The 110,759-nt window shown below is 38.3% G+C and overlaps 4 protein-coding genes across 15 annotated transcripts; 2 read left to right on the plus strand and 2 right to left on the minus strand.

Annotated features, from left to right (window-relative positions):
* Positions 1 to 1,972: 1,972 nt before the first annotated feature.
* On the minus strand, positions 1,973 to 25,101 carry LOC139759466 (tRNA (32-2'-O)-methyltransferase regulator THADA-like). Its single transcript, XM_071681616.1, is given in 11 exon segments — positions 1,973 to 2,336; positions 2,339 to 2,609; positions 6,124 to 6,209; positions 6,903 to 7,076; positions 10,554 to 10,707; positions 10,947 to 15,027; positions 17,529 to 17,831; positions 21,327 to 21,439; positions 23,659 to 23,744; positions 23,971 to 24,080; positions 24,965 to 25,101. Coding segments are annotated over 10 exon segments (5,580 nt in total). The 5' UTR covers positions 24,059 to 24,080; positions 24,965 to 25,101; the 3' UTR covers positions 1,973 to 2,112.
* A 1,583-nt stretch (positions 25,102 to 26,684) lies between these two features.
* LOC139759682 (probable methyltransferase-like protein 24) lies at positions 26,685 to 36,663 on the plus strand. The gene is made up of 8 exons (XM_071682082.1): positions 26,685 to 26,900; positions 27,780 to 28,176; positions 28,566 to 28,758; positions 29,941 to 30,141; positions 32,045 to 32,170; positions 32,401 to 32,475; positions 32,770 to 32,868; positions 36,405 to 36,663. The coding sequence occupies exons 2-8, from the start codon at positions 27,800 to 27,802 to the stop codon at positions 36,573 to 36,575; spliced, it is 1,242 nt and encodes a 413-aa protein (XP_071538183.1). The 5' UTR covers positions 26,685 to 26,900; positions 27,780 to 27,799; the 3' UTR covers positions 36,576 to 36,663.
* A 3,424-nt stretch (positions 36,664 to 40,087) lies between these two features.
* Positions 40,088 to 72,548, minus strand: LOC139759467 (disks large-associated protein 5-like). Of its 2 annotated transcripts, none has more exons than XM_071681617.1 (8): positions 72,389 to 72,548; positions 65,535 to 65,706; positions 62,854 to 62,987; positions 60,120 to 60,215; positions 55,980 to 56,093; positions 54,983 to 55,103; positions 51,120 to 51,239; positions 40,088 to 46,577 (listed from the first exon to the last, which is right to left on the minus strand). In XM_071681617.1, the coding sequence occupies exons 1-8, from the start codon at positions 72,527 to 72,529 to the stop codon at positions 46,426 to 46,428; spliced, it is 1,050 nt and encodes a 349-aa protein (XP_071537718.1). In that variant the 5' UTR covers positions 72,530 to 72,548; the 3' UTR covers positions 40,088 to 46,425. The 2 variants fall into 2 exon arrangements, with proteins under 2 accessions (XP_071537718.1, XP_071537719.1); XM_071681618.1 differs by lacking the exon at positions 72,389 to 72,548 and adding an exon at positions 72,231 to 72,251.
* Positions 72,549 to 72,721: 173 nt separating this feature from the next.
* On the plus strand, positions 72,722 to 108,623 carry LOC139759468 (required for meiotic nuclear division protein 1 homolog). Of its 11 annotated transcripts, none has more exons than XM_071681620.1 (8): positions 72,722 to 72,861; positions 85,195 to 85,815; positions 87,342 to 87,449; positions 90,657 to 90,876; positions 96,884 to 97,103; positions 99,869 to 100,031; positions 103,247 to 103,444; positions 107,901 to 108,623. In XM_071681620.1, the coding sequence occupies exons 2-8, from the start codon at positions 85,198 to 85,200 to the stop codon at positions 108,057 to 108,059; spliced, it is 1,686 nt and encodes a 561-aa protein (XP_071537721.1). In that variant the 5' UTR covers positions 72,722 to 72,861; positions 85,195 to 85,197; the 3' UTR covers positions 108,060 to 108,623. The 11 variants fall into 11 exon arrangements, with proteins under 11 accessions (XP_071537721.1, XP_071537720.1, XP_071537727.1 ...); XM_071681619.1 differs by lacking the exon at positions 72,722 to 72,861 and adding an exon at positions 81,793 to 81,948; XM_071681626.1 differs by lacking the exon at positions 72,722 to 72,861 and adding an exon at positions 81,795 to 81,948 and having other exon boundaries at positions 90,657 to 90,762.
* The last annotated feature ends 2,136 nt before the right edge of the window (positions 108,624 to 110,759 follow it).

Below are 110,759 nucleotides of genomic sequence, written 5' to 3' on the forward strand. Positions count from 1 at the left end.
TTAGGTTTTTTAGAGTTATTAATATTTACTTTTTCACAATTTCTTGCATCATCCAAGCAATAGCTATGGGAAGAGTACTAGTGTGCTTTTCACAAGGATGCTTCCTTGTGTTAAAGGGCTGTGTTCATTCACATAACTGTTTAAATATATATTTGTATATCCTATCCCATTATCTCATAAACATACATAGAATACCTAAGCTAGAATACCTATGTACAGAGAAAATGACAGTATAAGAGTAATATGCTTTACTACTTTTTCAAACAGCATACAAGAAATAAAACAGTGATATGAGAAGCATGAAAATATTCAAAATCCAATGAATGGAAGGGAAGGAAAACTTACATTTCATATAGCTTTTATTATAAAACACATTTACAATATTTACATTTGTATCAAAATCATTAACTTTATCACCACATGAGAAATTTCTACTATATGCTGAATGTACTTATGTCTTTTTAGTGATAAAACATCCCTCTCCAGTCACAACTCATCATCAACAGAAGTCTTCACACACTTTCAACAAATCAGACTTGCTCATGATGAACCTACAACACTATCCAATTATTTCATTTATACCGTAATCAATTCAATCTTTAGATGAACTATTCTGAAACTTGAGCAACTTCTTTCTGTACCAGAACAAAAATGTGCAGAGCATAAACACATATGTTTCTCTAGCCTAGTTTAATGGTTACAAAGTTACATCTTGGATGGAAAACCAAACTGCAACACAGTGGCCACCACCTCCTGAATAATAGATCACTATGAGATAAGCTTAACTGATCTAAATTCTTCAATCATGGGTCATAATGCCTAACCCAGTGTGCTCTTAACTCTTCATGATAAGTGTTCATCTACCTAAAAGAAACAGACCTGCTGGCTCTTTGGTGAAACATTCATACAAACATTCATACTTTCGACCTGGGATATAAAATGACTCTCCTTGTAAGATAATAGTGGAGTAAATTTCCTAAAAAATCTGAAGATTTACCATATCAATTGTGTAAAGTCAGGTTTGGGTGAGGTTGAGTTTCTTGGGTTGAGAGTGTCTTTTTTTTATATTCATCTATCCACTAACAATAAAGAATCCATTGATATGATTTTCATTGATACTGATGTTCGAATCCTTAAAGCAGAATAAGAACTCATGTACCTCTTAGCTCATGTAGCCTATTAGCTAGATACAATCCTGTCCCTGTAGCCACTGTGATGAAAAAGTGAATTGCATTAGGTTTTCCTGAGAGGAATGCGAACCCAGATCAATGAATGCAAAACAATCTAGTTCAACATTAACAGAGCATACTCTTAAGCATGGATACAAAACAAACTGTACTGAATTTTGATTGTGCAAGTTCAAACCATCAAAAGACCACAGCTCTATTTCCAACCACTCCCAGTGCCACCTATTTTTCACTCCTTCAAAAATTTCCTTCATTGCTCTTTATACAAAATCATTTCTAGTGACACAAAATATTCATATATGATATTAAATGCAGGACAAAAACAAGAACTTCAGACAACTGTCTGCACTGGCAAGATGTTGCAGCATGAGAAATATTTGAACTTCAGATGGCTGCTGCTTGTAAACTCAATGGTTCTTGAAAGGGGATTGTCACTGAAGTTGTATACACCACCTCAGTTGACAGAAAATTAATCAACACTATCAGCATATGGTTAGACTGAAATAGCCCTGCCTCAGTACAATTGCTGTCCCTAGTGATGGCAAACTGACAGAGACCCTTCCATTTCTTCATAGTGAGCAGTGGTTGCCATAAACCACTTGGGATAAAATCCTGTTTCACTAAGGGTCCAATTCCTCACTACTCCCTCAACCTCCCATACACCATCTAACCTGCTATTTTTCCGTACAAATCCAAGGAACAACCAATATCAAGAAATTCCAGAAGTTTGGAAAATCTTGGAATATTCATTTCCCTGATCACAAAAATTTGGGTTGACATTAATTTTCACAAAAGTTCATTTATATAATATAAAAAACAATTACTATAGCAATTTTCCACACGTTTCTAATAACATCACATCATATTTAATACCAAGGTACACTAAAAAGCTTAGAAAATAGAAAAATAAAAGTCCCTGTAACCCTTATAAAAGATCATCCAAAATTTCACTTAGAAACTTACCTTTAATTACACTACCTTGCAAAGATACCACTACTGCTGATACCAAAGCTGACTGAATATGATAATGATGTGTTAGAGCTCTCCAAATAGCTGAACGGCAGCCTAATCTTACAAGCCACACATCAAGGTTTCTAACACAGTAAACAGCTGTATCAGTCATTGATGAGATATGCTGAAAGACAAAATGATATCCTGTTCTAATATGTAGAGCAAACTGGAAATGGAGAGAAATATATCATTCTGACTTCCTGCTGCTGTCTCCATGAATCTGTCTTTGTTGTGCATAGGTGATGGTGAGCACATGAATGGCTTAATGTGATGCTTCAAAAACACTGGTGGGATGGTATCTGATGGCCATGAAGATAAGGCATTGGACAGGGATTTTGAAGCTGTCCTTGCTACTGTGAGACTTTCACAGTAAACATTCATTTCTCCTTTATCAAAAACCCTGTCATCATCCTGAAAGTATATACAACGAATGATAACTTCTGAAAATACCACTGTACACAGTTATGCAAATGCCCTTAAATAGGATAAGCCCAATTACCTAGACAGTGCCAGTTTCAGAAAATTAAGATTGTGTGATGCACATCAAAGTACTTTGACCAAAAATTCAAGGAAAGCTAAAAGAAATTTAGTAGAACAGAGCTGCCAACATTGTTAAACAAACAAACAAAAAAAGGGAAACATGGCAAAAACATGGAATTTTGAGCAAAAAGAGGAATTTTGCTCAAGAAAACTTACAACTACACACAAAACAAGCTCCATTTTCAATACAGGAAATTGTGATGTCCAGGGCTCAAGCTGTCATCTTTATTCATTTATGTACATGTAGATAGTCTACAATTGTTAATTTTAAAACAAACAAAGTATCTAGTTAATAGTTTCACTTTTGGTCCTCAAACAAAGTCACTAGAGGTTCTAACATTTCTTTGTCCACACATATTTAGTCCTAGATAGAGATCTTTTTGTTATAAGCAGTGGTTATCTGTATGCACTTCTCAAAAAAGCCTTTCAATGAACTTCACTTGCTGACTACTGTTTTTTTTAAGCACAGCTATACACTTTCTGTGTGCGGAAATCTGATAATGTTTGTGTGCCAAGATTTGGGTGAAATTCAGTGTTGTTTTTCCTTACAAGACTGAAAATTCTCATCTTCAGCACTGCTGTGATGTGAGCAAGTGACAAGATAGCAAACATGAATTATAAATGGAAGGAACTAGAAATTCATTATCCACTTCTATCAATAATTTCTGCGACTTTTTAAAGCCTTAGGAGGGCCTGGCCTAGGAGCAGGAATAGCTTGGTTACACAAGCTAAAGATATGATCAGACAGTAAGACCAACCATGCAACAATTTGTGGGGTTATTTCTGCGAAATTGTTGGAACTTGACTGGTCTGATTGTTATTTTCTACACTGCATTAGTACTTGTGTGCACTTCACATACATCACATACACAATACATGTGAAATACATGAACATACAACCAAAATTTCAAAAAAATGTATTTTCCTAAGAAAAATCGTACTGCCACATCAATCTAAAAAAAATTTAATAAATACGGCAAAAACATAATGTTTGGCAGCTCTGATAAAAGCAAATATCATATCTAAAACTTAAAATCATTCATACAGAATTATATATTTTGGTATTAAAGGTACTGAACAATTTATCCCGATTCCATGAAACCACAAGTCCCAAAAATCCGGATATTTTCAAAACTGACTAGTTTTGAATGGCATGGGCTTTGTAGATCAAACAGACCCTGCTTTAGAAGGCTATTAATTTGTATCTCTTCAATACAATTTTGTTCTTTATTTTTCATTATCTATTCAGTCTTATGTATATATTGGGCTGTGTTCCAGAAAACTGGCAAAACTTGAAATCCAGGTCACCTCCAGTCCCAAGCTTTCCTGATAAATGGTTCAGTATCTGTATCTAAAAATAAAATCTGCCACCTTAACACTAAAGGACTCCAGCCATGATATATGCTTTATGGTATGGAGACCCTAGCCATTCTTATATGAGATGCCTCTTTTCATCCTTATTCTAATCTGAAGGCAAACTTATCAATATGCAGAGGTGCCTTACGTCATGAGCAAATGCAAGAAATCAAATCCTACAGTTACAGCTACATAACTTGTAGGGACGATAGCCATACTTGTCCAGGTTGCCTTTTCCTAACATCATATAAAATGAGAGGTATGCTTTATTAGCATGAAGAGATGCCTTATGTCACAAGCAACTACATTTAGCCCTGGGAAAGAATGCTAGTGTCTCAGTTACCCCTATGATATGATGAGGAAGGTACAGCCCTGGCATGCACATCAAGTTGCTTATTAGTGACTGTGTATGGGGCACTAATTACAGTGACAATGATTTGTTGGATACTGAAGTGTTAGCATTGGGAGAAGTTCTTTGTTTATTAGAAATCCATGGCTGGTGATGGAGAAGGGACTAAGATGTATGAGTAGTCAGCAAATGTCAATGTGATAAGCCAAGCTTTTGCAGCACATTAAATTCAATTGTTCAAATGTTTATAAAGCAACAACAATGAATAGTTTACCAGATTCTTCCTTTCTTTTCAATAGTTCTTGATATTTCCTGCCAAATGATGACTCAAATTTTTTTACTTGAATCTTTTGATAAGGAATAGTCCTCAGGACACCTACTACATTCCACAGCTGGATTGTCTCAAGATTAAAATATATCTAAAAACTTAAAACTAGTTATACAGTATCATATATTTTAGCTTCCTTTATAAAATCAGTCTGCCTACTTCCATTAACATTACTGTTTAAAGTTTCTCCAATTCTTTCATCTTTTCATTTTTTTATATCTTTGTGTTTGACTCTTAGATTCCTATATTTATGGCATTCCTTTAGTATATGTTCCATGGTAATACTGCAAGCTGCAATAGTTACAAGTAGTTAGTAGTTGGTAGGCAGCCAACAATCAAGGAGGTATATTACCGGTACCACCCACCTGGGTATCAGAAGGGTTAGTGACATCTGTTTAGTAAGCCAGCACTTTAGTGGTTGTCAAGTTGCACTCCTCTGTCCGAGGTAGCTGTCTTTTCTTTTTGCCTCACTAAAATGTGGACTACTGGCATTCTGTCCACAAACATACAATCTCTTCTTGTCATATGTAACACTTGACAACACTTAACTCATGCAGCTCATTCTTCAGATCTAGATTTTCCTGTGATAAGCACTATGCAGTAGCCCTGCCTTTTGGCAAAATGGTAGGAGCAGGAGATAGAAGTAGTGGATAGAAACAGTTAGGCAGGATTATTAGGTAGAAACATTAGGTAGAAGCAGTATTTAGGAGCATTATACAGAAGTAGCAATTACGAACATTAGACAGGAGCCTGTTACGAGTGAGGCACTAAAAGCTAAAAAGTGGCACTGGAGTTCTTTAGTTATGGAGACTCTGTTGCCGTAGCCACACCTTTAAGGGAGTTTCAATTAGAACAGGTGTCAGAGATACGGATAGATATATAGCAAATGTTACATACTTAGCAGTTCTCCTCTCCATTTAGTGACCATGAGCTTACACAGTATGATTAATCTGCAGCTGACAAATACTGTGGCAAAATAGCATTTGCTGTTGCAGGGGGAATGCCAAACTTCAGCATCTTTTTTTTTATCCCCTGTAGCTTGTTATCTACTGTACTTACAAGTCCCATCTAGCCTACCATTTACATAATCATTTATTAATCTCCAACATTTTATCTCATCTCAACCAAGGAATTTTCTCTAAACTGAGTTTTAATTCTATCCTTTCTCTTGACCTAAATTTCTTTTACTTTAATCTCTACATATTTCCATAATTCCATCTTGCTAATACTTCTGTTTCTGTGTCTTTTGTACCCTCTCTTCCCATCTGGTTATGCATCTCCATTTTTTCAATTTTCCTCTCCAATCCTTATATTTATCAAAAAAGTTTAAACATCTCAAGGATTAGTTTTACCTGAGCTAATCCAAAGTCTTGAGGTAAGTCTTCTTTCAAGGCAAGCTTCACCAATAAAGATAAACCCTCTGGTGTTCCAGTATTGCCTGTAATAAGAGTTTAATACAAAATTATACAAATGCATAGTGTCATAATTTAATCAAAATCAAAATTCATGAGGAGAGTAGAAATTATACTGCATTTCATTATTTCAATTATCATAATCACAACCTGAAAAGCTTAGTGAATGCAGCCCCTTTCCAGCAAAATAATCATCTCAATCCTACTGTGGAAAGGTGTATAAAAAAAACTCTTTTCTGAAAGCCTTGACTACAATACAGCCTTAAACATTCACTGATATTAACACCTATTTAACCCACACTCCTCCACTCTACAGTTTACTTAAACAAAAGCCTTTTCCGACCTTTCCATCCACCTATATCACTTGCATCTGCCTGATTATTCTTAACACATCTTTCTATTACATCATCTCTAATGTCCTTACTTGTACATAACTATACAATTACAAGTTATACACTGGCCAATGAGCAACTGTATATCCATGGCTCAATTACAGTGACTGATAAATTATGTATCACAGTCCTGGACCCCCTACAATTTCTGTCTTGGTTGTATGCTTATCATTTCATATCTTAATATCTCCATCATATCCCAAGCAATTCCATTCATGTTCATTTCAGCAGCATTTACATATTGTGCATCAAATGCAGACAGCTCACCTGTTCTTAAAAATCTGTAATTTTTCTGAAGTTACAGTTTGGATCTTTAAATCTACTCACCTATTATGTCACAGATTTTTGGCAAGACCCTTGTAGACTGAAGAAAAAGCTGTGGTTGATCAGTATGATTTGCCCACAGACTTTTCACTCCCTTTGCAACCCTGTCACGAACAAGTTCAGAATCATTCTGTAGCAGAGTTACCACAGATTCAAAGACATCCAGTTTGGCAGCCTCTGATTAAGAGAAAGATGCTGTTACCAGATGTCCTGTACATGTATATGGACCAAAGGTCATAAAGTGTGGTGATGTTGTTTGGATGTGTGCAAGGGGAGAAAATATAACAACTGGAGAGTATGTGTTCATGGTCCTTCATGTGGAAGATGCACCTTGGGCATAATGAGTTTTGTGATATGCTGAAACTGAGCTTGTAAAGTTGGAAAGATGGGAGTTACCTAGAACAGAGAAATGAAAGCTTAAGTTGTACATGTCTGGGAAATGCAGTTTCAGCTGGGGCAACAAGATAATGTAAGAGACTCCCTAACATCAGTAGCATAGAAGTGATATATTCCTCTGAATAAAGTTCCTCAACATGACTGTACTTGTTTCATCCACTGATGATGACACCACACCACAGAAAGTGACTTTGCAGTCATGGTTTAACTTCATGAAAGAAGAGACTAGTAACAGTGGTAAGGTGTGTGTGTGTGTATAATAAATAAATAAAAAAATATATAAATAATATATATAAATATAATATATTTCTTTCTTTCTTTCATACTATTCGCCATTTCCCGCGTCAGTGAGGTAGCGTTAAGAAAAGAGGACTGGGCCTCTGAGGAAACACCCTCATCCAGCCCCCTTCACTGTTCCTTCCTTTGGGAAAAAAAAAAAGAAAAAAAAAAAGAGAGGGCAGGATTTCCAGCCCCCCACTCCCTTCCCTTTTAGTCACCTTCTACGACACGCAGGGAATACGTGGGAAGTATTCTTTCTCCCCTATCCTTCAAACATACCCATTTCTGCTCTCTGAGATAACGTTCTCACCTACCACACATTCTTCAACACTCCCAAAACCTTCACCCCCTCCCCCACCCTGTGACTCACTTCCGCTTCCATGGTTCCATCAACTGCCAAATCCACTCCCAGATATCTAAAACACTTCACTTCCTCCAATTTTTCTCCATTCAAATTTACCTCCCAATTAACTTGTTCCTCAACCCTACAGAACCTAATAACCTTGCTCTTATTCACATTTACTCTCAACTTTCTTTTTTCACACACTTTACCAAACTCAGTCACCAGCTTCTCCAGTTTCTCATCTGAATCAGCCACCAGCACTATATCATCAGCGAACAACAACTGACTCACTACCATGGAGACATCACGCACCCCTCCCGCAAACCAACATTCACTGAAAACCAATCACTTTCCTCACTTCCAACTAGTACATATGCCTTACATCCTTGGTAAAAACTTTTTACTGCTTCTAGCAACTTACCTCCCAAACCATATACTCTTAAAACCTTCCACAAAGCATCTCTATCAACTGTATCATATGCCTTCTCCAGATCCATAAATGCTACATACAGATCCATCTGTTCTTCTAAGTATTTCTCATGTACATTCTTCAAAGCAAACACCTGATCCACACATCCTCTAACACTTCTGAAACCACACTGCTCTTCCCCAATTTGATGCTCTATACACGCCTTTACCCTTTCAATCAATACCCTCCCATATACTTTCCCAGGAATACTCAACAAACTTATACCTCTGTAATTTGAACATTCACCTTTATCCCCTTTGCCTTTGAACAGTGACACTATGCATGCATTCTGCCAATCCTCAGGCACTTCACCATGAACTATACATACACTGAATATCCTTACCAACCAATCAACAACACAGACACCACCTTTTTAATAAATTCCACTGTAATACCATCGAAACCCACCACTTTGCATACTTTCATCTTCTGCAAAAGTTTCACTACCTCTTCTCAGTTTACCAAACCATTCTCCCTGACTCTCTCACTTCACACACTGCCTTGACCAAAACACCCTATATCTACCACTCTATCATCAAACACATTCAACAAACCTTCAAAATACTCACTCCATCTCCTTACTTCACCACTACTTGTTATTACCTCCCCATTAGCCCCCTTCACCGACGTTTCCATTTGTTCTCTTGTCTTACGCACTTTATTTACCCCCTTCCAAAACATCTTTTTATTCTCCCTAAAGTTTATTGATACTCACCCCAACTCTTATTTGCCCTATTTTTCACCTCTTGCACCTTTCTCTTAACTTCCTTCCGCTTTCTTTTATACATCTAGTCATTTGCATTACTTCTCTGCAATAATCATCCAAATGCCTCTCTCTTCTCTTTAACTAACAATCTTACTTCTTCATCCCACCATTCACTACCCATTCTAAACTGCCCACCTCCCACCTTTCTCATGCCACAAGCATCTCTTGCATAAGTGCCCAAATACATACACATATATACATATACATATCAACATATACATACATATATATACACATAAACAGACATATACATATATAAACATGTACACATTGATACTTGCTTGCCTTCATTCATTCCTGTCGCCACCCTGCCCCACAGGAAACAGCCTCGCTATGCCCTGCTTCAGCGAGGAAGTACCAGGAAAACAGACAAAAAGGCCACATTCGTTCATACTCAGTCTCCTATCTACAACAATGCCCAACAGATCTTTTAACTGTTACCCTGACCATTTTATATGCACTGATTCACACCAGTCATAGCATGTCACTTCATTTACTACATCACCCCAGTTCAATCTATTTTGTGCATGTTCAGTCCCCAGTCACTCAAAGTGACTTTCACTCCATCCATACATCTCCTCTTTAGTCTCCCCCTTCTCTTTATGCTTTCCTCTTCCTGTATAGATACCCTCTTAGTTAGCCTCTCCTCACTCATCCTCTCCATATGTGAGAAACATTTCAGCTCTTTCATACACACTCTTCTTTTTCTTCCCATAGAATTTTTCACTCAATTAACCCCCACTCACAACACGCAATGTCATTAAAAACTCAATTTACAACACATACATCCTTTTTCATACTTTCTGGTCTGGGGCCCATGCCTAACATCCATAAAACACCATTAGGAATACTAACCCATCAAACAGGCACATCTTTACCCTTACAGACAGTGCCCTCTCTTTCTACACACTCCATAATACATCTGGGACCTTAGTCCTCTCACCCACCCTTTAGCTTACTTCAGCCTTCATGGTTCCATCTGCTGCCATATCCATTTTCAGTGATCCCAAAGTCTTCACTATCTCCAGATTCTTTTCATTCAAACCCTATACTTAATCTGCAACCTTCCACTGCCAGAGTTTATAACTTTACAGGGTTAAAGATAACAGTTGCATTTTGTGGATAATGAACCATAAAAAAGAAGACAGATTATACAAGATCAGGCCTACACTGGATTAGTTAATCATATGACCTCACGCAAAAATAAATTCTAAATCACTAAATGGCATCTTTTCAAATGTGAAACAGCGACCTGAACATGTTAATAAAATACAAGCGACCACACATTTTGTGAGAGCTATAGCATTTGAGGAAGAATTGACACAGGGAATGTTATCTTTTAATATGAAACAGCCAAATGCCTACAGATAAAATGAATCATGTTAGTATTAGGACACTTACCAGATATACTTGGGTGAGAAGGAAAGAAAGGCACAATGTTGGATATTCCCTCAGCTACCATCAGATGAGTGTCTGTGCTGTATTCACTTGCTGAGTAGCTTAAAATTATTTCTAACCACTGAGTGACCCCATCACTAAAGTTATAAACAGGTTTCTGGAAAGTGAAAATAAGTAGCTATAGAAATAAACACACTACTTCCATGAAGTACGAGTTCCTTAATTCACACTTTCCTATCATGTTCTTCACAATATCTTCAGTCATATAATGCTGGAAGCAAAAGATTTACTCTCATAATCAACTCCAAATAATTAAGGCATAACTTGAAATATATCATAGCACAGTCACAAAGCTTTACAGAACCAGAATAATATCTAAACATCTCCTTTACATACCAGTGATAATAATGTGGTAACAACTACAATACTGAATTGCAGCATTGCTGTCATTAGTTCTATAGAAGCTTCTTCTATGGTTCTGGAGATGATGTGTTGCAGAAGAAAAGTCAGATGATCTCTTTCTATAACATTATTTTGAACCTGCTGTGGATGAATTACCTTACTTAAGATACAATATATCTGTGTAAGACACTCTGTATGCTTTTCTTGATTCTTCACTCTGTCCAGCAGCTGCTTGATGATAATCTCTTGGGGATTCTGAAGACAAGCTATGTGCTCTAGAACACATAGTCTTACTTCATAGCAACCACTGTTTATGAGAGTAATGACTGAGTTTAGAGCATCAGATTCTTCACTATGATAGCATTTCAGCAAAAACTGAGCTGCTTGTCTCTGACATAGTGCTGACCAAGGTTTGCTGGGTAATGACGAATCATTTGACTGGATTAACGAAGAAGATGCTGAAATTATAAACGTTAATATGGGTGATGTTTTGGGTATTAGATGTTTTGTATTAAGAAATGTAAAGAGCTCAAGGGCACAACAACGTGTCAATAAACAAGGATTATCTTCGGTTGCTGCCCAAGATATTGTGAACACTTTCTCTATAACAGAATTCATGTCAGCTGAGGGGATGCTACAACAATATTGTTTCAACAATTTCAAAAGGCAGAGCAAGGAACCATGAAGGCGATTCTGATCTGTAAGATAAGCTCCCCTGCAAAGCTGGTGCACAACTTGGTGAAGTTCACTTGGAGGAACAAGGGGAACAATAGCATGGGAAGCAAGAGCACGAAGGTGCAACACCGAGGAGGAAGCACACTGCAAGACAGCTGGGGTGAAGGAAGTCAAAGAAACAGATGTAGTACGACCCTCCAGGGGAGCTGGTGACAATCGAGCTAGAAGTAACAGAGTTGGAAAGAGTGCTGGCACCAACCTTCTTTCCTTTACATTGGCAGCTCCAGCCTCCAATTCACTTTTCAAGAAGTCAAAGAGTTCTGGATATCTTCTGAAGAAAACTAAAGCAGACATGGCATTTTTGTGGCTAAGGTCATCCTGTGTCTGTTTTACACCAAGCATCCGTGTCATCAATGCAGCAAAAAGGAGTGCAGCAGAATTACGCTCTGCCCAGGATGTGCTACGATATCCTCGTATTGCAGCTTTAACTCCAGAGGAAACATAAGGTATTACAAGGTCTCCTAGTCTTGTGTCACGATATACTGCTCTCAGAATATTGAAGGCATGAATTCTGGAGCCTGTCCCATCATACTGACATTCTTTTGCTAGTGTAAGCAGATTTTTCATGGTACTTTTGAAACATACTGCTCTCCTAATACTTGGTTCAGATGACAGCACAGCCTGCACAATAAATGGCACTCCAGCACTGCGACGAGTGGCACACAATCTGGTATCATCATCATTCTGTATTGACCTGAAAACATCTGTAAGCCATTCTTCAGGCAATTTTCTAAGCTGTTCTTCTTCACATTGCCATAATCGTTCACATACCCTTCCAAAACCAATATAGGACTGTTCAAAGGCTCCTCTATGCTTTGTTTCTAACAGTTGTGTGAGAAAATACTGACCTATTGTAATGACATCATGAACTGTAAGCAAAGCAAACGCACTGGGAGACAGAGGCATATGCTGTACCAGATCACCCAGTATCAGCGAGACCTCCTTTACACACCGCCAAGCACACAAAAGAAGCATCTGTGCACTCACAGCCTGAGCCTTCACTAATTCATCAGGTTTTGACTCTTGTGACAGTATAATCTCTCTATCCTGGAACTGCTGATTACCAAGGGATGATTGCAATGCAGCTCTTAAGGTTGCAAGGCTTTCAGGGTTGAGATCCATAGGTAAATGGCCTTCTGGGGAGGAATTCCTTACCACTGGGGCCACTAATTCAGAAATTGTGTAACACACTGACAACACTTCTTGTATCACATGAAACCACAGTTGATGGAATTCATTCAATTCTGACTCTGGTATATCTAACAGCAGTACTTTCAAACACTGAAGAAATCCATACATGGGACCTGATGCTGCAGCCATTAATAAATTTTCTTGTGCAAGTTTTACTTCTTTTCTAAGAGAATCTATTATGTACCTACACAGTACCTCTCTTGAATTCTCAAAATGATTCTCTTGCACCAGCTTTTCTCTCACCATTTTCACTATTACAGGGTGGTTAGACAAAAATTTCAAAAGATAAGCTGCAGTAAGAGAATCAGGGGGCCTACATGATGAAGCTTGGCTGAAGGCAGCTTCTGTAATGGAGTATATCTTTGCTTCATGCTCCATTCCCCAATTTTCTTGAACAACAGAAAACAATAGCTTTAGAGCAATAATCTTGTTGGTCTCATATGAGTCATCTAATACACAGAGAAGGGTATCAATGTATGTCTGATCTTGGATCAGTTGATCTATACTAAGAACTACCCCTGAGTCTTCTAAAAGAATTTCATGAAAGAGCTGTAAAATATGCAGAGCTGTACTTCGACGTAAAGTATTTGCTCCACAGCTTAGATTTTGTACCATTAAAGAAAATAATTTTGTGCAAAAGGATGCTTGTTTATCAATGATGGGCCTAACAGCAGAGTAACTGTCTTTCTTTCTTTCAAGTCTTATCAAGGCTGCAGAACCATCTTTGATCCTGTGCAGAAGTTTCTTTGTGCTCCTCAGTAAATGCTGCTTGTATGATGGTGTTTGAGATGTCATACTATAAACATAATAATCTAAAATAAGATCATGTTCAGGTTTCTCAAGTAGTTCAGTAGATTTGGGACTTTCACACAGAAGACTAAAAGCTGCTGTTCTTACTGACTCATCTAAGTGTGATAAGCAGACCTTGATGATCTTGTATGGTAAAATACATTTCCATATACTAGGGTTATTTTGATCACACCTATCTTGGCAACTTTTGAGCCAGTGTGGTGAATATCTACCAATCTTTACACACATAATAAGGAGACATAGCTTTTCGCTAACAAATTCTTCTGAACACTGAATAAGTCTTGCTACTGCTGTATCAAGACTCTCTGGACAAGTAAACAGTAACTTCTTGAATAATAATTCATATCCAAAAGTTTGCATTTCTTTAGAAAATAAATCAATGAAAATGGTAAGCCACATATTTTGCCAGTCTCCTGATGGAATTTCTTTCTGATGTTGTGTGAAAAGTGCCTCTAACAATTCTGCTGCATGACTAGCCATGGCTGGATCCTTCATACGGCTTAAGAGCTCATGTGGTAAGTCGGGATAAAGCTCAAGAAGGGTTTGGGTTCCAACAACAGGCACCATACAGCTCACGGCACTATATCTATATTTTGCTGTACTTAGTTGATTCAAGAATGTTCTGCACATGTTTAAAAGATGGTACTTGCTATTTTCTAACTCAACACTTTGTTGGATCTTTATTAGATTCATAAAACTTTCCTTGGTGGCATGTTTAACGCTGTCAAGGAAGTGATCCCACGCTATCCAAAGGTAGTCTAAAAGTTCTGACATTAGGTGAGAACTGAAGTCCAATACATGTTTCAATACATTCTCCTCATAAGAGGATTCTAGTGCTTCTATAGTACGCAAAGTCCACTGATTGATTACTCTTACTGTACCAACAGCAATATTGCCATCATTAGCTTGCCCAGCAAAGGTAAGAACTGCCTGAAGTACTTGTTCACCCAGGCAGGTGTTATCACAACTAACATAAAGATCCTTGCCTTGTGCATTACACAAGACACCATTAATGATGGCTAATTGTGCCAGACTTGTCAGATCACAATACTGACCATCTCCATTTGCTACATGTTGTACCAACTGAATAAGCTTTCCCTGAGTGATAATCTTATGAATTAAAACCAACAGCTGACCACAGTTAATTCTTAAGTCCAAAGGACAACTACGATGCCGGACCACACTTAGTACGGCTTGCAGTAGATCATGTGTCTCTTGAGACATGTTTATATTTTGTACAGGATTACTGCAATGCTGCTGCAAATACATGGTGCTGTTCTTTATCAGCTGCTGTATCCACTGCAGGATGACAGAAGCTTCCACTGATGATGAAGCTTCCCTGAAAAGGAAATATGTATTAGTGTTGTTAAGTAAAACTGTTGTTTCTGGGTTTCGCCTGTAATGGTATACACTGGGAGTGGCGAGTCACTTTGGCTAGGCTGTATCAATGGGAGTAGAGCCTCATCAAAGAAATTCGCAGTCCAAAGGAGTCTACATTTCCCTGCTCTCTCTCTCTCTCTCTCTCTCTCTCTCTCTCTCTCTCTCTCTCTCTCATGTTGGAAATGAAATGTTTGAGAACAATATGTGGTGTGAGGTGGTTTGATGGAGTAAGTAATGAAAGGATAAGAGAGATTGTGAAAATAAAAAGTGTGGTTGAGAAAGCAGAAGAGGGTGTGTTGAAATGGTTTGGACACATGGAGAGAATAAGTGAGGAAAGATTGACAAAGAGGATGTGTGTGTCAGAAGTGGAGGAAATAAGTTGAAGCAGGAGACCAAATTGGAGGTGGAAGAATGGAGTGAAAAAGATTTTCAGCATTCCCATTTGTTCTTGTCTTATAAATATATATTTATTCATATCTATTATACTTAGTTACTGTCTCCCGCATTAGAGAGGTAGCACACGGAAACAGACGAAAGAATGGCCTAACCCACCCACACACACACATGCATATACATAAACACCCACATACGCATATATACATACCTATACATCTCAACATATACATATATATACAAACACACATATATACAAAGGTACATATTAATACTTACTGCCTATATCCATTCCCATTGCTACCCTGCCACATATGAAACAGCACCCCTTCCCCAACACACGTGCGAGGTAGCACTAGGAAAAGACAACAAAGGCCACATCCATTCACACTCAGTCTCTAGCTGTCATATGTAATGCACTGAAACCACAGCTCCCTTTCCACATCCAGGCCCCACAGAACTTTCCATGGTTTACCCCAGACGCTTCACATGCCTTGGCTCAACCCATTGACAGCACATCGACCCCCAACATACTACATCATTTCAATTCACTCTATTCCTTGCAAGCCTTTCACCCTCCTGTATGTTCAGGCCCCGATCACTCAAAATCTTTTTCACTCCATCCTTCCACCTCCAATTTGGTCTCCCACTTCTCGTTCCCTCCACCTCTGACACATATATCCTCTTTGTCAATCTTTCCTCATTCATTTTCTCCATGTGACCAAACCATTTCAATACACCCTCTTCTGCTCTCTCAACCACACTCTTTTTATTACCAAACATCTCTCTAACCCTTTCATTACTTACTTGATCAAACCCTGGAGATAGGGAAGAAAGAATACTTCCCATGTATTCCCTATGTGTTGTAAAAGGCAACTAAAAGGTGAGGGAGTGGGGGGCTGGAAATCCTCCCCTTCAGTTTTTACTTTTCCAAATGAAGAAAAAAAGAAGGGGGCCAAGTGAGGATTTTACCTTTAAGGCTCAGTCCTCTGTTCTTAACGCTACCTTGCTAACGCAGGAAATGGCGAATATGTATATAAAAAAAAAATATAAATATATATATATGGGTATGTTTGAAGGAATAGTGGTTCCAACAATGTTGTATGGTTGCAAGGCGTGGGCTATGGATAGAGTTGTGTCCAGGAGGGTGGATGTGCTGGAAATGAGATGTTTGAGGACAATATGTGGTGTGAGGTGGTTTGATCGAGTAAGTAATGTAACGGTAAGAGAGATGTGTGGAAATAAAAAGAGTGTGATTGAGAGAGCAGAAGAAGGTGTTTTGAAATGGTTTGGGCACATGGACAGAATGAGTGAGGAAAGATTGACAAAGAGGATATATGTGTCAGAGGTGGAGGGAACGAGGAGAAGTGGGAGACCAAATTGGAGGTGGAAAGATGGAGTGAAAAAGATTTTGAGTGATCGGGGCCTGAACATGCAGGAGGGTGAAAGGCGTGCAAGGAATAGAGTGAATTGGAACGATGTGGTATACTGGGGTCGACATGCTGTCAATGGATTGAACCAGGGCATGTGAAGCGTCTGGGGTAAACCATGGAAACTTCTGTGGGGCCTGGATGTGGAAAGGGAGCTGTGGTTTCGGTGCATTATTACATGACAGCTAGAGACTGAGTGTGAACGAATGGGGCCTTTGTTGTCTTTTCCTAGCGCTACCTCGCACACATGAAGGGGGAGTGGGTTGTTATTCCATGTGTGGCGAGGTGGCGATGGGAATAAATAAAGGCAGACAGTATGAATTATGCACAGGTGTATATATGTATATGTCTGAGTGTAAATATACGTATACATTGAGATGTATAGGTATGTATATTTGCATGTGTGGACGTGTATGTATATACATGTGTATGTGGGTGGGTTGGGCCATTCTTTTGTCTGTTTCCTTGCGCTACCTCGCTAATGCGGGAGACAGCGACAAAGCAAAATAAAAAAAATAAAAATAATAATAATAAAATAATAATAATAATAATAATAATAACAACAATAATAATAATAATAATATAAGGAAATAAGTTTAAAGAGTAAGACATTTGCTTTATAGCAAAAGGTTCTTACTTGAAGCTTCTTTGCCAGAGTAAGTTTACCCCTTGTAACATTGCTTTTACAATCATGGGGTGGAGCTCCACAAGTGTATTGTTTGCCATCATTTGTTTGCTGGATTCTTCAAAATTGCTGCCATTTTCATCATGTTTCTTCTTAGGCTTCCAGAATAAAAGTAGTGTTCCTCCATCCTCAACAAGAAGAGAGACTCCCTGTACGAGGACAATGGGGTCATTCGAGTTTAAGGCACAACTCAGCACAGTCATTACAGTTTCTTGGTATAACTGTGGATACTTGTTGCTAATAGAAGGGAGAAACCTGATAAAAAAAGGAGTCATTAATATTACTGTTGAAATCTAGCTACTACATTTCTCATACAAAGAAATGGAGAGAAAGATAAATATAAAAGTAACTGAACATGTAAAATATTACAAGGGATGGGTTCTGTTAATTCAATTCATCTGGTTCTCAAAGAGTCCTATGTGTGTATCATGAGAGTGTGATTTCACATGGGTGCATGTCTGGTGGGTAATGTTTAAGACTGAGCTGTGAAGGTGGTTGTTTAGTGCTTGTTGGGTCATTTGTTTTGTCTGTGAAACATTTTCTGGAGGTGGAAGGATCTGTGAAGAGAGGTTGCTAAAGTGTGAGGCAAGGGTAAGATTTTATTCCTACTTGGCGAATGGATATGAAATGGTTGCAAAAAACTATGCACATCATGGTGAGGATCTTTGTTTCACTATGTAGGTGTTGAGTTTCTGCAGTTGCTAGGCAACCAGTGAGTTCAAAGCACTCTGTTTTGTGTGGTGTGCAGCTTTAATATATTTGATTTGAGAGGGTGCCACAACTGGATACCAACTGCCTCTTATCTTGTTAAATGTGAAGTCACTACTGGCAAGGTGTTTCCAAGACAAAGTGGTAGAAGTGGTTATACCCAACATGCTTATGTTATCAAAGGGTTACATTGTAGTGTTTTGACACTGAACACAAGGAAGCAAGTGAAATTTAGAGACATTAAAAGCAGAAACGGCGTTTCATCACCACTGACTTCAATCATGTTACAGCTTTCTCATTCTGAGATGCTGCACTAGTTCACACTGAGATAATAAATATGTTAGGTATGAGAAAGAGAATAAGCATTAAAAGGGGCAGGGGAGGAGAGGTGAAATGAAGCGTGTAAAGCTAAATCATCCGCATAAAAGTATTTCCTGCTCATAGCTTTAATTTGCCATTTTGTTAAAGAAAGGAATAAAATTTGCATTAGTATGTATTTGGAGACTACCTCTATGAACACTCCCACCTTCCCTTATTAACTGCAATCTCTGTACAGGCACCTTTTGATTTGTTCGACAGTTACATTCCTGAATACTGCAGCATGAATATAAAATGTGTACAACAAATAATGTAAGTAATAGGGATTAGGATGTTTCATTATCAATAAGACAGTACTGAATATAAAATACTTTAGTGTACATACTGTATAATGATCCTATCAATAAAACAGAAAATAACAAACTTCATTTCAACGTGCATGTTTACTGCTGTTCCTGAATTGCTTGCTGATGCTTATGGAGAGGGAGGAAGTGGTTGAAGGAGTTACTGGAGAAAGAGGTTATCTGGGTCAGGTGCCATACTTGTGGAAGGTGGCTATTATGTCAATAAATGCTGATGGTTAGTCCTCCTCACAAGTGTACTTCTTCAGAGAGAAATCTTGTGTTGTTTGTTTAGCCCTTATTGTTTTCTCATGGTGGATTTCATTATAGCACCTGATGTCAGTTAAGACATTTCAGGCCAACTTTGAACTCTGTTCTGTGTTTGTCATCCTCATCAAATATAGTGAAAGCAAGGTTGAAGCGATGAAATGCTTCATCTAACCCCTTACTGGAGAAAAAATGCACTTGCTTGACCTCCCCATCTTCTGCTACCACCTCCTCATGGCATTCAATCTCCAATTGAATTCAAAAGCTCTTTGTCATGCAGTTCAAGCAACTCCTCCACATTACCCTTCTGATTTTTTTTGCCATTTCCACAATCTGTGCACATGTTCTTGATACTTTGGTGTCGACATTAAAACCCTGAAATCCATGAACAAACTAAGGGAAAAGCTTCCACCACACTCCTTTTAGGCCTCATCAATGATCATGATAACATCCCTTACGGAGTAAGACTTCTGGAATTTCCTCACAGTCATCTGAGCTTTGCAAATATTCTCCATAAACAGTAGGCATCAAAAGTATATATCCCCTGGTCCACTGGCTGGATTAGAGATCTTATATTCAGGGGTTGAAAGACTACTTTGATGTACTTACTAAGGTCCTGTATTGAGGGCATACGGCTATGGGCATTATCAATAAGAAGGTGAATCTTAAAACTCATATTCTCCAAAAAGTGCTCTTCACCTTTACATGGAGCCTTGCAACAAAATAATCACAGAAAACTTTGCCTGTTATCTATCCCCTCAGATCAGACTTCACATATCCCTTTAGAACTCTTATATTTTCTGAAAGGTAAAATATTAATGATTTAAGCTGGCAGTCAACTTAGGTGTTGCCCCCCACAAGCAGCATCACATGATCTTTGGCAGCTTTGAATCCTGGTGTAGTCTTCTCTTCACAGGAAATGTATGTTCTCAAAGGCATCCTCTTCCAAGACAATCCATTCTTGCTAACATTAATAATCAGCTTGAGAGAATAACTGTCCTTGTCGATACCAGTCTTGAGGGTTCCCTGGATATTTCTGGCAGCAACATCAGCAGAAGCATCCTCACTACTCATCTTGATGTTGTGGTAATCATGGCATTTCCCATAATTCCTAGATTAACCAGGACAGGCATCAAATGTCGGTACAGCTCCTTCTTCCACTGCTAAGTCAACACGTATACTACAGGCCTTTGCTTGTATTACAAGCATGCTGATGGGAACATTTTCATGAGTTTGGTATTTGATTCATGTGGTTATCAATCGCTCCATTCTCTCTGTAACTGGACTTTGGGAATACAAGGTCTTTGATTTATGTTCCACTCTTGGCAATCTCCTTGATATCAGCTGTTTGCTCACCTCACTCATATCATTTGAGCATATCCATTTTAAACTTAATGGTGATGGCCTTATGTATCTTAGCACCAGGTAATACAAAGAAAATTTAAAATCACTTTGGTGGCACGAAGCAAGGGAAGCAAAACATGTGCAATACACACTATTCTGCAGCAAAAAAAAAATATATATAATTGCTATGGGACAAAAGGTAAAACATTCAAGTTAGATGTAAGAGTTGGTTCAACTTATTTTATGACAACTTCATTTTTGAGCAGATCTTTTTCATACTACTCTCACGGAACATCATAACAAATCTTTCTCTGTTAAAACTTTGGCATATACAAGTGAGTGTTCTCCTCTAGTATCTGGAGTAAAGTTAATGGCTATAATGATAGTGATGCGAGGTGAGGCAAAGATGGGGTGGGCTTACAAAATATAATAAACATAAAAAAAGAGGCATTTTGCAACTGTTATTCCAAAACTGTGTTATAATAGTTCTGTAATATTCTACTATCATTACCATAATGCTGCACTTTTAAAGAGATTTGAAATCCTTTTTAACAGAGTGCTTCCTTGGTGTGAAAGTGTATTTTAAAAAGCTAATAAAGACACACACACACACACACACACACACACACGAAAAAAAAAAAATCCAGAAGACAATTTTGCAAAGTAAAGAAAGAGGCTTGCATAAGCTCATGTTCCTTGACTCACAACTTGGATGATGAAAATATCAGTCACTAATGGTGTGGAAAAGAAGAGGAAACTGACATAAGCTTACTTCAAAATCTTGTTTCTGAGCTGCACCTTTGGCTTCAGCTGCAACAATGCTGACATTAGGATTGCAGTGCATATCCTTGCTGAATTTTCTGAACCTGAAGCTGCTGAAAGTAGCTGCAAATTGAGAATAACATTAATTAAAGAAAAGTGAGTTTTGAAGAATGAAAAAAACTATTCATTTCTAAAACAGTCTCAAGTTTTGAGAGAATCTCCATGATCTCTGGGATTAGAAGCCTCTAACCTCCTACTGTCTCAGAAGATGAATGCCCCTCACACTTTGTTAACCACTCATTCAGTGGTAGCAGCTCTAGCTTGCTCCAGGTATCCCCTCCAATCAACAGTCTCCACCTGGCAATGATGAGATCATCCTGCTGGCTGTTAGGCACCACCTGGGTAGCGATCATCATTAAAAAAAAGTTTTTGAAAAAGAGAGGCTGGTACAGCAGCAAAGAATAACCAGGAAATTTGCTTGCAAAACACTGCCCTGGAGAGAAACAGCTTTTCATTCTTCAGGACTTGCTTTTCCCACCTTAAACATTTTTTCCCAAGAGCTATGGAAAATTAATGACATGAAGGAATGTTTGAAACTACCAGGACATGAAATTATCACAAACAAACCTTCAGGTTATCCTGTTCTACATTAGCAATCCTTCACCACACAGGAGTTAAGCCCAAAGCCAACATGATTGATCCTTTTTGTCTAGAACATGGTATAGTTTGACAAAAGTGTTGAGGAACATTAAATATATATCTGTAAAACTTCTCCATGAAAAGCTTCCTTGGAAAGACTAGCATGGTAATATACTTTTGCCATCATAGCAGACATACTGACCAGGTTTTCTTTACTAATTTTTGAAAATCTGAAAGTGTATAATCTGAAATAAGGAATAAAGTTCTTCAAAAACAGCATTGAGAGAAGTACTACAAATGATTTCAAAACTTTTATGTTCATTCTTGCCAAAACCCAACTGGAAAGATTAGAACCAAAGGAAAGTTATCACAAGAAATAGGAAGATTCTTATGGATGGGCAGCCTGAAAAATCCTTGATTATAATAGTACCAAGACCTTCGCATAGTTCCACTTCGGTTGCTCAAGTGATGACCTTGGAATCTGAACTAATCTCATCATATACCATTATCTAAGATGAGACTCTAGCATCATACACTATCATGTACTATTGGTAATTATGCCTACCACTTTACTAACAATATAGCAGGATTCTCTTTAAAAAGGGAGGCTCTCAACCTTGCTGGATCACCGAAACATCACCAGAAAGATCAACCAGTATTCATTGGTATGCTAGCTGGGGGAAAGGGACTTTTCTGCAAAAGATGGTAAAATAAACATCTCTTATATCCCCTAATAATGACTCAGTGATGGGAAAAAAACGCATAAAATAAGAACCTTACAGTACACCAGGTATGTGTACTGTGGCCTACATGACTGATAACAGGGCTTGACAAGAGGCAATACTTCTGAAGTGAACCAAAATAAAACAGGGGTAAGTTAGCTACTCCTTTTAAACTTGACTAGACCTTTTGACTTGGTACCCTACTAAAAAATCCTTGAATCATAATGCAAAGGAAAATGCCAAAATAAGGTTAAACATAAACCCAAAACCACATACACTTCACATGTATATCACCTCAGCCAGAAGGTGTTTGACAATAACAAGGAAGTCTAGATACATCTGACAGGTTTGGAGATCCGAAGAATTATACAGCGGTCAGCCTGGATGTAACTGACAGTCAGAAGGAGGATGACGGCATTGATGGGTAAAGACTGCTGATTGGATGGAAGCATATTCGGAGCACAATATAGTTATTACTACTGAATGGGTGGTTAGGGAAGAATGAGATACAATAATCTCACCACAAGGATATTCTCTTATAGCTTATGAGACAATCAAACACTGAAGAGAATGTAAAATATACAAAACTGAATAAGATAAATATATCATTTCCAACAATGCAAGTCTGCCTCTGAGAGATACAATGAATATATCTGAGACTTTCCTGAATCTTTTAGTAAGCTACTGAAATAGATTAAATGATAAATCCACACAAAGTCTTAATTCTGTAATACAACTGAGTCTCATATTCACAGAAATTCTATAAATTTCTTTGCTGCCTGTAGCTACTCATCACTTAAAGAGCATATAAAGCAAAAACATTCCATTACTCAACAATATTTTTCTTCAACTTCTCCATTCTTTTCCTATACAAAAATATAAATGCACAGAAATACAGTAACCTTAAGTAAAAAGATTCTGCATTAGCCATCAAAATTAGAAATACTACAACTGGTATGAAGGGAAATTGCAAGAAATCACCTTTTCCACAGCATTGACCTGCTGTAAAGGACTCTGAGGTGCAGTAAGTTCACAGAAAGCTTCTTGGATTACTTCTTCAGCTGTGCCTGAAACATATACTCATCATAAAATGCTCTTTGTTTTATACATGAAGTCAGTAAACTTCTGACAGTTACCCTACAACATGAAGTTCTGAAGAGGGAGGTAAGTTTTTATTCATGGGTAGAAGTTATGACACATCAGTTCATAAATCATCAGCATTTATGTCTAAACATAACAGTGAAATGCTTTGAAAAATGGTAGAATAGTAAACATCAAGTATCTGCAACTCACCAGGAGGAGGATCCAGGCTGAGTTTTTCCATGTGTGATTTCCGAACTTTTCCTCCTTTTATTGTTAATTGAAGATGAGCAGATCCCATGATGATTACCAGTTATCATTCACTGACACAAAATCTATAATCAGAATTTAACCTTCATAATTCAAGAATGAACTATAACAATAAAGTTTCAACAAGATACAGTACAGGACAAAAACCCAATCCAATGAAAAGCTTTTGATTTCCAAAAGAAATATATCCCTATGTTTAAGCCCAGCTTGGCACAGATTATATGCATCGCTAAAGATTATTTAAAGCCCAATACAAAAGTCTGCATTATAGGTACAAAGAACTGACCAGATGATCCTTTCGCAAAACAATATTCACAGAACCATATAATAATTTTACTTCATATCATGTTCTAGGAAGAAAACTACTATCACATGACTCCCATCAACTAAGTTCTGCGTAACAAAATACCCGAGAACATCACTGAAAAGTTAGGCCCAACAAATATGCATTCTACTCCCTCAGTTAAATTCAGTTATACACTAAAGGGATGTGGAGAGAAGATATCAAATCATTAGAGTCCAAATACGAGGAGAAACTAAGGGGATGTTGTAAGGAACTGGAACCTGGGAATTTTACACAATGAAAATAGCACAGTACCAAGTGAAGCAGAAAAACAGTTAAAAAGAATGGTGATTGAAGCACTAGAAACATGACATACCAAACAGAAACCCAATGAAAGAAAGGCGGCTGTCTCAGAAACGTAAATCTGAATGTGCAATGATTGGAAGAAAATGAATATCTAAGAGTCTGTGCAATTTGAAAAGTAATTTCAACAATGACAACTGAAAGAATGCAAGATTCTAAAATATCAAAACTGATAACCCTCGAAAGTTAGGGAAGTTTGACTTTTTCATAGGTTTTGACGTTCATGAGTTAAATATATTTACATTAACCAAGTCTAAATTTTCTGTGATATACACACACTTATCACTTTACCTCAAATCGTTCAGTAAACTGTTGGTCCTCAAACAGTGTTCCCAAACCGTTATGGTATTCTCTAAACATTACACAAATATTGCAGAACAATTATCACTCAATATCCAAATAGCGAATTTGGGCTAAATTGATCCTTTACAATTCTTTTCTTTCAGCGCCGAATCGACGTAACTTTAGTATAATTCCATATTTCATTTTTCTTCTTCTGACGAAGAGTCATAACATCTTATCCATGTGTTGTTATGGGAAACATCTGTTGTCCAGAGTTGCCAACTCAAGACTTCGGATAGCGCTAGATTCACACCCGAAAAGCGCTAAAACGCATAAAGCTTACTAAAATGACAACGGAGAAATGCTCTTCGACATGCCAAACTAATAATAACTGGTTCGACTGACTGCTTTGATATTAAACACACGATCATTCCAGGTCTGCTAATTCCAAATCCGCAATCTACGGTCCTCGGTGTCCTGAGGTTGTGGTGGTCTATGTCAGGTGGCGCCAGGAAACACGAATGACCCATCCATTCATGTATATATATATATATATATATATATATATATATATATATATATATATATATATATATATATATATACCAATACTCGTACACATACATACACATTGGAACTTATAGTGTTTCATTTTCCTCGTGGACTCTTAGGAATACATACATGTACATATCAACTTATACAAATATACATACATGCACATACACATACACCGACATATACATATATACACATGTACATATTCATGCTTGCCTTCATCCATTCCCGGCTCCACCAAGTCCCACAGGAAACAGTATCGCCACCCCCTCTTTAGCGAGGTAGCGCCAGGAAAATAGACAAAAAAGGCCACAGTAGTTCACACAGTCTCTAGCTGCCATGTGTAATTCAAATACTCCTAGCAAAAGAGAAATCTACAACATATATAACAATAATTATGAATAAACATATATCGCAATGACAATTACCAGCTCCACAGTTTTATTTTTGAGTGCCTTGTGCCTTACATTAATCCATTAAAGGCATCTGCAAGTAATAAAACGAAACTATTCACACCTACTATATCAACAATTGATTTACTATGATGTACTTTATTACCATAAAAATTACTCTATAATGATAGGGATTATCATGGCACATATGTTCCCAGCTCCCTATTGATTCTAATTCACGTTTTTTTTTTCTTGTATGCTTGCATATGATGGACGGGGCCTTTCCTCCTGCCATGTTGTTGACAATTACCGAGTTTCTCGGGCCCGGTACGTGACGTCATTAAAGTAAACGAATGCATTAGTGTCGCCATCTATTGTTTCGATATAACACTATAAAAAAAAGTCTTTGCTCTATAAAAAAAAAAAAAGCGCTAAGTTGGCAACTCTGCCTGAATGTTGTCAAGTTCCTGCATTATAAATCTGGATCTTGAGTTCATCGGTGTTCGTGCAATATGAATATCCGGATTTACAATTCAACTTCGTTCGTGGGCTCCTTCCCCCTGCCCTTTTTGGTTCATAGAGCTTGAAGCTCTACCTAATTTGTCATCTGATCCGTTTCGTGGATGGAGCAGGTAGTCGTTAATACACTCTAAATTATATATTCATATTCTCATATCTACTTTAGTTTTTGCGTTCTACCTCTTCTACCCTACAGCGACGTATTATCTTGACCAATCTTCTATCTGACACGTTTCACATGACCATGCCATCCATAAGTTTAATTATCTCTTTGATTTGTTGTTTTTACTGTCTGCTGTTGGTCGATTCTAAAGTACGACGATATGACGGGTATTTTCGGTCAGATTTTCCTCATTACGTGTGGCAAGGCTCAGCTGCTCTTCCAGAAATCTTAAATCATCAGTCGTCCTTGGATACATCAGTTCTTCAAGAGATCATCCACGCTGATTGCAGTGAAACATCCAAAATTTGTGTTCTATGTAAGAAGTAACAGAATGTGTTGATGCAATAAGGAAATTCATATGATATTATTGCTCACTTTTCGCTACATTTTCCTGAAAATCTTCAGTATATTATTACTCCCGCCTAATGACGGCATTATTATCAGTAGACTGCGTCAGGTATGGTATGTTACAAGGGCGACCTTCAAAGTAACCCTTCAGTGCACGGACACTTTGTTAAATCAGTGATATGATAATATCAGATGCAACAAGTTTAGCATTCTCCTCCATTCTTTGTATTCAGGCATCACTAGAATGTCTAGCAGCATCTTCAGATTGTCTTCCTAAAGTTACTTTTTTCCTTCAACCATCTTTCTCAAATCGCTCCAGTCTGTGCGGCTGGAAGTTACCGTTACCCAGCTGTACCAAAGTAACCCAGGTCAACCTTCCGGCCCCATGTCTCAATAAACGTCATCTCGGTATCAACCTTTTTTTTTTTCAGATTTCAGTCAAGAAAAATCCCCCAGAATTAGGAATTCTTGAAATAATGTTAGATTTCAATCACAAATTGAAATACAAAAAATCTAAAGGGAATTGGCATAATCTACTTACTTTTGCTCGGTTTGATTATGATTAACCAAGTATCAGACCAACTTGGGGTTCCCTAGGTTCCCTTGTGAACTGATGCAGTATATATGCTACGATGGTAAGTATTGGCTAGCCATACAGGTCAAAATAAGGTCGCCCTGTAACCGAGTAATGGACAGTCTTCAACTTAATACAAGCAGCTACGCTTGCAAGTGCGTGGTGACACTTTGTGTATAACCAACATCTGAAGATAGGGTTGTGAGTGCATGATTTACAGTTGTGATGCCCATTATTAATATACTGAAATCTAAAGTTAAGCTATCATTACAGGCGTGGAAGTGACGAGGATCATGTTGCCAGTCAGCCTGAGGAGGAAACTTTGGAAGTATTTATGGCTGTGCTTGCTTCTGTCAGTGGCCGTGGTTAATGTGATAGCTTACCTCGCCCCACCAGTCCCTGGTAAACCCACACCTTCGACATACCAGCCACAAGAGTTCATCATTCCAGGTCGGTCAGTGACAACTGGTGCAACACCCCAGTTATTAAACATCCAAGACTCAAACCAGCTCCCGGAGGTGTCAGAGTGGCTGCAGGAGAGTATGTTTGGTTGGGTTTTTGGTGTGCACACCATCATGGTTGATCTTATGGCATATGGGTCCCGTACGCTGAGTGTTGAGTTGCCCCAGCCTTCATCTTACGTACTACAACCTAAACATTATGTTTACAGGTTAGAAAATTAATGAAACAAAACTACGAAGCTAATAGTTTTCTCCACACATTGTACATTTTGACTTTGAGAAACATAGTTTGCCTATCGGAAAGACACAGCTAATTTTCTTCATTTATACTAGCTTATCTTAAAACTATTCGCAGATGAATTGCGTCTAATCTAATGGAAGTTTGAAGTACTCTTAGTTATGAGACTAAAGAACTGATTGCATTGGATTTTAAAAGGTCTTAAACCTTCTCTTAATGACAAGCTTGGTCCAGTCTCACATGGAAGATGCCTCACGCAAGTATATAAAAGCCTAAATGCAGAAACCATATTGTTTCAACATTACCGGTGCTATAACCAATAATACATCATCCAAATTCTGATATTCTGTGATGTGCCAGTGTCGCTCCGCGGCAACTACTGGCCACTGGTGGAGTTGGAGACCCTCGGCCGCCGGAGGGAGGACGTCTGCAAGAGGTGCGGGACTACTTCACCTTCCTCAAAAGACCACAAGCAATGTGCCGCAAGTTGGTCACTGTGGGCGGCAGGCTTGACTGTAACAATCTGACGGATGACCTTATGGATGGCAGCAAGGTACTTTGCATGGGAAAAGTTCCAATGATAAGCGTGATGTAAAGGAGTCTATAATATGTAAGAATGATGGAACTTGGTTTCGTAACAGTGTCCATACAAGAATAAAAAAAAACAAGAAACGTGAATAGGCACCATCTGCGAACATTATTTTTTTTGTGGGTGTGTGCAGGTAGGTCTGTTGCTGGTTTCATCGCTTATACAATCCTGTATATCTGAAATTTTCAGTGCAAATTAACATTCATTCACTCACCATTTAAGTTCCAGTCGCCTACTAAACAGTTTTCGTTTGACATTTCTAATTCTTGCTCATTATGTGGCTGAGCGTGAACCTTATGGTGTAGTACCTTCTTAGATATGGTCTCTGTTGACACGATTACGAACTTAAAGTAATAATGCTTTCTTCTTTTTTTGTATAGGCTGGTTACAATCTCATCCATTCCCATAATTCATCTACCTCTTCGTCTCTATTTTTAAGGTTTTCATGACCTGTCTGTTTCATAAAGCGATGGAACCAGGGAGAAGATAAGTACTTTAAACTGGGTCGAAAAAACAATCTACTATTACAATATTTCTTCATCAATGCACTCTACTGGAAATTTGGTTTTGGCAAATATATAGCTTTCTACCTTTGCTTGAAACTGAATTTTCTGATAATATGTTTAACAAATCGTTTAAGCAGGGTAATTCATGAAACTTGCTTCCCTCCCCCTTCCCCGGGTGACGCCAATAGCCTAGTTTTGATCACTACTTATTATTATTCTTATAATTAAACCCCATGGCACTTTTATGGGGCTACTGTAGCTTCGAGTCTTCACTCCACGCAGGACTGATGAAATGAAGATTCTTTTGGAGTGACAATGTCCTCGACGAGAGTCAACTCGATCGTCCGCTAACGATGATATAGCCTCAAAGTGTATCTCACTGACTTAGTAGCTACTTGCGGGAGTATCCTCACATGTACGTATACACATACACACCCTATCTTATACTAGATACCCATTTATCGACCAGAAATAAGGGTTAGGATGAACATCTGGAATGGTTGTGTATCACTCCCCTATTCCACATTCACTCAGCTCCCTAGCCTCCAACTCCATCTGGTTCTCAGTGAATAACTCAACCTCCCTTCCCCTTACTTCTCAAATCAATACCATGTCTTACCTTAGCCTGTTCCCTATACAGGTAGTTTGTATGGACCCTCCTCTGGAACTACCCCCTGGAAAGGATCCCCGAAGTTGTCTCACTCTTTCCTTCGGAATCCATGTTGACGCCTCCTTTGACGAAGCCATTTCTGATCTCAACTGCGAGATTCACATGTTCGATTTACTCGACTACTCGCCCAAAAAACTCCTCCGCAAGTCCAGACATGCCTACTTTCATCAAGTACGTATCTTTTGCATTTGTAATATATATATATATATATATATATATATATATATATATATATATATATATATAATTTCATTTTATTATACTTCGTCGCTGTCTCCCGCGCAAGGAAACAGACGAATGGCCCAACATACATATATACATACATACATATATACATACACGTCCACACACATGGATTTGTATGAAGCATTTATGGATCTGGTGAAGGCATATGATAGAGTTGATAGAGATGCTTTGTGGAAGGTATTAGGAATATATGGTGTGGGAGGTAAGTTGTCAGAAGCAAAGTTTTTATCGAGGATGTGTACGTGTAGGAAGAGAGGAAAGTGATTGGTTCTTAATGAATGTTGGTTTGAGGCAGGGGTGCGTGATGTCTCCATGGTTGTTTAATTTGTTTATGGATGGGGTTGTTAGGGAGGTGAATGCAAGAGTTTTGGAAAGAGGAGCAAGTATGCAGTCTGTTGTGGATGAGAGAGCTTGGGAAGTGAGTCAGTTGTTAGCTGATGATACAGCGCTGGTGGCTGATTCGGGTGAGAAACTGCAGAAGCTGGTTACTGAGTTTGGTAGTGTGTGAAAGAAGAACGCTGAGAGTAAATGTGAATAAGAGCAAGGTTATTAGGTATAGTAGGGTTGAAGGACAAGTCAATTGGGTTACAGGTAAGTTTGAATGGAGAAACACTGGAGGAAGTGAAGTGTTTTCGATATCTGGGAGTGGATTTGGCCGCGGATGGAACCATAAAAGCGGAAGTGAATCATAGGGTGGGGGAGGGGGCGAAGCGAAAGTCCTGGGAGCGTTGAACAATGTGTGGAAGTCGAGAACGTTATCTTGGAAAGCAAAAATGGGTATGTTTGAAGGAATAGTGGTTCCAACAATGTTATATGGTTGCGAGGCGTGGAGGAGGAGGGTGGATGTGCTGGAAATGAGATGTTTGAGGGCAATATGTGGTGTGAGGTGGCTTGAAAGGCTAAGAATGATGTGTGGTAATAAAAAGTGTGGTTGAGAGAGCAGAAGAGGGTGTTTTGAAATGGTTTGGTCACATGGAGAGAATGAGTGAGGAAAGATTAACAAAGAGGGTATTGTCAGAGGTGGAGGGAACGAGAATTGGGAGACCAACTCGGAGGTGGAAAGATGGAATGAAAAAGATTTTGAGTGATCGGGGCCTATATATATATATATATATATATATATATATATATATATATATATATATATACACAGACACACACACATATATATATATATATATATATATATATATATATATATATATATATATATATATATATATATATATATGGTTGTATATGTATATGTGTATATGAGTGGTTGGTTCTATCTTCGTCTTTGATAAAGACTGGAGACAGTGGAGGAGGGAGGGTTTATTATGCATAACTTTAAAATATGTGTAGGGTATCTTTTCCTCCCCTTTGATTGAAATTATAGTTTATACCAACCCATTGTGGGTTTTGAAGGCATTCTCAATGTCTCTTCCTTATCCTGTCATACACACAAATGTTTGGTAGATGCTGGAATTGTTTTTCAGTTGTATTCCTTTGCTTTGATGGACATTAAGTTTCCTACATCCCACGTTGCCTTTTATACCTGTAACAGGCATGTATGGGGCCTTAGGGGAGGAAGTATAGAAATTTGAAAAAAAAAAAACACATGAACTATGGTTGTGTCATATATCTAACAGAAAGTTTTTGACATATTTTGATGCTGACCTGTGTTAACAGTGTTAATTGATTTCAAATCTTTTGTTCACATGAGTATTCTGCAACACTTTACACTTGAGGAAAATTTTCCTAAAACACTGATGAGCAATAGACCTGATAATCATTCAAATATGTAAATTATTTTAAGTGTAAATACACTGGACTTAACATATTTCAGGTAGGACTGTCAGACACCAGAAGACAAAACTATTACCTCAACCTGAAGAAGGAACTACCTGTGGACAATCTTGTTGGCATTCTTATAAATAATAGCCTCATTGCTCGTCCTATACATATCTTGAAGGTATTCTTTCATCCAGCATGTTATTTGTTCTCATATCACTTACCTTAAATTAGATGGAATAGTTTCTAATGTGTACTGTATAGCTGACTTACATGCTTGTACATGACTCCCTTACTTTCATGTTTGTATACGACTCAAGAAATCAAACTCACGATCAGCTGATTTATGTTACTACCACTGGCCTTAAGTAACCCATGGATCTAATCACTGATGTCAGGCATCTCTTGCAGGTGGATATTGAGGATGATGAATGGTCAGTCTTTGAACAAGTTGTCACAGAGCCTATTATGAATGCTATTGGCCAGGTAAGACAAAGAAAAAAACATCAGATGAATAAAAACAAAAATATTAATATAAAACCAGTCACAGGTTGATAAAACTAATGTAAATATTAGGTATGATAACTTGCCCTATATTCACAGAACTATTTAATGGATGAGATTGCACAAAGGCAGTGGAAAAACTGCATTACATAAGGATATCAAAGATTAAGCTTCTGGAGAAAGCATGTACTTCAGTACTTATTTTTCCTCTGCAAGAACAATATATGTTTACCAATTTTTTTTTCATTATCTCCTTATGTGGTCTACTGTGGACAGATAGCCATTGAAGTCCATGCTGAGGACATAGTGAAGGTGCCAGTCAAGGAGCGTCTGGCTTATGTGCAGAGACGATATGATGTCCTCAGGGCCATAGAGGTGCTTACTCCTATGTTATAGATGGTTAGCTCATGTTCAAATTCTGAAACTGATCTATATATATAATTTTCGTATACATTATGTGAACATGACACTTAGAACATGGATGTGTGCAGATGAGACCCTTGTTTGTACCTGATGTTACCTTTCTCAGGTAGGAGCAATTAGATACAGAACATATTTAGCTATCATGTTCCCTTTTCCTGCCTCAGCAACGTAACATTGGAACTGAATAATTCAGGAAAGACCCTTTCTTTTCTCCTTCGTTTCCTACTTTAACAAAGAAATACTAAAGGAGGGGAGGATTTCCATTTCCTCACTTATTTTTCTTCTTGGACACATAGATGTCTGAGCATTCTTTTATCTTTTTCCCCATGGAAAATAATATGTAAGAGTACATTATGCTACATTTGAGTTACCACAATTAGGGGAGGTGGAGATGCCAGTGTAAATGAAGAAGTTGTTTGCTGGAAAACAGTTTGTGACATGGGGAAAGGGGAGAAAGAATACTTCCCATGTATTCTCTGTGTTTCATAGAAGGCAACTAAAGGGGGCATGAGCAGGGTGCTGGAAACCCTCCCCTTGTATTTCAACTTCTAAACAAGAAAACAGGAATCAAGCTGGGAGTGCTCATCCTCCTCGAAGGCTCAGATTGTGTTGTCTGAACGTGTATGGATGTAAACAAGATGAGAAGAAGGAGAAATAGGTAATATGTTTGAGGAAAGAAACCTGGATGTTCTGGCACTGAGTGAAATGAAGCTTAAGGGTAATGGGGAAGAATAGTTTGGAAACATCTTGGGGTAAAGTTAGGGGTTGGTGAGAGGACAAGAGCTAAGGAAATGATCGCACTATTCCTTAAGCAGGAGTTGTGGGAGTGTATGATAGGGTGTAAGGAAGTAAATTCTGGACTGATGTGGGTAAAATTTGAAGTGGATGGCAAGAGATGGGTGATTATCAGTGCTTACGCACCTGGTCATGAGAAGAAAGGTCTTCGAGAGGCAAGTGTTTTGGGAGTGGCAGAGTGAGTATCAGCAGTTTTGAATGCATGAGACCAAGTATTAGTGATAGGTGATTTGAATGAGAAATTGAATAATGTGGCAGTTGATAGCATATTTGGTGCACAAATTATTGTTGTGGAAGGAAATGGTCAATAGCTCGTGGAAGAGGGAAAGGGGGAAGTAATAACAGGTGGTAATGGAGTAAGTATTTTGAAGGATTGTCAAATGTGTTTGATGATAAAGAGGCAGATGTAGGGGTTTTGGTTGGAAAATTGGTTTGGTGAAGAGAAAAAAGGTGGTGAAAGCCTTGCGGAAGATGAAATTTAGTAGGAATGGATGATTTTGCAGTTGAATTCATTAGGAAGGGGGTGACTGTGTTGTTGACTGGTTGGTAAGGATATTCAATGTTTGTATGGATCATGGAAGTGCCTGAGGATTGGCAGAATGCATTCATAGTGGCATTGTACAAAGGCAGAGGGGATAAAGGTGAGTGTTCAAATTACAAAGGCACAAGTTTGTTGAGTATTCCAGGAAAATTGTATGGGAGGGTATTGATTGAGAGGGTGAAGACATGAACAGGGCATCAGATTGGGGAGGAGTAGTGTGGTTTTAGAAGTGGTAGAGGATGTTTGCATCAGGTGTTTACTTTGAAGAATGTATGTAAGAAATACTTAGAAAAAAGATGGATTTTTATGTAGCATTTATGGATCTGGAGAATGCATATGATAAAGAGTTGATAGGGATGCCTTGTGGAGGGTCTTAAGAATATATGGTGTAAGAGGTAAGCTGCTGGAAGCAATGAGAAGTTTGTATCAAAGGTGTAAAGCATGTGTACGAGTAGGAAGAGGAAAGTGACTGGTTCTCAGTGAAGGCTGATCTAGGGCAGGGGTGTGTGATTTCCCCATGGTTTAATTTATTTATGGATGGGGTGGTTAGGGAGGTAAATGCTAGAGTTTTGGAGAGAGGGGTGAGTATGCAGTCTGTTGGGGATGAGAGGGCATGGGAATTGAGTCAAATTGTTTTTTGCTGATGATACAGCACTGGTGGCTGATTTGAGTGAGAAACTGCAGAAGTTGGTGACTGATTTTGGAAAAGTGTGTGGAGGGAGAAAGTTAAGAGTAAATGTGAATAAGAGCAAGGTTATTAGGTTCAGAAAGGTTGAGGGACAAGTTAGTTAGGATATAAGTTTGAATGAAGAGAAATTGGAGGAAGTGAAGTGTTTTAGACGTGTGGGAGTGGATTTGGCAGTGAATGGAAACATGGAAGCGGGAGTCACTCATAGGGTAGGGGAGGGGGCGAAAGTTCTCAGAATGATGAAGAATGTGTGGAAGGAGTAAATGTTATCTCAGAGAGAAAAAATGGGTATGTTTGAAGGAACAGTGGTTCCAATAATACTATATGGTTGCAAGGCATGGGCAAGGGTTGTATGAAGGAGGGTGGATGTGTTGGAAATGAAATGTTTAACGACAATATGTAGTGTAAAGTTGTTTGATTAAGTAATGTATGAGTAAGAGAGATGTGTGGTAATAAAAAAAGAGTGTGGTTTAGAGAGCAGAAGAGGGTGTGTTGAAATGGTTTGGACATATGCAGAGAATGAGTGAGGAAAGGTTGACCAAGAGGATATATGTGTCAGAAGTGGAGGGAACAAAGAGAAACAGGAGACGAAATTGGAGGGGGAAGGATTAAGTGAAAAAGATTTTGAGCGATTTGGGCCTGAACATGTAGGAGGGTGAAAGGTGTGCATGGAATAGAGTGAATTGGAACAAAGTGGTATACAGGGGCCTGGATGTGGATAAGGAACTGTAGTTTTGGTGCATTACACATGTGAGATGGAGACTGAGTGTGAGTGGATGTGGCCTTTTTTCATGTTTCCTGCCACTACATCACTGATGCAGGGGTGGTGATGCTGTTTCCTGTGGAGTGGGGTGGTGCCAGGAATGGATGAAGGCAAGTAAGTATGAATGTGTACATGTGTATATGTACATGTATGTGGGTGTATATACATATGTGTGTATATGAGTGGATGGGAATTCGTCTGTTTCCTGGCGTTTCCTCACTGGCGCAGGGAAGCAATGAAGTACACTAATAATAAAAAAGTGCATACATAAGTTTATGTTTTGTGGGGTTAGGTGTCACTTGGCATTATTGGATTATGTGGTAACTGACACACAGCAAAAGAGAGGTTGCTCTGTGGGAATGTGTTGCAAGGGGCTACAAGTATGATATATGATCATTTCTTGGTGGAAGCACATTTGAAAGTTTATAGTGGGTTTAGGAACAGAGAAAATATTTGTGCGAAAATAAAGGTGAGAGTGAGTGAGTTTGGAAGAGGCCTGTGTGCAGAGATAAGAATAGAGATTGAGTGAAGAGTGGCAGACACACATTCTATATAAATCAATGAATCATATGTGCATGTCTTAACACAAATTCACTGATGTGTGTCACCATACGGTTATGATTTACTGATTACTTTTATTATTTGCTGATGCAACAACAGAAATTACACAGAACCTAAGTTCAACATATTTTTCTCACCAGTCCAGGGGGTTCCAGAGTGTGGCATACTGGGAAAACAAGCAAAGCATCACCTACCATGACTCATCTGGGGCTTCCTACAACACATGTGGTGAGATCCATTATGTCAACTCCAAATGGTACACACGCACATTCAAAGAGAACCTAAAGAAAATGGGCTTTAAATTCAGATAATATAACATGGATACTTAATTATGTCCATAGGAATCATAAATGTAATTCAGCAAACCCAAATTTTGATGAATAAAATCTCTCTCCCGAAGCTGCAATATTGCTTACTGTCTAATCCATTGTATTAAAATGCCAAAAGATTCTCCGTTGTCGTTAAATTAATATCTAATGAGTGAACATCATTTCTTCCTTATCATTTGTCAGTCATAATGACTGTCTATTTAGACGCATCAGGCTCAAGCTCGACAACAAATCACTGAAAACATGCATATCACAAAAAGAAAAATTGTGCATGAGTGTTGCAAGGGAGTATGATTATGTATACTCACACCACTTCTATGACCCAGCTCATTAATGAAGCCTCTCTTTGTCAAGTCCCCTATACACTCAACATGATGGCATAACCATAACTCTCTCAAGTTCCCAGAGACCAGTGCCTCACAGCCAACACAAACCTGCAGATTTTATTGAGTCTATAAGCTTGATACAAAAGTGTGCTCTGATTGTAGAAATACAGTCAGATTGGTAAGTGGTTCTGACATAGTCATGATTAAATCTTAAACAGTCAGGTAAGTACTCATCACTCCCAGATGAAGATATTTCAATTCTTTTTGCTCAAACTTTACTTGGTTTCATTCTGGATTTAAAACAATTGCACATTATCTGGAGCCAATAAGATATGGTTACTTCGACAATAAAACATAAATTATCAAATTTATGTTAAGGTCCAGAATTTTTCTTTGATAAATGCTTCTTAAATCTAGTAAAACTCTGAGCTTCATGTACCAGGTTATAGTACCTCTATCCGTGAACAAACTCAGTCTAAGCAATTAATCCATACAATACTTTCTCTTCAGAAAGGATAATTTTGGCTTGGTCATGGTTTGGCTCTCTTTTGTTTGTTACGATTTGGCCTTGCATTTCTCATTACTTGTATTTGCATTGAGGAATGGGGAAGAAATGAAAAACTAAAGAAAGGAGTTTAGAAAGCAAGGCATACCACACACAGCAAATGCTTTGTGATGTTGAGGGCTATGAAAAATGTTTCACAAAAATTCCCAAGAGAGGTGAGTCACGTGGGAGAGATCACTAACATGTCTAGCCCTGCAAAATCTGCACTGGTGATCTGGAAGTAGGATAAGGGATTCCAAGTGTTTAAGAAAGTGAGTATTACGGAGTTTGAAGACTTTTTAAACAGAAGCAAGAGCACTGGTGGTAATAGTTAGAGAGGTTAGAGTGGTCTTTCTTAGGGATGAGCTGAGCCAAAGCATGATTACAAGATGAGAGAAAGGTCAAGTTTTTAGACAAAGACAAAACAGGTGAGCAAGGATCAGAGCTAGCTCAGAGGAATGTACACTTCTTTACGGCTCAAGGAGGTATGTTATCTGGGCCATACACATTGTACACCTGGAGCTGGGTGAATACTTAGAAGAGCATTTGGGTTCAGTGGGAGGTGATGGAAGTGGAAGAATAGGAGCAGAATTTTCCTAAGACGAAAGGAAAATAAGGTACCAAAATGAGCAGTTTTCTCAGTTGGAGAGTTAGCTTTAGATTGATTATATTGGAAAAGAGGAAATATTCATGGTTAAAGATTAGAAAGATTTGTCCATAGTCAAATCAGCACAGCTTCTTTATATAATACAACCCACACACCTTTTGGCATACACCAATTTCCCCTACATGGAGGATTTCAGCAATGGACGTGAGACAGTTTTGCTTCATTCCAGGAAGTCAAATAATCGAAGTTGTACATAATTTCAAAAATGGAGGATATAAAATGTATAAAAGCAAAATTACAGAGTACAGAAGTTTTGAGCCAGATGGTATCAAAGTAAGGAAACTCAAGATCTAAACTTAAGCAATGGGGGTTTTTGTGCAGTATTAGAGTAGATGCATATGCCACACTTGGATTGTAAACAGTGGTAGACTACTATGTACTGTAAAGGGAAAGCAGCCTTAGACACCAGGGTTTCCAAGATCAAGGGAGGAAGTGGAGACTTGGTGTTGTTAGAGAAAGTTTCATTTGAAACTGCAAATGTTGCAGAAATGTACAGAGAAAGAGCCAAGTTTGAGAGGGGGGACTGGAAGAACTGAGTAGGTCCCAGTTGCTTGATGTCAACCAAGGGGTCCCTAACCACCAGTCACACCCCCTCATCTGGCACTGCCATTCCGATTCAGCATCACAGAAATATAATCATGTTGCATTCTCGTGATTTGTTTTCTAAAGGGAGGTGAAAGTAATTAGAAGAATGAAAAGTTGTGTATATTATGTAGTCAAAAGTTGTAAGAAATTAAGAATTAAAAAGGTGGATTTCATGACAAACAGCTCATTGCTCGTTTACTGGAATGCCATCACTAACCTTTCTGTAACTCAGGCAGTGGTATTTGCCTCACTACTGGATGCCTGTCACCCACTGTTAGGTGCCACCTGGTCTCACTTTTTGCCATTTTTCATCTTCTTCTGGTATCTCCTCACACAAGACTCTTTCCCATGGTCATTCACTTTCACAACCCATTAATTTCCTCTTTTCCAAAAGCTTGTGCAAACTTTCATCCTTGCCTCCACTCAAAAATTACTGGAACCTCCACTAGCTCCCCTCTCAGTATATTTACATACAAATATCTCTCAAAACTATGCCTATCAGTTAAAACATATTCCAATAATGCCCACTCACCCATGTGCCCCTTTTTAAACCAGGTATCTCTAATCAATGGTCCTTTTTCAGTGCACTGCTCCATAAGCTGTTAATTTTTATTGACAATGATGCACCATGTCCCTCAGTTATAATACATTCAATTGCCATATCACCCACTTTTGTAATCAAATCACCTATCATCATTACTTGATCCCTAAATCAAAATGCCTGACACTTTCATTCAGCTTCTCCCAAAACACTTACCTTACTCATTCATCTCACTGCCAAGTGCACATCCATTAACAATCACCTACCTCTCATAATCCCCTTTCACTTTCACTGTCAGTCCAGGGCTTACTTCCTTAGATCCTTTCACACATTTCCACAACCCCTCTTTCAGCAGAAAAGCCACCACCACCTTTGCTTTCCCCCCTCACACTTAACCCATAGAACATTCAAAAACTATCCTTCCCCCTCCCCCTTGAACTTTGTAACTCGAGAGCCAGAACAACCAGGTTCCTCTCTCTAAACATACTACCTATCTCTCCCCTTTCCTTGTCCTTGTTACATCCAAGACACCTCAGCATGAATCTTTAGTGAGGGTAAGCATTTCTCTCTTGACTCCATGTTGTTTGATTTTTAGAATCTATCCATCCATCTCTGTCTCTGATGCCCGATTCCCTGGGAACTCCCGTCAAGGGAGTAGTCATAGCAAGAGGAGGAGGGTTTCTGGGCCCCCATCTCCTGTTCATTTCAGTTGCCTTCCATAACACATAAGTAATATGAGGGTAATATTCTTTCTCTCCTATCCCTATAAATTTCTTATTATGTAATATTCATCTTAATGCCTATCATCTAGGTGGAGGTATACACATAAAACAATATCAATATATTTTATTTGTAGAAATCTTTGAGAAGAAAGGCTGAAGTAGTTGTGATATTAAGACTAGGAGTGATATGTAAACACAATTGAGACCCCCAGTGCTCTTTATCATCATGAATCCTCCCATGAGGTGGAAAAAAAAAGCTCAGAGCCATGCACCTTTTGTTGGTATTAAATTAAGAGGAACCATTGCCCACAGCAGGGATCCTGATGGCTGGCAAAAGGCAGGAATGCCAAGTTTCCTGGAGTACTCTTACTACCCTGTTACCATAAATAATCCAATATGATATTCATCATTTGCAGCACTTCTAAAACTTACAAAGTTCAATATGAGAAAACTAACTGAATGGTGCATGCTAATGTAGAAAAGTTGCAAAATATATATTCATAAAAAGACAGGATTATCTTTAAGTAAACAGTAACTACTTGTATGCAATACAAATTAGGGATTACTGTACAGCAAACTCCACAGAGAAATAGGTTCTAAATAGGGTAAAAATGTGTACCAAATATATAAGTTCATATGAGGTAGCTCATGATAAATTACATTTGGATTTGGATTTGGTGTAAAATAAGGAGTCACAATAACAGCATAAAAGAAATTTCTTATTTTACAAAGAATGGATGAAGGTCACAAGTATGAATATGTGCAAGTGTATATACGTATATGTCTGTGTATATATATGTATGTATATGTTGAAATGTATAGGTATGTATATGTGTAAATCAGATTATTGCACTTTGGCAGGTAGTGGAATAATTAATGGGAAAAGTAAGCAAAGTCAATGGATTTATGGAAGCCATATGATAAAGTTGACAAGAAAAGACCACAGAAAGGTCCAACTCTCATATGTCTAAAGAACACTTTCAAATGCTGTTCAAAGCTTTCATAATGGCGAATGTATTTACGTGAGACTAAAAGATGTATGAGAGAATGGTCTTATACAAGACAAGTGAGATATGGAGAGTATTAAAAAAAAGCTTCCATTGTCCTCAATACCAAATCATTCCTCTGGTATCTTTATCTAAAATATTTCTAGCCCGAATCAACTTTTCACCTGCATTTATCCAATTTTTCTGCAGTCCTCATTTTCTCCTTGCACCTGCAACTGCATTTCTTAAACTCATCATCTGCTGTTTTATCTTCGAAACTATACCATCCAAAAACACTTCCATCCATTTGATTCGCTAATGGTTTCCTTAGACCACACATCTCTCTTTAATTATCTTAAAGAGTTATTCATTTCAAATGAAAAAGTTAAGTGATGCATAGAGACATTCCTAGACTGCCTGCAAGTGGATACACTTGGGGCGGGAAATCACTGTTGTCGAGGCTAAATTACCGTCTGTGGACAGAAAGAAATACAGAGTTGTTGAAGACCTTCCCTTACCCAAGGAAACCACTTTACACTGCTCCAACACCCTTAAATCTCCAAGAGCTTCATAAACTGAGATTTTTAAGGCTGCACTTTGCAGATTGACTAAATTGGTGGAATTTGTAAAGCACTAGAATCTAATGGTTATTCAGTGCTTTTTATCATTATATCTAAAAACTAAAAAAAATTATATAGAATTATATAACTTGGTTTCCTTTAAAAGATACCTAACAACTTGAAATTATTCACAAGAAAATATACATTTTGGCTTCCTTTAAATAATTCTTTAGTCCATTTACACTAACCATAGCTCCCTATCAAAAACTAGGTGCCACAGACCTTTACATAGTTTACTCAAGATGCTTCACAAGCCCTGGTTCAGTCCAATGAGAGCACACTGACCCCAATATACCACATCATTCCAATTCACTCTATTCCATGCCTGCCTTTCACCCTCTTGCATGTTCAGGCCCAAATCACTCAAAATCTTTTTCACTCCATCCTTCCATCTCCAATTTGGTCTTCCCATTCTCCTTGTTCCTTCCACTTCTGAGATATATATCCTCTTTGTCTACCTTTCCTGATTCATTCTCTCCATATGTCTAAACATTCAAGTACACCCTCTTCAGTTCTCTCAATCACATTCTTTATTACCATGCCACTCTTTCAACCTTTCACTACTTACTTGAGGATGTGGTGAAAGCAGCTTTTCTTCATCTATTCCTGGTAGCTACCTCACTAATGTAGGAAATGGTGATCAGGCATGAAAAAAATTTCATTTATATTATTCTCCTAAGTTTCTCCAATTGTTATAATTAAATCTGACCCTTGAGACCCTTATATTTTGGAATTACATGATGATATTATAACTGCTGGCCACATATTAGGGCAGGTCCTATCTCCATGAAGTGACCTGAGGTCAGTAGAGTACTAGCAACCCTTAAGTCGACAAAGAACTGTCTCAAAATGATGACTCATGTTGAAGGAATGCCTTTATCCTGTGTAATTTGATATTTCTAGGGTATTTCAAGTCCCATTTAACTTGTCAATTGCATCTCACATAAATTTTATTCCATACATAACATGACTGCGAAGAGTAGCAGTGCTGTACAGATTACTAGATATAGCTTTTTTTGCCTCAGCATCTTGTTTCATTTCTGTCGAAACCAAGATGTCCAGATCAAAAACAAAATTCTATACTTTATGCTTTTAGTAGATTCTCACAATTCAAATTTTGACATTTTGAACAATGGGATGTGATATGACTTGCAGTGTGCTCTGAGAAATGGAGCAGAGGGGTAATTTTCTTATTAGAAGACCACTAAATTCATTCAAATGCAGCTTGTACACCACACAGTTCTGCTGTAAATATGGATCATTCTCTCAGTGATGGTTATGCTAAATGAAACCCATCTTCAACAAGTATGGAAAAGCCTCCACCTTCATCATATTTTGAGCTATTATCAAATACCTTTGTTCTATTTGTATGAATGGTACCAAGCTGAGAATTTACTTTTTGTAAATACATATGTTGTTACTTTTGCTTATTTTCAACATTCTGTGCAAAGTTTGATCTCAAGAACTTTCAAGGGCATGTTTCTAATAACTGTAGGCAGTGTTGAAAAGTTTTGACCCGATATATTTAAATTTTTCATATATTTCCAATACATTCACCCTTCTGCACACAGCATTGCTTGCAGCCAATGCCTTGCGACCATGTTAGGACTACTGTTCCTTCAAATATACTCATTTTTGCCCTTCCAGAGAATGTTCTCTCTTTCCATACATTTTTCAGTGCTCCATAAACCTTTACCCCCTCACCAGTCCATTCTCAAGCCGTCATGTATAATGCTCCGAAACCACAGCTTACTATCCGCAACTAGGCTCCACATACCTTTCCATAGGGGTATCAATGCTGTTTCCTGTGGGGTGGGATAGCAACAGGAATGGATGAAGGCAAGCAAGTATGAATGTATACATGTGTATATTTGTATATTATCCCTGGGGATAGGGGATTAAGAATACTTCCCACGTATTCCATGCGTGTCGTAGAAGGCGACTAAAAGGGGAGGGAGTGGGGGGCTGGAAATCCTCCCCTCTTGTTTTTTTTTTTAATTTTCCAAAAGAAGGAACAGAGGGGGCCAGGTGAGGATATTCCAAAAAAGGCCCAGTCCTCTGTTCTTAACGCTACCTCACTGACGTGGGAAATGGCGAATGGTTTAAAATAAAAAATATTTGTATATGTCTGTGTATGTGTATGTATGTATGTATGTATGTATGTATGTATGTATGTGTTGATATGTGGAGAGAGGGGCAATTGGGGCCGGAACATGTGTCAAAAGGTGGAGGGAGCAAGGAGAAGCAGACCAAACTGAAGGTGGAAGGATGGAGAGAAGGGAATTTTGAGCAATTGGGGCCTGAACATGCAGGAGGGTGAGAGGCATGCAAGGAATAAAGTGAATTGGAATGATGTGGTATACCGGGGTCGACGTGCTGTCAATGGATTGAACCAGGGCATGTAAAGCATCTGGGGTAAACCATGGAAAATTTTGTGGGGCCTGGATGTGGAAAGGGAACTGTGGTTTCGGTGCATTATACATGAAAGCTAGAGACTGAGTGTGAATGAATGTGTCCTTTGTTGTCTTTTCCTAGTGCTACCTCGAGTGCATGTGGGGGAGGGGGTTGTCATTTCATGTGTGGCGATGGGAATGAATAAAGGCAGCAAGTACGAATTATGTACATGTGTATATATGTATATGTCTGTGTAGGTATGTATATATGTATATGTTGAAATGTATAGGCATGTATATGTGCCGTGTGGACGTGTATGTATATACATGTGTATATGGGTGGGTTGGACCATTCTATTGTTTATTTCCTTGCGCTACCTCGCTGATGCGGGAGACAACGACAAAGTATAACAAATAAATAAATAAATAATAATCAATGTAATCTGATCAACTCCATTTACTAAAACTTTTTCTTCATTGCTATGTGCAGTATTTTGCTGCAATTTTTGAGGTGAATGCCAGGCATCTCAATGTGCTGCCCTCTGGCAGCATGATCTCTATACATTGGCACCATAACAAGCAGGTGATAAATTTATGCACCTACACTCTCATCAAACAATTATGACCTCCAATACATGACAACTGTATATCTTTCCTCATAATTCAAGTATGTTTCAAATACCAGGGCATCAGCATATCTAGTGGTTCTATTCATCATACATCTAAGGAAATAATGAACAGATGAGAAATGGAAAAAGAAAACTTCTCTTGAAAGAGCAAAAAATATGAGCTACAACTCTAACCTTAAGCAATTTTCACAGTATCCTAGAAATGTTAGGTATACTAGGAGATCATCATTATGTTGAATGATTCTTCCATATGGTACCAAGCCAGGTAATACAAATAATCTTTTATTATGTATTAGATTTTCTGTCAGTACTTAAGCTGATCACTAAACAGATTCTTTATAACTGCTCACCACTTCTTGCTTTACAGAAGAAGCATCAGAATCAAATGAAGAATGAAAACTTTTCACATCTAAAATAGTTTTCACTGAAACTAGATCCTTTCTATAATTTTCCCTGACCAATTCATATGCTCTGGTTCAGCCTACCTGTAGCACACTGACCCCTATATGCTGAATCACGCCAACTCTGGTTTTCTTCCCATCTTGCTGAACTAGATTTCAGTATGTCAAATCTATAAAAAAAAAATAACTTGCTCTACTGTGTTCAACGAAGGTAAAGACATCAGACATTAATACTCTGAAGTCTTTAAAATAACTCTTTTGCATCTATTTCAGTCCAGTATTCTGTACTACCTTTCTATTTCTTCACTCTCCCCATTATAAAGTACTTGGAACCTTTCACTAATAAAAATCACACTTTCAGTGACTCACTGGAGGGCCAATGAGTTTTGGGATAAAAAAGATAATGCATCATATTCTAATGGTACTTCCTCTGAGATTCCAAAATGGATGTGATCATCTTTTCCATGAAAATGTACTTCAGCTACATATTGCTTTATTCTGGCCTACAGAGAATCATCTAACCCATATCATATCATATCTATTCAGTTGAGATGACTGCAAACTAGAAAGTGATCTCTCTTCTCTCTCTATCTCTCTCCTAGAACCTGGACAAAACCTAAACAATAACAGGTTTTCAAAATGTCTGGGCTCTGGAGGTTCTAGCATTCACAGCACCTGGGTCTGGAAGGACATACTGTGTATGTATGTGTATGTAAGCAAGAAAGAGTGAATGTAATTGCACCAACCACAGGGTGCCCACATCAGGGGCAGGCCTGTCAAAATAAATGTATATATCCCCTTATACAAGCTGCAAGCCCCTTCAGAATGGTAAATTCCAACATTATACACTTACACTGGAAAACAGAAATGAAAAGTAAATTTACATAAATATACAGAGTGAAATACAATTGTGCTCAAGATTGTCTTCTATACTTATAAAACATTATCAAGACATAATGAAGAATAAAAGATATTTCAATAATACATATTCCTGGCACTCAATATCCATACACCTGAAAAGGAGGGACTCCATGCAAAAAAATAATGAAAGTATAATACATGATGCATACACTGAAATAATCAGGAATAACTTTCCTAGATATTTAATGTAAACAACAGAAACAATAAATATGAATATCATCATATGATAATAAAAAAAGTAAGATATTCACTACAAATAACTAAACCTAAATACTGTAAATGTCAAGTTACAAATACTTTACTACTATATTATCCATAAAAAACACTGGCTTTATATATTTGTTACTGGAAAAAATACTATCTGCTCTTCCTACACTTGGAAAAAATTAACTTAAAATCTGTGAAATTACATCTTAATACATGATATGTAAACATCTTCCCATAATACATGAGAGGCTCTAAGATAAAATGAATTACTGGATATATCCTATGGATACTTAATAGAGTTGAAGTTTTCTGGACTGTATGCCCTTTGCTTTCATTGATCGTGTGACACGCATGCATGGAGAGTAGTCTTTATGGACAACAGGAGAACCATGTACACGCTCCTTCAGTACAGTCGATGCTAACACTTTCTGCTCTGATTTTCCTGTAGAAGAGAACCAATACTTCGAATCTGAGAAACTTGTAAATGTAGAAAATGCAAGCAAAGGGTATCTGCACCTACACATTTCATTCAAACAATTTTGGAACACAGTACAAGTGCACCACTGAATTTCTGGCACTTTTGGTTCCAAAGCCTTGCCGGATCAACCATTTTGCCGAACTAATGGTGGTCACGTAATAATAATTCATCAGCACACCTCTAATCCATTAATTATACATCTCCCATATTTATATTATATTATTTTATTATACTTTGTCGCTGTCTCCCGCGTTTGCGAGGTAGCGCAAGGAAACAGACGAAAGAAATGCCCCCCCCATACACATGTATATACATACGTCCACACACGCAAATATACATACTGTCTAAAGTATACCATGGACTGCCAGAAATTTAGATTAACAAATACTAAATGTTTTAGCACCCTAAGATGCTAAGTCTGTCCTTAGATTGTTTGAATCCTGTGGGGTCTTCTGTTAGTGTTTTCTTACGTGTGCATCACCAGAATAATACACCTGCTTAGGACTGAGGTCCTCGTCAGCTACAAGTTTCACAAATTCGTCCACATACTCGGCAGTCCTTTGTGGTTTGCAGACCACTTTTCTCCGCACACTTTATTCATGGAAATTCCATGACGCTTCTTGAATCTTTCAAGCCATCCTTCACTATAGTCACGCTCATGTTGTAATTTAAGTTCTTTATGGAACAACTTAGCCTGGTCCATTATCATGCTACCTGACAAATCCACTCCATCACTCTGAAGCCGTCAAAACCATTCCATCATCACTCGATCGTGCTCAGTACTCTTACCATCTTTCAAAGTTTTTCTAATTGTCATTGTCTTCTTGGAATCGCTGTCTGCATAGAATTTCAATATTTTCTCCATTTGCTTCTTTATACCATAAACAGTTGATGAACCAATACTGTAGATGTCACACAGCTCACACACCGAAACACCACGGTCCATTCTTTTAGACAGTTTTATATTACCTTGGATTAATATGGACTGGTATTTACATTTGAAACCATGACTGACACTCTCATATGTCTTAGAAGCCATAGCTAGGGTTAAATTTCAGCAAAATAAGCTAAGAATCTCACAGAATTGCGGTATCACCACCAACAAGTGCAGTGTAAAAAATGTAAATGAGCACACCCAACACACAACGCCATCTGTGGCCACCCAGTAAACTAGTGTGGTGGCTACGGTAATTTCAAGTTCCCTCACATAATTTTGTACGGACTAAAGGAGTTGCCAAACCATCAGTTGCCTGAAATTCGGTGGTGTACCTGTACATGAGAGGCTAAAAAAAAAAAAAGTATAATTGAGCTAAAACCAATGGAAATGACCAGCTAACTAATCAGCAATTCATTATGTAAACAATGATCTGTCATATTGCCCTAACTTGCAGTCCCATACTTCAGTTCTCTTCATGAATTTGACAAAAGTGAAAGTCAAGATCAAGCAATCTAAGAAGGAGGAAGAAAGGACAATATTTGCTCTAAGCTTATCACTCTGGGATTAAGCTTGGGCCTTAGTGTTCTGACTGACAATGAAGCAAGTGCAGTACACTGAGAGTAAGTAATGCTACAGCATTTTTAAGTACCTCCCTTGAAACTGGATGCACCCTTACACTGCCAAAGCCTAATTCACTGGGGAAGGAGAAATAAACCTTCAATTTGGGTTCTAAAGAGAAAACACATAGTAATAAAAAGCATCTCTTTGAAAAATCATATTTGTAAAATCTGCAGTCCAACATATTCAAGATTACTGTCACATTGGAGCATGACTTTTTAGAGATGGCCATTGTTTACTGTGTGCTGTCATAGCCCATGGCACTAATTACTAATTGTTCTCAATGTCTGAAAAAACTGAAGTAAAGCTCTAAGTTTGTCTGATATTTATGCGACATTTTCAAGAATCTTTGCCCTTAAAATGGCATCAAAGTGTCAGAAAGTCTTGCATGCAGAGCTCTGAAGAGGAAGCATACTGCATTTACAATTGAGGAAATATGGAAATCTTACAAAAATTAGATAGTGTCAGTGCACTCCTGGAGTGAGTTTTACAGTACTGTTAACACAACCAGTAAATACATCAAAAAGCAGCTTGAAAAGCTGTTAAAAGTTTACACTGAGTGAATCTAATACAGTAAGAACAATGTTAATACTATACAGTATCAATACATGAAGCTTGATCAGCTAGCCTTATTCAGCTTGTGTGAAAGGACTTTTAGTAATACACTAATGAAAATGTACCTATTTCTCAGTTAATTTAGTGTGAAAGGGCCATGGAATTTCATCAGGAGTTACAAACTACTGAGCAAGGCGACTTCACAACTGGATGGTTGTATGAAACTAATTTAAGTCATGATATTTGATACCTTAAAACATGTGGCCAGAGCCCATGGGTGGCAGACGAGCAAGCAGCTGAACAGCATATAGACAAGTTTTCCAAGTTAAGAATGAAAACCTCACTCCAAAAAAAATTTATAATAAACATGAGACTTAATTTTTGTTCTACTGCTATCCAAAATATGTATTTACTACAGCAGATGAATATTCAGTATTTGGCATGGAAAAATCAAAGACAGACTGTGCTTGCATGTGCAAATATGGTAAGTGCACAGGTTCAACTTGTTTGCAGCCAGCAAGTTTCATCCACATGCCCTAAATGGGGTAAAGATGATGCACCTGGGTAAGTGAAGTAATAAAAGTGCATGGATCCTTAAGTAACTGACAAGTGAGTGGTTTGAAAATAATTCAGTGGTGGTGGCTGAGCAAAGATATCACAAGTTTGAGCTGTTGAAAGATTAGAAGACTATTCATCTGAAAACATTCAACACATACTGATGCTAGTGTGTTGGTGTCAGGAATGTTCTTGCATAATTTCTTCTCCCTAATTGTAAATTATCAATCCAGTGCATGGATCATGGAATTATAAGCAGCTGTAAGTATGACTACAGTAGCAAATTCATGAGATATGGGTTTGTTCCGATTCATTTACAGATGTGTTCAACATTTTCAAGAAATAGTTCAACATAAAAAAACAAATTTGATCAGCTACATGGGAATGGTTGTTACAGTCAACAGTTTAAAATGCATGGCATGAGTTATGGCCTCTTTCAGGGGCCCTGAGAATGACGACAACTTTGAAAAATTCACTTTCTGAAATGAGAAAATACAGGCAGCAGGGTGTGAAAAATAGGGTGACCAAGAACTTGCATAAAGATGACACAGCTGAATGGATGACATGTGACAATATAGCACCAGTAATATTCCAGATGACAGGCAAAGAAATTGTCAACATGGTTAGGTTAGGTTGGAAAATATCACCAACAGTAAGAGGGAAGAGTACAAAAGTTTCTTGGATCAAAACAGCATCAACATAAAAGCAATCTTTTTTACTAAACGACTCTTCAATAAATATATAATAAGGCTCTAAAGCATTGTAAACATCCAAGCAGTGCAATTACAACCATTCCACAGAATATCTTTTGTTCTCTTTTTCATTTCCCACATTAGCGAGGTAATGTGAAAAAAAAAGCCACTTTGCTCACATCTATTCTCAAGCTGTTTAGTCCAATGCACCAAAACCACAGCCCCCTATCCACTTTCACCCTCATGCATGTTCAGGCCCCAATAACTCAAAATATGTTTCACTCCGTCCTTCCATCTCCAATTTGGTTTCCCCTTTCTCCTTGTACCCTTCACTTCTGACACACATATCCTGTGTCAATCTCTCCTCTCTCATTCTCTCACTATGTATAAACCATTTCAGCACACTCTCTTCTGATCTCCCCATGACATCTTTCTTTTTACCAATTACTGCATGCTGATCAATTAATAAGTAATCCAATAATGTTCCCTGACCCATCTTTCCTACCCACATACATATACTTGTGTATGTCCCACTTTTTAAACCTGCAATTCCCAATCAAACAGATTGTAAAATTTGGGTTATATTTAGAGACAGTAAAATTAATGTGATTCATCCATAATTTTACAAATATACTTCTTTTTCCAATCCATAAAAAAAGCAAAATGTACACATGGGGGTATTGAAGTGTAATGTGGCACTACCTCTAAGTATGAACTTTGTAGTGATAACCATCACTCCATCAAACAAAATTCTAAAATGACTAAGCAAAGCCAGCCAGCCCAAATTAAAGTTTTGAATGTAAAAATGAGCAAATTACAACCACAAAATTTTGGACACCTACAACCAGCAGTTACAGAGGAAAGACTAACTAAAAATTTGCTTAAAAAAGACAGAAAAAGATAGACAATGACATACAAACTAGATGGTTAATTCAACATGGAAAATTTTGAAGTGGCAACAAACAATTGTGAACAGAAAGATCATGCTGGCAGATATGACATAAGGAGCTCTGAATGTCAAAAAAATACTACATGAAGAAAAATTTTGAAACATCCATGGTAAAAGTTAAGCCTAAACTTGAGCTTAAAGTCTTAATTGTAAGAATATCGTTTCTAGTTCTTAGAGTTCCTATTTGAATGTGATCTTACCTGGAGTAAATTGTTTGGCAACAATATTTTCCTTGACTGGAGTCTCCACCCTGAAAAAACCAGCATCAAACACGGCCTTCTCTGGACTTTTCATCGGGCTACAGGCCTTTCTTCCTTTACCTGTAAAAACATGACATTCCAATATAGCTTCCATATTTCAGAGCACTTGTTTCTAGTTTATCAGCAAAGTATGATGTCCACATTCTCCTTATCTTCAATTTCTCTTTCTGATAGACAGAACCCAGCTACAACTACCTACAATAAGATTCTGCCTCAAAGCAGTCTTAGCACATAGCTATCTATCTATTTGTCTGTATCTCTGATGCCCATTCCCTTTGGGAACTACCCTCAAGTGTCTCCAGTACTGCCTCGTAACCTTTTAGTGCCTCATCCTTAACAACCAAATGGCATAGGGCAATTCTAGGGCAGTGTTTCCAGAAGCTCCCATCTAATGTTCCTACATACTACTTCTACCTAATGTTCCTACCCACTAGTTATATATACTTCTCCTATCATTTTGCCAAAAGGCAGGAACAGCACTGCAAGAAAATACAGAGTTACAAAGAAAGAGTTATGCAAGTTTAAATGTTCTGTGTGGTGAGGCAAAAAGAAAAAGCTGCATGTGTAATGCTACCATGTAGCTTTCACCACATATACTGTTTCTTACTAATATACAGCCAATGAGTTTCTGTGACCACAAAAAAATATATCGAATTTGTGAAATGGTGTATCTGAAATGAAACTAGTCACTGGAAACAAAACAATTTTATCTTGGTCATTTTTTTTGGTTTTCTTCTTTTTCATAGAAAATAAGATAAAGCCCATATGTACACACATGGTGGCAAAATAATTCATTTTGATAATTTGGTCATAAAGATAGTTTAATCTTATAACTTGCTTCACACATGAAGGATACAGTTGTCAGTACAAATGAAGAAAGAGGTGAGGGGGAGTATGAGAATTTTGGTATGGAAGGGAATGCATTATGCAAGTTCTGCTACCTAATAATGATTTCATGCAACATTAAGATAAGCACACACACACACATTAAGATAAGCACACATTAAGATAAAGATAAGCATTAAGATAAACATTAAGATAAGCACACACACACACCTATATATATATTTTTTTATTTATTTTATTATGCTTTGTCGCTGTCTCCCGCATTTGCGCTAACGTGGGAGACAGCGACAAAGCAAAATAAATAAAATAAATAAATATATATACATACATATATATAGCGAGTTAGCGCAAGGAAACAAACAAAAGAATGGCCTAACCCACCCACATACACATGTACATACATACACGTCCACACATGCACATATACATACCTATACATCTCAACGTATACATATATATATACACACACAGACATATACATATATACACATTTACATAATTCATACTGTCTGCCCTTATTCATTCCCGTTGCCACCCCGCCACACATGAAATGACAACCCCCAACACGCACGCAAGGTAGCGCTGGAAAAAGACAACAAAGGCCACATTTGTTCACACTCAGTCTCTAGCTGTCATGTATAATGCACCAAAACCACAGCTCCATTTCCAAATCCAGGCCCCACAAAACTTTCCATGGTTTACCCCAGATGCTTCACATGCTCTGGTTCAATCTATTGACAGCATGTTGACCCCGGTATACCACATCATTCCAATTCACTCTATTTCTTGCATGCCTTTCACCCTCCTGCATGTTCAGGCCCCAATTGATCAAAATCTTTTTCACTCCATCTTTCCACCTCCAATTTTGTATCCCACTTCTCCTCATTCCCTCCACCTCTGACACATATATCCTCTTGGTCAATCTTTCCTCACTCATTCTCTCCATGCAACAAAACCATTTCAAAACACCCTCTTCTGCTCTCTCAACCACACTCTTTTTATTTCCACACATCTCTCTTACCCTTACATTACTTACTCGATCAAACCACCTCACACCACATATTGTCCTCAAACATCTCATTTCCAGCACATCCACCCTCCTCCGCACAACTCTAACCATAGCCCATGCCTCGCAACCATACAATATTGTTGGAACCACTATTCCTTCAAACATACCCATTTTTGCTTTCCGAGATAATGTTCTCGACTTCCACACATTCTTCAAGGCTCCAGGATTTTCGCCCCCTCCCCCACCCTATGATTCACTTCCGCTTCCATGGTTCCATCCGCTGCCAGATCCACTCCCAGATATCTAAAACACTTTACTTCCTCCAGTTTTTCTCCATTCAAACTTACCTCCCAATTGACTTGACCCTCAACCCTACTGTACCTAATAACCTTGCTCTTATTCACATTTACTCTTAACTTTCTTCTTTCACACACTTTACCAAACTCAGTCACCAGCTTCTGCAGTTTCTCACATGAATCAGCCACCAGCGCTGTATCATCAGCGAACAACAACTGACTCACTTCCCAGGCTCTCTCATCCACAACAGACTGCATACTTGCCCCTCTTTCCAAAACTCTTGCATTCACCTCCCTAACAACCCCATCCATAAACAAATTAAACAACCATGGAGACATCACACACCCCTGCCGCAAACCTACATTCACCGAGAACCAATCACTTTCCTCTCTTCCTACACGTACACATACATCCCATTCCTCCCCCACTCCCCTTACCTCCTTTGTTCTCACCTTTTTCCATCCTGTACTCAGTCTCTCCTGGTACTTCCCACACAAGTCTCCTTCCCAAGCTCACTTACTTATATTTATTTATCTATTATATATTTTGCTTTGTCACTGTCTCCCGCATTAGTAAGGTAGCGCAAGGAAACAGACGAAAGAATGGCCCAACCCACCCACATACACATGTATATACATACACATCCACACACACAAATATACATACCTATACATCTCAATGTATACATACATATACCCATACAGACATATACATATATACCCATGTACATAATTCATACAGTCTGCCCTTATTCATTCCCATCGCAACCTCACCACACATGGAATAACAACACCCTCCCTCCTCACGTGTGCAAGGCAGTGCTAGGAAAAGACAACAAAGGCCCCATTCATTCACACTCAGTCTCTAGCTGTCATGTAATAATGCATTGAAACCACAGCTCCCTTTCCACATCCAGGCCCCACAGAACTTTCCATGGTTTACCCCAGTCGCTTCACATGCCCTGGTTCAATCCATTCAATCAGCAAGCGAGAGGTGTATATTTCCTTGACGGACAAGCCTCTTCAGCTCTATTCAAAGATCATACTCTTTAGGTTCATTGGTCTGTTCTACTGGGCTGTTGGGATAATCAGGGCAAGAACAGTGCTCAAGACATGTCAGACCAGCCATAATACACTGGCATTTCCTGGAAGTGAGACACTCAGTATCACTTCAGAAGAGATAAGTGGATTCTTGAACTTATATTGTTGCACTGTCTTTTTCATACATACACTCAGACAGCCATCTTTGCCCATGAGCTGCAGGATTTCTATGCACGGGTTTATAAAATCACTCTGGCACCATATTGAGGTCTGCACCATGGGTTTTAAGAGTTACATGCTGCCTGAAAGTGTCTTAAATTAAAAGGAGCATGGATAACTCTTTATCTATTGGTTAAACCAATACTGTATCTCAATTCATCCTGGTTCCTGCATTGGTGCCTCCTTACCAAATCATGAAAACAGGAAGAGTCCTGACCTGTCCATTTCCAGGGGATATATCTTAAGACAATAAGACAGACTGCATGGACAGAAATAGAACATTGGTCCTGAAATCAAAATTGTATCTATACACACATCTATAGAGCAGTATGCTGGGGAAAATTGAGATTAAATACCAGCTAAAGCAAGTTCCAAACCCTATACAAACTTACCATCTTCATCCGATGTCTTCTTACCAATACTTTCTCTAGCTGGTACTGCTCTTGTCACAGTTTTATCCTCTGCATGGCAATTTCCATTTGCAATAGAAATTACGTGCAGCTCATTTGAACTCTGCAAAATGAAAATGTGAAATGCTGCTCATACAGAATGACTGCAGACACATTCTAATCTTTCTAAATTTTTCAATCATACATTCTGAGGGACTTCTACCCTTAAAGTTCACTCTCCAACAAAACTGTTCTGTAGCTCCCTGCTAGTCAGGCTGTTTAACCCTTTTGCAGCTTAGTAAGGATATAACCAAATAAACAAACATGTTTACCCAATAACAGCAAAATTTGGATTTATCCAAGGATACAGGAAAAAGTTTCCCTCAACTGCAACATTCAGGAAATTCCATCTGTACTTGAAACAAATGCTAAATCTGAAAGTGTGCTGACATCTGTATGTTCTACACCATGAAACGTAAATTAATTTATGCAATATTTTAGTTTGTATTATTACTGAATCATCTAAAAATAAGGAATTTATTTTTCATAAAAAATTGCCAACTTTACAGAATCTCTACAGAGACAGCTCTTTTTTATCTTGGATGTTGCCGTGGTAAAGACCTTAATTCCAACGGATATACTTCTCATGATGTGAAAGATGATTTCACGGTAAAAAGTGTCATTAATCATCCCTTCAATTGTACTCTACATACATATCAACTAGACATAGCTCTAGTAAAATAAGTCAGTGTTCTATCATCTACTGTTTAATAACAACTTTGGAAAAAATAAATGCAATACTGGTCCTGATAAATCTGGTTAGATTGCAAAGTGAAAAAGTAGGAAGCATTATTACAAGTGCAAAAGTTTATGTTTCTCTTTAAATCACTTAGTATGGGTTCAGGATATGTATGAGTGACTTAAGAGAACATGTGTCCCTGATCTATCCCATGGAAATGGAGTTAATGATGAATGACAGACAGAAACATAATAAACTTACCTCTGTCTTTTTCTCATCCAGCAGTTTTTGTCGAGCTGCCATTATGTGAGCTTTCAGTGCACTATTACCTTTCTTGGACTTCACACAGAAAGGTTTAAATGGGGCCATTTTTTTCTGAGGGGAGATAACAAAACTACTGCACGTGTAACATGTAAGACTGTTCTTACATGCACATGAAAACTAATAGCCTTTTAACAGAAACTGGAAAAAAGTAAGTTATTGCTTCTTTCAAAACACATGCAAAATTGTAAAAGCCATCTCTTTGAAGCATTTTTAAGTCAATCTGTAATAATGAGCACATAATCAAACATAACTGATAATGCTATAGAGAGGAATCAAATGCTCATTTATGGTGCTACAAACAAAATATGAATCCTCACATGGATCATAAAGGTAATCAATGTAATCATCCGTAAACATGGGGAAGCAAACCCTTAAATGGTCTAAACAATTAATTGCTTGGGACAATATGAGGTATGAGGTGGTTTGGTCAAGCAAGAAGTAAAAGACTACAAGAAAGGTGTGGTAATAAGAGAGCTGCACCAGGTGTTCTGAAATGGTTTGGACATATGGAGAAAATAAGGGAGGAGATGTTGACACAGAGGATATACGTTTCAGATGTACAAACTACAAATCTCCATCTAAACCATAGTTAAAAAAAGGAATACCTGTAATCATCTTGGCAAAAGGTTAGGCCCCTGGCTATCCAGAATAGGACCAGCTAATGTGCAATATTCTGAAGATATTTTGAATCATCTTTCCAAGTTGCTCACCACAAGCCAGTGATTAATCATCCCATAGCAATATGACCCTCTGTTGAACAGTATCACAAATACCTGACCAAACAAGTATGTGGTCAGCTAAAATCTCTAAATATGAAAGAGTGAGAGGCATGCAAGGAATAAAGTGAACTGGAACGATGTGGTATATCGGGGTCGATGTGCTGTCAATGGACTGAACCAGGGCATGTGAAACATCTGGGGTAAACCATGGAAAGGTCTGTGGGGCCTAGATGTGGATAGGGAGCTGTGGTTTTGGTGCATTATACATGACAACTAGAGACTGAGTGTGAACAAATGTGGCCTCTTCTGTTTGTGTTCCTGGCACTACCTCTCTGAAGCAAGGAGTAGTGATGCTGTTTCCTGTGGGACGGGGTAGCGATAGGTATGGAAGTAGGCAAGCAAGAATGGATGTGTACATGTGTATATATATATATATATATATATATATATATATATATATATATATATATATATATATATATATATATATATATATGTCTGTATGTATATGTATGTATGTTGAATGTTATTTATTCATATCTATGTTGATATGTATATGTATGTATATGTGTGTGTCTATGGCTGTTTACATATATGCGTATATGAGTGGATGGGACATTCTTCGTCTGTTTCCTGGCACTACCTCACTGAGGCAAGAAATGGTGATCAAGTATAATATAAATATAAATAAGAGGTGGGCAGATTAGAAAGGGTAGTGAGTGGTGGGATGAAGAAGTATAGTTGTTAATGAAAGAGAAAAGAGAGGCATTTATACAATACTTGCAAGGAAGGAGTGCAAATGACTGGGAGATGCATAAAAGAAAGTGGCAGGAGGTCAAGAGAAAGGTGCAAGGGTTGAAAAAGAGGGCAAATGAGAATTGAGGTGAGAGAGTATCCTTAAACTTTAGGGAGAATAAAAAGATTTTTTGGAAGGAGGTAAATAACGTCTGTAAGACAAGAGAACAAATGGGAACATCAGTGAAGGGGCAAGTGGGGAAGTAATAACAAGTAGTGATGAGGTGAGTATTTGAAGGTTTGTTGAGTGTGTTTGATGATAGAGTGTTAGATATAGAGTGGTTTGGTCGGGGTGGTGTGCAAAGTGAGAGGGTCAGGGAGAATGGTTTGGTTAAGAGAGAAGAGGTAATGAAAGCTTTGCAGATGAAATCCAGAAAGGCAGCTGGTTTGGATGGTATTGCTGTGGAATTTATTAAAAAAGGGGGTGACTGTGTTGTTGATTGGTTGGTAAGGATATTCAATGTATGTATGGACTGGCAGAATGCATGCATAGTGCCACTGTGCAAAGGCAAAGGGGATAAAGGTGAGTGTTCAAACTACAGAAGCATAAGTTTGTTGAGTATTCCTGGGAAATTATATGGAAGGGTATTGATTGAAAGGGTGAAGGCATGTATAGAGCATCAGATTAGGGAAGACCGGTTTGTTTTCAGAAGTGGTAGAGGATGTGTGGATCAGGTGTTTGATTTGAAGAATGTATGTGAGAAATACTTAGAAAAACAGATGGATTTGTATGTAGCATTTATGGATCTGGAAAAGGCGTATGATAGGGTTGATAGAGAGGCTTTGGGGAAGGTTTTAAAGAGTATATGGTGTGGGAGGTAAGTTGCCAGAAGCAACGAAAAGTTTTTACCAAGGATGTACGGCATGTGTAGGAAGAGAGGAAAGTGACTGGTTCCAAGTGAGTTAGTTTGTAGAAGGGGTGCGTGAGGTCTCCATGGTTGTTTAATTTGTTTATGGATGGGGTGGTTAGGGAAGTGAATGCAAGAGTTTTGGAGAGAGGGGCAAGTATGCAGGCTGTTGTAGATGAGAGGGCTTGGGAAGTGAGTCAGTTGTTGTTCGCTGATGATACAGCACTAGTGGCTGATTCAGGTTAGAAGCAATGTTATTGGGTTCAGCTGGGTTGAGGGGCAAGTTAAATGGAAGGGAAGTTTGAATGGAGAAAAACTGGAGGAAATGAAGTGCTCTACATATCTGGGAGCAGACTTAGCAGTGGATGGAACCATGGAAGCAGAAGTGAGTCACAGGGTGGGGGAGGGGGCTAAGGTTCTGGGAGCATTGAAGAATGTGTGGAAGGTGAGAACATTATCTTGGAAAGCAAAAATGTGTGTTTGAAGGAACAGTGGTCCCAACAATGGTGTATGGTTACAAGGCATGGGCTATAGATAGGGTTGTGTGGAGGAGGGTGGATGTGTTGGAAATGAAATGCTTGAGGACAATATGTGGTGTGAGATGGTTTGATCAAGTAAGTAATGAAAGGGTAAGAGGGATGTGTGGTAATAAAAAGAGTGTGGTTGAGAGAGCAGAAGAGGGTGTATTGAAATGGTTTGGACACATGGAGAGAATGAGTGAGGAAAGATTGTCAAAGAGGATATATGTGTCAGAGGTGGAGGGAAGAAGAAGCGGGAGACCAAATTGGAGGTGGAAGGATGGAGTGAAAAAGATTTGGAGTGATCGGGGCCTGAACATACTGAAGGGTGGAAGGAAGCAAGGAATAGAGTGAATTGGACCCATGTGGCATACCAGGGTCAATGTGCTGTCAATGGATTGAACCAGGGCATGTGAAGTGTCTGGGGTAAACCATGGAAAGGTCTGTGGGGCCTGGATGTGTTAAGGGAACTGTGGTTTGGGTGCATTACATATGACAGCTAAAGACTGAGTGTCAATGAATATGACCTTTTTATCTTTTCCTGGTGCTACCTCGCTGGAGGGGGGAGAGGGAATGATGTTTTGTGTGTGGAGGGGTGGCGACAGGAATGGAAAAAGGCAGCAAGTATGAATATGTATGTGTATATATGTACATGTCTGTGTATGTATATGTATGTATATGTTGAAATGTATATGTATGTATAAGTGCGTGTATGGACGTTTATGTATATATATGCGTATATGAGGGGTTGGGCCATTCCTCATCTGTTTCCTTGCACTAACTTGCTGATGCCGGAAACAGCGATTTAATATAGTAAAAAAATATAATAATGAGTATATGAGTGGATGGGCCATTCTTTGTTTCCTGGCACTACCTCACTAATGCAGGAAACAGCAATAAAGTATCAATACAAGAATACATCTCATGTGCATGAGATCCAGAGAATTATATGATGGCCAGCTTGGTGCAGCCTGGCAGACAGTTGGATGATGACATCATTTCCAAGTGGTGACTGCTGACTGGAGGGGAGTCATGAACAGAGTTATTGCCACAACTGATGTTCAAATGGTCTGAGAAGAGTGAGAAGCATACATATCAACAGAAAACAAGGGGTTAAAGGATTTTATTCCCAAGAGATCTATGGAGAATCTTTTGAAGCTGAAGGAATGGTATAAACTGGAGAAAAAGCATCCTTACCTTTTGTATAAGATGAGGTGGTTTATGCTCCAGGTCATTCCAGCCATTGTTCTTAATTTCCTCTAGATTACTAAATTTCTTTGCCACATCTTCTACCTAAAAAAACACAACTATCATTAATAAGAGAATGGCTTCAGAACATTAAATATACAAATATCATTTTTACAAATATCACTACTTTTAGGTAATCATTTTCTCCATTTTAAGAATGTCAAAATATGTATCATAATGAGAAAGGCATACATTAATAGTAAAAATAAAACATTTTGTAAGAGAAATTGATATTTGCCCTCCAACACACGTCTCTGGGAACAAGCTTTCTCAACCTGTGCATTAAAGCAATATGACTCACAAACTCCAACATAACATTCATCCCCCTAGCGAATTGCAGCCTTTCAGAAGACAGATATAAGTAAACTTACGAGTCAAAGCTGGTTAACCAACAGACTATAACTTGTGTTCACATTCACAGACACAAAGTGCCAAGGGAGTGAAAAAGGAGCAAACATAGTATCCATCCATGAGACAGAAGACCAAGAAGAGGTGCTGAATTACAGATTAGTCTCCCTGATGAGTTTAATCTATTATGGACAAGAAAAGATAATTATAGAGCAAATGGATGACTGTACAGAGAAGAAATTACCTAAACGAGAGGCAATATTGATTTACTGAAACTGGGGTCATGTGATACACATAAAAGAATTATTTCTGTGAATGAGCTCTATCTCTGTCTTTAGATAGATTGCCTGTATCTGAACTGCCAGAAAGCTGTTAGACACTGCAATGTATAAGAGGCTGATTAAGAAGCTGGATCAGCAGGCATGAATATGGGGGAAACCACCTACTGTCTTGTGGGAAGGAAAAAAAAAAAGGACATATCAGATAAGCCTTCTTTACAGGGGCATAGGCCACCAGTGGCACATCACGGGGTGGTGTGGTGGTACCATTACTCTTCTTGTTCTATCAGAATGACTTGCAAGAAGGTATGAACTCCATTATGAAAAATGTTTGAAGATGATACAAAGGTCATAACTGGAATGAAAAGTGAGCAGGATTGCAACTACATATTCCAAAGTTGATGTGATACATGGTTAATGAAATTCAACTAACACAAATGTAAAACAATTGGATGGGGCAGAATGAAAGAAGGCGTCAATATGATTATCATAGCAGGATATAAGCATTAGGATTCTCTGTGTGAGAGGGAACTCAGGGTTGACACCATCCCTAACACGTCACCAGAGACCCAATCAAAAGAATAAGATAGGAGACAAACTATCTGCTGGCATTTATTAAAATAGCTTTCAATTATATGGATTAGAAAATATTTAGCAAGCTGTTCACAATCTACATAAGGCCAAAACTAGAAAACGTTTCTGAAGTTTGGTCATTCTATCTAAAGAAGCACTGAGAGGTAATAGACAAGATTCAGTAAAGGGCAACAAAAATGGTACTAGATTTAAGAAAGCTGAATTAAAGAACTCTGCAACCACTGCACTTGAGATGGCCTCTGCCAGTGGCCTATTGAGGGTGAGGCACTAAAAGGCTAAGAAGCAGCAATGGAGTTCACTAGTTATGGAGACTGTCATGGCAACCCTCTTGAAGGAGGTCCAGATGGGAACAGGCATCAGAGATATAGATACACATAAAGATTGATAGAATTAAAGAAAAAGTCTAAAGACCTTAAATTTGCCCACCATGGGAGAGAAAAGAGACTGGGGGACTTAATTTGCCACTTTAATCTATTGAAGCAGACCGATGATGTGGACAGTGAGCAGTTCTTTGGAAGATGTAGGGATTGGACTACCAGGCAACATAACATGAAATCAAGAGAGACCCAATACAAAAAATGTAAAGAAGTACTTTTATGTTATAAAAGTAGTGGATGAACTGAATATACTGAACGAATATAAGGGAACTATAGACAATATACAAAAGTTTAAATGGATGTCCAATAAAAAGGTGGCAATCATAAGTACATACTGACCAGAGAAATAGCTTAGGCAGGGTTCCCTGTATTTACATGATTTTAGAGGGCTACAGCAAAGTGAAGCCTATCATATACAAGTAAGAGGTAGAAGGAGTAGAATGTGAAGGGGGCATCTGAGTAATAAATGCCCTAGGTATTAAGTATGAGTGTGTCAATGAAGTTTAATAAGGATTGAAAGTGGAAGTTTGCCAGATTCAAACTGAATGCCCTGAAGTGTAGCAAAATTCAGTGGATCAATTTCTTCCAATTATTGTTCTTTTGTAAGATCCAGTTTCTAGGAGTAAATGGCTAACACTGAGGAAGTGAATAAGTATAGTCATGTTTTACTGTAAAAAAGTAAAGCTATGACTTGACAAAAGGGAATAGAGTTTCAGTGTTAACCTAGAGGCAACACTGTCAGTGTTAATCAAAGACTTAAATTCTCACAACTGAGACTATTTTGTGCTAGTAAGCAACATTACTGTTTATAGATTACCCTAGAAGAACAATTTAACTTAAGACCATTAACACTTAAAGAAGGCAAAGAAATTAGACAGAAAATGTAAGACAACCCTGAAAACAAACACCAATAAATCGAAGTATGAGACAGTTTTTGTTCCATATTGGACTAGTCTGATACGGTCTCAAATGGGTGAGTGCTGAAAAACAAAAGACAAAAGCAGTTGGCGGAGTGATTAAGCTCAATACCTCCTAAATATATATGCAAAAGAAATTAGTCTACAAGATCATTTCAATATAATCTACCTGAAAGTAAACAATGTCCCAAAATCCTTGAAGATCAAGGCATGTTATCTTCTTTTCTCCTTGATTGTTTTCACACATATCAATCAGTCTCTTAAACTGAGAAAAACGTTCTTTCATCAGGAGTTCTGCTTGACCTGTAAAATTTACAAGTTTTAAGATGTATGATACGGCAAGTACAAATCTTAAATTATAAAGAATGTGCAGTGATGCTCAAAATTTTCTAGTGCTATAATGTGAGCCATGACCAGTTCAGTACCCAAACATTTGTATATAGAATAAAAAAACATTAACGGGCAAAACTTTTACCGATTCTTTTCCTTAGTATCTAAAAAGTACAACATCTTCATAAAAGTACTCCTCTATATTTCAATAAGCATTCTGATATGTAAAGTATAAAAGTGCAGCCAGTTTTCGAATTCCGTTTTGATATAAAACAAGATGTTTTAAATCAGTCAATAGCTACTGTGTATACTGATTAAAGAACAAAATAGCTAATTTCATGCACAGATAAATATAAATATATGATATTCATTTCTGCATCAAGCTTGATCGCCATTGCCTGCGTCAACGAGGTAAGTGCCACGAATCAGACAAAGACCCATCCACTCATATACACACATATACACACACACACACATGTACATATATGTACATATACATACACACATAGACATATACACAAATGTACTTATACTTGTTCGCCCTCGTCCATTCCGGAGCCAACCCACCTCACAGGAAATAGCATCGCCACCCCCTACATCAGCCAAGGACCACCAAAAGACAAACGAAAAATGGCCACATCCGCTCAAACTCAGTCTCTAGCTGTCATGTGTAATGCACTGAAACCACAGCTCCCTATCCACATCCAAGCCACACACACCTTTCCATGGTTTACCCTGGACGTTTCACGTGCCCTTGTTCAGGTTGAGGGACAAGTTAATTAGGAGGTAAGTTTGAATGGAGAAAAACTGGAGTAAGTGAAGTGTTTTAGATATCTGGGAGTGGATTTAGCAGCGGCTGGAACCATGGAAGCGTAAGTGTAACAGGGCGGGGGAGGGTACGAAGGTTCTGGAAGCGTTGAAGAATGTGTGGAAGAGCAAAAATGGGTTGTTTGAAGGAATAGTGGTTCCAAAAATGTTGTATTGTGCGGAGGAGGGTGGATGTGTTGGAAATTAAATGTTTAAGGACAATATGTGGTGTGTGGAGGTTTGATTAAGTAATGAAAGAGTAAGAGATGTGTGGAAGTTAAAAAGAGAGTGGTTGAGAGAGCAGAAGAGGGTGTATTGAAATGGTTTGGTCACATCGAGAGAATGAGTGAGGAAACATTGACAAAGAGGATATGTGGCAGAGGTTGAGGGAACTAGGAGAAGTGGGAGACTAAATTGGAGGTGGAAGGATGGAGTAAAAAAGATTTTGAGCGATCGGGTCCTGAACATACAGGACGGTGAAAGGCGTACTAGTAAGAGAGTGCATTGGAACGATGTGGTATACCGGGTCGACGTGCTGTCAATGGACTGAACCAGGGCATGTGAAGCGTCTGGGGTAAACCATGGAAAGTTTTGTGGGGCCTGGATGTGGAAAAGAAGCTGTGGTTTTGGATCATTACGCATGAGAGATAGAGACTGTGTGAACGAACGTGGTCTTCGTTGTCTTTTCCGAGCGGTACCTCGCACTCGCGCAAGGGGGGGGGGGGGGGGGGGGGGGGGGCATTTCATGTGTGGAGGGGTGGCGATGGAATGGATAAAGGCAGCAGGTAAGAATATGTACACGTGTATATATCTTCATGTCTGTGTATATGTATATGTATGTATACACTGAAATGTATAGGAATGTATATGTGCGTGTGAGGGCTTTTATGTATATACGTGTGTATGTGGGTGGGTTGGCCATTCTTTCGTCTGATGCGGGAGACAGCGACTAAGTATGATAATAATAATACAATAAAAAATATCTCTTTTACCCTTTCATTACTTACTCGATCAAGCCATCTCACACCATATATTGTCTTCAAACATTTCCTCTCCAACACATCCACTCTCCTCCACATAATACTGTTGGAACTACTATTCCTTCAAACAACCATTTTTGCTCTCCAATATAACGTTCTCTTTATCCACATATTCTTCATCGCTCCCACCTCCCCACCCTATGACTCACTTCCACTTCCATGTTTCCATTCGCTGCTAAGTCCACCCCCACATATTTAAAACACTTCACTTCTAATTTTTCTCCATTCAAACTTACATCCCAACTTGTCCCTCAACTCAGCTGAACCTAATAACTTTGCTCTTACTCAAGTATTTTTCATACATTCTTCAAAGTAAACACCTGACGCACACATCCTCTACCACTTCTGAAACCACAAAGCTCCTCCCCAATTTGATGCTCTGTACATGCTTTCACCCTCTCAATCAATACCCTCCCATACAATTTCCAGGTATACTCAACAAACTTGTTTCTGTAATTTGAACACTCACCTTTATTTCTTTAGCCTTTGTACAATGGCACTATACATGCATTCCGGCAATCCTCAGGCACTTCACCATGATCCATACATACATTGAATATCCTTACCATCCAATCAACAACAAATTCAACTGCAATACCATCCACTCTCACCACCTTGTCAGATATATACATACATCCATACATGCAAAACAGAGAAAAAAAAAAACACGTACCTACAGCAACCATGATATCACCACGAACATCTTCTGGAATATCTGAAGTCAACTTCAATATATTTTTCCACTCGGAGCAGTAATTTGTCAAAGTCTGGATTTCCTTTTCCAGCAGACCCCGGAAATGGGCAACACTCAGCTCTCTGTCAACACCCATCAGGGAGCAATTTCTCTGAGGATAATAAAGATACTTGCATTTTATCACTAGAGATAATACAGACAGAATTTGTATTTCATCTATCGATCTATATCTCTTGATGCTTGTTCCTTCTAGAACTCCTTCATGGGGGTGGCCATGACAACAGAGTCTCCATAACTAGTGAACTCCAGAGCCACTTCTTAGCCTGTAGTGCCTCACCCTAATCAGGCCACTGGCAGAGGGCAAGTCTAGAAGTGTTTGTAGAGGCTCCTACCTAATGTTCCTACTGACAACTACTTAATACTCCTACATTCTACTTGTACGTAATGCTCCTTCCTAAATGTTCTTTACTACTTTGACCAAAATAAAATATACTACAAGTCAAAAATTAGCTTGGAAAGTGAATTTCCTTTTTAAGAAATTCAGTAATTCAAAATGACTTTAAAGGTGAATAGAGTGAAAAGATATAGTATGCTGAAGTGGATAACTGCATCTTTATGCTAAATTTCTGCTTTGAGTCACGAATGTAAAAAATGCTACAAGCAAGGTGTGCAAGTATGAAATTTAGGTTGTTCTGTCATCAAATATGCATCTTCAATATCTCGAAATGGTGTATTAAAATGGTTTGGTCACATGGAGGAGAGAATGTGTGAGGAAAGATTGACAAAGAAGATATATGTGTCAGAGATGGAAGGAACGAGAGGTGGGAGACCAAATTGGAGGTGGAAGGATGGAGTGAAAAAGATTTTGAATGATCGGGGCCTGAACATACAGGAAGGTGAAAGGCGTGCAAGGAATAGAGTGAATTGGAATGATGTGGTATACCGGAGTGGACGTGCTGTCAATGGATTGAACCAGGGCATGTGAAGTGTCTGGGGTGAACCATGGAAAGTTTTGTGGGGCCTGGATGTGGAAAGGGAGCTGTGGTTTCGGTGCATGACACGTGACACCGAGAGACTGAGTGTGAACGAATGTGGTGTTTGTTCTTTTCCTAGCGCTAACTCGTGTGCACGCGCGGGGGGAGGGGGTGCCATTTCATGTGTGGCGGGGTGGCGACAGAATGGATGAAGGCAGCAAGTATGAATATGTACATGTGTAAATATTCCTATGAGTCCAAGGGGAAAATGAAACACGTTAAAGTCCCAAGTGCACTTTCGTGTAATAATCACATCATCAGACTGGTAAGGATCTTTCTGTTAGACTTAAGCAACGTAAATATAGTATAAGAACGGGACAATGATCAAATGCCTTGTTTAATCACGTTAAAACCTATGATCATTGTACTGACTGGAGTAACGCCATCTCAGTTAACTCGAACTCTATCACCAAGAGAAATATCATTGAATCTTCTATTATTGAATAAACAAAGAATTATAATTTTAATATTAATGATGGTCTATACAAATTAGATAACTTTATTGTTGATAAATTTTGTAAAATGATAAGTTTATGAACGCTCGTTGTATGTTTTGGACAATCACATGTTTACCAAATGGCGTCCTAGCTTCGTCTCTTCGATGTATGTCAACTGACTTATATTCCTTTCTTGTGTCTCTCCGGATGATGTGATTATTACACGAAAGTGCACTTGGGACCTTATCGTGTTTCATTTTCCCCGTAGACTCATAGGAATATCTTGATCACGCGCAAATTGTGATCCTTTCCAATGTGTAAATATGTATATGTCTATGTATACGTTGAAATGTATAGGTATGTATACGTTCCTGTGTGAGCGTTTATTTATATACATGTGTATGTGGGTGGGTTGGGCCATTCTTTTGTTTCCTTGCGCTACCTTGCTAACGCGGGAGACAACGACTAAGTATAATAATAATAATAATAACAACAACATTCAAAGTAGAATCCAGTAATACCTACAAATTACCAGCCAATGGATGCTAACAGTTTTGATAAATTCCCCATTAGTAAGGCTCAAAGTTTTGTTTTTATCAATACTCATATCTCATACACAATAACTGATGTGTTCTATAACACTCTTTAACCCATAAAAAAGGAAAAAAAAAAAAAAATGCCAGGATCTAAAATCATCTACAATCATACACAGAGTTTTTTCAGGAAAGTAAGGTGTGTATGCAAGTGAGAAGAAAGGAGGGTGAGTGGTTCTAAGTGAAAGCGAGTCTCCAGCAGGGGTGTGTGATGTTGTCATGGCTGTTTAATGTTTCTAAATGGGATGATGAGAATGGTAAATGCAAGGGTATTGGAAACAGGAGCAGGCATAAAGTTTGCTGGGCGTGGGGACTGGGAGATGAGTCAATTGTTGTCTGCTGATGATGACACTGGTGGTAGATTCTTGGGAGAAAATGCAGAAGCTGGTTTCTGAGCTTAGGAGAGGGTGTGAAAGGATAAAAGCAAGGGTGAGGTTAATCATGGTGTGAAATCTGAACACAGAAAACTTGGAGGATGTAATATTTCAAATACATGGGAGTGGGTTTGGCAGCAAATAGAACCATTGGAGGTGAAATGAGCCATAGGGTGAGTGAGGGAGCAAAGGTCTTGAGTGCACTGACAAATGTGTGGAAAGAAAGGTCTCTATCTTTAAGATAAAAGATGGTCATGTCTGATGGTACAGTAAGCCCATCAGGGTTATATGGGTGTGAGACATGGGCCTTACATAAAGGTGGAAAGAACAGGGTGAATGTGTAGAAAAGGGAATGTCTGGGGACAACATGTGGTGTAAGGAGGGTTGATTGACTAAGAAATGATAAGGTAAGACAGAGGTGTGGCAGAAAGAGTAGTAAGTATTAGAGACCTGAAGAGAGTGTGCTAGACATAAGGAAAGGAAAAAGAAAGGATGACAAGAGTATACATGTCAGAAGTAGAGGGAACATGGATAAGGTGAAAGAATGGAGGAATAAATGCTTTGAAAGCTCATGGCCTGAACATGCAGAAGGTGCATGGGACAGGACAAATTGGAGCAATGTGGCTTACGGGAGATAATGTGCAAATCAATGGGCTGAACTAAAGCATGTGAAGTGGTTGAGGGAAGCCATGGAAAGGTTTGTGGGACTTGACTATGGATAGGAAGCTCTGGTTTCAGTGCATTATATATGACAGCTAGGGAGTGGATGTGAGTGAATGAGACCATTTCATCATCTGCTCTGGGAACTGCCTTGCTAACACAGGAAATGGTGAACATATATGAAAAAATTTGAACATAGTTTCATCTCACATCACATTAATATATGAGGTGATATTGTAGCTCCATATTTTCTTTATATGTTGAAGGCTCCAGTCATGGACAAAAGTCCACATCAATGCCAGGCCTTAATTGAAATACAAAGAATTATGACAAAAAGAAAAGACAAAGGGAAGTATTTACGAATTCCGGAGGAAGTTAAAAACCTGTCTTTTAAAATGTGCCAGGTCATAATTATTGGGAAAAACATGAGAAGGTAGAGTTCAAAAGCTTCAATGTGTAAGGAAGGAAGCAGGTATCAAAACAGCCCACCTTTGAGTTGCTGATGGATGCATGTGATGCAGCAGCTTGCCGAGTATCGCATGATCTAGCTAGTGGTGTGGGGACACAAGCAACCACCTCTTGGAAGCAAAAACCAAAGTATTACATGCAGAAGACAGAAAGTGAACTAAAATTGCGACGTAGGGCAAGTGGGTCAAGTTTGGAAGTTAGCCTGGGACATTTTATAAGTTGGACCCCAAATATGAGTGCAGTACTCCATACAAGGATGAATCAATCCCTTGTATAAACATAGCAACTGTTCAGATGAGATGTTTCTACATTCAAACAGGACATCCAGTTTCTTAAAGGCAGATGTAGCTATTCCTGTAATGTGGAGTTTACAAGAGAGAGTGATGTTACAATAACACCAAATATGTTAACAGTCGAGGTGGAATTTCAGAACCATCAAAGGAGAGACGAGAGTTGTGAGTTTTCGATAGAGAGATAGGTAGAAATTGGGTCTTGTAGGCATTAAACTAAACAAGAATTTGTGTATCCCACTGAGATATCCTGTCCATGCCTAAGTTCATTGAAGAAGTTGTGTCAAGATGAGATGCAGATCGAATAAGAGAAGTGGGAGCAGAATTGAAGCATGTGGATGAATGCAGTGTTGAGTTGTCACTACATGACAGAATTGGATTATTTGTCGATGAGAGGAAATTGTTGAAAAAAAGGAGAAAAAGTATAGGGGACGGGACAGAACCTTGAGGGACACCTAGGATATCATTAATGAGTAATGAGTTTTATGTGTGGCTCTTTCCTTTGGACACATTCATGCTGTAATCCACTTGGTCAATTTTTTGTGTGGCCAAAATGGCATAAGCACACCTTTTTCAAATCTTGGCCATCCTGGGTGAAAAGAAAACACAGTATGAGGGAAAGAATTGAAGAAATGAATCCATGCTCAAGTGTTAGAAGACTTGACTGAGAGGCAGAGAAGTTATACAATAAGGGAAAAATGAAAGAAGGAAAAGAATTACATGGCTTTGCTGTTCAAGGAAAGAAGGTATCATAATGGTCACTCCTAATGTGGCCATTCACTGCACAGATACTAAGAAGCAGCAGCCAGATGCATATAATGGCTCTAACTAGGTGGGTGGGACACATGCTGGCTGCTCATGAAAGTAGTACATAAATTCATACTGGAAGAACAATGACAAACCAGCAATGTTATCAAAGACAGAAGGGAATGGTTGGACAGAGAGGTGAGGCCTGAAGAATTAGTGGGAAGGAGGGACTTTGAGTGCAATACAGCTAATAGAAGGGTCAAGGAAGAACAACCCCAGATATGTAAAGCAATACTCTCCAATGGAGAAAATACAGCTCCAATGGATATGAAATAATTTTGTAATGTTGGTCATGTGAGGTTTTTACGATACAGTGGAGGATGTGGTTATGTTACTGTATTGTAGTGCTGTTCAATGTCTTGATCTTGAACAGAGAAACCAGAGACATTTACAAAGATTTAGGCAAAAACTGCATTCTAACACAACTAAACTTAACTTGGTCAATGGGTTCCCCATTCCAAGATGCTGCTTGTCTGAATTTTATATCTTAAATTGAAGTAATCATGTTGCGAAAAGCAATATGGGTTACCTCCTTGGGCAAGCTATCGCAAGCCAAAGCCACAGTAAGTTATTCCAGTGAAACCAATGCTATATAGGCAGTTACAATCCTGACTAAATTCATACCAATCTAACTCTTTCAGATGGATTGTACTCTACCCCAAAATAGTGTACCATCCACATACAACAGCATACTCTCATGACATAACTTACATTAAATTCAGTGAAAATGAGAGGAAAAAAAAGGTAATGTACTGAAACATGGTGATGAGGGCTTTAAGAACAACTGAGTGGGATAGAGTGGAATGAGGGTTACTTGGAGGGAGAGGAAGGATCACTAAAGGGTTTTCTAAATCAACTCCTACATTATTTGACTTAACAATGTTCCTATCTCACAAGTAGAGCAGATAATATTCAATATTTGATAGACTTATCAAAAACATGGTAATGAGAGCATTGGGGTGGAATGAGGGCTATTGGAAGGGCTTCAAGGTTTGTTTATGTCAAATGAAACAGAAAATGTTTCAACTGCACAACACCCAGACTCACTGGAACACTTACACTCATTGTAAATAAATGATGAAGTGTTGAATGCAAACAAGCATTTTTCCCAGTTGGTGGATAAAAATTGAACTGTATCTTTGAAAAATATTTAGACATTAAAGATACATAAACAATTCACCTCCCCCCCAGTCTGTTGTAAGTTGAAGTACTGTGCAGTCTTGTACATCAATACAATTTACAATAATTCAAAAGTGCCATAATTCTGCAACATCAAAACTTGAAGCAATGCTGTGCATCATAAAAACCCCATGCTATACTAGTAATTTACAAATGTCATTTTATGTTTATCTTTAACTGTCTAGGATTCCTAAACTGCTATCTCTAATTTCTGTTCAGCTACTCCTACTTTACCTTTCGTCCATAGCAACCTCAGTTACCAGAGACAAAGGAACATGCACAAAATCTTAAAATTTCAAAGCACTTCAAAACGTTTTCAACACAAAAATGAGAACATATAGTTAACAGTAATGATTAATAAAAACTTCATAAAAGCCATTATACTCTGTACATAGGGAAATGGAACAAGATACAAGGTTGAAGGTTTCTCATATTTCTTAATGAAGCAAAGCTGAAGTATGTTTATAATTTCCTGCATGGGGGTAATTACAGCACATTAAAACTGGTGAGGTAAAAAAAAAACTATGTCCCCTTAGTACAGATTCTGAAACTTCAGACTTCTGGGACAAGCTTACTGGTGTTTTTGCTTATCAATTCTTCATTTTTCGTTTTTTGAAAATAAGCACACCTCAGCTCTCCTCCAAACAGGAGGAGCTTTTATACTGACTATCAAGCAAATATAATGGCATCGGTAGGTAAAACAGTACTGTATCACTGCATGCCTATAGGCAGACTGGCTACAGAAAAGCGTCACTAGAATATGCAAATGAGATTTGACTTTAAAACTTTCCTGAACCTATACTAAACAAGCTAATGATATTAATACTACAAACCTATTAAAGTATCCACTGAAACAAACATTACAAGGAATGTATTTTCAAATATATGTACAGTTCTCGTACTCCAAACGACTGAACGCGTTTCACTTTTACTCCAACAGTTAAATTCTAAGCTCAAATAGATATGAATACACAGAGACTGAGAAGTTTACCTTCTTCTTGTTCAATTGACGTTTCAAGAAGCAGAAAACGTTGTAGTTATAACACTTTCTTCGAGGACTTTGAAACACTACCTTCAACTTTTGTTCAAAAACTCTCAAGTTCTCAACACTGTTGATTTTGGCTCCATCCATAAATACGCACGATATTCTGCTGATAACTCTGAGAATAAAATTAATACTCTTAATGATTAATCACTTTTATGAATTAAATTAGTATAAATGTATTAATATATTGCTTTATATATCAAATTGGATTAATTTTATTTAAGATATAACAAAAGTAAGGCTTGCTATTTAAGCCGGAATTATGCTGGCATCGCACATTCGCAATGTATTTCGAGCGAGGGAATTCTGAGTCATTGTAAACCCGTGGCTTGAGCTGTCCTCAATTATCACCTTCACATTTAACGTATAAGCAACTGAATTAAGAGTGCAAATGAGCAAATGGAAAGGAAATAATACTGGTAAGTTGGATGGTGGAAAGACTGGGTGTTAAAATAGATTAGATAACCTGTGGAGCTACTTTGTTGATCAAACTTGTTGGGATAATACTCTTGGAAAATGGACTTGTCCTGTCTCGGTATGTCAGTCATAATATTAGGTGTAATGTCGTAATGGACCATGATTTTGGTAAACCATGCTATATATGGATTTTGTTACAGTATAGCTTTGAGCGTGTAATTTTCAGATTTAAGTGGATCCTAGTTCAGTTCATCAAAGGGTTTTTTTAGAATCATATTTTCGGAATGATCGAAGGAATAATACATTTATTCACAAATATGCTCAGTAAAACCACTGCCGGATTAAGCATTTGGTAGGCCCGGGGCAAGACTGTTCTTGGAGGTGTATACTACCTTTAGAAATTTCTAGAATCACTTCAGTCGGGATCGTTGCATATAACATGTGTATTGCCAATTTGGTAGGTAGCAAAGTAATTTGAATTACTTTTACACTGCCAGTTTGGTAGGCATTTGATTTATATTACGCGTGTGTTACCACTGTTAGGAAGTTGATTTACGTATGTAAATTGTTGTGACTACTTTAGGTAACGCAAGTAAATTTTCTGCCATTCTCATTCCATAGGCTGTCATAGCTTGTACTCTGTACGCATTTTTCATGTCGTCAAGGCACATACTCGGCATGCCTGTGGTGAATTTATCCACTTCTGAATATAAGCATAAAGAAGGCAGGAGCTTAGTTGTATCCTTCCGGTGACCCAACTAGTGCAAATTTGTCATAGGATAAGCTTCTCATATGTAATTTTCTTTTATTTACGCTAACGTCTTTATTCCATCAGATGGACATTTTCCCGTCTCCATGAGATATTCTCTTTATTCATTATTACCGTAATCGCTGTTTCCCGCGTCAGCGAGGTAGCTCCAGGAAACAGACGAAGAATGGGCCTTCCACACACACACACACACACACACACACACACACACACACACACATATTGGAAAGGATCACAATTTTGCGCGTGATCAAGTATTTTCCTATGAGTCCACGGGACTCAGGAATATATATATATATATATATATATATATATATATATATATATATATATATATATATATATTGGAAAGGATCACAATTTTGCGCGTGATCAAGATATTCCTGAGTCCACGTAATCGCTGTTTCCCGCGTCAGCGAGGTAGCTCCAGGAAACAGACGAAGGATGGCCCTTCCACACACACACACACACACACACACACACACACACATATTTTTTTATTTTCATTTTTTTATTTATTTATTGACCACATAATCACATGTCAAATTTCTAAAAAATATCGAAACCAAAAGTAAACCATCATCACCATAACATAAAACGTTAATTATGGTCCAAATGAAAAATACTTATATAATGACTTAAACATAAGACACCCAATACAATACATAATAGAAACATAGTAGCTGGCATATTCTAACACAATTAGGCATATAAGTTCAAAATTTCATGAATAGCATGACATGCAGTTTTATGAGCCACCCTATTTACAAAGAAGTCTTGCATGGTAATAATACCGAACTGCTGTCTTAGCTGGGTAGACATTGCGCACTGTTCTATAACATGTTTCTCGGTTTGAATATTTCCACACATACAAAGCCGCTCCTCCAATGGTAACTTGCCCCTCCCTCGCCTGTTCCAACGCCCTTCCTCCACAGCGAGGGAGTGACCGCTTAAACGCAACCTAGACCATGACATTCGCTCTCTCTCTCTTACATGTCTTCAATTTATATATGTCATGTGTTAAAAGACTTGGATTTAGGGAACAATAAAGTTGAGTTCTGTTTGATGATGAGTTTAACGATTTTTGTTTCAAATCCATCAGAGCAATGTGTACGTCATCTACCTCGTTTTCCAGTTAAGTCATGGATATAGCGAGACGTGTTGTGATTATAAGTTAGTATTGTACTGATCGAATGAGCTAAAGGGTCATCTTCCATTGAGCGTCTCTCCCTCCACTTGATCGAGAAAAATTTACGTTGTTTGCTTAAAATAAGTGCACGTAGAGTAGGGTTTCCTAACTCCAATAAACACAGATCATTACATGTCCTTCTCACCCCCAACAACTGCTTAATGCACCACATGTATAACCTATTGACTGGTTTTATGTCACCATTGAGCCACGATTCACAGCCGTACAACAAGGAAGATAGTAACGCCGCTTCAAAAACTTTTCGCTAGACGTAAAATGGAATATCATTGTTCTTGTTTACAAAAGCAATAAATTTAAGGACATGGCATATTTTACTTTCTGCGTGTACCTTCACTGCTGTGGAGGGAGAGCCATCGGCAGTGAAAGGACTGCCTAGGTATACGTACCGCTCACAAGCCTCAACCAACTATGTCGTCAACCATCTGCTGTTTGTCATCCTGAGTGCCATTTATAACGAAGAACTTAGTTTTGCTGTTATTTATCTTCATTCCATGTGTTGTACAAAACCTACTGAGCATCTTGAGCTTACAAATAATTGAATGTTTCGATGTAGATAATAGTACAGTATCATCCATTAAGACAAGTATATGCAACCAGCCCAAAAACCTGTCGTAGCCACAGCCTTGCTTAATCATATGAATGAGATCGTTGACATAGAGGACAAACAGCAGACAGGAGGTTGGAGAACCCTGCCTGCCGTACACCAATGGAGACAGTAACAAGGGCAGTACCGATTACACAGTTAGTCACTCTGTACATTGCTATAATTGACAACAGCTTAGTCATGCCACATCCAAGTCTTTTTAATGCCAGAAAAAGAACATCACGTCGAACTCTGTCATATGCCTTTTCAAAATCTACAAAGGTTACAAACAATTCAATATTTTTCTTGCTAGATCAGTAAACAGGCGTAACGCTACAATGTTTTCTAGGCAGCCTCTGCCAACCTGGGCCCCTTCCTGCTCGCGATATGGACAGAACCACTCACTCTGTCTTTTACATAGGATCATGTCGTATAGCTTTGCAATACAGTCTACCACACTGATTCCTCTATAATTGGATACTTGGCTGCGTAAACCACGTTTGAATATCATGAACAGTTTTGCTGTCGTCCAGTTTGAAGGATATGTATTAGATCCAAAAATCTGTATACACATATATTGGAAAGGATCACAATTTTTCGCGTGATCAAGTATTTTCCTATGAGTCCACGGGAAACGTATTGTTTCATTTTCCCTGTGGACTCAGGAATATATATATATATATATATATATATATATATATATATATATATATATATATATATATATATATATATATTATATTTATATTTATTTATTTTACTTTGTCGCTGTCTCCCGCGTTAGCGAGGTAGCGCAAGGAAACAGACGAAAGAATGGCCCAACCCACCCACATACTCATGTATATACATACTTGTCCACACACGCAAATATACATACCTATACATCTCAACGTATACACATATATATACACACACACACACATATATACATATATTATTATTATTTTGCTTTGTCACTGTTTGCGAGGTAGCGCAAGGAAACAGACGAAAGAAACGGCCCAACCCACCCCCATACACATGTATATACATGCACGTCCACACACGCAAATATACATACCCATACATCTCAGTGTACACATATATATACACACACAGACACCTACATATATACACATGCACACAATTCACACTGTCTGCCTTTATTCATTCCCACAAGTTGTTAGAAGCAGTGAAAAGTTTTTATCGAGGATGTAAGGCATGTGTACGTGTAGGAAGAGAGGAAAGTGATTGGTTCTCAGTGAATGTAGGTTTGCGGCAGGGGTGTGTGATGTCTCCATGGTTGTTTAATTTGTTTATGGATGGGGTTGTTAGGGAGGTAAATGCTAGAGTTTTGGAAAGAGGGGCAAGTATGAGGTCTGTTGGGGATGAGAGAGCTTGGGAAGTGAGTCAGTTGTTGTTCGCTGATGATACAGCGCTGGTGGCTGATTCATGTGAGAAACTGCAGAAGCTGGTGACTGAGTTTGGTAAAGTGTGTGAAAGAAGAAAGTTAAGAGTAAATGTGAATAAGAGCAAGGTTATTAGGTACAGTAGGGTTGAGGGTCAAGTCAATTGGGAGGTGAGTTTGAATGGAGAAAAACTGGAGGAAGTAAAGTGTTTTAGATATCTGGGAGTGGATCTGGCAGCGGATGGAACCATGGAAGCGGAAGTGGATCATAGGGTGGGGGAGGGGGCGAAAATTCTGGGAGCCTTGAAGAATGTGTGGAAGTCGAGAACATTATCTCGGAAAGCAAAAATGGGTATGTTTGAAGGAATAGTGGTTCCAACAATGTTGTATGGTTGCGAGGCGTGGGCTATGGATAGAGTTGTGCGCAGGAGGATGGATGTGCTGGAAATGAGATGTTTGAGGACAATGTGTGGTGTGAGGTGGTTTGATCGAGTAAGTAACGTAAGGGTAAGAGAGATGTGTGGAAATAAAAAGAGCGTGGTTGAGAGAGCAGAAGAGGGTGTTTTGAAATGGTTTGGGCACATGGAGAGAATGAGTGAGGAAAGATTGGCCAAGAGGATATATGTGTCGGAGGTGGAGGGAACGAGAGAAGGGGAGACCAAATTGGAGGTGGAAAGATGGAGTGAAAAAGATTTTGTGTGATCGGGGCCTGAACATGCAGGAGGGTGAAAGGAGGGCAAGGAATAGAGTGAATTGGAGCGATGTGGTATACCGGGGTTGACGTGCTGTCAGTGGATTGAATCAGGGCATGTGAAGCGTCTGGGGTAAACCATGGAAAGCTGTGTAGGTATGTATATTTGCGTGTGTGGACGTATGTTTATACATGTTTATGTGGGGGGGGTTGGGCCATTTCTTTCGTCTGTTTCCTTGCGCTACCTCGCAAACGCGGGAGACAGCGACAAAGTAAAAAAAAAAAAAAAAAAAAAAAAAATATATATATATATATATATATATATATATATATATATATATATATATATATATATATAAAAGGGGGTGACTGTATTGTTGACTGGTTGGTAAGGTTATTTAATGTATGTATGACTCATGGTGAGGTGCCTGAGGATTGGCGGAATGCGTGCATAGTGCCATTGTACAAAGGCAAAGGGGATAAGAGTGAGTGCTCAAATTACAGAGGTATAAGTTTGTTGAGTATTCCTGGTAAATTATATGGGAGGGTATTGATTGAGAGGGTGAAGGCATGTACAGAGCATCAGATTGGGGAAGAGCAGTGTGGTTTCAGAAGTGGTAGAGGATGTGTGGATCAGGTGTTTGCTTTGAAGAATGTATGTGAGAAATACTTAGAAAAGCAAATGGATTTGTATGTAGCATTTATGGATCTGGAGAAGGCATATGATAGAGTTGATAGAGATGCTCTGTGGAAGGTATTAAGAACATATGGTGTGGGAGGCAAGTTGTTAAAAGCAGTTAAAGTTTTTATCGAGGATGTAAGGCATGTGTACGTGTAGGAAGAGAAGTGATTGGTTCTCAGTGAATGTAGGTTTGCGGCAGGGGTGTGTGATGTCTCCATGGTTGTTTAATTTGTTTATGGATGGGGTTGTTAGGGAGGTAAATGCAAGAGTCTTGGAAAGAGGGGCAAGTATGAAGTCTGTTGGGGATGAGAGAGCTTGGGAAGTGAGTCAGTTGTTGTTCGCTGATGATACAGCGCTGGTGGCGGATTCATGTGAGAAACTGCAGAAGCTGGTGACGGAGTTTGGTAAAGTGTGTGGAAGAAGAAAGTTAAGAGTAAATGTGAATAAGAGCAAGGTTATTAGGTACAGTAGGGTTGAGGGTCAAGTCAATTGGGAGGTGAGTTTGAATGGAGAAAAACTGGAGGAAGTGAAGTGTTTTAGATATCTGGGAGTGGATCTGTCAGCGGATGGAACCATGGAAGCGGAAGTGGATCATAGGGTGGGGGAGGGGGCGAAAATTTTGGGAGCCTTGAAAAATGTGTGGAAGTTGAGAACATTATCCCGGAAAGCAAAAATGGGTATGTTTGAAGGAATAGTGGTTCCAACAATGTTGTATGGTTGCGAGGCGTGGGCTATGGATAGAGTTGTTCGCAGGAGGATGGATGTGCTGGAAATGAGATGTTTGAGGACAATGTGTGGTGTGAGGTGGTTTGATCGAGTAAGTAACGTAAGGGTAAGAGAGATGTGTGGAAATAAAAAGAGCGTGGTTGAGAGAGCAGAAGAGGGTGTTTTGAAATGGTTTGGGCACATGGAGAGAATGAGTGAGGAGAGATTGACCAAGAGGATATATGTGTCGGAGGTGGAGGGAACGAGGAGAAGAGGGAGACCAAATTGGAGGTGGAAAGATGGAGTGAAAAAGATTTTGTGTGATCGGGGCCTGAACATGCAGGAGGGTGAAAGGAGGGCAAGGAATAGAGTGAATTGGAGTCGATGTGGTATACAGGGGTTGACGTGCTGTCAGTGGATTGAAGCAAGGCATGTGAAGCGTCTGGGGTAAACCATGGAAAGCTGTGTAGGTATGTATATTTGCGTGTGTGGACGTGTATATGTACATGTGTATGGGGGGGTGGGCCATTTCTTTCGTCTGTTTCCTTGCGCTACCTCGCAAACGCGGGAGACAGCGACAAAGTATAAAAAAAAAAAAAAAAAAAAAAACGCGGGAGACAGCGACAAAGCAAAATGAATAAATTATTATATATATATATATATATATATATATATATATATATATATATATATATATATATATATTTATATATATAACATATATATATATATATATATATATATATATATATATATATATATATATATATATATATATATATATATATATATATATGTATATAATATATATATATATATATATATATATATATATATATAAATATATATATATAATATATATATATATATATCTATATATATATATATATATAATATATCTGCCCATATACGCACCATATACATTTCATCATATACACATTCATAAACATATATATGTACATACTCATACTTGCTTGCGTTCAGTCATTCCTGTTGCTACCCCGCCACATTGGAAATAGCATCGCTACCCCACGCTCCAGGGAGGTAGCGCCAGGAAAACGCAAAAAAGGCCACATTCGTTCACACTCAGTCTCTAGCTGTCATGTGTAATGCACCGAAATCACAGCTCTTATTCACACTCAGGCCCCACAAACATTTCCATGGTTTACCCCAGAGGCTTTACATGCCCTGGTTCAGTCCATTGACAGCACGTCAACCCCGGTATACCACATTGTTCCAATTCACTCTGTTCCTTGCACGCATTTCACCCTCCAGTATGTTCAGGCCTGGATCGCTGTCTTTTTCACTCCCTCCTTCCACCTCCAATTTGGTCTCTCGCTTCTCCTTGTTCCCTTCACTTCTGACATATATCCTCTTTGTCAATATTTCCTCACTCATTCTCTCCACATGTCCAAACCATGTCAACTCACCTTCTCCTGCTTTCTCAACCACAGTCTTTTTAACTTCCACACATCCCTCTTACCCTTTCATTACTTACTCGATCAAACTACCTTACACCACAAATTGTCCTTAAACATTTCATTTCCAACATATCCACCCTCCTCCGTACAACCTTATCTAAAGCCCGTGCCTCGCAACCATATAACATTGCTGGAACTACTATTCCTTCATACATACCCATTTCTGCTCCGAGATAACGTTCTCCCCTTCCACACATTCTTCATCGCCTCCAAAATCTTTGCCTCCTTCCCCACCCTGTGACTCACTTCCGCTTCCATGGTTCCATCCGCTGCTGAGTCCACTCCAGTTTTTCTCCACTCAAACTTACATTCCAAATGATTTGTCCCTCCACCCTACTGAACCTAATAACCTTACTCTTATTTACATTTACTCTCAACTTTCTCCTTTCACACTGCCAAACTCAGTCACCAACATCTGCAGTTTCTCACCCGAATCAGCCACTAGAGCAGTATCATCGGCGAACAACTGACTCACTTCCCAGGTTCTCTCATCCACAACATACTGCATAACCGCCCCTCTCTCGAAAACGCATTTTCCTCCGTAACCGCCCTATCCATAAATATATTAAACAACCATGGGGACATCACACACCCTGCCGCAAACATCTGAAACCACACTTCCCTTCCCCAATCTGATGCTCTGTATATGTCTTCACCCTTTCAATTAATACCCTCCAATATGAATTCCCAGGAATACTCAACAAATTTTTGCCTCTACAGTCTTTATTACTAACCAAAGACGATATTCTTTGAATGTTTCTAATGGATCCTGAGGGTTACGGGCTTGTTAATTTTCATTTACTATTACCCCCATGGTAGCCGGAATGCCAAGAGGAGAGAAGGGAGCCATAATTAAAACTATACGTAGAACAAAAATAAGATAGTCGCACAATTCTTATTCAGAAATGAAGTTTTTGGAACAGTGAAAGAAGTATTCTACAAATTTTGGATAATAAGAAAGAGATTACTTGTAGAAAGGCGACTACAACATAATATGAACTCTTAAAATGACTAATCGTCATATCCAATACATTTGATAACACTCAAAGGGTGATGCCGAAGCAGTGTCGATCTCCCGAACTAGCTATGGCCAGAATACATACAAATGTACTCTAAAGCAAATGGTAGTCACCTTCCCCTCTCCCTGCAGTGTAGTCTGATCTAAGTTATCCTCTCTCTGCTCCATTGCATGGTCCAATCTGCCTGTCCTTGCACCAAAACATAAATACTCTCTCCTCTCCCTTTACTATAGTCTGATCCATCCACCCTCTCCTCTTCCTATAGCATAGCGTGATACGCCCTTCCGTCTCCAGCGCCGTAGCATAATGCACACTTCCCTTTCTCTGTACCATAGCATGATTCACCCTCCACTTTCCCGGCACCCTAGCATTATTCAACTTTCCCTCTCTTTACCATAGTTTGATCCACTCTCCCCTGTCCCTACACTACTAGTAGCATTATATATCCTCCCCTTTCCCTGTAATTTGGCACGAATCACCCATCACTCTTCTTGTATCATAGCATAGTCCACTCTTCGGAAAGTTTACATATGTGGGTTGATCCACTAGTGTTATGTTTTATCTGGTAAGAAATGCAGTATGATTGACCAAGTCCGGATTCCGGACAGTATCACCCGAGTCAGTTACACGGTATCGGACGCAGTGTTTACAGATGAGAGGTTTGGGTGCGATGTACTTTTTATTATTATTGTTTCCCCTGTTTTCGGATTGTTCCGTTTGAAATTATGCATTGTTAACACTTGTCACAGTATTCACTTAAAGGAATTTCATGTCCATGAAATGTATGGATATTTTCCGGAAACTTTAAGTGCACGGTCGACCCCAAAGTATTAGAAATACCAAGGTTAACTTTAAGGTAATCTAGTATCATATAGGCCATGGTCGTAAGAGAGATTTTATGATTATAACGTGTAAGATAGTAGTGTAGTTACTTCAAGTGGTGATAGGTCGTTAGGCGCAACAAGACAACAAGAACCGGTGAGACATTTGAGAATAAAATTTTGCCCAATAGTGCTTCACATCAGCACACTAATAGACTCTTCGATGGTTATTTAGGAACCCTTGGCGGCAAATGGAACTTTTGTAATTAGTAGCTTTAGTTAGGTTGGGTTGGTTAATTTAGGCTGTATTGCCCTTACTGCTACACAGTCAGAAGTATGGTGTTGCATCATCAGGATTAACTGTTGATGACAGTTCTTGTAATTGTTTTGCACTTGACAAAATATTGATAATCACTGGAAAAATAGCCAGTGCCCAATTTACCTAAGGCCAATGAGTATAAAAGCACTGGGTGTGCAGCTCCACCCTAAGTACGTTAACTTTTGCACCCTAATGCAGGGGTTTTCATTTGTCTTCATGGTTCTCATCAGACACTAGATCATGCCCATTACTGTGACCTTACTGCAATATATATATATATATATATATATATATATATATATATATATATATATATATATATATCATACTATTTGCCATTTCCCGCGTTAGCGAGGTAGCGTTAAAAACATAGAACTGGGCCTTAGAGGGAATATCCTCACCTGACCCCCTTCTCTGTTCCTTCTTTTGGAAAATTAAAAAAAACAAGAAAGGGGAGGATTTCCAGACACCCACTCCCTCCCCTTTTAGTCGCCTTCTACGACACGCAGGGAATACGTGGGAAGTATTCTTTCTCCCCTATCCCCAGGGATATATATATATATATATATATATATATATATATATATATATATATATATATATATATATATATAGCTAATCTTTCCTCACTCATTCTCTCTATACGTCCAAACCATTTCAACACACCCTCCTCCTCTCTCTCTCAACCACACTCTTTTTATTTCCACACATCTCTCTTACCCTTTCATACTTACTTGATCAAACCACCATACACCACATATTGTCCTCAGATATTTCATTTCCAGCATACAACCCTATCTTAGCCCATGCCTTGCAACCATTTAACATTGTTGGAACTACTATCCCTTTAAACATACCCATTTTGCTTTCTGAGATAATGTTCTCTTCTTCCACACATTTTTCATCATCCTCAGAACTTTCGTCCCCTCCCCTGCTCTGTGACTCACTTCTGCTTCCATGGTTCCATGCGCTTCTAAGTCCACTCCTAGATATCTAAAACACTTCACTTCCTCCAATTTTTCTTCATTCAAACTTACATCCCAATTAACTTGTCTCTAATGAGCCTAATAATGTTACTCTTATTCACATTTAGTATCAACTTTCTCCCTTCACACACTTTTCCAAACTCAGTCACCATCTTCTGCAGTTTCTCACATGAATCAGCCACCAGTGCTGTATCATCAGCGAACAACAAGTGACTCACTTCCCAGGCCCTCTCATCCCCAACAGACTGTATACTCACCCCTCTCTCCAGAACTCTTGCATTTACCTCCCTAACCATCCTATCCATAAACAAATTAAACAACCATGGGGACATCACACATCCCATCCCTGCAGTAGATTGACCTTCACTGGGAACCAATCACTCTTTCTTCCTACTCATGCACATGCCTTACATCCTTAGTAAAAACTTTTTACTGCTTCTAACAGCTTACCTCCCACACCATATACTCTTAAGACCTTCCACAAAGCATAACTATCAGCCCTGTCATATTCCTTCTCCAGATACATAAATGCTACATAAAAATCCATCTGTTTTTCTAAGTATTTCTCACACAGTCTTCAAGGTGAACACATGATCCGCACATCGTCTACTACTTCTGAAACCACACTGCTCCTCCCCAATCTGACGCTCTGTACATGCCTTCTCCCTCTCAGTCAACACCCTCCCATATAGTTTCCCAGGAATACTCAACAAACTTATACCTCTGTAGTTTGAACACTCACTTTATCCCTTTTTCCATTGCATAGTGGCACTATGCATGCACTCCACTAGTCCTCAGGCACTTCACCATGAACCATACATACATTGAATATCCTTACCAACCGATCAACAACACAGTCACCCTCTTTCTTAATAGATTGTACTGTATTACCATCCAAACCCACTGCCTTGCTGGATTTCATCTTCCGTAAAGCTTTCATTACCTCTTTTCTCTTAACCAAACCAATCTCCCTGACCTCTCGCTTCTAACACCACCCTGACTAAAAAACCCTACATCTGCCATTTTATCTATCTGTAGATAGATAGGTATTTACTTTTTTTGTACTTGTTTGCCATTTCCCATGTTAGTGAGTTCGCATTAGGAACAAAGAAAAGAGTCCTGGTGTTGTCCAGGACCTCTTTCTGAAGGTTCCTGCAACCCAAGGCTTGGACCTCTTTCTGAAGGTTCCTGCAACCCAAGGCTTTGACCTCTTTCTGAAGGTTCCTGCAACCCAAGGCTTTGACCTCTTTCTGAAGGTTCCTGCAACCCAAGGCTTGGACCTCTTTCTGAAGATTCCTGCAACCCAAGGCTTGAACCTCTTTCTGAAAGTTCCTGCAACCCATTCTCAAAGAGCTCCTGGAAAGCTAGGCAATGCTGCTTCTGTGTTAGATGGATATCTGACTTTTTCTTTGAAAAGGACTCATAATCAGATGACTTTCTTGGAATATGAGAAGCATACTGATTAGATTGAAAGTAAAAGGTAAGGCAAAGCAGATAAGAAGGGAATTAACAGATATAGAATTTGAGCATTTCATTGTGTCCATTTGTATTATCAGTTTTTATCTCTGTTAAGAACATAGAATGAGCAAGTATATGCAAAACCTAATTAATGTGAGGAAATCATATGCATGAATTCAAAAGAATTAAAAGGTTTGATACCTTAATTGACTCTGTTGTTTTTACAGAGAATGGCAGTCCGAGGCATTTATGGGAGAATACTGAAGAGCAGAAGTCTCATAGCTGAAGTCCTTCCAGGCCAAGTGTTCAGCAAAAGTAAACACACCTCACCACACCTTTCATTATTAGACACTGTTACCCATAAAAGGACCTCCAACTCTGTGATATCACCAATTTCTTGCTTATCAAGTAGAAATTATAGTGGTTCCTCATCATCAGTGTCTGGTAGAAATGGCAGTTTTTATAATTATCCACATATCTCCTTTGCTAGAAACATCTGTGTGGTGGCTAGTAGACATGGTCCCAGCATACAAGGAATATGTTTGTTATCAGTGAGTGCAGACTTAGCAGCTGCTAACAGAAAAAATCTAAGCACAGATGCATTTCCTTTAAAAAGGCATTCAATGTTTGGTGTATTTTCTGGGCAGTCATCGTATGGTTCATCCACAAACATGGTGAACTGTGTTACAGTGGGTAGTGTAACCCTGCCAAGTGGAGTGAACCCAAGTGTCCGATATATATCACAGAGTAGAAATAGCCTCACAAACATACATACTCGACTGTCATCACTTCAGGCTAAGAAGAGAGTACAGAGGAAGAAGAAGCAACCACTGACAGATTCAGAAGAGGTAAAGATTATATATTTACTGAATGACATTTTTGTGTTTAAACTGGATACAAAATTGTTATAAATGGTGTATGCATTTCATATAATATTGTCTTTTTCAATGTTTATTTTTCATGGAAACCAAATAGAGTATTGTACTTTGCTGTCCTCTCATTATAATGCAAACCATAGTTTAACAAATTGAGAATGAGCTACATAATGTTGTATCATGCTTGTTCAGAATGTCTGGGTTTGGGGGGTACACTGCCATAGCAAATGATGCCGTAGCAAATAAAACTACAGTATGTAATTACCTGAATGAAATGAATGAAAAACTCAGTTATATTGCAAAAACAGAGTTGTTAGTTGTATGTGAATATTTTGTATATATTAAGAAAACTGTGAGCAAAAATGTATGAGAGTTCAGCAAAAAAGATGGTGAGTGACAAATTTTATGTCAAGGAAATGTAAAAAAGCAAGGAATGAGTAAAGAAATTTTTAAGAGAAACCTGGACAGATGGCTCAAATTACTAGATGAACTAATATTAGGAAAATTTACTTGTACATAGTTTAAGAGAATAATGATACTGTTAAACAAGTACTATTTGCAGTGATGACTGTTTGCTAGCCATGCCTCAAGGAAATCATTGTTTTATATACATGTAGATACATACAATTGAAGTATTTTTAAATATCTTCTCTGACTCTCTTCTTGTTCATCTTCATGTTATTCCTTTCACTTGAATGGCCCCTCCCCATCTCTGAAAACTGTTCCACTTTGTCTTTGTTGAATCCCTGAGCTTGAGACTCTGACATATCTCTCAACATGGCCTTCATTTTCCCAATGTAGATAAGTCCATGACTGTTTTGCACTCCCTCTGGCTAAGTTCTTTTATTTCAGGTACAGTTAATGTTGCCTTCCCTCAGAACTTATGCAGATTCATATGCCTCTAAGTTTGGTCTCCCCATTAAAAGATGCACATACATTTGTTGAAGAGGATCCAAAGGAAAGCAGTAGAATCATTACTGAAGTAATTGAACTAAACTTTTAGAGAGAGATCATCATTCATGAACATGCTCACATAGGAAGAGGAAAAGGGAGATGTTTAAAACTTTTAAATTCGTCATTGGATATAACATTGTTGATATGGAACAGTTCTATGATATGGAGAAGAACCAATCAACCATTGAGTATGATAAGAAACTGAGCAGAGCTTGAAAGGAAATAATGGCAGATGAGAGGATGACAAAAAAAAAGTAGTGAATGAGGAAGACAGTGAAATTCAAGAGGCTGTATGATTGAGAGTTGGTACCCCACAAGTGTGTAGCCCTCCCCATATTTGCAGATAGGTAATCACATACTTTTAGATATAGTGATAAACAGAATTAGAAATAGATACTGTAATCACAGACACATAATTGGGATGACAGATAGCAGTACAAATAGGAAATTTCACACATTGGAGAAGAATTTACATACAATAGATATATAAGTTATGAGGAATTCAAGAAATGTATGAGTGATTGAGGTTTGTCTGTATGTTGCAGGCAGAGGAGCCAGTGGCAGGGTTTGCTCCTATGGCACGACACAAATTTCTTACTTTTGATCCAGATTTTACTCTACCTGAGATGCAAGTGCACAAATCACCACCTCGTGTAAGGCTGTCATTTTTTTATAATGCGTGATAAACACAGCAGTGCTTGTCATGTTTATTGCTTTCTTGCATAAAGAAAGTTATGAGACACTTTCATGAAAATGTACGTCGAGTGTTACTAAATTAGATGTATGTGTTTTATTTTTGTATTCAATGGAGGAAATACTTGTACATCATTTAATTTTTCATGTAATTTGCCGCATTGAAGATGTAATTTCTTTCACTTAAGAAATCATTTAAGAATGCTTTCATATGCATTAGTTGTGAGATACAGAGAGATGAGGGAAGTGGAATTGTTTATAAGTCATCTTAGATAATTTTCCACTTTGTAGGTATAATTGAATTAAATGCTTACATGGCTGCTATACATTCTCACCTTCTCTGTTGGATATGCATCCAGTTTGTGTATTGGTATCTCATTTCCTATGCAAATGAAAAAGAGTGATAAACATTATATGTCCCAGATGATGGTGTACCAGATGGATGGAGTTATTTCTTAGTAACCTGTACATGTCCTATAACCTTGATTTTGATATGTATTGAAAAATATGGGAATAGTTTAAGGATTTATTGAATGTCAGGATATGAGGCACAGCCTATAGGGGTCATGAATCCCAACACTTGAGAAAGGAAAAAAAAAGGGTCCCATGGTAAGTCCAAAGGATCTCATGTAGTTATAGAACATCATTTATGTGAAATGTTTTTTTTACTATCCATAAAAGGGAAACAGTTTGGGAGAATGCAACAGATTCAAATTTAGCCTTAGGCCTCATTCTCTTGCAAAGTCTTGGTTTGCTACTAATCAAGAGAAAATTGTTGCAAAAATAATTGAATAAGTTATGACAATGAAAGTTTAGTGATGTGATAGATTTTAAGATTACAATAAAGATATAAAAAACATTAAAGTGAAATGTATGATTCTTGGTGATCAGATAATGGGGAAAATGTTAATGGAAGGAGCTGAGGTGTTACTCACAATTGTTTTCATGCAATGTGTATGAAAGAATTGGATGTGATGGAGGTTGGAAAATTACTTAGGAGTTAAGAAAAGCATTGAAAGGAATCCCACAGGACTGCATGAAGACAGACATGTAACCCTGAAGTTAAGCAAAGGATAGGAGCAATTCATTTCCATTTCATTATAATGTCTTACTAGTGTTTGGTGTATTTAGGAACATTAAGAAAATCGTATAGAAAAATGAGCAGAGATGATATAATGGGAGGAATTAGAAAAAAAAGGAAAAGATAAAATTATGTGTGTGGTGATTTGGAATACCTGGTTTGAAAAAAAGTTATACACAAGTATATGTATGCGAGTAGGAGAGATGGTCACCCGGCATTATTAGATTATGTGTTAATTGATTGGTGTATAAAAGAGAGAGACTTTTGGATGTAAATGTGCTGAGAGAGGCCGCTAGTGGGAAGTCTGATTACTATCTTGTGGAGGCGAAGGTGAAGGTTTGGAGAGGTTTTAAAAAGAATAGAGAATGCCTAGGAGAAGAGAGTGGTAAGAGTGAGTGAGCTTGGAAAGGAGACTTGTGTGAAGCAGTACCAGGAGAGATTGAATGTGGAATGGCAAAAAGTGAGAGCAAATCTTGAATTTACTACCTTATACTCTTATCACACATTCCCACAACTCCAGCTTCAGGAGTAATGCTACTCCTTCCTTATCTCTTGTCTTCCCATCAACCCCTGACTTTACTCCCAAGATGTTTTAAACCATTCTTTTCCTTTTCCCTTGAGTTTCATTTCACTCAGAGCCATAACATCCAGGTTTCTTTTCTTAAACATACTGCTTATCTCTCTTTTCTTCTCATCTTGGGTACATCCACACACATTCAGACACCTAAGTCTGAGCCTTCAAGGAGGGTAAGCACTCCCTGCTTGACTCCTTCTTCTGTTTCCTCTTTTAGAAATTGAAATACAAGAAGGGGAGGGTTTCCAACCCCCTGCTCCTGCCCTCTTTAGTTACCTGCTTCAACACATGGGGAATACAGAAGTAGAATTCTTTCTCCCCTACCTCAGGTATAGTTGGGAAGGAATATTATTGATGTCAAAATATACAGAAATTGATAAGAAATGAGATTTTGATATATTCATAAGTTAGTAGGTAGTAGTTTATCGGCAGCCAATGACCAGGGAGGTATACTACTAGAACTACCTGCCTGGGTGTAGGGAGGGTAGATGGTGGCTGCATCGTGAGCCAGCAGTTCAGTGGTTGTCAAGTTGCACTCTTCTGATCCGGGTAGCAGTCTTTTCTTTCTACCTCACCCAAACATGGACTTCTGGCATTCTGTCCCTAAACATACAATCTCTCCTTGTCATTCATAACAACACTGAACTGTCACAGCTCATTCTTCGTAACTTGAGATTTTCTTGTGGTGAGTCGTATGTGCTAGCCCTGCCTTTTGGCAAAATTGTAGGAGCAGTAGATAGGACTAGTAGGTAGGAATATTTAGGCAGGAGCATTATGTAGAAACATTATGTAGAAGTAGTTGGTAGTAGCATTAGGTAGAAGTAGTTGGTAGTAGCAATAGGTAGAGGTAGTTGGTTGTAGCAGTAGGTAGAAGTAGTCTCTGGGAACATTAAGTAGAAGCCTCTGCAAACAGTGCGTTAGAGTTGCCCTCTGCCAGTGGCCTGTTAAGGATGAGGCATTAAAGGCTAAGAAGTAACCCTGGAGTTTTCTAGTTATGGAGACTTTATTGCCATGGCTGACCCCTTAAGGGAGTTTCAGCTGAAAAAGGCATAAGAGATATAGATAGATAATTAGTACGGATCTGAATGACATTCATAGTGTTATATATGGGATATTAGATGTGAATCATATAACTGGACTTACTTGGATGACTTTAGTAGAATGTTGATTAACTACTGCATTGTTTGAAAAGTTTACAGACTGTAATAAAGAGATATGAATAGATTTTGATATATTTAGAATACTTTGTCTAATTGTTCAGTTTTTTATGCTGGCATCATACCAGAGTAGAGTGAACAATTTGGACTTTAATACTGAAATCCATCTCATGAAATGTATTTGCAAATGGTATTCTTCACAATTGTGTGAGTACAGTCCACTCTGTAACATGATTATTGGGGTGCAAAAGAGATGGTTTTTAATGTACCTTTTATCAAGTGTGGCACTTAATGTTTTATGTTTTTTTTTTTATTTACCTTTGTTTGCAAACTTGAATGGTGATGTGCTTGATAGGAATGGCAAGTGACTGCATATGCAACGGCAGATGAGTATGACCTAGACAAACTACTCGATGGGATCACTCATCAGGGGCTCTACACTGCTGCCACTATAAATCCAGGTAACCATCCCTCCCAGCATGGTATCCACAGCACGTCCTCTAGAAAAGGCTCAGGTGGCCGAACACAAGCTTCCCCAAGCTCATGTTCCTACAACATGTCAGCATCAGTGCCAGGTAGGCAATCATGCATGTTTCATGTTGTTTGGAGACCCAGTGTTTAAAGGGCATAAAATATGTAGCAGCACTTTCCAACTTTTGTAAAACATATGAGTAAACTCAAAAATGTTAATGATTCTAAACATTTCATTTTAGTGACCTTGCTCATCGTATTGTGGGAGAATTTTTAGTTGGTTAATGTGTTGCCCCATTGGCATGATTTGAAGTTATGGATGTGATGTAATGAGAGAAGCTGTTGTGCTTGTTTATTCATATGAAGCCTTCAGCTTCACGCCTCTCATTTTTGCTGAAGATGTAAAACAAATATTCATGTGAACCTGGTAAAAAGATGGAAAGGTTTTTTTTTTTATTGTATTGCCAAGTGAAAGGAGAACCTTTATGGGAGGAGCAAAGAAACAGTCAGATGATACAAAGATTGACAGGTATACAATGTGTGTGGCATTGTACGAAAACAGTAGTTAACCATTACACAATAGGATTGGTAAAAAAAATTTCTCATCGTATGAAAAAATTATGAATATATAGATTGGCATGCAAAAGCAAAAGAAAGTACACAAAAATAATACAACTTCTGTAACGTTTGTAGAGTAAGTGGAAGGATTGAATGTGGCTGACATGTTCAACAGCTTGAGATAAGAGAGGAGGTCATGGAAGACTTGGTTCTTTTTCCTCTTGGGCTTCTGTCATAGGCACTGTATTGGTGGTTGATAGCATGAATATGTTTAGAATGTCACAATACACCCATGAAAATGAGTGGGAGGAGAGTGTGTGGCTGGCCTCTAGGGTGATCCCTCCTCATGTCCAGATAAGAGGGAAAGACTTTAAAGTCTTCTTTGATATCTAACTCTACTCTTGTTTTATATATTGGTGCAGCATTGATGTTGAATAACGTAAATATCTCTAGGTATATTTCATTATGCGCACTAAATGACACATTACAATTTAGTGTGTATATTATACTCTCCAGTTAAGGCATGTTTGGAAACATTCTAACCTTTTAGTAACTATTGTATGTGATCAAAGACCTCCACCACCTCAGGATTACATCCATGAAAATTAGGCATAGTTTTTACTTAATTTGACCCACACAACTTGACAAGGGCTTAGTGTGAGGATGGTAGACTTTCATTTGCCCTCTATCCTCTTTGTTCCCACTGAAAGTTACTGAAGAGTCACTTAATTCTTCAAATTTTGTATGTTATTCTCCTTTACTTTCCTCATCAGCTGAGGATGTAAGCTTTCCGCCTCATCTTGCCCATCAGCTAGGTCATCCAACAATCTACATATCTACATGACTTGAGGTTGATTCCCCCTTTACCCCCTATGACTCACTTCTTTCTTCATGGTTCCAGGCGCCCTCTCTCCGGTTTTCCCATTTTAAGGATAATGCATCCTTTAATTAAAATGAAAAAAGTGTTAGAACAGTAATGGGTTTTGCAATTTTGTCAAGTTTCTCGTACATCTAATTTTGTACAGTAGAGAAATGTGCTCAAGAGTTCCTTTTCAGTTCATCCATCAGTCTATGAAATATTATTCAGTCTGTTTGAGCAGTATATTGGAGGATATTGATTAGTACATTCTCCACAATGCATAGCTGTATAGATCAACACACCATATTATTTTAGATTAATTATTTTCTCTGAGTTATGAACTAAGCATTTATGTCCTTTTTGTGCTGTCTTATGTACTCTTTTTAACTTTCTCTTTCAAATATCGGCAACTGTCTTCCCATGGTATAACTACATTCGTTTGAAGGACACATTCATCTACTGCTGCCTGTGCATCAACCCTGCCGGTCTTTGATATGGCGTTGCTCTGTGAAGAGTGTGAAGTCTTCATTTTTTCTGTATATGCTTTTTTCCGTATGACTGAATTTGATAAACAGCTTCAGATGTAAAGATTTTTTTTACGGAATTTCTTATATTCAGTTTCTTGTGACCATCTCACTTATTTCTTTAATGTTCGTGATTACTTCTTTACTCTGTTCAGAGTGACTGAGAGAAGAGTTTCCATGGTCTTTCTTTAAAAAAGTGTTGTCATTTCTTCCTGCTTTTGCAGTTACATATTTAACATTTGAAGACCTGTGCCTGAGTTCTTCTCTGGATGAAATTTAATGATTAGTATTCATTCCCATTTTAAGACAGACCTCATGTGATGAGTGATTATGGCTTTATATGGTGAGTAATTGGCTGATGGCTTTTTTTTGAATGATAGGTTAACAGCTTCCTATGTTGAGTGATTAGCTAATGGCTTTGTATGATAAGTGATTGGCTAGTGGCTTTATATGGTGGATGATTGATTGATGAAAAAGATCTCATCTTAGGTATTACCCCATGACATTAATATGATTCGACTGCTATGGATTTTCATTGTCAAATGATTGCGTTTGGCTGATTATGGTTAAATGTTCGCACGTGAAAGTCTGGTTTGCCATAGGCTAAAGTTTATGCTTGTACTGCATTATTTCACATTTATTTGAAACCTTATAAAGTTGCTTGAGTTAATTTAATGAGAATTTGCTAATGAAAGATGAATCATGTATGTTACCAAGTATGTGACTTTTGATAAAGCAAAATGCAATTGATTTGATTATAAAGTTACTGTAGATTTCTTGGCATTGTAGTGCTGGAATCATATACAAAAATATTTATGTGATAATTTTGACTTATTCTAATTTTCGTATGTATAGTTAATACAAGTATGATTATTATTAACCCCTTCCCAGTGGTAGGGTCAAGAGAAAAAGTATCCAATCAACAAAATCATCTATATGTAGACATCACGGATAAGTATTGCATAAAAGATACTAATGCTCCAAGACATGTCCAGGGCTATTATTTTCAGTTGAAAATAATGATAATACCCTCATCATAAAACAAAGCACTACAGTGGAGGAAAATTGCACAAAGAAATCACAATAGCTCCTCAGTAGACAGGTGGAACATGTCTAAGACACAACATCTATCCTCCAGCAGGCATGCAACACCTCAGAGATGGCAATTAATATATATTTCTGAGCATGTAATGCACAGAGGGGGAGGGGGCGAAGGTTCTGGGTGTTGAAAAATGTGTGGAAGGTGAGAATGTTATCTCGAAGAGCTAAAATGGGTATGTTTGAAGGAATAGTGGTTCCAACAATGTTATATGATTGCGAGGTGCAGGCTATAGATAGGGTTGTGCAGAGGAGGGTGGATGGGTTGGAAAGTTGCAAAGTGAGAGGGTTAGGGAGAATGATTTGGTAGAAGAGGTAGTAAAAGCTTTGCGGAAGATGAAAGCCGGCAAGGCAGCGGGTTTGGATGGTATTGCAGTGGAATTTATTAAAAAAGGGGGTGACTGTATTGTTGACTGCTTGGTAAGGTTGATTAATGTATGTTTGAGGACAGTATGTGGTGTGAGGTGGTATGATTAAGTAATGAAAGGGTAAGAGAGATGTTTGGTAATAAAAAGAGTGTGGTTGAGAGAGCAGAAGAGGGTGTTTTGAAATGGTTTGGTCACATGGAGAGAATGAGTGAGGAAAGATTGACAAAGAGGAGATATGTGTCAGAGGTGAGGGAATGAGGAGAAGTGGGAGACCAAATTGGAGGTGCGTGTCGCAGAAGGCAACTAAAAGGAGAGGGAGCAGGTAGCTGGAAATCCTCTCCTCTTGTTTTTTAATTTTCCAAAAGAAGGAACAGAGAAGGGGGCCAGGTGAGGATATTCCCTCAAAGGCGCAGTCCTCTGTTCTTAAGGCTACCTCGCTAATGCGGGAAATGGCAAATAGTATGAAAGAAAGAAAGATAGACACATACATATATACACATGTACATATTCATACCTGCACGCTTTCATCCATTCTTGGAGGCACCCTGCTCTACAAGAAACAGCACAAATGCATGAAGGAGGAAAAAAGGTAACATAAACATCCTCATCTCCTTCCCCAAACCCAATTGCTGCCCCTCAATAATAGATCCTGTTTCTTGATACCAGTAGAAAAAATTTGGAGGGACATCTACATACACTCACAGCACAATGAGTTGCCTTTCTTCCAAGAAAGTTACCGAGAAATTCAAAGAAGAATGGTAATGTTCTCATTTTTCATGCATATAATATGTGCTTTAGATAAAAGGGTATCTCCTTAACTTGATGTATTTACAAAAGGAAACTGAAGAAAGAAAAGCTTGCTTGATAATGCCTTGGGAAACAAAGTCTCACATTTGAAAGATTAATGCTACCTGTTGACTTGCATGGAATTTATGAAAGGTAAGTAATGAGGATGGGAGAAAGAATACTTCCCACGTATTCCTTGCGTGTCGTAGAAGGCGACTAAAAGGGGGGGGGGGCTGGAAATCCTTCCCTCGTGTTTTTTTTTTTCCCAAAATAGAAGGAACAGCGAAGGGGGCCAGGTGAGGATATTCCCTCAAAGGTCCAGTCCTTTGTTCCTAACGCTACCTCGCTAACGCGGGAAATGGCAAATAGTATGAAAGAAAAAGAAGTAATGTAAAGTAAAGTTTCTGATCAGCAGAAAATGTTTCTTAATAAGCAGAAGATATCTGTTTGTCATTTTCTTCATACTGATTTGATTTTGAAATAATGTAAATTATGTATTTCCTAGGAAGGCAAAATTTATTAGCCTTGGTTGATATAACCATTAATGTTAGATGATGGACTTTTCTAATTTGTTTTCATGAGCTACAAGAAAGATCTGAATAGCTTGAAAGAATAAATAGCCAGTCATTAAGATATTAAGTGGAAAACAACTTTAAGAGAAAATGAGTTAAGATGTGAAACTCTTAAACTAGACTACATATTACATTGGCCTTTACTCTTATCTATGACTATCATTATTGGAAAATGCCATGTTAGACCCAGCCAGAAGAAAGTACCAAAAAATAGATTCCAGGGCTGTCATGAATGTTTGGAAATTTTCCTGTTATATGCTGTGGAAACGTACATTTCATGATGCCATACAATATATCGACCCATATCTATGCAGCTGACTGTACATGAATTTTAAGTCATTATGGCACCCACTGGTATGTTGATGTTAACCTCCCAGTAAATGCCACCAAATAACTTGTGCCAGCTGACATACACCGGGGTACTGTATTCCTTTTTTATAATGTTCTAATGGAAGCATCTTCTCAGTGTATGTTTTTTGTACTTAGCCTTCCTGTAAGTCAGATATTTGCTGTAAGATTTAGATTCATTTTGGAAAATTTCTACATTATTTTTGTTCTATCAGTCATCGTTTGACCAGCTATAATGTGACCTTTGTGAGTTTTATGTGCTTTATACTTTGCCTTCTTATGATGTTTTGAGTTTTTGTTTCAAAAATTCATTAATGTATTATTTTTGTTTGATAATGAATTGCAGAAATTTATGCCAATAACAGGAAGGAACAGAGAAGGGGGTCAAGTGAAGATTTTTCCCTCTTAGGCTCAATCCTCTGTTCTAAATGCTACCTCGCTAATGCGGGAAATAGCGAATATGCATGAAAAAGAAAATCAGGATGAAAGATATCATAACCCCATAAAACAGAAAGTCACGTTACTTTGTCAAGTGTTTCTCCTTCATTAGCAGCCACTCACTGAGAGCATGCAATTTGTGAGTCTCCTTGACTTAATGGAAGTGCATCATTTGTCATATAACATTGTAGGTAATGATTAATCCCAGCCTTGTTAGTAGTAGTTCACCTAGCTACAATTAACAAAGTGGGAGGTTTCTTAGTTTGATCTTTCTGCAGCTTAAGAGGCATCAGCTTCATTAGAATAAATTAAGTAAATATATTGGTGTCATATTTTAGTAGAGTGAAGGATTAGAAAACTCTCAAGTTCAGTTTGATCTTGTTGTACCATTCATATGCTCTAATTCAAAAGATTTTAGAGGAGATATTTGAGGAGTTTCTCCCCCACTTTCTTTGTATAGTATCTGAATTTTATAATGTGATGTAAGTGTGCTGTAATGCAAGATGTCATAACTGTAGTTGTCTGTTATGAGACATGTTATAATAATCTTGCTATTTCAGATGCCAGTGATGTGTTGCATATGGTTGCCACTTACCAGCTGGAATCAGAACACAGAGAAATTTATTTCTTTAGGGAGGGATCAGTTGTGTTCTGGAATGTAGCAGAACTGGAACGTACAAATGTCCTTAGGTTTATCAAGCAGTATGAAAAGGGCAAGTATGAGGAGCAGGTGGTGGAAGAGGAATGTGAGAGCCTCACATACAAGTACAATGAAGGACCGTAAGTGTAATCATTATTAAAGTAATACTTAGTCTTTGTGTTTGTTTTTATATGTATTTCAGGATGTCTAATGTCTGTTTCCTTCGGGAACTTGTGTTAGTTTCAAGTTTATTTGCTTATGCATTACTTTATTTGTGTACTGAATTTATGGAGATATTGTTGGTAAAGAGAAGTTGCTCATTAATATTAATATTGCTGGTAGGCAATTAAACTTTTATGTATCTCAAATAACCTCTTTGTAGTAGATAGATAACAATCTTTTGAGTTACCCATATTTAGTGCCATTAATGTATAGGTTTCTGAATTAGACTATTTTCTTTGATTTTCAAATTTTGATAAGAAAATATGTAAAGGTAGCAGAAAACATTTCTCAATATTACTTCTTTCTTTCTTGCTTGTTTACTATTTCCTGCAGCATCAATCTAATGCCTGTAAAGAAAAGGCATCTCACTCGCATCAATTCTTTAGCTGTCATGTGTAATGTAATGAAAACACATACTATCAAAATATGACACTATTAGTCAATATATGACAGTATATCCCTGGGGATAGGGGAGAAAGAATACTTCCCACGCATTCCCTGCGTGTCGTAGAAGGCGACTAAAAGGGGAAAGAGCAGTGGGCTGGAAATCCTCCCCTCTTGTTTTTTTTTTTTTTTAATTTTCCAAAAGAAGGAACAGAGAAGGGGGCCAGGTGAGGATATTCCCTCAGAGGCCCAGTCCTCTGTTCTTAACGCTACCTTGCAAATGCGGGAAATGGCAAATAGTTTGAAAGAAAGAAATGACAGTATTATACGGAAGAATTCTTGAATAAAAATCCAAATATTTTTCAAAAGCAAGAATTTGCCACATTGAATAGAGTATTAACATAATTTATGAGTATCATATACTATGGTACATATGCATCATACTTCCTGGGATAAGGAAGAATAAATGCTACATGTATCTCCTACACAATGTAATAGGCAACCAAGAGGGGCAGGAACTAGGAACTGAAAAATCTTCCCCTCCTGTATTACTACTACTATTTCTCAAAGAAGGAACAGAGGAAAGAGCTAAGTAAGGATTTCTTATTTAAGGTTCAGTCTTTTGTTCTAGATGCCGTGTTGCTAATGCAAGAATTATCAAATATTATGAAAGTAAAAAAATTATTATTATTATTATTATTATTATTATTATTATTATTATTATTATTATTATTATCATTATTATTATTGTTGTTGTTGTGGTGTGAGGTGGTTAGATCGAGTAATGAAAGGGTAAGAGATGTGTGGTAATAAAAAGAGTGTGGTTGAGAGAGCAGAAGAGGGTGTTGGGAAATGGTTTGGTCACATGGAGAGAATGAGTGAGGAAAGATTGACAAAGAGGATATATGTGTCAGAGGTGGAAGGAATGAGGAGAAGTGGGAGACCAAATTGGAGATGGAAAGATGGAGTGAAAAAGATTTTGAGCGATCGGGTTCTAAACATGCAGGAGGGTGAAAGGCTTGCAAGGAATAGAGTGAATTGGAACAATGTGGTATACCGGGGTCAACAGCTGTCAATGGATTGAACCAGGGCATGTGAAGCGTCTGGGGTAAACCATTGAAAGTTTTGTGGGGCCTGGATGTGGAAAGGGAGCTGTGGTTTTGGTGCATTATACATGACAGCTAGAGACTGAGTGTGAACAAATGTGGCCTTTGTTGTCTTTTCCTAGTGCTACCTCGCGCACATGCAGGGGGAGGGGGTTGTCATTTCATGTGTGGCGGGGTGGCGATGGGAATGAATAAGGGAAGATAGAATTAATTATGTACAGGTGTATATATGTATATGTCTGTGTGTGTATATATATGTATACGTTGAGATGTATAGGTATGTATATGTGTGTTTGTGGACGTGTATGTATATACATGTGTATGTGGGTGGGTTGGGCCATTCTTTTGTCTGTTTCCTTGCGCTACCTCGCTAACGCGGGAGACAGTGACAAAGTACGAGAAATGAATATAGATAATTATCATTATCATTATTATACTTGATCGTTGTGTTCTACTTCAGCGAGGTAATGCCAGGAAACAGATGAAGAATGGCCCATCCAGTCATATACACAAATAAACATAAATGGACATGCACGTACATACATACATATGCATATCAGCATGTACACTTATACATATAAAAAAAGAAATATATATATATATCTGTCAGAGCACTTCACCTGAATGTGGTAATGCTGGAGCAAAATGTCACCTTCAACAAGGTTCTGTTATCATTAGGGGATGGTAAAGGGGTACGATGTCATCAAAGACGTTTTCTTTTAAGCTCTTTTCTCATGTGAAAGACATCCTTGAAATTATCAAAGGCTTTGACAGTCTTGTTCAGATCAGCTGTTAATTTAAGGGTAGAATTGTCTGATTTCACACATAGTAATGGATATATACTCATGAGTAGATGTTTTACTTTAAATGAGGAAAGTAATTTATCTATAACATGGTTGTTTACATATAGAATGAGTATTGTAGTTGAAAACAGCACTGTAGATACATTTTAGAATATAACAGATAATCATTTTGCTTGTATTCTATGACTGACAATATTTGCACCACCATTATACCATATAATGATTACTAGTATTTCTATAAAAATTGTCTGTTTGCATTTTTACTGTTATCACATTGATCTCTGTTTCTGCTCTCCCATTATCACAGGCAGCCATGAAAGGACCAAAATGGTCTGTTGCTTTTTGCATTCCTTAGGATTTCTTTGCTTAATCTAATCATAATTATTTCAGATCAAAGACAAGACTGGTACATGACAAAATCATGCTGAACCCAGAGGGCCCAACAGACATGGAAAAATACACCTTTAGTAATGTCATGGCAATGTCAGTCAAGTTAGGGATTTGGGAAGCATCACTAGACAATTACATAGATAATATTGAATACGTATCAGAGGTAAGATAAGTCTCCAGTTGATGTTATCTAGATAATGTAATGGAATCAAAATTACCAAATGTAGAGCTAGATATAATCATGATAATAAAACTGAGGTGCAGTGTTGGTTGAAGGGTAAAAATGTAGAAAAGCTATATTTGTTGAGTTGCATAAAGTGCATCTTAGCAAGGCCTTAAAGTTATTATGGTAATACTTGACTACACACAGTTTGGCAAACACATACATTGTTACACAATATATATATATTCTTTTTTCCTTTAAACTATTCGCCATTTCCTGCATTAGCGAGGTAGCGTTAAGAACAGAGGACTGGGCCTTTTTTGGAATATCCTCACCTGGCCCCCTCTGTTCCTTCTTTTGGAAAATTAAAAAAAAACGAGAGGGGAGGATTTCCAGCCCCCCCGCTCCCTCCCCTTTTAGTCGCCTTGTACGACACGCAGGGAATACGTGGGAAGTATTCTTAATCCCCTATCCCATATATATATATATATATATATATATATATATATTTTTTTTTTCATACGATTCGCCATTTCCCGCATTTGCGAGGTAGCGTTAAGAACAGAGGACTGGACCTTAGAGGGAAAATCCTCACCTGGCCCCCTTCTCTGTTCCTTCTTTTGGAAAATTAAAAAAAAAAAAAAACGAGAGGGGAGGATTTCCAGCCACCCGCTCCCTATATATATATATATATATATATATATATATATATATATATATATATATATATCTTCTTTCTTCTTTCAAACTATTCGCCATTTCCCGCATTAGCGAGGTAGCGTTAAGAACAGAGGACTGGGCCTTTGAGGGAATACCCTCACCTGGCACAATTCTCTGTTCCTTCTTTTGGAAAATTGAAAAAAAAAAAAAAAAAAAAAAAAAAAACGAGAGGGGAGGATTTCCAGCCCCCCGCTCCCTCCCCTTTTAGTCGCCTTCTACGACACGCAGGGAATACGTGGGAAGTATTCTTAATCCCCTATCCCCAGGGATAATATATATATATATATATATATATATATATATATATATATATATATTTATATAGGAAGTAGATAGCAGTCACTTCATTGACTGGGACTGAGTATATGAAGGTATAAATTTGTTAGGTATAGATTTGATGATAGAGTGGCAGATATAGGGTGTTTTGGTCAAGGTGGTGTGCAAAGTGAGAGGGTTAGGGAGAATGATTTGGTAGTAAAAGCTTTGTGGAAGATGAAAGCCGGCAAGGCAGCAGGTTTGGATGGTATTGCACTGGAATTTATTAAAAAAGGGGGTGACTGTATCGTTGACTGGTTGGTAAGGTTATTTAATTTATTTATGACTCATGGTGAGGTGCCTGAGGATTGGCGGCAAAGGGGATAAAAGTGAGTGCTCAAATTACAGAGGTATAAGTTTGTTGAGTATTCCTAGGAAATTGTATGGGAGGATATTGATTGAGAGGGTGAAGGTATGTACAGAGCATCAGATTGGGGAAGAGCAGTGTGGTTTCAGAAGTGGTTGAGGATGTGTGGATCAGGTGTTTGCTTTGAAGAATGTATGTAAGAAATACTTAGAAAAGCATATGGATTTGTATGTAGCATTTATGGATCTGGAGAAGGCATATGATAGAGTTGATAAAGATGCTCTGTGGAAGGTATTAAGAATATATGGTGTGGGAGGCAAGTTGTTAGAAGCAGTGAAAAGTTTTTATCGAGAATGTAAGGCATGTGTATGTGTAGGAAGAGAGGAAAGTGATTGGTTTTTAGTGAATGTTGGTTTGCGGCAGGGGTGCTTGATGTCTCCATGGTTGTTTAATTTGTTTATGGATGGGGTTGTTAGGGAGGTGAATGCAAGAGTTTTGGAAAGAGGGGCAAGTATGCAGTCTGTTGTTGATGAGAGAGCTTGGGAAGTGAGTCAGTTGTTGTTCGCCGATGATACAGCGCTAGTGGCTGATTCGGGTGAGAAACTGCAGAAGCTGGTGACTGAGTTTGGTAAAGTGTGTGAAAGAAGAAAGCTAAGAGCAAATGTGAATAAGAGCAAGGTTATTAGGTACAGTAGGGTTGAGGGACAAGTCAGTTGGGAGGTGCGTTTGAATGGAGAAAAACTGGAGGAAGTGAAGTGTTTTAGATATCTGGGAGTGGAATTGGCAGCGGATGGAACCATGGAAGCGGAAGTGAATCATAGGTTGGGGGAGAGGGCAAAAGTTTTGGGAGCATTGAAAAATGTGTGGAAGTCGAGAACGTTATCTTGTAAGGCAAAAATGGATATGTTTGAAGGAATAGTGGTTCCAACAATGTTGTATGGTTGCGAGGCATGGGCTATAGATAGAGTTGTGCGCAGGAGGATGGATGTGCTTGAAATGAGATGTTTGAGGACAATATGTGGTGTGAGGTAGTTTTTGATTGAGTAAGTAATATAAGGGTAAGAGAGATGTGTGGTAATGAAAAGAGTGTGGTTGTGAGAGCAGAAGGGTGTTTTGAAATGGTTTTGTCACTTGGAGAGCATGAGTGAGGAAAGATTGACAAAGAAGTTATATGTGTCAGAGGTGGAGGGAATGAGGAGAAGTAAGAGATCAGACTCGAGGTGGAAAGATGGAGTGAAAAAGATTTTGAGTGATCGGGGCCTGAACATGCAGGAGGGTGTAAGGCGTGCAAGGAATAGAGTGAATTGGAATGATGTGGTATACTGGGCTCGACGTGCTGTCAATGGATTGAACCAGGGCATGTGAAGCGTCTGGGGTAAACCATGAAAAGTTTTGTGGGGTCTGAATCTGGAAAGGGAGCTGTGGTTTCGGTGCATTATACATGACAGTTAGCGACTGATTGTGAATGAATGTGGCCTTTATTGTCTTTTCCTAGCACTACCTCGTGCACATGTGGGGGGAGGGGGCTGTCATTTCATGTGTGGCAGGGTGGCGATGGGAATGAATAAAGGCAGACAGTATGAATTATGTACAAGTGTATATATGTATATGTCTGAGTGTGTATATATATGTATACATTAAGATATATAAGTATGTATATGTGTGTGTGTGGACATGTATGTATATACATGTGTATGTGGGTGGGTTGGGCCATTCTTTCGTCTGTTTCCTTGCGCTACCTCGCTAATGCGGGAGACAGTGACAAAGTATAATAGATAAAATGATATAACATTTGTTAGTCATATCTATATACATTTAGTATCTATACAGGTTCTTTGTGTTAATGAAATTCATCAAGGAATTTATGCCTCAGGAACTGAGTAAAACTGGGCGTGTGGTGCTGAGCCAAGAACAGGTATTGCAGCGTATGGGTCAGCTGTTTGCCCTTCGCCATCTTCTTAACTTAAGCTCAGATCTTCTGGACATACCAGATTTCTACTGGGATCATGAACAACTTGAGCAACTCTATAAAAGGACTTCAGAACATCTTAGTATATCTAAACGTACTTCTGTAAGTTTTCTTCTTAAAGGATAACTATAGAGTCTTAAGTTTCACCTCTTAGTATTAGATAAGCCATTTTCATTTTTGATTTAGTCATAAAGAGTAATACATAGTCATATATTTTACCATTCATTCTGTTTTGAGATTCCACTGGTAATTCTCAAAGTTTTATTAACAAGCTTTCTTGAAGATATGGAAACATGTGAGTTGCCAATAATTGTTTCCAGACTCATCACTCTGCTATTTATCATGTCTTGGATTTCTGACTGCCCCAGAAAGTGTATTATATATTCACAGTTAAACTGTCAGAGGCATCCCATACCTTATACAGCACATCAGTCCCTTAGTTAACCCTCAAACTGCAACCTACATCATTTGACAATTTACCATCAATTGAGACGTAAATCATATGAGAGATTTCCATGCCACTATTTTTAATTGCATGCCAAGTATAGCATTCATGAATAGTGTCAAATGTCCCGGTATGCCTCCTCACACCACCCATGTATCATTCACACCCTAAGTAACATCTCAGTCAACCTGGAGGACTCACCTATGTTGCCATTTACCAGTACCATTCACTTCCTGTGATACAAGTGGTGCACAAGTTAAGGTTGTTTAGGGAGTGTGGTTTCTGATAGGTGTATGTCTGGTGGATTAGGGTGTAGATGGGGTGTAGATTATTTAGTGTTTGTTGAGTTATATCTGTATGTAATTTTTTTGTAATTTTTATATTTGTTAGAGTTGAGTGATTTGTGAGTAGTGGTTCCTGAAGTGTGAGTTAGGGATACCCTTTTTGTTTCTACTTGGGGTTGGTGGTTAGAATTGTGTTGGTGGGACTGGTGTAGAGCTGTTGTATAGAAGTGAGTGCCAAGCACATTATGTATTTCTGTATTGGGAGGATCTTGGTGTCATTTTGGTGTTGTTTTTGTTGATAGGCAGCCAATGATTGTGGTTTGCATCTTTTAAATGTGTAAAATACCAGGCAAGTGAGACATAGTTTAAAGTGGAGTGGATGAATTGTTTTATAATGTGTTGAAGGATTATTTTCTTATCCAAATCTGGTGCCAATTATTGTTCTGAAGGCATATAGTTTATGTGTTACCTTAGTGTTTGTTTTTGGTGTTGGGAGTGAATGTCGTGTGTGTTTTATTTGATGCTCAGGATGGTTGGTGTTTTATTCATTGAAAGACTGTCCATTCATGGTGACTGGATAGTATGAGTTGGATTCTTGTCTGTCTGAGGTAAAAAGAGATTGAAGATTTTTATGGAGATGATATTTTGTTCTGGATGAGCCATTGACCAATTGTATCATGTTGTGTGACATGCTTGATGTTGCTACAGTGGTTTAGGGTGTTGAAAGACTGTCCATTCATGGTGACTGTACAGTATAAGTTGGATTCTTGTCTGTCTGAGGTAAAGAGAGATTGAAGACTTTTTTGGAGAGGATAGTTTGTTCTGGATAAGCCATTTGCCAATTGTATCATGTGTTACATGCTTGATGTTGCTGTAGTGGTGTTAGGGTGTTGTGATGTGGTTGTAAGGTCATCTTAAAGCATTGAGGAATTTGTGGAGAGGTTATCTGGAAGGGCAAAAATGGGTATGTTTGAAGGTGTAGTAGTCCCAGTGATGTTGCATGGATGTGAGGCATGGGCTATAGATAAGGTTGTGCAGAGGAGGGTGGATTTGCTAGAAATGAAATGTTTGAGGATAGTATGTATGTGATATGAGATGATTTGATTGAGTAAATAATGAAAGGGTAAGAGAGAGATCGGGCATTATGAAGAGCATGCTTGAGAGAGCTGAAGAAGGTGCGCTGAAATGGTTTGGACACATAGTGAGAATGAGTTAGGAGAGGTTGACAAGGAGGTTATATATCAGAAGTGAAGGGTACAGAGAGAAGGGGGAGACCAAATTGGTGATGGAAGGATAGAGTGAAAAAGATTTTGAGCAATCAGGACCTGAACTTGTGGGAGGGTGAAAGGCATGCATGGGATAGTGAATTTGGGTGATATGGTATACAGTGGGTGATATGCAGTCAGTAGACTGAACCAGGTCATATAAAGCAGCTGGGGCAAACAATGGAAAGGTTTCTGGGGCCTGGTTGTGGATAGGGTCTGTGGTTTTCGATGCATTATATGTGACAGATAGAGAATGGATGTAAGCAAATGTGGCCTTTCCTCTTCTGCTTCTGGCACAATTTCATTTACACGGGAAAATGACGAACAAGTATGAATCCATATAAATGTACTCATATCCACACTGGTGCCATGGAGAAAATATTCTTAGATCTTGCTGGAAACATGAAACAAGATACTCCAAGCTTTCATGTTGGTTCCAACACCTCATCATGGATAGTTAAACAAAGTCACCCACATCAGGTCGACCAGGGAGAGAGAGAGTGTATGACCTAATAGTCAGACATTTAAGGATTTACAGGTTCAGGAGGGGACAGGTGACATGATATTTTGATATATGTCGTATTCCTGTCCAAGTAAGGGCAGGTCACCTGACATAACTAACAACTTACCCTTCCACCTGGGGTTGCAAGATGTTGATGCAATTTTTAACTTGGGGTATTCATTACACGTGTGAATGAATGTGGCCTTTGTTGTCTTTTCCTCGCGCTACCTCGCGCACATGTGGGGGAGGGGGTTGTTATTTCATGTGTGGTGGGGTGGCGATGGGAATGAATAAAGGCAGACAGTATGAATTATGTACATGTGTATATATGTATATGTCTGTGTGTGTATATATGTGTATACGTTGAGATGTATAGGTATGTATATTTGCGTGTGGACGTGTATGTATATACATGTGTATGTGGGTGGGTTGGGCCATTCTTTCGTCTGTTTCCTTGCGAGACCTCGATAATGCGGGAGACAGCGACAAAATAAGATAAATAGATAAATAATAAATAATGTTCCTTTATTGAAATTGAATGTATACATATGTTTTAACATATATTGTTTCACATTTAAGTATTCTGATTCTATCTTGACTTGGACTTTTCTAAGTTTTACCATATTGTCCTACATATTTATTACAATCTGTAATTACAGTTTGTAATAAATGTTATGTCAGATAATTTAGAAAGTTGTTATAGACCTATTTTTTGTTGACTGTTCTTCCTGCATACTGCAGGAGGCAGGCAAGTGAGAAGGATAAGACTTGGGGAATACCAGAAATCTTCCCTTCCTGTACTGACATTTTCATAAAGCAGGAGCAGATTAAGAAGTCAAGTGAAGATTTTTTATGGAAGTTTTAGTTCATTTGTTTTTTAAAAAGAAGTCAGTATATAGTCATGTCTATATCCCTGATACCTGTTCCCAACTGGAACTCCCTTACAGGGATGACCACAGCAATAGTCTCCATAACTAGTGAACTCCTGTGCCACTTCTTAGCCTTTTATGCATCACTAATAACAGGCCACCAGTAAAGAGCAACTCTAGTGCAGGGTTTCCAGAGGCTGCTGCCTAATATTCCTATATATCTATCTATATCTCTAATGCCTGTTCCAATTAGAACTCCCTCATAGGGGTGGCCATGCCCCTTCTCAGCCTTTCATGCCTCACCCTAAACAGGCCACTTCCAGAGGGCAAGTCTAGTGCAGCGTTTGCAGAGGCTCCTCCCTAATGTTCCTAATGACTTCATCTATTTAATTCTCCTACCTACTACTTCTTTCAACTGCTTCTGCCATTTTGCCAAAAGGCAGGGCTAACTTATAGTGCTCACTTTTGGAAGTGCGAGTTACAAAGAATGAGCTGTATGAGTTCAGTGTTGTCAAGTGTACATATGACAAGGAGAGACTGTTTGTTTGTGGACAGAATGCCCATAGTCCATATGTTAGTGAGGCAGAGAGAAAAGACACCTACCTGGGTCAGAGGAATGCAACTCGACAGCCACTAAAGTGCTGGCTCACTAAGCAGATGTCAATAACTCTCCTTATACCCAAGCAGGTAGTACTGGTAATGTACCTCCCTGATCGTTGGCTGCCCACCAACTACTTCCTACCCAGTGTTCCTACTGACTACTACCTGATGCTCCTGCCTAAATGTTCCTACTATTATTACTACTACTACTACTATCTGTTATTCCTACCATTTTGCCAAAAGGAAGGGGTAACACATAATGCTTACCGCAGGAAAATCTGCATTTACGAAGAATGAGCTGTGTCAGTTAAGTGTTGTCAAGGGTTGTCCATGACAAAGAGGGATTGTATGTTTGTGGACAGAATGCCAGTATCCCATGTGTGGTTGAGGCACAAATAAAAGACAGATACCTGGGGAAAAGGAGTGCACCTCAACAACCAGTTAAGTGCTGACTCATCTGGGGTAATCACGTTTTAACTTATTTTCACTTTAATGCAAAATCACTTTTGTGAATCTCGTTGCATTCATCTGTAATTGCCCTCCTGTTGCTCATTCCAAGGTAACAGTATTTTAGTATACATATTATTTTGCAGGTGATGAATGTTAAGCTAGGCCACTGTGTGGAGCTTATGGAGTTGCTCAAAGGTCATCTGGATGAAAAGCATTCATCACGTTTAGAGTGGATCATCATCATTCTTATTATGGTTGAGGTTGGCATTGAACTTCTGCATTATCTGGAACGTCTTCTGTGAATCAGTGAAGCTTAGGAGAGTATATATGTCCTGAATGGTCCATTTTCTTTGCATTTGAGCCTGGCTTTGAACTTTATCATCCAATAATATGAGGAATTGCCTAATAGATTTGGTGAAGAGCAGCTCAAATCCTTTTGCTGAGTTACAATAGCTCAGTAAGTTTCTGTGAATATTTTTCTAAATAGAATTATGCCCAGATTTTAGATTTTTTTTGTATATTACAGTAACATAAATAGAATATTTTTATTGATAATCAAAAGTCTACATGCATTTTTTTTTAGAAATCCCTATTAGTAATATGTATATATAATATTTGAGAAATTTATTGGTATCCTGGGAACATGGTTATGATTTCACTGACCTTCCAGCTGTATGGTATAAATGTAAATACATGTATATTCATCCTTCTGTTCTGCTTGTCTCATAATTAGATGAATTTTACTTTGTCCAATTTTGAATGCCATGCCCCATTAGGTATATCATGATAGTTGTCAGTGATTATGCTTCAAGAAAACATTTACATGATAAAGCACATGTAGTAGAAAATAAAACATATCTCTACCAGATGTATTCAATTTTTTGCTGAGTAGAGGGTATGAAGAAGACAAATTAATTTTTTTGTTTATTGAAACAGCCGCAATAAGAATGTTTGTCCACAAGTGGATTGAGTATATGCATAATGATGAGAATAAATACCAATAATATGCAAGATCCTTTTTATACGGATTAGCATTTGCAGTAATTCTCTGTACATTTTAGTAAATGTTAATAATTTTTTTCATACATATTTGCCATTTCCCACATTAGCGAGGTAGCATTAAGAACAGAGGACTGAACCTTAGAGGGATTATCCTCACTTGGCTCCCTTCTCTGTTCCTTTTTTGGGAAAAGTAAAAAAATGGGAGGGGAGGATTTCCAGCCCCCCCGCTCCCTCCCCTTTTAGTTGCCTTCTACGACTCGCAGGGAATATATGGGAAGTATTTTTTCTCCACAATCCTCAGTTTTATAAAGACAATGATTATGAGTTCAATCTTCATGGTTGGATTCATTTCAGGAAATGGCAAGACACTTTATGTGTACTCACATTTCTTAGACTTCGCGAATTCACTAGTTATGGAAGCTTTTTTGCAATGGCCACCCCCTTGAAGAAGTTCCCAGTGGGAATGGGCATCAGAGGTAGATTACTTGTCCACACTGATAACCACACACACACACACACACTTCTCCATCTAGCTACACTCTGATGCAAGACCTTCAACCTTTACTGTGGATACCTCAAAAATTGAGTCAAAAAAGCCAAGTTGACATCTCTTTATATTGAAGATTTTTAGGCAGGTGCTATATTGAGAGACCAAATATAAGAAACTGAAAAAGGCTCCAAGCAAGAAGTGCTCATCCTTCTTGAAGGCTGAGGCTGGTATGTTTGAATGTGTTCAGGTGTAATGGAAATGAGAAAAAGAGAGAGGTAGTATGTTTACAAAGCTCAAGTGTAAGGGGAAAGAATGATCTGGGAATGTCTTAGGGGAAAAGTCAGGCATTAACTTGAGGGCAAGAGCTAAAGAAACGATGGCACTTTTGCTGAAGGAGGATTTGTGGGAATATGTGAGAGTAAGGAAGCGAGTCCCAGAGTGATATGGGTAAAAGTGAAAGTGGATCATGATAGATGGGTGATTATTAGTGCATGTTCACTTGGCCAAGAGCAGTCTTTGGAGTTAGGCAAGTGTTCTGGGTGGAGCTGAGGGATGATGTCTGCAGATATGATGTGAGCGATGGGGCATTAGTAATGGATGATTTACAGAGGACTGGGCCTTTGAGGGAATATCCTCACCTGGCACCCTTCTCTGTTCCTTCTTTTTGAAAAAAAAAAAAAAAAAAAAAAATATATATATATATATATATATATATATATATATATATATATATATATATATATATATATATTCTATTTTGTCGCCGTCTCCCGCGTTAGGGAGGTGTGTGTGTAGTCCTTTACTTAGTTGATGTTCACGTACATTCATATCCCAGTGTAATAAATGCTTGCTAGTACTCGTAAATTGACTTCACCATGAGATGACGGGAGCAATAGACGAGTAGCTATACCACGTTAAAAGTAATGGAAATAGTCCTTGACGAGAGCAACTGATGCTCAAAAATCGTAACCTAAAAGCACGTTTTCTGAGGGGAATAAAAATTATATATATATATATATATATATATATATATATATATATATATATATATATATATATATATATATAAATATAATATATATATATATATATATATATATATATATATATATATATATATATATATATATATATATATATACGCCCTTCACTGAAGTTCCCATGTCTTCAGTGAAGGGCGTAAATGGGGAGGTGATAACAAGTAGCGGTGATGTGAGAAGGAGATGGAATGAGTATTTTGAAGGTTTGTTGAATGTGTCTGATGACAGAGTGGCAGATATAGGGTGTTTTGGTCGAGGTGGTGTGCAAAGTGAGAGGGTTAGGGAAAATGATTTGGTAAACAGAGAAGAGGTAGTAAAAGCTTTGCGGAAGATGAAAGCCGGCAAGGCAGCAGGTTTGGATGGCATTGCAGTGGAATTTATTAAGAAAGGGGGTGACTGTATTGTTGACTGGTTGGTAAGGTTATTTAATGTATGTATGACTCATGGTGAGGTGCCTGAGGATTGGCGGA

Source organism: Panulirus ornatus, chromosome 33 (assembly GCF_036320965.1).
Source record: "Panulirus ornatus isolate Po-2019 chromosome 33, ASM3632096v1, whole genome shotgun sequence".
In the NCBI taxonomy this organism is placed as follows: Eukaryota; Metazoa; Arthropoda; class Malacostraca; order Decapoda; family Palinuridae; genus Panulirus; species Panulirus ornatus.

What these genes read in the sequence shown, in the direction of transcription:
- LOC139759682 (XM_071682082.1), top strand. Translation starts at nt 27,800, where the DNA reads ATGTTGCCAGTCAGCCTGAGGAGGAAACTTTGGAAGTATTTATGGCTG. An exon ending in GTCCTATACATATCTTGAAG is followed by an intron (nt 32,171 to 32,400) that starts GTATTCTTTCAT and finishes CATCTCTTGCAG; the next exon opens with GTGGATATTGAGGATGATGA. An exon ending in ATGTCCTCAGGGCCATAGAG is followed by an intron (nt 32,869 to 36,404) that starts GTGCTTACTCCT and finishes TTTTCTCACCAG; the next exon opens with TCCAGGGGGTTCCAGAGTGT.
- LOC139759468 (XM_071681619.1), top strand. An exon ending in CACTGACAGATTCAGAAGAG is followed by an intron (nt 85,816 to 87,341) that starts GTAAAGATTATA and finishes TGTATGTTGCAG; the next exon opens with GCAGAGGAGCCAGTGGCAGG. An exon ending in GTATATCTAAACGTACTTCT is followed by an intron (nt 103,445 to 107,900) that starts GTAAGTTTTCTT and finishes ATTATTTTGCAG; the next exon opens with GTGATGAATGTTAAGCTAGG.
- LOC139759467 (XM_071681617.1), bottom strand. Translation starts at nt 72,529, where the DNA reads ATGGATGGAGCCAAAATCAACAGTGTTGAGAACTTGAGAGTTTTTGAA. An exon ending in GGGACATTGTTTACTTTCAG is followed by an intron (nt 60,216 to 62,853) that starts GTAGATTATATT and finishes GTGTTTTTTTAG; the next exon opens with GTAGAAGATGTGGCAAAGAA. An exon ending in TGGATGAGAAAAAGACAGAG is followed by an intron (nt 55,104 to 55,979) that starts GTAAGTTTATTA and finishes TTCATTTTGCAG; the next exon opens with AGTTCAAATGAGCTGCACGT.